The sequence below is a fragment of the Gymnodraco acuticeps genome, unplaced genomic scaffold (genome assembly GCF_902827175.1).
Source record: "Gymnodraco acuticeps unplaced genomic scaffold, fGymAcu1.1, whole genome shotgun sequence".
Classification (NCBI taxonomy): domain Eukaryota; kingdom Metazoa; phylum Chordata; class Actinopteri; order Perciformes; family Bathydraconidae; genus Gymnodraco; species Gymnodraco acuticeps.
Genome location: NW_022990358.1, coordinates 737,160 through 848,712, shown reverse-complemented (window position 1 = coordinate 848,712; position 111,553 = coordinate 737,160). Strand labels below are relative to the sequence as shown.

The window sequence follows — 111,553 nt, the reverse complement described above, 5'->3', positions numbered from 1 at the left end:
GTATGAAAGAGTTCCTATTTACAATTAACATTCAGGCTCAGGTTAAAATCTTACACATTAATTTGAAAGAAAACTCTTTGTTTATATTGTTTTAGTAATACTTGGACATCATCACATGTAAAAGCCTCTTTGTCGTTCATGTATTATTCATTCACAGCTCACTAACATCTAATGTAATGTTGTTTGCTTCTAAAATTACATTTCATGAGTAACACTGGTTCTATGCTGCCGCCTAGATGGCATACTAATGAAATTCTAGAAGACTACATAAACACAGTGGATTTCTTTATCCAAACAGTTCCAGAAAGCACCGCTAGATGTCACTACATAGTCGTGATTTCCTATCGTTTCTAACGGGTTGGCTCTGCAGTCTGAGAGCAGATGTCCAGTGATTGTGAGAGCTTCTGTCACATGGACACACAAACAGTGACACATTCCAGTGTAGTGTTTTATTTCTAAGAAGAGGATAGGTTTACGTCAGTCCTTCATCTGTGACTGCAGCTTGTGCCTCAGTCCTTTTCTTTTGCACCAGCCCAGCATCATAAGAGCAGGCACAGGCAAGCAAGCTATCACACCAAAATATCAAAAGCATCCTTTGCCACGTAAACAAAAGGAAAACAATTATAAATTTAAATGGAATTCAAAATGAAAATGTATTGTGAAATGTTCTACATCCATCACCTGATTCATGTGTTTACTGGCATTCACCATGGCTATGTCACATTATGGGACTTTTAAACCAACGTGAAGAGCAGATGGTCATATTATATAACATTATTGCTCCTAAGTAGAGCTGAAAGGGGAGGGCCGGGGATTTTCTAAGCCACTCTCGGCACAATCATCCACTCAGTCAAAATACTCTGCAATAATGTAAACATGCACCAATGGTTGTAACAAGCAAGCCCCTTTAACAAAATCAACATAAATAGGTTTCCTTTTTCTTCTTAAAATAAAACATAAAAGAGGGTTTTATTTACCACAAATCACTGGTATATTTCAGAAGAAGACTGTTTCACAATAATAAGATATTGAACTCATATTGCTTTTATTATGATAGTAGAAAATCCCTTAGTGTAACTTACTTTAGTACACATTTGAGTTGGTTGTACTACGACGTGATAACCTTTCATGCAACATTAGACTTCTAATTCAGAGAGATATGTTGTATTTTGCCTCTATATTTATTTGACATGTATAGTTACTTTACAATGTCATGATCTGATCAAATATGAAACATTGTCGAATATTATAGTAATAGTTTATCCAATCATTGCTATTAAATATAATAATGCTATCTAATTATTCAATAAAAGCCAAGGATACCTGATATATATCATGTCTAATATTTTACTTGTAATACTTTGTTCACTTTTATGATAATACTGTGCAGCCTCTTAATTGGTATGGAGACATTTTCAGTATGGTTATTTTACTTTTAGTTTGTTATTCTTCACTACTGTTTGACAGAGACCAATAGGGTTTTCAATATCTCAATGCTTTACTTAACATAAATAATTATTACATTTTGTAATTTTAATGCCAAGTACACATATACTTTCCATACCGTTACCAGTTTCCAGGAAATTCAATTTGCTCAGTCCCCATCTTGTAAATGAATACAAGTAAAAAAGGAAGCTAGATTCAGGGTCAATAATCATATACTCTAAAGATCCGTAAAAAGGATATTTCTCTGTCTCATTCTGTATCCTGATTCCTGAGAGAGAGAAGGATGTCAAATACTGCAAACATGTTGCTATTTTTACAGCTCAGTAAGCGGAACCTTTGAAAGGATACACACTGTTTTTATCAGGTCACTTCGCTATAATTGTCACAAAGTGTTTTACAATCTTTGTTCATACATAGAGTGCAAAGTCACCATGGTAGCAGCATGTATACTGTCCTAGTGGGTTTGATTGTTTTGCAAAGAAAATCAGGATCCCACAGGATACACACACTCACTAGGCCGACTTTATTTTGTACTGTGCATTGTGCAAGAGTTGTAAATCTGTTTAAGTAGGCTTGGGGTTCTGTGGTTTAACAAACAATGGGCAACACGAAACAAAGCACACACTCAGATAGAGAGATGGTATTTATTTATTAATGTTTAACAGTAATTCTGTCTGTATCTGAATTACTAGATCCGTCTGGATTACAAATGATACATTAAAATGTTGTTCTGTTTGATTTAAGATCAAGATGACCTTGTTATGGTTTTTGGGTATGCAGGTTTTGTGCATGGAAATGTATGTATTCGTTTTATTTGTCCCCGAGGGGAAAATGGGTTGCAGCACATCACAAAGGCATTTAAAAAGATAAGACAATGTGTCACTGACAACAACATAGACACAGATTAAAACAAACAGACATAAGAAAACCAGATATCGGCAGACATGACAAGGGGCCTATGGCCCTCATTTGTGAAATAGGGGGGACAGGGCCAGACCAGCTGGGTAAACAGTTCGTCCTAGCCATCATTTATTTAGGAGTTTGATGGCTTGTGGGACGAAAGACAGCCGAGATCTGTTCTTTTTTAACAGAGGGGGACGATATCTCCGCCTGGATGGCAACAGTTCAAAGCAAGAGGGTGCATCAGGACACTCACAATATTGTGTGCCAATTTTAAAACTCTGTCCTTGTATAAGCATTCTATATTAGCAAATGAGATTCTCTCTATATGGCGCTGGGCCATACGTCTATGAGCCATACACACGCACTTTTTTGCCCCCCCCCCCCCCCTCATTTCTAAAATGAATCCGGCGCGCCTGATAACAATGCAAGCTAGTAGCCTATAGCAGGGACAGTTGTCAGCTACAAAGCGAGCAGTGAGTGAGTGAGCGTTCAGACACCGGCGCACACACTCAAACGGACTCGTGTGCCTGACTCTAATCAAATCGAATCAGATCAAGTTTTATTTATAAAGCACATTTAAAAGCGATTTTTGGTCGAGCCAAAGTGCTGTACATGTAATAAAAACACATTACTACAATCATAATAAAAGACAATAAATTACAACAGATATATAAAAAACACAAAAGTCAGGAGTCATGCTCCGCTCTGACTAGAAGGCCAGGGAGAAGAAGTGTGTCTTAAGAGTAGATTTAAAAACCCTTATAGGGTCTGGGCCGACCTCACATGGAGGGGCAGAGTGTTCCAGAGCCTAGGGCCAGCTGCTGCGAAGGCTCGGTGCCCTCAGGTTTTGAGCCTGGTCTTGGGCACTATCAGCAACAGCTGGTCAGCAGACCTTAAAGCTCTGGCTGGGGTGTAGCGCTGGAGGAGTTCAGCTATATCGGCAGGAGCCAACCCATTTAGTGCTTTAAAAACAATTAAACAAAAACAAAAACCTATGTTAAAACAAAAAAAAAAGACTTATAGTTTTATTTTTGAAATGTATTTTATTTTGCTTGACTCCGTTTTTTTCTCTCTTTTAAACTCATAGTTTTTGCTTTATTCTGAAAAAGTGTTGCTTTATCTTTATGATACAAAACGAATCCCATATTACAGTGGCGAGAGCAAAGTCCAGATCTCAATTGAATGGAGAATTGCTGGCACTGTTAGAAACCTGCGGTCCAAAAGCGTCATCTAAACCTGAGCAATCTGGAGCAAATCCGCAGAACGAGCAAAATTCACTCCAAATAGTTTGCCAATCTGCTACTTACTCCAAAGATTTGGCGCTGTTATTGCATTATAGCAAAGTTGAATTTAGGGGTTAAATGATTATGCAAGCAGCCTTTTTCAGATTTATATTTTATTTAAGGCGAGACACGGCAGGCAAAAACATCGTTTTTCAAGTACTGGTAAATGTTGAGATTTTGTGCTATTTTGATTCCATAACATGTTTTCTTTCAGGCTTTTGGAAGGAAAACGTACAAAATACACATTTAAGTGTTTATTTTACTATAGTTTGTCTATTTGCGTCTGTAGATTTCTCCTAAATTCACCAAAAGTTAGCATTCTAACGTAACATAAAGTACCGCGAACGCTGTGTGCACCGTGTCAACAGAGATATCGCTGGAAAGCTCCGTCTCTCCTGCACAATCTCATCGGATCCAAATATGGTCATTTCCTTTGTATCAGCAACCAATCGTGAAAGCACAAAGGGGTCTGAAACCAAGAAACGAAATCTCATTGGCTGGTGTCAATTTCTGACAACGTGATTCGTTCAGATGCGTCACGTGGTGTGCTAAAACACTTCCTGGTTAGCTTTCAGCTAGAAATTGAAATCTCAAAATGCCAAAAGAACGGCGAAAAAAACGTTCACAGAGAAGACGACAACAATTGTCACTTGCACGAAGCAAGGTTATAAAAAAAAAATGACCCTGAACATGAAATACCTTAACGGAGTGCGTCGATGCGCAAGCTGTCATTCAAAGAACAGGAGGGTTTAGCTAGCGCCTCACTGCAATCTTTAAAGGTCGTTTTCTCAAAATGAGTTTTTTCTCCTACTCTGAGTTCGAAATTTCAACTTCAGTAGTACGTACATACACCAAACCTTCCAGTTATATTCCTATCAATATTATGAAGGCTTTTACAGAAGGGTTTGTTCATATATAATTCATAGCCTGAATTATACAACATTGTATACCTAAAAACATGGCGAAAATGGATATTTTAGGGCTGTTGACAGTATTTTCTGATTTATGGAATGATAAAAAGAGATATCCCACATCCCTTCTGTAAAAGCCTTAGATACTAATATGACTACAAAATGAAACAAGAATTTTGAATCTGGCTATATCCAAAGTTCAGATTTCGATTCCTGAAATGTGTTAAAATATGTGCATATTTAATGAGATAATGGCAAATTTGCATATTTAAACATGCTATTTCAGAAAACTTGTAATACAAAAGACAATTGCCTTATTGTAAGTAATTAACTGGAGACATTTCTAGCTGATACCTTTAAGTTAAAAAAATTACCCTATTCACCTGGGGTGTCTCGCCTTAAAAAGATCTGCTAATACTTTTACCATTGAAAACATACTCTTAGAGCAAATTAACTGACTGGAAAATCTCAGAATTATCAGAAACAATTCAAGATGGTTATATATATAATTCGATTTTCTTATATAATTGTGCCCTTTAAAAGCAAAATGTATGTGACTTTAATTTAATTTATATCATTTAATCACACTGTAGGAATACTACACAGCTCTGTTTCCATATTCATTCTTATTTAATTTCTTCATCTTTTTTTCCCCACACTTTCTTTACGTTTACGTTTGTTGTCAACTGTTACGCCTTTTAGGAACTTGGTATGAGATCCTTCAGCCGGTCTGTCCGGTCTCACCCTCCTTTACTTCGGGCAACTCTCTCACCCGGCTCTGCAGAAACCAATGCTGGGGGCGGGGTGTGCACGTGGGGCTGGGCTACTGTGCCCCGCCCTCCCCCTGGATCACAGCCTCGGCGAGGATGCGGGGATTTCTTCGCTGGCGGACGGCTGAGCTGCCGGTTATGCATGTGTCCACGCCTGCTGTCATCCCGGTAAACCAGTTACTCAAATCGGTAAGTCTGCTGCTGCGGGAGCCAGTGGAGGAGTCACCACGGCCAATGCACCGAGACTAAAACACCTCTCAGCTGCTGGTAAGAAATGCATTTACTTCTCAGGGCAGATTCTAGCATCGGTCTGAAGAGAGATAGGGAGGCAGTGGAGTTTAGTTTCAGATGATGGACTGTCAGGGTCATGTTTTTGTGTTTGGATGTTCCCATCAGTGGTGGAAAGTAACTAAGTAGATTTACTCAAGTACTGCACTCAAGTGCAATTTTGACAGACTTGTACTTTAATTGAGTATTTCAATGTTGTGCTACTTTGTACTTCTCCACTACAATTCAGAGGTAAATAGTGTACTTTTACTCCACTACATGTATTTAATACCTAGTTACTTTGATTTGTAATAATGATATGAAATATAATCAACACTTAAATAAGACTTAAGTCACACCTGGAGTAAATTCACAAGCTACCCTGCAGCATACAAAGTCATGAAAACTAGCTGCACCAGCTTTGACAAACACATTAATGCATCAATAATTCATCTGGAATAAGCCAATCTGCATAATGAGTACTTTTACTGTTGGTGCTTTAAGCATATTTTGCTGCTTATACTTTTGTACTTTTGAGAAACATTTTGAATGCAAGACTTTTACTTGTAGCAGAGTATTCCTACTCTGGTACTTCTTTATTTACTCAAGCACAATAACTGAATACTTCTCCCACCTCTGCCAATGCGAAAATAATATAAAACTATGTCAGCATACAGACACAAAAAAGAAAGAAAGATCAAACTCTTGATAGAGTGAAAGGTCCACCATTCAAATGTTAAACATTAATTCAAATAAAGATAAAAGCACTGTTAGATCTTTGATGCTAAGGTTTTCAGATCATGCGAGTCAGTTAAGTGATTTTGGTAGGGTAAATCTAAAAGGGTTATACTTAATATTTTATACTTTACATTAAAACAATTTAACTCTAAATCAGTTACCGCATACTTTCATGTTGATCTGGATGAGCTGGTTGACGCCGACAGGCAGGTTGTTGCCTTCAGCTAGGAGGAGGAGGATGGTGTGGCAGCCATTTAATGGGATTTCCAGGGTCATGATCTGCTGGTCGGGAAAGGTGAAAAGGGCCCTCGGCCATTACAGCACCAAGTTCAATACTGGATTAGGACTGTGCCTGCATGCAGCTTACTGGCTTTTTCCATGGTTAGTCCTGCACTGGGTCTTTAATTTTAAGGTCAAACATGAATCATAAAGTCCATTAGGGATACTTTTTAAATCAGTACATTTATTGTGCCTTTAATTCAAAATGCGTGCTTATCTATTCCAATGATTTGTTCATGTTAAAAAGGGTATATTTTTACTTTCAGTTGGCTAAGTGCTTGCTCAATAACTTCTCTTCACAACCTTATGAGTACTGCTCTTTTTTAAGGCAGTTACTGACTCATGCACTCTCCTTAATCCTTTTTCAACTAGGTGACAAAACAAGTATTCATTCTCCATTTCACATGTACCCACACAGCTTTGCTTTTTCACCCAATGTCTCTATTTGATAAAGATAAACCAGATGGGCGTAATTACATCATTATAATGATGTAATTACGCCCATGGTCAGGTCTATTCCTCGAACCCCATCTGTGTCAGGAGAAATAAGAACTTTTTCACATTTTAAAACATGCACATGTGTCTTGCTGTATGGCACACGATAAATACAGGTATCCTAGTTTGTTCCTCTATTATAGTGACCCAATTCTTGCCTTACAATATCAGTTCATAATTTATGCTGAATGATAGCGTAGGCTGTATTGTCTGCTGTCCTTGAAGCATTTATTTTAATACTCCTGAGTGAATGCATCAAAGACAGGAGGGCACAGGATAAAGTTAGGGCAAGACAATAGAGGAAGTACCATTTGCACGGCCATGCATTCACAACAATGAAGTAAAAAAGTGATGCCATAACTGGAACAGTACCAAAATAGGCGACAACATGTGTTGTTTTTTTATAGTTTATCGTATGAAGTTGAGAGTCAAATTCTTGTCATAACCTTAACTGTGGGAGCTGTTTATTCATGTATGCAGCAGACACATAAACATGGCTGTTTGTGTAAGTAAGCACAACCATAATGTGTACTGCCTACTGCATTATTGGACTTTAAGCTTAGTCTCTGTATATTTTGAACCCTGCCAGTACAGTGAAGTCTACTGTCTGGGGAACTTGTATTGTACAGAGCAACAGAAGCATATCAAATGATTTTAAACTGGGATCTTTTATTATTATCATGCTACCTGTAGCTTTTGTCAGTGTGACTAAGCCTAAGCCTGTCCTGAGGGTGACAATAGTTCAAAAGTCTTGGGCTCATCATAATCAACTTTTCTTGTCCTTTGGAGCAGCAAGTTCAAGTTCTACGTATTGTTTTTCTGTTGCCCTCCACCCTTGAATGTCCTTGTAAGGAAAATATTATTCCTAGAAAGGGTTGGTTTGGCTCTCCAACCGGTTTGTATGCTACTGGGAAGTGTTTAGTCTTCTCAGGAATAAATGTCAACGCTTTGACATAAAAGCAGGTCGAGTGATTCTGAGTATCTGTTTGACATATTCTTTTAGTTCATGGTCACGTTTACAAATGCAGTGTACACTATCTGTATCTTCTGATAAAATGACAGATACTCAAGGAACTGTTACAGCCACCCACTGCATTTTCATAATGCCAAACCTCCTGTGCGTCTATTGTCACTGTAGAGCCATAGTTCCTGTACTTGAAAAGACTTGCCTTGAGAATTTCCTTGTCGAAATACTGAAGCTATTTTATTTTATTTTTTTATGAATGCAAGTGGTTACAAAAGAGCGCTTACAGTGCACTGAGCAAAATGAGTTTTTTGATATAGCTGAACTATTAACTTATTTCATGCGACTTTGTGTAAACATTAATCAATACAAAACTGAAATATTTGACCCTGCAGTAAATCATTGAGGAGGTATTGTGTACTTTGTTCTCTTTGAACAATCTCAATTATTTTCTGGCGGCATATATCGCTGCAGTGACGTGCGGTGAGGTTCATGGCTGGTGAGGCACTGACTCTTTCAGAGTCAGATTTACAAATATTATATTTTGACCTTAATCGAAATGTTCGGTTATTTTCAAAAGCTTTTTTAGTCTGATGCTTCGATTCATTTTAAACAGACTGTTCAACAAAAGGATACCCAACATCTAAATATTGGATTGTTCTTTCTTAGTAAGATCCCATGTTCATTACAATTGTGGTCTTACCTTGAGAGAGACAGCAAGCGCATTTCGTGGCATCTGCAGGCAGTGGCAAGTCCTTCCAGCATATGCCACAGAGGCCGCTACTCTGTGGTAGCTGTGGCAAGTCCTTCCGGCATATGCCACAGATGCCACAACTTGCCGAGGCATCTGCCGCTGCTCAACGGGAGTTGCTACAAGATGCCAGAGTAAGAGAACGTTTACGGTAGCTGCCACTCGCCTTCCGTGGCAAATGCGTATTTATCGTGTAAAATGTCGCTGTTTTGGCATGACTTTATCGAACTGATCTGTACACAGGACTGATGATCTGTGCACAGGACTGATGGTCCGATCTCTATTTTTTTAAACATTATAATTTCTATTCAATTTTACTTGGAGCATGGTTTGCTAAAATAAACAAACGTGCTATATTTATGATGAAATATTGGCGAGTGAGGGTTGCAACGCCCTTGGCAATTGTCGCTTCTTAAGGGGAGTTTCCACTGCTTGCTATGATAAACCAGGTGTATGACTAGTAAAGACAAATAATTAACAAATAAATATCTGTATTGACACAGCAACGTGTACACTGGTGTTATTAGACTTGGCTACAGACTTAGGGCAGCTGTAACTGATTGCAGTTGCCACTGCTAGTGAGATGCTAAGGTTTACTTTATAAATTAGGCAAAGGACTTATATTTGCCCCATGCCTTCAGCAGCAGCAGGCCATTCACTTTGATTTGATCCAGTTATGAAATGTCATCATTTCGACAATAAAGAAATGCTACATAAACGTTATCTTGCACGTTTTATCGAACCATCTCCGTTTCTAACTTTCAATATATTTAAAAAGAGATCTCTCTGTCATCTGCGTGCGGGGGCGGGGCCTCACAAACATGCTGCTGCGCTGTGCACACAGTTCTGCCGGTAATGAATATTAGGATATATTTTGTGAGGAAACTTTTCCACCAATAATTCCAATAAGTATTCCAACATGTATTCACTTCAGGTTTACGAAAGTAACTGTATTCGGATTAGTTGTTTTTCAAATGTAACGCGAGCTGAATACAGTTAGGCTACTTGGTTTTTGTATTCTGATTACGTAACGCCGTTACATGTATTCAGTTACAACCCAACCCTGTGCACAGATCATCAGTCCTGTGTACAGATCAGTTCGATAAAGTCATGCCAAAACAGCGACATTTTACACGATAAATACGGGTTTAAATAGCAGCATTTGCCACGGAAGGCGAGTGGCAGCTACCGTAAACGTTCTCTTACTCTGGCATCTTGTGGCAACTCCCGTTGAGCAGCGGCAGATGCCTCGGCAAGTTGTGGCATCTGTGGCATATGCCGGAAGTACTTGCCACAGCTACTACAGAGTAGTGGCCTCTGTGGCATATGCCGGAAGGACTTGCCACTGCCTGCAGATGCCACGAAATGAGCCAGGCCCTACTGTACCTTGACTTGAAGATGAAGTCCATGCTATCCTTCTGGACAACAATCTCCATTACATTTTTGTAAAAGTCCTCCTTATCTTCCTCTAGTTTCAAAAGTCTAGCTTGTTGTTTGCGTCTGGGTAGAATAACAGTAGCAACAAGAACCTGTGGGCTCACATGCGCCCCCTTCAGTGCGGCAGAGGTTATGGCTGCCTCCCCTGGTGCTTTTTTCATTGCCGTTGTATGATGAGACCAGCGAGCCTAAATATCATATACGTGAAATAAGTTATTTAGAGACTATGGATGGCGAGGATAAATGTAATAAAGGGATCTACAAACATTACATTGGTGACATACAGTGAGATGGTGCAGGCATGCGCTTAGGGCCCGCTTTCCAGCCAGTTTCTGTGGGGTGACGCATTCTGAGGTGAGGCAGATCTCATCTGTGCCTCACCTCACCCCACAGTAACTGGCTTGAGCACGCTCACAAAATAAGTGCCCGCGCTACATTAGTGCCCGCGCTCCAGCAAGTTACTGTGGGCTTACGAGAGGCAGAGCTCGTCCCTGCCTCACTCCTCATCGCTCCCATGTAGTTGTAGCGGAGCTCGGCCAATTTGCTGATTTTGACTATAAAAAGCGATTGGAATCATACAGAAATCACATTTACAACACAGATCAGTGGAGACATTTTATTATTATTCATATTTAGTTTTTCTTTAGTTGTTTTTCCGTTACATTGGAGTATGACAGGTGAGGCTCTGCCTCCCCTGACTGCACGTCGCTGTATGCGTAAGCGGTACATGTGGTTTCGAATATCATTTCCAACGAACCACAAATGGTGGTTTACCTAGGAATATTGCCATATGACATGAATGGTAACTTAACAGACCCATATTTAAATAAAATCTTCAAATGTTTTACTTTAACCTCCATGAAGAAAGACTATAGGTTCTAAGAAACCTGACTGCTCCTGCGATGCTCAGCTGTGTGTTTCAGTGCATGAATTAATCACCTTTGCGAAGGTGGGTAGTAGTACAACTCTGCCCGGAGGGGATCATCTTGCTTCAATGCTCACATTTTCACCTCAACATGTCATTTGACACGTTCTCCCCTCCCCTTTTGAAACGGAAAAGCAGCTCCTGAACATAAATCGTAAATGATTGATATTCATGAGTCTGAATTGAGGTTTTAGCCTCTAGTTGACCTGACTGGCTGGTTTGTTTATGTTGTAGTATGCCATTTAATGTAGAGAATTAATAGATGACGCAGGTACACATCTGAGATTATTCCCGAGACATTTTTAGAAAAGTAGTTAAATAATATTTGCTCCTATATATAATTCTTTAATTGTGTGTCTGTAATTGTATCTTGTGATCTCAAAGTGACATAAATGAAGCAGAAACAATAAGTTGTCTCTCTATGAAGACCATAAACATGGATGGATATACAGTTTATAAGCACAAGGTAAACATGGACCATTATTTATCTGTGAGGCAAGAGCTTCTCACAGTTAACCAGGGCTTTCCCAGCTTAGCAGCTTATTCAATTTGGGACGTAAGAAGTCTATATGCAGCAGGTGGCTAATCCAGTGCCTTAACCTTAATGCCAATTATCAGATCAGAGGGGAGATATTGAAAAAAGTACCATAACGAAGAGTTGGTAAAAGTCCCTTGCTGAAAGTCTATGTGATAACAATGAAGGGTGCAGCCTTAAAGAGCTGCCTGCAAAGCTACCACTAAAGAATAAAACCGGACCATTATTGATAATCTTAGAAAAATAATGTATAGTTCAGGTTTTTTTATGTCCCTTCAAGCTAAACCTTTTTCATACGAAAGTGCGACTTCCCATGGCTTCAATAAAAAAACAATCCCATAATATTTCTGTTTGGAAATACTTTTAGGAAACAATTTCCTGCCATTTTAATTATAAATAATTTACTTCTCACAGTATCCCAACATTTTTTATTGGACAGAGCTTTATTTTATTTTCATTTATAAATTAGATTATATCATGAACACTTTTAGGCCACGTAATCATAAAGTATAAATCTGATCATAGTGCAACCCTAATTTGCATCTTGAATTATTTTATTTTCAAGGCCAGTACAACACAAACAACATAAATATGTTCATAACATCTATGTATGCATTCCTCCACCACAGCTCTCAATGAGGATTACTCATGGTTGCGTTTGCAGAAGGGAAAGTTCCTGTATCTCCGAGCAGATGGTAGTAATATGTAATGTTGATTAAGGGAGTGATCGGTGCCATTGGCTATTCTGAGTGCTCGTCATGTGATGGCTCTGAGGTTCATATCGTGACAGACTGAGTGTGGGAAGGCAGAGGATTTTGGAGGCTTTGTGTGAGAATTTCACCATGCATGTTTAGCTTAGCTGGAAATCAAGAAGTCTCTCAATTTAAAATGTCAATTCATCAAGTGACAGCAACACTTTCTCATCATCAGTAATCAGAAGAAAGGGAGAGCAACTGAGTGATGAAGGGCTTTCTTACATCCAATGCATCAGCTCTCCTATCTGTTTACCCTCTGCATCATCTCCCTCCCTGCTTGCCATTGGTTCATTGAGAACTCTCTGCACGTGTATAGAGAATTGCAGATTTCCTAGTCATGCAAACGGGAGTCGGGGAAAACCAGCCTCCCGCTGTGTTTGTCTCTGTCGATGAGTCAAAAGCCTGAAGTTGGGTTATGCAATCAGTCACGCTGCATGTGCCAGCTGGTCGAGGTAGACAGAAACAGAGATGATGGTTTTTTTAATCCCTAGTAAAACCGCATACATTTGGAGGAGATTTTCTTTCACTTCATCACATTATTTACGGTTCTGGAACCAGATTTTGTGACTTTGCAATCGTTATCATGTCTGTTAAAGACATGGGTGTTTTGGAAGTTATCTCGATTGGTAGGATTCAGTAATATTCGCAAAAAAATATCATTGCTGAAATGTTTTCTAAGCATAAATGATCTCAGAAGAAATGTATCCAGTATTTTATTGAATCAACATGTTTTTTTTTTCCTTATTTCTTTATTTGCAATGAGGATGTGTGACAAACATCCAACCACAGCGGGCAGTCCTTTATCTTGCAAGCATGTTGTGGAAGACGCTGTTGTGGAAGACGGCATCAAACATTGTGGGTCACGAGTTTGTCAAAAGCACAGATCAGAGAGTTTCCCTATACTCAACTGTTATGACCTGGCTCAAAAGGCCACTACAAAGAGGAGACACACCATGTCAACGGTTAGCAAAAGATGTTTATTTACACAAACAATTCAAATCAACCAAATTAATTAAGTGCAAAGTAAGTAAAGTATGAGGTGTGGACGTCAGTGGTAAATGCAGGGTGAGGGTTGCATGGACATGTATGTGTGAGGGTGTTGAGGTGCACAAAGTGAAGCAACTGAAGAGAAAGCAGAGAGGAGCAGAGAGGCTTTACATAGCTGCAGGGCACCAGACCCAGGTGCCCTGAGTTACTACAATCAAGGCAATCAATACAGCACAGACAGCACAGCCACACCCTCTCTAGATGAACGCACAGGGGCATCACATCAACTGTCTTTGTTTTTCTGTTTTCTCTGAACTCAACAGCCAATGGGTTGTGGTGCCATGATGAAGAGCGTCATGGAAGTCCTCTTGCTGTTGATGCTGTTTTTTACAGCACATGCAAAGGAAAAAAGTAAGTGTTTGGATGTAGTAGTACTAGTATCTTATAAGCAAGCAGCAAGAGCAGAACAATTAGAAGGGGATACGTAAAAGTGTTGTTTATCTGTGGATTTGTCTAGTATACACAATTCCCATCTGTCTCTTATAGTGTTTGACTTCATTTTCGTATTTGTCCTGTCTGTCTTTAGGCTACAGCCCACCAGAGAAGCCCACACAGACTAGATGTCGTTCTCCGGAAAAAGAGACGTTCACATGCTGGTGGGAGCCAGGCTCTGATGGGGGTCTGCCAACTACCTACGCCTTGTACTATCGCAAAGAAAAGTGAGCGGCTTCATCTTTCACGCTGTCATTTTGTTTCATTCGGATTGGTGGAGCAGAGGCCTGTACTACAAAGCAGGATTTTCGCTTAGCCGGCTAACTTCAGGGAAAACTCAGGGTTTCCGGTCCTACGACGCTGGTTCTCTTTTTAGCAGGCTAGATCTCCATGGTAACTTATGCTGTGCGGCTAACCTGGGGGTATACTACGAAGCAGGATTTTCGTTTAGCAAGATAACTTCTGGGATTTTTGGTACTACGAAGCTGGTTCACTTTTTAGCGGGCTAGATCTCCATGGTGACTTATCCTGGAACCTAGTCTGTGCTCCGAAGCCGGATAGGTTCCAGGATAAGAGATAAACTCAGCGAAAGCACCACGCCTGCTGACCAATCAGAGCTCAGTGTGCGGAGGAAATACAGTTTAAACTGCCGTTGCAGGAAAGACGGCCGGCCAAAATCACCGACTGTGTGAACGTGAAAATGAATAGAACATCACCTCCCATCTTCAGAGCAGTCTGACTATTATAACTATTATACTATTATGTTAAGAAAGCTTAATTAAATATCTGCCACAACATAAGTAACCGGATCAAAGTAACATTACGTTGCCTACAGTCAGCGGCACTGTGAGTGCAGACGTCGATGTGTCCCATTATCATTCATATCACATCATAATGTATCATATATTTCCTTATCTGAGTCTGCTGAGCCGTATCTGGCCGTGCAACACTCACAGTGTCACATACTGTATGCAGAAGTATTATTTTAAGCAACACATTAAGTTGACGAAACACTCGAGTCAAATGTAATTAAAGTCAGATCCACTCGTGTCTTGGACGGGGCAGTGATATCATAAACCTGTTAATGTACGCATTCAAACACGTTTTCTTTTACCAGCTGTATTCACCTTGCAGGTGCAGCTATGTGGCTTTTATCCTGGATAAAGTGTTTAAGTCATGGATGTTTAAAGTTGAACTTCTTCATATGTCTAATATTATAGTTGACTTTTCATTCAGGAAGTATGACGCTGTGCTGTCAGTACGCTTGTCCATGTTTGTGATTGGTCGAATGCTCCAGATACCACCCCTTTTATGTGAACGCGCACCTAACTAGATAGGACACGGCTGGCTTGAGCGAACGAGTTGATAGCCAGCGTTGTAGGAAAGTTTAGCGAGAGCATGTATGTTTTGGATTAAATCAACCGGATAACTCAAAACATATCCAGGATAGGTTGAACTAGATTCATAGTATACCCCCCTGCTCCGGAGCAGGTTAGGTTGCAGGCTAAGAGCTCAACTCAGTGAAAGCACCGACTGCTGACCAATCAGAGCTCAGTGTGCGGAGTTTAAAGCGATCACGTCATATTACAGGAGAAAGGAAATACAGAAAAGCTGCCGTTGCAGGAAAGACGGCCGGCAAAAATCACCGACTGTGTGAACGTGAACATTAATAGAATATCACCTCCATCTTCAGAGCAATCTGACTATTATAACATTAGCGTTAAGAAAGCTTACTTAAATATCTGCCACAACATAAGTAACCGGATCAGAGTAACATCAAGTACAGTCCGCGGCATATCACTTCATAATGTATCATATATTTCCTTATCTGAGTCAGCTGAGCCCTATCTGGCCGTGCAACACTCACAGTGTCACATACTGTATGCAGAAGTATTATTTTAAGCAACACATTAAGTTGACGAAACACTCGAATCAAATGTAATTAAAGTCAGATCCACTCGTGTTTTAGACGGGGCAGTGATATCATAAACCTGTTAATGTACGCATTCAAACACTTTTTCTTTTACCAGCTGTATTCATTACATTACATTGCATTTAGCTGACGCTTTTATCCAAAGCGACTTACAATAAGTACATTCGACCAGGAAGACACAACCTTGAAGAAAACAGAATCATATAAGTACATCAGGTTTCATAGAGCCAAACATTTCAAGTGCTACTCAACTGGCTTTAGATAAGCCAGTCCTTTATTAGTATATAAGTGCTTTGTTAATAGTTCTATCGCTCGAAGTGGAGTCGAAAGAGATGAGTTTTCAGTCTGCGCCGGAAGGTGTGTAAGCTATCTGCTGTCCTGATGTCAATGGGGAGCTCATTCCACCATCTTGGAGCCAGGATAGCAAACCCACGTGTTTTTGCTGATGGGAACTTGGGTCCCCCTCGCAGCGAGGGCGCAGCGAGTCGTTTGGCTGATGCAGAGCGTAGTGCACGCGCTGGGGTGTACGGTTTAACCATGTCCTGGATGTACGAAGGGCCAGATCCATTCGCAGCATGGTAAGCAAGTACCAGTGTCTTGAAGTGGATTCTAGCAGTTACCGGAAGCCAGTGAAGGGAGCGGAGGAGCGGAGTGGTCTGGGAAAATGTAGGAAGGTTGAAGACCAGACGAGCCGCTGCATTCTGGATGAGCTGCAGAGGTCGGATGGCACATGCAGGTAGACCAGCCAGGAGGGAGTTGCAGTAGTCTAGGCGTGAGATGACGAGAGCCTGGACTAGAACCTGAGTCGCTTTCTGAGTCAGCTGGGGACCTATCCTCCTGATGTTGTAAAGAGTGTATCTGCAGCAGCGGGTTGTAGCAGCAATGTTTGCAGTGAAGGACAGTTTGTTATCTAGGATCACACCCAGATTCCTTGCAGTCTGAGTCGGGGAAACAACTGAGGTGCCGATGTTGATTGTTAGGTCAAGAGTGGGACAATCTTTTCCCGGAAGGAAGAGCAGTTCAGTCTTGTCAAGGTTGAGCTTGAGGTGATGAGCAGACATCCACTGAGAGATGTCAGCTAGACAAGCAGAGATGCGTGCGACCTGGGTCTCTGAGCGGGAAAAGGACAGAATTAATTGGGTGTCGTCAGCGTAGCAGTGGTATATTCACCTTGCAGGTGCAGCTATGTGGCTTTTATCCTGGATAAAGTGTTTAAGTCATGGATGTTTAAAGTTTAACTTCTTCATGTCTAATATTATAGTTGACTTTTCATTCAGGAAGTATGACGCTGCGCTGTCAGTATGCTTCTCCATTTTTGTGATTGGTCGAATGCTCCAAATACCAGCCCTTTCATGTGAACGCGTACCTAACTAGATAGGACACGGCTGGCTTGAGCGATCCACTTGATAACCCGCGTCGTAGTACAGTTTAGCGAGAGCGCGTATGTTTTGGATTAGGCCAACCGGCTAACTCAAACATATCCAGGTTAGGTTGAACCAGCTTCGTAGTACAGGCCTCTGGATGAGCCAGATGGATAGTTGACCATAAATAGAGGTAAAATGTAGGGGCAAACAAGGACACGCTGGTTTGATTTAAGTATAAAAGGCTTTGAGCGTAAAGCAAATATGAGGACGCCACATTCAAATACTTATAAGCTTAACGTCAGTATAGCAATTACTGGTGGTTTGAGCATTGATGTCCCCACACAGGTGAAAGAGGATAAGGATTACAGAAAATGATATGGTAGCTGTTTGTGACAGCGGCTATTTCAGATTGTACAAGCCAGATAAGGAACTGACAAAGAAATAAAATAAAAGATGATTACTGCTCACCTAAAACGCTTCATTCACTCATTTAGCAAGCTACTTGTAGTCAAGGAGACTGAAGGCAGGCAAATGAAGGTGAGGATTTGGAAACAAAGAGAACAATTTGGTTAGTGCTGCGGAAAATATTAGAGCCATAGTAATAAAATATGCTTTTGTAAGATATTCTTTATGTAAGATCAGAATGTCAGAATCAGAATACCTTTATTAGTCCCACAGAGGGGAAATGTAATTTGTTACAGCAGAAAAAGAGCCACAGACAGTTTAATGTTACATATGTTGCATGCATTAAAAAGTACTAAGTTTAAAAAAAAAAAATTAATTAATTAATAATTAAAGTCAGATCCACTCGTTGTAGACGGGGCATATCATAAACCTGTTAATCATGTATGCATTCAAACACTTTTTCTTTTACCAGCTGTATTCATACTATTTGGCTTTTATCCTGGATAAAGTGTTTAAGTCATGGATGTTTAAACGTCTTCATATTTGTTTAATATTATAGTTGACTTTTCATTCAGGAAGTATGACACGCTGCGCTGTCAGTACGCTTGTCCATGTTTGTGATTGGTCAAATGTTGCTAGCCCCACCCCTTTCATGTGAACGCGCACCTAACTAGATAGGGCAAAGCTGAGGCCTGTACTACGAAAGCTGTTTCAACCTAACCTGGATATGTTTGAGTTAGCCGGTTGGCCTAATCCAAAACATACGCGCTCTCTCTAAACGGTCCTACAACGCGGGTTATCAAGTGGATCGCTCAAGCCAGCCGTGTCCTATCTAGTTAGGTGCGCGTTCACATGGAAGGGGTGGTATTTGGAGCATTCGACCAATCACAAACATGGACAAGCGTACTGACAGCGCAGCGTCATACTTCCTGAATGAAAAGTCAACTATAATATTAGTCAAATATGAAGACCTTAAACTTTAAACATCCATGACTTAAACACTTTATCCAGGATAAAAACCACATAGCTGCACCTGCAAGGTGAATACAGCTGGTAACAGAACAAGTGTTTGAATGCGTACATTAACAGGTTTATGATATCACTGCCCCGTCCAAGACACGAGTGGATCTGACTTTAATTACATTTGACTCGAGTGTTTCGTCAACTTAATGTGTTGCTTAAAATAATACTTCTGTATACAGTAGGCCTATGTGACACTGTGAGTGTTGCACGGCCAGATACGGCTCAGCTGACTCAGATAAGGAAATGTATGATAGCCTACATTATGATGTGATATGATGTGATATGAATGATAATGGGACACATCGACGTCTGCACTCACAGTGCCGCTGACTGTAGGCTACGTAATGTTACTTTGATCCGGTTACTTATGTTGTGGCAGATATTTAATTAAGCTTTCTTAACATAGCCTAATAGTATAATAGTTGAGTTGATCTCTTATCCTGGAACCTATCCGGCTTCGGAGCACAGGCTAGGTTCCAGGATAAGTCACCATGGAGATCTAGCCCGCTAAAAAGTGAACCAGCTTCGTAGTATCGGAAATCCCAGAAGTTATCTTGCTAAACGAAAATCCTGCTTCGTAGTATACCCCCAGGTTAGCCGCACAGCATAAGTTACCATGGAGATCTAGCCTACTAAAAAAGAGAACCAGCTTCGTAGGACTGGAAACCCAGAGTTTTCCCTGAAGTTAGCCGGCTAACCGAAAATTCTGCTTCGTAGTATACCCCCCTGGTTTGAGTTAACGAGTTGATAACCAGCGTCGTAGGACCGCTTAGCGAGAGCACGTTTGTTTTGGATTAGGTAAACCGGGTAACTCAAACATATCCAGGTTATGTTGAACCGGCTTCGTCATACAGGCCTCTGGAGAAGTTGAAGTTCAAACAGAAAAAAACAGGCGTAACTTTGTATTGAGAAGTGGTGGAGACATAAGGCTCTGATTTAAAAGATAGGAATGAATTTGGCTATTTAAGCAATGCAAAAAGTGATCGGTATGAGGAAGATAATATCATCTCATCTAAAGGGCATAGCCTAGCCTACTACATAGTTCAACAAAAGGAAACTACCCAGCATTAAAAAAAAAAAAGCACCACAAAGTCGACAGAACAATGCTCAACATGCATCTTATACACGATTTTGCTCTTCAATGTCACACATCCGACTCAAACACATGGTTGTTTGTCATGTTCAGAGAGAGAATTGAAAAACTTGGGCAAAAAGAATGTCAAGTCTTCCTTAAGTTATTAATCAGCTCATTCACATTTTAGAATAAGCAGCTTGGGGTTTGTTTGTGTTCTTGGCGAGGCGGAGGCTGCTGTTTATGGCTCTGAAAATGGTCTTCTAGTTCTGTATTTCTATTTATCTTGCAATCACCCTCTCTTAGTGTCTCATCTTGTCCTGCACACACTCATACAAAGTTTCAGGAAATGTAGCGTGAAGTTTGCATGCTGTTCTTCGGAAATGTGGCCGTGCAATACAGTACACATGCACACATGCGATGACATGCTGCTCCCCTGCCTCTCTTACAGCTCCGAGACAGTGTACGAGTGTCCCGACTACCACACAGCTGGAGAGAACTCCTGCTTCTTCAACAAGAACGACACGTCCATCTGGGTCAACTACAACATCAGCGTGGTGGCCACCAACGCACTGGGGAGGGCCTTCTCTGATCCAGTGGACATAGATGTGGTTTATATTGGTGAGGAAACACGTTCTGTTTGCTATTGTGATGTTCGTTCTAGACACAATGGCCCCATAAGGATTACAAAAGTGTATTCTAACACACAGCTGCTTAGTGGAACACTGGGGACAAGGCAATCTGGGTACTCACCGTCCATTCAGTTGTAACTGTGCAATGAAAGTCACTATTTTTACAGTAAATGGTTGATATGTACAGTCGAAATGAAGAGAATGTGAGCACCGTTAAAGGATAAATCTGTTGATATTCTATATTTATAATAAATTAACTGATGCTCCTATTAAATATTGCCATTCCAAGCCTATAGTTTATTCTTTTGTGCAACACTATTATATAAAACTTATAAGAGCCCAACTGTAGCACTGACATGTTCGCAGGAACACAGTCCTGCAGCTGAAAATACTAACCAGAGCACAGAATACGTATTACTCCATGGCTGAAAATAGTCCGAAAATAATTAGGCTATTTTATATTCGTCGAGTGATCTTTTTTTAGATTCTACAATGGCCTGCTGTTTTAGGAAATTACATAGCCATTTTTTAAATTAAATATTTATATGTTTGTGACCTAAAAGTAGAAACAAATGGGGCTTTGGGTTGGAAGCCTCATACAAGTTGTGTTTAGCACTGAGAGATTAGCTAACACACACTGCTGGTTTTTGTCTCCTCGTGGGATTTTTTGACATTGAAACATTTAGAACAATTTCAGCCTTTTTATTTCATCTGATTAAATATAAATAGTGGGCAGTACTATGAATACATTATATTAATATTAGATGAGGTAGAAATTAGGTCCCATTCTGTCATGTTGCAATGCATGTTGTCTGTTTCATAAAATAATGAAAAGGCTTAAAGTAACTCTGGTTGCCCTTGAGGCTGCTTATCTCAAAGTGCTCCTCTCGTCTCTAATAGCTGCATTGATATCATTCTGTTATCTGCCTTAACTTACAATAACTTACAATGTGTCGGCCGTGAAGATAACTTAAAGCCTAAATATTAACATTTATCTCAAACACACACACACTTGGCTACTTGGTTTAAATATGATATAGGTATTTCAAATCATGATAAATAAAACAGTCACAAGAAATTGATTGTTATACATTTCCATTTTTGGGATAATTGTGAAAGAGTGACTTAAAATAGAGCCTTATTTAAAAACTGGAATTATTAACTAAAAAAAGAACAGACTCACGCAAAAGACCTAATGCAGAAAGCCAACACATTTTCTTGTATTTGTTCTCTTGTTTTTTGTATCAATTAATTCACCAAGGTTTTATTTCCTTTGCTGTTCAATGATCAGGAGCCGTAAAAACAAGTAAAGAAATAATCCTCTTTTCACAGTCCCCACTTCTCAACGCAACATTGAATAATAAAAAAAAGACTCATGAATATCATACCAAAGTTTATAGTAATTATCAAGATTGTATTGTTAAGTTTGTTATGAAGGGTGACAAGGAATTCATATGAAGACCATAAAACCCCTTGCATAATATTACGTGTGCTCAGCCTCTGAATGGCTTACAAACTGCTGTAAGAAGCTTTTTATTTCCATTAAACTTCAGTTCTGACGCAATGGAAATCATTACTTTGTTTAACTTATTTAACACCAAGTATTTACCAACGCTGATGTCATTATTCATCTTAGCCTTCTAATTGGCATCTCTTCAACTTGACTTGGACGTGAGCCAGGGTGTTTGCACACGGCACAACACATGCCCTTTCATGGTGTTAAGGTGTGTTTTCTATGCCCAAAGGCAACACACTTTAATTATGATATAAGGTATAGTAATTCCAGGATTTGCAATTTTGTTTAGCATATTTTAAAGATTATCAAGAAAATTTTGTTGGTAGTTATGACATGAAATATTCCCATCCTCCCATGCCTGGTTATGTAAATGTTTAAATACTTTTTATCTTCCTCCTTTTAACCCTCAAACAAAGAAAACACATCCTCTCTTATTCACATTTCCTCTCTTCCTCTCCAGTCGAGCCTAATCCTCCAGAGAAGCTGACGGTGGCAGTCATGGAGGATAAGGGCTGGCCCTTCCTCCTTGTGTCATGGGAACCGCCACATAAAGCTGACACCCGCTCCGGTTGGATCACTCTCATCTACGAGCTCCGCGTCAGGCTGGAGGAGGAGGAGGACGACTGGGAGGTACATCACCTGGTGCTCACCATAGGGAGCCAATCAATGGTTCAAATGTTCCAGTGCTCATGTTAGTGAACTAGTCCTGAGGTACTGCACTTTAACCTTCTCTAATATCTACTCTAATATTTTAACCATACTTTATACTAAATATATATTGACATATTGTGGCAGCTGTTTGTCCTCAAACCAAAAACAAATAAAACACTCATAGTAAGCTGCCAAAGGATAAGGTTTTTTTACGCAGGATAAAGTCGATTGTCCAGGGAAATAATTCCTTTTGTGTCTTTATTTTCTCCCTTTCCAACAATCAAACAGTACAAAGAACATTGTTTTGTACATCCTCTCTTGCCCTGATACAAAAAACATCTGAGTTTCCGGTGCCCAAACCCTCCTCTATCTGTCTGCAAACAAAAACCAAATCACCCAGGGCCTGAAACTGCCTTTAAAAAAAGCATTTATAACTCCTTAAATTAACTTAAATAACGACACTAAATAATGATCAACTTACTGCATGTTAGTGAACTTGAGGTGCTGTTCTGCACTTGAACCTTCTCTTATATCTACTCCAATAGTTTAACCATACTTAATACTATGGATACTAAATATGGATTTACACATTGTGTCAGCTTTTGTGTCTTTATTTTCTCCCTTTCCAACAATCAAACAGCACAAAGAACATTGTTTTTTACATCCTCTCTTACCATGATACAAAGAATTAAAAGATCATTTGAGTTTCCGGTGTCCAAACCCTCCTCTATCTGTCTGCAAACAAAGCCCAAATCACCCAGGATCTGAAGCTCATTTATAACTCCTCAAATTAACTTAAATAACGACACTAAATAATGATCAACTTACTACAAAACAGCAAGAAAATAAACTATTGAATATTACAAAACAATGAATAGCTCCAACACACTGTGCATATCTGCTCACTGTGTTATTGTGTTGTATTTCCAGATGCACCATGCAGGCCAGCAGAAGATGTTTAACATTTTCAGCCTGCGCTCGGGGGGGGAATATCTTGTCGAGGTGCGCTGTAAACCCGATCACGGCTTCTGGAGTGAATGGAGTTCCACTTCCTACGTCAAAGTTCCTGACTGTAAGACATCTACTCCTATAATGTTATTATTATTTGTGTAAAGCCCTTTTAACTGCTTTTTGTTTAAATATGTTCTATGAATAAACTTGTCTTGCCTTCTCTACTAACATTACAGAACACATATACTGTATATTACATTTACTTTCTTAAAATATACTTAATTGCTATCTTGGCAGAACCAGACTAGCAGTTTGCCCTGTTTCCTCTCTTTGTGCTAAGCTAAGCTAACTTTAGTCTCCAGTGATGGAATATAAGTACAATAATTATCATTAATAAATAAGCAATAAACTTTATAATCCAATAATATTAGGAAGAAATAACTCACGTTGTTGCGATGTGTGTTAAAGATTTCCATCGGGAGAAGTCAATGTGGATCCTCGTTGCAGTCTTTTCTGCCCTCATCTTCCTCATCCTCACATGGTTGCTGCACATGAACAGTCACAGGTAAAAACCATAATAATGAATATTCCATTAAGTTTGTACGTTCAACTTTTGATGTGATATGAATCCGTGATATGCTCCAGAAACTGTTAAATATCTCCAGAGGATGTGACACTTAACCTTATATTCACGATTTTATATTTTCCTCTCATATTTATTAATTTCGTCTACATCCCTGACATATATCTCTTTCTCCTGTGTGAGAAGTCTGAAGCACTGTATCCTGCCGCCAGTCCCTGGTCCTAAAATCAAAGGATTTGATAATAAGCTTCTCAAGGTAAAACAGCCACATGTGAACAAATTCAGATTTATAAAGTAACTCTGAGAATATCAACTGATTGCATTACTGCTTTTCTGTAATCAAGCTTTCCTCTCTGTGTGTAGAATGGCAACTCTGACGAGATCTTCAGCGCTCTGGTTGTGCCCAACTTCCCTCCGGCCTCAGCATCTAAATACGAGGAGATGCTGGTGGAGTACTTAGAGGTGTATGTCCCCGAGGAGCCAGAGCTGATGTTGGAGGAGAGCAAGGATCTACTTGACGGGTGCCTTAAATCTGAGAACTCCAGATCAGACAGTGACTCAGGCCGGGGCAGCTGCGACAGCCACACTCTGCTGATGGACAAGTGCGGCGAAACAAAAGAAGAAGAGAGGCAAACAAATCGGGAGAGCAGTCTGATGGAGACACAGGGCTGGAAGGAGGAAGCTATCAACCACGACACCAGTGGGAAGGTGAAGACCTGGCCCTCGGTGTATTCTCCACTGCCTCAATATGGCTCAAACCCCCTGGACAAACAGAGCTCACTTGAGACGGCCAAGCAGCATTCCCTCTCCACGTCCTCCTTCCTCACCCAGCCTGGCACCAAGGACGCTCTGGGACCGAGCTACACGGACTTCTGCTTGAGCAACAAAGAAAATCATCTCCATCCCCAGACACTGGCCCATCGGGCACTCCAAACCCAGAGCGATGTCAACATCTCCAACATCGGATGCAAACGATCGCCCGCCACCGAGTACGTTGAAGTCCAGAGGGTCAACAAGGAGGATATGGTGCTCCTGCAGCCAGTGGTGTCCAGGTGTGGCCACATTGAAGGTTGCCCCAACTTGCCCAAGGGGGAGGACTACAGCAAAGTGAAGGGGGTGGACTGTGATAACAGGCTACTGCTGCAGAGAGAAGGGACCGGGGAAGACGTGTGCCCTTGTGTGGACCAGGAGACAAATGGAGAAGGAGGAAACTGCTACACGTCCTCCACAGTTAGCACTACGCAGAAGCCTACAGCCTGCATGTACACTGCCATGCCACTACAGGAGGAAACGGCCCTCGCATTGAATGGTTATGTTGACACTGCCACAATGGGCAACCTGCCATCCTGCTAAAGGTCCCATAAGGTCAGGCACTGTGCCAGATTTGGTTCAGGCCAGGACAAAGACTATACACACTAAACACTGGATTACCTTTATTTACTTGATGAATTATACTCTTTCTTCAACTTTATGAAGAATATGATTGATTGCATTATGTGGTTTCTATATTCTGTCATGATTAAGTATATGTTTGAATATGTCATACATATTGTTCTCCTGTCAGGCACGTTGCATTCACTTTTTTTGAAATGTCTTTCATAAAATACTTGATCTCCACTGCTGTAATCTCTCATTGAAGGATTGTACAATCAAAATGTCAGACATTTTTGTTTTTAATGTATAAAATGTATTTTCTCTGCTTCCTGTAGAACAGAGGTCTGAAACTCGAGGCCCGGGGGCCAAATCCGGCCCGCGACTTCATTTTATGTGGCCCCGCAAGAGCTTGCAAAGAATATAATACGTTTATTATACGGTTACATGCCACTTTACAGAAGCAGGTTGCCCATAAACTACATGTCCCACAATGCATCTCGTTTTGTGACATGCGCACTGAAGAGACTTGCAATTATTTGCCCTGGACTTCTGCTTTCAGACGTAGTTAATTACCTGTTAATTACTAAGTTATTATCCTATCCAATAATAATAATCCAATTCAGAGGCAATCATGTAATTTAATACATTATTTTATATATATATTATATATTTATATAGTTACAACTGGCCCTTTGAGTGCAACCTTTATGCGAATGTGGCCCGCGATGAAATTGAGTTTGACACCCCTGCTGTAGAACATTTAAAATACATTTGGGGGCCTAAAGCGCCCCCAGGTGGTCAGAGTGAATCATATTGTAAATATAATCTGATAAAATGTATTTATAACAGTTTTGTCTTATCAAGTTGTCATTTTTTGCATCATGAAGTTTTTTTCTAATCGTACATATTACTCAATAGACATTATATAAAATGGGATATAAGCCTATAAAACAACAAATATAAAACAGAACTTGAATCTTCACTTATTTGATTCAAAACAGCAAAAACTCAACAAAGATAACGACACATATTCCCTTGAAATGTGCTTGAAGAAATTTGAAGTTTATAGCTTATTTTGTGTATTTGTTATGCACATTTTCATCTTTAAATATCCATCTAATGTCCAAGAATTCTTCATGGCATCAATCATGCAGTTCCTGCCCACTATCACACAGGGGAACTGACATGCCTTTCTCCATGCTGGTGTAAAGATAATAAAAGGGCTGGAGTATAAACTGTCACCTGTAGGCTATATGGTCACCAGAAACCAGGTCAGCCTTGTACTGCAGGGACATAACATCATTAAAAGAGTCCTTTCCTGCTCACTAACTCAGACAATAGGACTGCTATCCAAATTACAGTTTATTTAGACTGTAGCCTACATTATCATAACATTGGTAATTCCACAATGACATTACCTACTTGTCTTCGTCTATCACCTCTCCAAACTTTCTCTGGTCCTCAGAAAATCTAAACGTTGGTGCAGCAGAGTCGTCAGCATTCTCCTCCAAATCTTCGTCTTAAAGCATGAACTTAGAAGGACTTAGATTTATGAGTTGACTTACTTGCCATATTTGATCTTATCCTGTCAAAACGATACTGTGGCCGTTTCTCAATCGCGAGGATGCTGGCTTGGTAGTCGCGTACTTCCAAGTCACTTCCTTCAGAAACGAAGCAAGTATACTTCCAAGCCACGGCTACGGAAAACCATGCGGAAAACGAAGAAGAATGGAACAGGCTAACAAGTGTGCCACTCTCTCTAACGGTTTCAACATAAACTGTACCGAAAATAAATAACTCACGATGTCTATCTAATTATGAACTTGCTTTACTTTCACGGAACACATTTTTGGTGATAACAAACAAATGTAACAAAGTAACACATTTATCAACACATGTTCTACGCCACTACATACCTACTGTATGTATGTGCTGCGTCGGTTCAGCCATTCTCCGCAAGGGTTTTTGAAATTGGTCCGTGCGCAAAGCATTGTGGGGATTTTAAGGACGAGAAGTCTACCCATGTGCAGCCTCGAAATTTCCCCCAAACCAAGGACGCGGCCTCGGTGGAATTCCAAGTATGCTGGAGATTGGAACAGTCCTTCGGCGGCACTCGATGACGTAGCATCCTTGAAATATTGGCTTGGAAGCCAAAATCCTCGAGATTGAGAAACGGCCACTTACATTAATCTTTGACAGGATACAGAATGTGCTTTTGTTTTGAGTTTCTTCTTCTACTATATATCTGGGTACATTTTTGGAATACAAACCAACTTTAAAAGCCATATCGCCACCTATTGTGTCGGAGTGAACACTTTATTACAGACTCAGGGTCCAGATAAAAGACAAGGCATTACATATAATAAATTACATACACAGCATAAAAATAATTCATAGTTTAAGAATAATTTAAATCAGTATCCTACAAAGAGACAACTATATCAATGTCTCCACAGCTGCGATTGGTAGTAGTACTATATACCTTATGTTCGATAAGGCCAAGAGGATTTCATTATCAGAGTCATTAAGCCGGCAAATACATTTATACATAAGATTTCTTAAAACAGCTTGTAGAGTATTGACTCCTGCAACCACAAACATTTCACTTGCTCTAGTGACTAGACCATCGAGGTCTCTTCAGCAATATTCTCATGGCATCATTATAATACTTGAAGTTTCCGTAAACTTGCTTTTCTGTAGTTTGACCACAGATGTGCCGTATAGAGCGGTGTGCAATGCTCTGAACAGAGACATCTTCACTCCATCTGTACACGCACCAAACTTACGTAGGAGAATGTTTGCTTGTGCATACATCATGCGGCATTGCCTATAAATATCTTCATCATCTGTCATTCGTTCTGTAATAAAGTGTCCAAGATATTTTAACTTATTACAGACACTAAGATTAATATCAGACAATTTAAAATCGGAGTGCATAGCATCATGGCATTTTGATCGGCTAAATATCCATTAGTGTATATCCTAATCCCTGCTTGTATTGACCAACCAATCCCTCTCTGAAGTCCTGTCCTGTGTTTGGGGCCTATAACAGACTAGTGTGACGATCCAATTGTTGGCCATTTGTATTATAAAGTCATAATATTTTCGGTGTATTACCTTAATAATGTGTTCACTATAACATCGTGAAAGGTTATCATTATTTAGGTGCAGGTTTCAAATAGGCCCAGTTGGTTTTCTAGCTCTCCCTGCACTGTTTGATATAATTGTGTAATTGAAATTGCTCCAATACATTAAACTTCACTGCTGCCCTGTCACATGTAGGCTACTATACTGTTTAAATATCTACTTATGATTTGTTACAATACTTATACATATTTAATTTACTTTGTCCCATTTGTATCAATTGTCTGAAGTTGAGATGACCAGGCAGAAAATAATAACTCTCAGCTGATTTTTTAACATGACTCAGTTTGTTCACCGAGTCATAAATACTTCAGTCTCACATCTGGTAGCAGTTTTTCGGACTGTGGTGGGCCCGATGCTTTGAGACCTGTCACTGACCCAAACCACAATGGACAAATGTTGTGCAATAAGATTTCTTCATCGAGATATCACTACATAAGTACTCAGCACGGTTCAGTCCAGTTCACATCTTTTTAACGTTAAATTGTTTAAACGTTTCATGCATGTTTTACGGGTACTATTGAGAGTGCAGCAGGGGACCAGGAAATATTTTGAAGAGGCTGCTCTGGAAAGGTTCAACTCTGACATTTGGCGCATCTTGCAGAGGTCTTCATTTTGGATGGATACCAAACATGTGGCCAGTTGGAGCCGTCACAATTACCAGACATCTGGACAAATCTGAAGCGTGTGGGCCTAAAGTCTTTCAAGCTGCACTGATCAATTGGCATATATGAACCATAGACTGTATATATAAGATATGAACACAGAAATAAAACTAAAAGGAGGCTGAATAGTGGACTAACATGCAGACACATCAAGAAACTGGATTCCTTTTTTTTCAGCCACAGCAGACATTTTGAATTGTCATAGTTGTAAAAGCACACTAACACTAATGATGTCTCTATTACAGTCCAGTGTTTCAGTGAGAGCCACAGTAAGCAACTAAATATGAAAGGCATTCTTTAAATGTCGCTGCTGCAAGGAATTGTGGGATGGCATGACGTCCTCTCTTTCGTAAAGGATTGCCCAGTGTATGCTAAAGGGGAAACAAAAAGGAGGCTTTCAAAAAAACATCTTTTAAGCATTTCGAGAAATAAACCAGCTGCAATCACCGCTGCCACTTACACTCAGTCCGGAACCATCCAACAAAGAAAAAGACCATTTCACTGTAGTCAAAACGTTTGAGGAAACGTAAATAATGATAGTGTTGCTTTGTGTCTGGTAAATGAATCAATAATGGATCAATATGTTTGCCATAACGACAGGGATAATATGTCAATGTTGTAATTTCAGTGTTCTGCTGCATACAAAGTGCCCAGAAATATAAATGAGCACATCTTTAAACATTAGCAACCATGAGCTACAGGTCATAGCAGACAAAGTGAGGCTGCATCTGCATTAACTGTAAGTGCATTTCATCTCTGTTGCCTTAATCAAGTTTCTTGCAACTTACAAAGAAAACGACATCTGTTGCATTGTTGCACACACATTGTTTTCAACCTCAAATGTACTTTATTTACTCAATTCTTGTTGAGTCATTCTCTTCTGTTCTGTTTTTCTAAGAACAACGGCGGAACAGAGCAAAACATGTCCTGCTTTAATTGTGTTTCTTCTTTCTTTCCTTCTTTCTTTCCCCCCTCCCACGTAGGAATGTCACATGTGGCAGATGCTCCTCCCCTCTCCTTAGAGATGGGTGAGGGGAAAAGGGGGTGAAGGGCTATGAGGGAGAGATGTGACTGAGGAGTATATAGGGGGAGCGGAGGAGGAGGAGGAAGAAGAAGAGGGAGGTGTTTTGATCTGCTGCTGCTGGAGAAATCCACTCCAGACAGATACATTTCCTCCTCTCCAGATCGACCAGGAGGCAGCTTTAAAACCTCCAGCCCACAAAGTTTCCTTCTGCTCTCCACGCTGACTTTGACATCAGAGAGGAGCAAGCTCTCCAGACTCTGAAGGCTCATCCTTTTGTTCTCTGAATTCCCTTTGATGTCTCCTGAGACTTCTTAAGGACCCCCAGAGGAAACTGTGCATCTGCAGGTCAGATGTTTGTGATTTGGGGTCTACATTTAGTTTGATATTCAGGGATCTTTCTTGGAGTACGTTTGGTCTGTTTCCTCCCAGCCTGCGTTGTACTTTCATTGGAGAAATGAGGGCTGAGGTGCTGGTCGTCTGGGCAGCTGTGACCCTGTGCTGCGCTCTGGTGTGTGCTCGAGAAGATGTCAAGGAAATCAAAGTCTCCAGGGACCAGATTCAGGTGCAAGAAACCCGAGGACTGGTCATGCCCATGAGACAGGGGGAAGAAGGAGGTGTTGAAATGTCAGATGATCCTGCTGAGGTGGTGGAAGAGGAGACCAAAAAACCAAAGAAAAAGAAAACACCCGAGGAAATTGAGGCAGGTAAGAAGGAGGTATGATGGTATGACTAACACAGACACACAACGTATACTATTGGGTGAATTTAGGCATTTCAAGGGCAAACAAGTGCAGATTCCTTTGAACTTTTCTGGCCTCTGAGCATGCTGCCACAGCTTGCAGCCAATACTCTGAGGATACACAGACAGGAAAGGCTGCAATCAATCTCTGTGGAAGGAAAACATTTGGTTTGAACTCTGTTATCTGGAGCTGCCTCTGGCTTTCTCTCGTCCACAGATTTATTTGACTAAGACAACATATGGTCACAAAAACCTTTGTTAAAATTTCACCACATGAGTTTTTTGCTGCAGAAGAGATGGGGAATTTGTTTTGATAAAAGTGATTCAGAGGTGACGGGGCAGAAACTTGTTGTGATCCAGTTGGTGGTCTGACATTTTCTTGGCACCAACAAGACCTGCGCTCTCTGGCAGGAACACAGGTTGTGCACTCACGTTTTGTCCAGCAGAGTGAGAGAACTAGTTGCTACGGTGAGAGTGGCGTCTGTACCTCGATTATGTCTCCAAAAAAGCAACATCTGTGAAAAATACAAACTCGGAGCAACAGCAGAAATATTTCCACTACGATTTTCCGTAAGTGAGCAGATTTACGAGGGCCCGCTTTCAGTAGCATTCATGGCACTGATGTTCTTCAGAATGTTAACTTTCCGCTGCATCAAGCAAAACCACAAGCCCAGCCGCCAGAGATGTTCATGTGTGACTAATGTAAGTTACATTTCAGGCCATAATTACAGAAGCCAAAACTATTTTTCACTTCCTTCAGGCTCTGTAAATCTGGGGAAGGCTTTGCTGAGCATGCAACTTCTTCACCATCCCTTGTTCACAATCAAATGTTTACAACTTTTGGATCCTTTTACGGGTTGTTGTAATATTGTGTTTATAACATTTATTGCAAGCATAACAAAAGTGTTGTTTGGCTTCACCAGTCCCATATATACAGCAGCAGGCTAATGCAGGAGTCCAATCACCAACCAGTACTCCTTTGCTGAAATGCCACCAGTTAGGGTTAGATATGCATTTTATTTAGTTAAGTTGATTAAAAACTGTTTATTAATACAATAGTAAGCTGTCAGTTGATCCACCACTTTGGTCCAGATGGAAATATCTCAACAACTATGGATTCTTATGAAATTGAGTTTCTTAAATTAGATTTTTGACACCATGTTGGCCAGTCCATGGCAGTGGTTTCCTAACAAATGTGCACTTGTTAAAGGGAATTATGTCTTGGGCCCATCGAGCCTGATTTGGATTAAGCAATGATTAATTGTCACCATCATGCACATCATTTGATAAAAAAACATAACTGGGATTGAGAAGACAAACCAGAAAAAGCTTTGAGGTCTGATCCTGACAGTGGACCTGTGGATTAAAAGGTTGTTTGTTATTTCTGTGTAGACTCACAGAACGAAAAGGTGACTGACAGTAATAAAAAGTGGCTGCCCAAACACCGGGGGCGAGTAATGGATTGGCAGTGAGGGGTTGTTGTGTTTAAGGAACATCAGGAAACATGTCTAGCAGAAGAAAACAAGCCGCCTATGTGTCTGTGTTGGAGTCTGATGATGATTGCATAACAACGGTGGATTAAAAACCCTGAATTCCTTTAAAATACCTTCTCTGTAATAATCCATGTTCAACATGAAACCAACCATTTTACACTTTTAAGTCTGTAAGCAGCCTCTCATCAGACAGCTGAGAAGGTGTAAGGCGACACTGAGCTGATTGAAGGTTCCCAGACCGCCTCCGTACATCCGTGTGTTTGTCTTTTAATGTCTTGAAAACTAAATGTTGGATTTGCATAAATACTACCATGCACGCACAACACACAAGTATAATTTACCACACTGCCTTAAAATGTTTGATTTTAATTGTGCTAACTAATTATTTACTGGTTTACCTGGTTGTTTAATTAGGCTACATTTCCTGTTGGTGGTTTTCGTAGGTGTATTTTTTTACTTCATGCAGAGCCAGACTTTTCCAATCTTTATGGTTTCATGCTAAGCTAGGCTAAACAGACCGGACATTGTACAATACACAAAAGCATTATGAAAGATTAGTGTCTCCTCTTAACAAAAAAGCAAGCATACAGTATTTCCCAAATATGTTAAATATAACATTTGCAGAGCAGTCATGCTCCCAGGAGGAAAAAACATGACGATGACCTCTCCTATTGCTTTGCCAGCAAATCCACCTCTTATATAACTATTTCCTCTGTACAGTATTGACTGTCAAAGGGGAGGTCATTAGGGCTTGGCAATGGTCTCCTCTGACTGCTTTCTTGTTTGGTCTCAGACCAAAACAAACCAATGAACTGACAAAATTATCTTTTGTGCAGCATTTAAAGTTTATGTTTGTCTAGTTAGGTTTCAGTTGTTTCGTGTTTAGGTACAGTAAGAAATTAGCTGTAAATATATCCAACATATAAACAGACAAGAAGAAAGAATTGGCAGTAAAAGTATATATCTAATACAAAGAAACTACAAAGCTGCTTTACGTGCCATGCTCACATTTTACGGGTTTCAAATAACCAAAAGTGTTCCTCCTTTACCTCGTCTCTTTGAAGCCAAGGCAAAGAAAGCAGCAGAGAAGAAAGCCAAGGCAAAGAAGCAGAAAGCTCCTAAACCAACCAAAAAGCCAAAAGCACCAAAACCCACCAAAAAACCCAAAGCACCAAAACCCACAAAGAAGCCAAAGGCCCCCAAAGGCACCAAGAAGCTAAAGATGACGACCACGGTGCAGCCGGACACCGGGTCACCCTCTGTGGACGAGGAGGAGGAGGAGAGGCTGCTGATTGGACTGGGCTGGGGAACAGGTATGTACACTACTGTTTAACCACCTGGTCACATGCCAGTACAACAACATTAAAACCACTGGAGTCATTGTACAAACAAACACTCAAATTACTGGACAAGAAATCTGTTTACTCGCATCACTACCCCAAAAAATACAACTTGTTGAGCAGGGAATTATTTAAATCCCAATTCAAAACCTGGTTAGTGAGGAATCAGCTCTGCCAACACTGACACAATCTTCTGCTCCTTACAACCCAGTGTCTGTGCACTGCCTGTGTTTTATCATGTTCTTTTTCTTTGGCTTGTTTTATTTTTTTTATTAAGTATTCCAGTAATGTATGTTGCATGTTTTTATTTGATTGTATTTACTCAAATGTGTCTTTAGGTTGACTAACAACATCTATCCAGGGACTACAGATAAAAAATAGCCTCTTGGAAATCTGAAGTCTATTCTTGTAAAAAAAAGTATTTCACCTCTGTCCTTTTAACTTGATGTTCACAGTGAAACGACCTGCTGTGACCCCAACGACGCCTGCAGAGGCAGAGCCAGAGGAGCCGGGCCTGGGTGAGACCCGGAGACGGTTTTAGTTCTTTCACAAATGTTACTTTTGGTGTTTTTATATTCATGCAGACATCTCCATAGAGCCAACCATTCCAGCAAAAACTCCCAATGAGCCCGGCGCTGACTACTGGGTAGTTAGACTTTTTTCTCCAACATCCACTCAGTCAGAGCCAAAGACTTTATGGAGCCTTTTATGACGCAGCTCAGAGGTTCCAGCGGGCTATGAGGGCTGTGATGTGAAAAAGGACCTGGAGGCTCCATCAAATCAGCACACTGCTAGTTTCCTTGAAACAGATTTATTATTTAGATGTTTTCAACACTTAAAGACAGACTATAATAAAGACTTTAAAGGAGGACATACAAAGAGGAAGATACCTTTTTTATGCAGTTTTATTTCCCCTAAAATGTCAATGGATTTATGAGCTTATAACGTCTTTTGTTTGATGTCAGAGATTGTGCTATAACATTTTATATTAATACAGCATGTGCTCTGTGCTTCACAGATGTGCGGCCTGTTGGATATCCTGATGACAAAAAAGCCACAACTACTGAGGTCATCATGTTTATACCAGGTTTGGGTTCATTTAAAGAATTGATTTCAAAGAAGAGAGGCTCCAACATGGTATACTTTGTTTGACTCATTATTAGTTTGTCTTACTTTTACAATTAGAGTCCAATTAATTCAATGTAACTTAAGGATCAAAATAATTAAATTAAAACAAATTTGAAAATAAATAATGACAGTAACTTTTGAGAAATATACCAGAGTATCCTAGTTTTATTATTTGTGTATTTATTATATTTTCCTTATTGTATTGTGAATTACTATGAACACTTTTCTCTTACCTCATTTAATTTAACACTTTTTTAATGTAATGTAATTAGGTCTATATACATCCTTGACGGAGTGATTGCAAAGTCATCTATTGCACGTCTGTCCGTCCTGGGAGAGGGATCCCTCCTCTGTTGCTCTCCCTGAGGTTTCTCCCATGTTTTCCCCTTAAACTGTGGGTTTTCTCTGGAAGTTTTTCCTTGTACGATGTGAGGGTCTAAGGATAGAGGGTGTCGTTTTTCTCATACTGATATTCTGAACAATCTGTGCTGTTGTATTTACTGTAAAGTGTCTCTACTGTAGGCTAATTTTATTATATGTACAGCACTTTGGCTCGACCAAAAATCGTTTATAAATGTGCTATATAAATAAAACTTGATTTGATTTGATTTGAAAGTAGGGATATGTTTTATCACTTATTTCCTTCTGTTTCAGAGGAAACCACCGGTGTCCCATTTGTCGTCCCCTGGTATGAAGAGTATGATTACGCTGACTGTACGTCAATCATTTGGATACAAACAAATAAATGTGCTGCAGTTTTAGCTTTGAATAATTTTTAACGAAATTTAACATGAATTGTTTCTGTTTCTGATTGTCTCCTCACAGTGGCTGCTAAGAGACAAGAAGAAGAGGAGGATAAGGCTCGCAAAGAAAAGGCAGAAAAAGGTTTATAATCTAATTTTCCTTGAAATTGTTTGGATCAATCCGCCATAGTCCCATACAAAGATTTTATTTTATTTTATGAGAAATAGAGTGACCATCAAGAAAATAATACTCCTTTTTAAACATGAAACTATCATAAATTGAGGAGTTTTTTTTTTTTAAAGATTGTTAACCCTTGACCCTTGATTGTTAACCCTTGAGTGACTACACTCTTCCATAAGTGGGTCAAAAAGGACCCGTATTAGAATAATGTGTTTTTATGCCATTTTTGGTTAAGAAAAATCACTTGTATAATATTTAGTATTATATTTTGGTTCACACTAGAAATATTTTATATTTAATTTTTCAGTATTTCTCATTTTAGACATTTTTTTACATTTTCAAAAAAAAACGTAATTCCATAGAAAATGCATGCGGGTCATTTTTGACCCACTTATGGAAGCTTTGGGTAGTAACACAAAAACTACAATTTCTTAAAATGTATAACATTTAAATTTTAAATGTGAATGGCATGATATTCAAAACATGTTTTTTGAGTAATAGCTGGAATATGAAATGATAAAAAAATGTAATTACAAAGATACTTCAAGAAAACCACCTCACAGGGTCCAAAAAGACCCACTTATGGAAGCTTGGGGTAGTAATACGAAAACTACAATTTCTTAAAATGTATAACATTTAAATAAAAAATTTGAATGGCATGATATCCAAAACATGTTTTTTGAGGAATAGCTGGAATATGAAATGATACAAAAATGTAATTACAAAGATACACTTAAGAAAACCACCTTACTGGGTCAAAAAAGACCCACTTTTATCCGCGTTTTCTTTTATCCTTTATTCTTCAGTGTTCTTTTAAAGACAATTTTAGAACAAAAGGGTCTGGGAGAGATAGAGGATGGAGGAGGGATTTCCAACAGCTGTCTGTAAAAGCCTTACACAACATTTTGGTATTTCCTGTCAAATCAAATATAAAATCATCATCACATATTTTCCGCATGAACAGCCTTAAATACATTCGCTCAAATAGACTAAACTAATCAATGTTAAAGGCAAGAAACACATGAGGAATGTATGAATGGGAATGAAGGTGCATTGTGCGAGCACATATGGAAATATTTTGGTGTAGGTGGTTGGCTGGAGATCAAGGTCCATTTGAGAACATGTTTTGACACATATTGTTTCTTCGTTACACTCTGAAGCTGAGCGGCTGAGGAAGAAGTGGGAGGAGGAAGAGGAGGAGCGACTGAAGCAGATTTCAGAGCCTGTGGAACCAAAAAGTAAGAGAAATACTGTCAGGAACACAAATCCTTTTAATTGGTGGATTGTAACTAAGTACTTATACCAACTAACAGTATTCAAGTACTTGTACACTACTTATCACAATTTGGCTTTTGATGCTACTTTAAACTTTTACTTTACTACATTTCAGAGCCAAATGTTGTACTTTTTACTGCATTTACAGTTTCTGACAGCATACATTTACATTACTCTATGTCTATATCTACATCAGTAAAATGCTACATACATATTAATGCAGCAGTAAAATCCTATATAATAGTCAAACACAATTTCCTGCACAATGAATACTTCCACTTTTCATTATTTTAATTACATTTTAAAGTATTAAGCTGGAAGCGTGCTTTTGACAGGAGTGTTTACACAGTGTTTAATTTGTGCTTTACTTCGGGAAAGGATCTAAATACTTTCACCACTGTTCATTTTTTTAATCCATTAGACCTTTTTTAAACTACTACATTGTCTTTAAAGGACATCTTCATTCAAAAGAAAAAATGCTTTAAACTCTCTTGTTAAAGCCGTTCTGTGGCTTCCAAGAATGAATCAAATGTGTGTTTTGAATCAGAGTATTTCTGAAACATTGAACACACCCTGTCTGTGTTTGCTTTCCCTCTCAGAGTGTCCTCCTCTTGGCCTGGAGTCTCACCGGGTGGAGGACGACCAGCTGCTGGCGTCCTCTCAGTCTCACTACGGCTTCACGGCTCAGAGGGGACGACTCAACATGCAGGTAGGCTACACATAAAACACAATAGTTACTTTGGGAATATTGAAAGTCTGCTCTCAAAGCAATTATCTGTCTCCTGTCTCAGAAAGATGTGTTTCCTTGCAGGGCTCTGATAATGAGGACGATCTGTTCGGAGGTGCGTGGTGCGCGGAGCCGGAAGAGAAGGCCCACTGGTTTGAGGTGGATGCCCGCCGAGAGGTGGAGTTCACTGCGGTCATCACTCAGGGAAGAAACTCAGACCAACTGTGAGTCTATTGTTGTGATTCATTGTTTTGTATGTCACATTTATAGAACATTGGAAGCCCATCTCTGCAGGAAAAATGAGGGCAATTCAACTTGTTTTATTAAGAGATTTATCATTAAAGAAGTAATCTCAGGGCGCTTTTCATACAAAGCAGGTCTAGACCAGACTATTTAAATGTGTATTTACAGAAACCTTACAATAGTCCAATAGCGAGTCCAAAATGCCCTCACTTTTAGCTCCGTTTATGGTCTCTACCAACTCCTGGCGGATCTGTCACCGAGAGCAGTGGTTCCCAACCTGGGGGGTGCCAAAGATCGCAGGGGGGGCGCCAGGCCTCAGATGATTTGAGGCCAAATATCATATTTACACTTTTTTTTTTTACATATAATTGTAAGGCAATACATGATTGTCACTAAAAGCCTTGTCTCTACATTACAATAAAATATAAAAAATAATTGATTAATTAATTTTAATAAAAATTCAAGTTAGTATTAAAGGCATAAAAAGAAAGAAATTTTTTCTTTAATAGAAATGTTTCTTCTGCCCGTAAAGTGTCCAAACCAGGCTTGTCTGGATAAGCGCATTTTTAAAACATAGTCATTGTCCATGCCGGTTTCAGTTGGATTATTTGTCACAGTTGCTCCGATCAGATCGGTCTCCTCCATTTTGTAGATTATTTACGACTTTTGAATCCACATAAACCAGTGCTTCTCAAAGTGTGGTCCGCGGACCACTGGTGGTCCGTGAGCGCCCCCTAGTGGTCCGTGAGTATATTGGTACAATTTCACATTTTAAATAAATTAATAAATTAAAGTTTTACGCACTCTCGCGGGAATATCTCACTTTCGATTGTATGATATAGCCCAGCGCAACACCTTCATCACACATGTTGCCACTTGTTTGTACCATTTTCAGGCGATTTGTAATCTGTTCTAGAAAAACGATATTATTTTGGATATTTGTGGAGTTAGGTGGTCCGCGAGCGTTTTTTTATTGATTAAGTGGTCCTTGGTATGAAAAAGTTTGAGAAACACTGACATAAACACATCGGCAAAATCCGGCTTACTTTGAGCATGTGTTTTAAACAGTTTAATGCCTTTGTGAATTGTTTCCACTTGCGCCGTCCTTTAATTTCTTTTTACAGCGGGAATCCAAATGAATTAATCCTGAGTCCAATAACCATCAAAGTCACTCCAATAGTGCTCCTTAATTACGCTTTCATCCTCCTTTAACAAAATACTTCACATTCATCCAGTTTGTGACAGTAGTTGTAGCATTTTTGAGACTTTTAAACTTTAATTACCCCCCCCCCCCCCCCCCCCTTGTGTGTGTGTGTGTGTGGGGGGGAGCGCAACTTCCAACAGGAGTCATTTGGGGGGGCTCTTGGAAAAAAAGGTTGGGAACCCCTGACCTAGAGGCTAAATGCTGCACTATGTTCACCTGCGAGTCTCTTACTGTGTCCGTCTGCTGAGCAGGTAGTGTGGATTGGATTTCTCGGATGGCTAGAAAGCGGGAAATTCAAATGATGTGACTGAACCAAAACAGTAAATGTTGGGTGCACAAAACAAAACGTGAGCTGAAAGACACAGTATTGTTCCTAAGAGCCGAAAGGAACTTAAGTATAAAAAACTATTCATAATTTTGACTTGAGACATTATTTTCTCCTGTCAGAAATTAGCTTCAATACAGGTCTGTTAAAATGTTTACTGATTAATCAAACATTTTTCCTATAGGGAGGATTTCGTCTCCTCCTACTTTGTGTCCTTCAGTAACGACAGCCGTGACTGGACTATACTTCATGATGGCTACGCTGAATGGGTTAGTTAAAGATAAATAAATAAAAGCTTAAAATGACAGATTAAAAACGTAATATTCTATTCTGTGTGATGGTCCTCCTGCAGTTGTTCTATGGGAATGTGGATAAGGACACGCCGGTGCTGAGTCAGTTTTCTACGCCCGTGGTGGCGCGGTACATCCGCATTCTGCCGCAGAGCTGGAACGGCAGCTTGTGTCTCAGAGCGGAGGTCCTGGCCTGCCAACTACCCAGTCAGTATCACAGAAAACATACGACAACACCACTGACCTTATCTGTTATCAGGAGTAAATGAATCTTCTCTTTCTGAAACTATGAGGCCTTGGTTGAAGCAGTTTTACAGGTCTTTAAAGAGTTTAATGACCTCGTGAGGCACAGAGCTTTCTCATTCCTTTCAGAGATATGTCATCCTCCACTGGGAGAATAACAACACTTTTTGCCAAACTTGAAGATAGAATGGTTTACACAAGAGTCTGTTTCACAAAACAAACTTCATGACATCAGTGTTAGGAAAAGTGTTTTACATGGTAACTAAATCAAAGCACAACTTTGTTATACAACATTTCCAAGTGGTAGAAAGTCTCTAAGAACATCTATTCATCTACTGTCCTTGGTGCATCTCAAGGGGTTTATCCCAATAAATAAAATGTCTATATATTACAATGTTGAGGTACTTGATTAATAATGCTGAATATGATAAGAAATAAATCATTAATTATCAGATAAGGCAAAACTATTGTGAAGTGAACCTTGAACTCTACAGTAGCAGTATATAAAATAAAGTGAAAGCTGCAAAATCTATAAACACATTGCTGCAACAACATGTGTAATAGTATAATTATCCTGCAATTGTGCATGTGTGCTTTTACTTTTGATGCTTCAAGTATATTTGAATGCTAATAGTTTCTCAGTTTTGTTTTTTAGTAATATTTGAATGCAAGACTTTAATATTACAGAGATTTGCCAATTTGACTAAAACAGCAGAACTTCTAGTGTACTATGAGCGTGTTACTTCTTTCAGGCAGCTACCGCAGTGAGAATGAAGTGAACTCCTCAGACGAATTGGACTTCAGACACCACAACTACAAGGACATGAGACAGGTCTGTTTTTAAGTCTGATTAAAAACTACTGCCCTATTATAATTCTGAAAAGAACAATATCACAAAAGAGTTTCCTCTTGTATCTCTCTTACAGATGATGAAGGTGATCAACGAAGAGTGTCCTAACATCACCAGGATCTACAACATTGGTAAAAGCTCTCAGGGCCTAAAGATGTACGCCATGGAGATCTCTGACAACCCAGGAGAGCACGAGACAGGTAACGTGAAACAGACAGCAAAAAAAAAACAGCGTTACCAGATAAAAGATCATTGTCATAATTGTACAATAATTGTGTCCCCTGTACAATCAACAATGCAAAAAGTGCTTTAATATACAAACATTTGACCTTTTTGTAACCTTAGGAGTTGGTTTTAGTGTGTTTCGTCTCATTAAAACATATTTTCGGGGTCCATACTCACATTGGCCTTTCTAGCCAATCATGCGTGGTGTAGTCAATGAACTTGAAGCTTGCAAGCATGGCTGTCATTGGAAGCTAAGTTGAAGCTAGTTTGCTCAAGAGATAGCTAAACTAGAAAATGTGATTTTTGGACACATAATCCTTTTCACACATCATTAGCTAAAAACAGCGATGTATGTAGATGTGTCAAAAAGTACTTGAAAAACGTTCTATTTACGCCTATTTGTTCTCGTGTTTATGAAAGACCTATGATTTACCTAACACGACTACACAGGATTCATGACTATAAATAAAGCCGCATTTCTTGAGGTTTATAAATCTGCGTGCTGTTGCTTTCTAGGTGAGCCTGAATTTCGGTACACAGCTGGTCTCCATGGTAACGAGGCGCTGGGTCGTGAGCTTCTTCTCCTGCTGATGCAGTTCCTGTGCAAGGAGTACAATGATGACAACCCCAGAGTGCGCCGCCTGGTGGACGGAGTGAGAATACACCTGGTGCCTTCACTCAACCCTGATGCTTACGAACTGGCCTACGAGATGGTATGATGAACATAAATTACACATTAATAAATGTTGGATTAACTTGGAAAGAATACCGGTATCAGCAGTCAGTGCCGGACTCAGGCTTTCTTAAGGGGCAGGTGCAAACAAAGATGGGCACCAGCAGCATGTAGGGGCAGCCTTTAAAAGTCACATATTATACAAAATCAAATTGTTCATGTCTTTTATACATAAACAAGTGTCCCCTCTGTGTAAAGAGATTCAGAAAATGTCAGGAAAAAAGATTTGCTCTCCATTTGTCCTGAACCATTTATATAAAAACCTGTCTGAAAAGGAGCTGATCAGATTTTGGCCACTTTGTGATGTCATAATGTCTTTATGGGTTGTGTAACCATTAGCCCATAACCAATTAAGGTATCCCCCCCCCCCCCCCCCCCCCCCCCCCTTATCACCTGAATCTCCTCCTAGAGCACCATTGAGTTCTTTTTAACCAAATATCTCTCAGAGGGGTTTGGGGAGTGGCTCCTTATTTTCATCTAAAGTAACAGACAGAGAATCAGCACTTTTGAAACAGGGCTGAAACAGAGGGGATTATGGGATGCTACAATGACCTGTTTGGTGTTTCAGACAAACACTTCAGAGACATGATTTGTATGTATCTGAGACCTATAATATATTGATGAAAAACAGTATAATAGGGGACATTTAAGGGCCAGGGGGGAAATAAATATGGGCACCAGTTGCATGCTGTCAAGTTTTCCAGCATGTAGGGTAGCCTTTAAGGCCTGCATCCTGTTTTTTCCATAGAAAGGTCATGTGTATTTACTGATGCTAAAAGGCTTCATATTTATGCAAAAACTATTCTTTGAGACCTAACATGGTCTTCCTTGTTGTCCTTCAGGGCTCAGAGATGGGGAATTGGGCGTTGGGCCACTGGACCGAAGAAGGTTACGACATCTTCAAGAATTTCCCAGACCTCAACAGCATTCTCTGGGGAGCTGAGGACAGAGGCTGGGTACCTCGTATCGTGCCGAATCATCACATTCCCCACACAGAAAACGTCCTCAATGGCTCTGTGAGTTTGTTCAAGGCCACCAAGGACCCATAAACCACTTTAACCCTACAAGATGTGTTGAAACTCAAACTTTTCTTTTTCCTCTCACAGTTTGCTACTGAAACAAAATCCATCATTACCTGGATGCAGCGTACCCCATTTGTGCTGGGAGCAAATTTGCAAGCAGGAGAAAAAATGGTCGCCTACCCGTTTGACATGCAGCGTCAACCAATTTCTGTAAGGCTGTTTCACAAATACAATCTTATTAAACACATATAGATCACGTTAGGAGTTTTACTCCCATATAATAACACATTAATCCTTTGATGTTGTCAAAGTCTACGGATAGCCGATGGAGTGATAACTCTAACATGAATGAGGAGACGTGGGCTCGCATTCAGCGGCAGAACGAGGGGTCTCTGAGAGAGACGCCAGATGACGCCATGTTCAGATGGTTGGCCATGTCATACGCCCACAGCCATGTGACCATGACGGAGACATACCGAGGCTCATGCCATGGTGATGATGTCACTGGGGGTCAAGGCATCACCAACAGAGCCAACTGGGATCCAGTGGTGGGCAGTAAGTGTTAACACAAGAAGGAATCAAAGAAATTGTAACAGTGCAAACAACTGTGCAACAATGAAAGAGCAAACGACGTAATCCATTTATTCCTGGTGGTATCCATAGACCATTTAATCTGTTTGGCATTCCCAAGGTCTCCATCAAGTACATAACCCTAACCCTATACACACCACCATAGATGATAGTTTAACTATATTTTTCACAGAGACCAGCTAACCAACACCTCCTGTGTTATAGTTTTCAACAAAATGAAACAGTTTGCAAGTAATCCAATTACCAAAAAACAATTGACACACAAGAACACTGGAGCTTTTGAGGGGCAGTTACCCACTTCGCCTGATTGGAAATCCAACTTTGGTGGTAACAAAGTCTTCAGGAGACCTTCCGATTTTAATTGAAGTACTGTATATGGGATGCAAATTGTAATGCTCTTAAGCTCAACAGCGTCATTTCTTTCATGACAGTTCCTGCTTAAACTGAAAAATCTACACATCTCATAGTATCAGTATTTCTAAGCTTGATGAAAAATAGTTCATTGTTTGTTGGAAGGTCATGTTGCTGTTTATATTGCAAATGGCATGCATTGAGCATTTAAATAACAATGTATCAAGGTGCAGATGCCTCCGGAGTACCTTGACTAATAAAATAATCATCTAGACAGCACTGATCCTTTATCAAAGCTCCCTTAAAAGCTTTTTTTCTCCCACAGGTATGAATGACTTCAGCTACCTGCACACCAACTGCTTCGAGCTGTCCATCTTCCTGGGCTGTGACAAGTTTCCCCATGAGAGTGAACTGCCTCTGGAGTGGGAGAACAATCGTGAGGCTCTGTTGTCCTTCATCGAACAAGTGAGAACTGGACTGATGAGTATAAATTAAACTCTAGTCAGAATACTTTGGAGATCAATTCCCCCTGTTTGTAGACTTGATATGTGGCTGTTAACAGCTGCTTTTCTATCCTTCACATTGAAACTGGTGTGGTCTGTTCAGTCTTGTGTTGGTGGCAATGAATTGCAGTGGTGGTAGCCTCCATTGGCACGTTTAATGTTTTTATCCCCATGATGTTTGCATATTTCCTTGGTTGATAGACTAGTGATTGGGTCCCACTGAAAGTAATATAAACCATGATTAGGCTGAACCTGAAATGCTGTTTTCTGTTCAGGTAAATCGTGGAATAAAGGGTGTAGTGAGAGACGTGGAGGGAGGTCCGCTGCCTAATGCCACTATATCTGTGGAGGGAATACGCCATGATGTCAGAACTGGTATGTTGTGGACAACAACAAAGACATGTATTTATTAGACTTTTTGGTCAAGAATGTCAGCTTCTAACCTTTGCCCTACACTCATTCTAGCTTTAGGTGGTGATTACTGGCGTCTGTTGAATCCTGGAGAGTACAGAGTGACGGCCAGAGCTGACGGCTACACCCCTCAGACCAGAATATGTATGGTGGGCTACGACGTTGGAGCCACTTCATGCAGCTTCGTCTTAGCCAAATCAAACTGGGACCGCATCAAACAAATCATGAAGCTCCACGGCAAGAGGCCCATCCGACTTGTCCCCAAAGTAACTGTGGTGAGAACGACTACAGCGCCAAGCCCTGTGGCCACCACCGTCGACGATCACGCCAGACTCCAGAAGGCAGAGCGACTCAGGCGGCTCAAGATCTTGCGTTTACGCCGTCTGCGTCTGCAGAGGTTACGAGGCGGTCTCAATACCATACCTACTCCAACAACCACAACCACAACAACAACGACGACGACAACGACCACAACTACAGCCCCCACAACAGAACCTAAGACCGAGAGAACCACTTCCTGGTATGACTCCTGGTTTCCGGACAGTTGGATGACAGAGAATCCATTCGATAGCGTTAACTTTGACTTGGCACCCACACAGGACTATCCTTTCGAATACACTATTGATTGATTTCTACATTCAGTGACACAACATCCATGTAAAACCTTACTAACCACTTCTGATTGCTGCATCCTCACAGCTTTAAAAACACAGAACACACAAGTTATTTAGCGCTCAAAATACTGAATTCGGGGAACATTGTGAGCGGAGACTTTTAGGGAATGTCCGTAATACAAATTAGTTTTGGGAAATTTTCATACAGAGAATTGATCTGGAATAAAAGATTGTGCTAAGCATACACTATACAGCTCAATATATTTGGCTTTAATAAAACAATAAACATGTCACAACACAAACAGGAAATAATTAGGTACCTCTCCATTTGAAATGTCTGTATATCTTTATGTTTCTTAATTGCTTTACAGTATGATGGCTTCAGTTCAACTGATTAAATGTACTTCTGAATGCATTTGATTAAAACATTTTTCTAAGTAACTTTAGATTGTGTATGATTTTGTGGTTCTAATGATGACTTAAAGGGAACCTATCATGCAAAATGCACTTTTTGATGTCTTTTATACATAAATGTCTCCCCGGTGCGTCAGGGAACTCACGCAGCATCAGAAAAAAAACCCTCTCTCTTTTCCTCCATACCCAAATCTCTAAAAACGGGGCTACAACGGAGCTGATCCAGATTTGCGTCCGATATGACGTAATATGGGAAATGTAGGCTGGCTTTACACCCACGGCCCTATCAGAAAGTTCACTTTAAGGCTTCATGTTGTGCGGCAGTGTTTGGGGGCTTTAATTTACAATAGTAACGAGAAGGACAATTAGGTTAAATTTGGCTGATGGGTAAAGTATTGTCATGTAAAAGCAGGAGAATAGGAAAGGCATTGAAACTGGACGAAATGAGACATATTTGAACTGTTGTAAGTCCAACAAAGAACAGGAAGTCTAAATCCAAGCAGATCTGAGAGAATCAGGATTCATCGAAACCCCCCCCCCCCGGGATCAGAACATTTCCAGGATTGTTGCCCAGTGAAGTCCAGGAAATCAAGCCTGTTCCTGGAACTGCCACTGTTCACATTCCATGAGTCACAACAAATCGTTTTTCAAGCAAAGATATACAAAAAAAACTGGAATAAATCCCTCTTTCTGCATTTGTGTGTTTCTCTCACAGGTGTGTCAGATTAAACTCCTTACTTTCCCTACCTCTTTTCCTGACAGATTTGAAAGGGGCTATTCTATACCTCAACAAAATGAAACTACTGGATAGATTGTTAGAAAATGTGGTTAATATTTTAATGTGTTCAATACTTTGGTTTATTTTTCCCAATCAGCCTCAGTTGTGTTTACTACAAGTTATTAATTGCAACTGAACATGTTTGCATAGAAAATATGATCTATAAGAACTACAACATAAATGCTTAACTTTTGAGAAGAAATACTTTTATTTTAATCAACATTTCAATGTTTTTAGAACAGACGCATTAGAAATAAGATGATACAGATACTGTATTCCTCAACAGACGATATATCATGTTTAGATTTGACAAAATCCAAGTTCAAACGGATGTCTCCTGCATTTTCTTCATTTCAAAGTTCACATAAGTCTGTGTTCATCGTCCGTTTCCTCCGTGGGCCATATAGACTCAACAGCCCATTTCATCCAAAGTCAATACAGTTTATATTTGTCTCGTCCAGGCTGACACTGGATCAGAACGGTGCCCTGGGTTTCTGCACAGTTATAACCTCCAGGACTGATACACTCTGTGTACTGCAGCTCCGGCTAGGACTTGACTGGTGTGTCTTTCCTGTTCCTCCCGGCGCTGTATCGGAAACTCTTCAGTGGGTTCTTCCCCTGGATGTTCTATCAGAAGAGATTGAAACCATACATTTAGCAACTCTCCAACGTATTTCTATGTGAGATAATCAGCTCATTTTCATATTATGTTCAATGGCATATAAGGTGTTCAAAATCGTGGGTAAACAACTACTTAGGACCAGGGGTTAAATTGGGCCGGGGCTGAGCCCTGGACAGCCCCGCACATAGGACGATGCTCTGACAAAAAATTATATATGTTAAAACGTTTCTCGTTCTTAATATAGACTATATTTAAGGTCGATATGTGTTGATTTTACTTTACAGGTCTCTTTGACCAGATATTTTTTTTGTCTTAGTGAACGTGTGTCTCTTCCTTGGAGGAGCAGCATCGCTCGGACTCCGCTGCTCCTCCGTGCAGAGAGTCTGCGGCAGTGTGTGTGTACACAGAGAGTCTGCGGCAGTGTGTGTGTGTACACAGAATCTGCAGCGGTGCCGCCAAACGACCCGAGCCGCCTTGTAACACGGAGCTCGTTTCCTAAACCATGCTAAATGTATGTGTGTGCATAAAGCTGAGTCATAATTAAATCATTTACAGTGAGATTTACTCCCATACTTTTGGCCATACCCGCGCAGCCCTACAAATGAACTGAGATTACCACACAAATGTTCTTTAGCAAGTGTGCAGAGCAATGTTGATTTAAAAAAGCAATTTGAAGGTTGGATATTTGCAAAAATAAATGTGTGTATATATTAATAATTTAAGATGTAAACTAATTTATTTGTAGAACTTTCTATTTTTATTGTGTCATCTGGTGGCATCAATGTGTGCATTTGAAACAGATAATGGAGCAGATACTTTAGGGCCTCATATACAGTATAGCCCTTAAGGTCAAATAATGAGACCCCCCCCAATTTAACCCCTGCTTAGGACAGATGCACTAACAGAATTTAGACATTATTAAAGAGTTTAAAGTCAGTGATGATTTGATTAAGCATATACCTGTTGCCCTCAACTTGCTGGTATTCTGCTCAATTCCCTGTTTATATATGCCACCACTTATGGTTACGTTAGATGTTTGCTGCTTGTTTGTTAATCCTCTCTGAAAAATGCTTGAGATCCTGAAATCTTTTCTTGTCCAGGTACCATCTCCTCCGAACATAATGCACAGGAAGCAAAAGAAAGGTCTTCTGGCAAGCTAGCCATTTTTATCACAGAGAACTAAAACCCTTAGAAGTTGTAACCGAACCCTGTACGGGTTTATTCTCTTTTCCAGGTTTGGCTGGTGTTGAATCGAAAACTGTCGCCAGTTACCTTTATGGGATTCAGTCAATTTGAACAGATTGTTTTTCTTGGGTCTCACCTTGAAGCTGCTCTTGATGACTCCATCTGGTTTTGATTTTACCATCTTCTTCTTCTTCCTCCTGTTTGACAGCGGATTCACGACGCCCTTCAGTGTCTCGGGAACTGGAGAACGGCAGGGGGAAATGATTCATTACAAACGATTGACATTTACCATGTACAATGTAAATGTACTTTAATTGAGTATTTCTATTTAAAGATGCAATACTTTGTGAGCAAATATATTATAAAGTGGTATTCTAAATATACATTTCACTAAAACTGATATTTCAGGTGTTATTTTGTGTGTGTCTCTTACTGAGGTAGTCGGGCACGTTCCTCAGGTGGGGTTTGATCACAGCAGGATGGAGGTCTTTGTCGTGTCTGAGCAGCTGCAGGTCTCTGGGATTGTCCTCAAAATATGTCTGAGAGACAGCAGGGACACCAAATCACAACATGTCCTCACACTTCAACTCTCTCCTAAAAAACAGTGGCTATCACTCACCTTGAGTTTTTCTGAGTTGAGCAGCTCCTGTTTGATCTCCTTCAGTCTGGCCTCCTTCACTGCCTGCTTTGTCACTGAACGCATGGCATCCTGCATACAAACACCAGAAACGTTCATCATCCAAACGCTAGTTTTTTTCGCCATGCTGGAGTTTTAATCCAAATAAATTGTTGATCCTGTTTGGCTTTGTTTGGCTAGTCACAGATATGAGGAGGATGCTCACCCTGCACCTGTACCTGAAGCCCTCAATCTCGTCCATCTTAAACTCATATGGTTTTAGAACACAATCAGACGTATCTAAAAAAACAAAATACATGTTTCATATTAAAACTGGCCACATGACTAAAGGCTTAGACTCAAAGTGTATTAAAAGAAGTCCTGGTTACCTCCTGTGAGAGCGTCCTCCACCTCTGATAGCACACCAAGCTCAGTGTGAGAGATGAAGGACAGAGCAGTGCCGGGGTTGTCTGCTCGGGCCGTTCTACAAAAAACAATAATACCAAATCAGGATTTGATAGTTATAGGACATAAATGGCTTCTTACTTTTAATAGGAAGAAGGTGCCCTCATGAATCATTGATCCTGAAGTGTGACTGAACTGAAACACTGCTCACCTCCCAACTCGATGAATGTATGATTCTACAGTCATGGGGAAATCAAAGTTGATGACATTTGAAACATTCTGGAAGTCCACCCCTCTGGAGACTCCATACTCTTTGTCCTTCGCCCTTTAACAACAGAAAAATACCAATCAAGTCAACAAAAATGTACAAATGCCATGAAAAGGACCACAGAAAAGTCTGTCCGTTCATTATCTGATGAAAGAACCAAAATCAACACTTATGGGTTTTAACTAGGGCTGTCAATTTAACGCGTTAACGCAAAAAAAATAATAACGCCACTAATTATTTTACCGCGATTAACGCATGTGTATTTTTTTTCCTCGGCCGCCCCGTAGTTTCAGAGCGCATCGAGTTTAAATTACCATCTACAAGCTGATGCTGACAGCCCCGCTCCTGCCGCCCGCTTGTGGCAGACCACACTTCCACGCTCACCGGCAGGCACCGACTGGCTATTGGGAGGACCGGGAGGGTGTGTGTATGTGTGGCCCGAGCGAGAGAGAGAGAGACCTTACGTGCATTGTTGTTGTTGTTGGATATAAGGAGCTGTTTAAATGAAAACAGAGGAGCGACATTTCGCCACAACTGCGCCGAGCACTTGACTTTATGCAGGAAGCCAGACAGTGGGACATTGTACGAGAAGTCAGCACACTCAGCACGGATAGTGCGCAACATGATTGCAGCGTCCAGGCAGCTCCCGTTCGAGCACATGCCTTGAGTTGCACATAGCTCCAACGATCCGACACACACACACACACACACACACACACACACACACACACACACACACACACACACACACACACACACACACACACACACACACACACACACACACACACACACACACACACACACACACACACACACACACACACACACACACACACACACACACACACACACACACACACACACACACACACACACACACACACACACACACACAGTATGAGAGAGGTTCCAGGTTGAATTGAGGCGAATATTTGTAATGTTCAGAGGTTGTTGTGTTTAATATTCATGAGAATATTTGTCATTGTTCAAATGATAATAAACATTAGCATAAAGCATATTTTTCCACTCATATGTTGATAAGAGTATTCAAAACTTGAAAAATATTCCTCTAAGGTACATTTAGAACAGATCAAAAATGTGCGATTAATTTGCGATTAACTATTTTAATCGACTGACAGCGCTAGTTTTAACACATAAAAGGATGGTAGGTAACATTATGAGCTGGGCCGTTTAAAGGTAATGTTTGAAGTTAAGTTGCATATGACATAAATCAATGTGCCGTATTTGATAAGCCATATTGTATCACCCTTGACTTCTCCCGATCATTGTCTATTGTACAAAAGAGTGTTCAGGGTTGATACAAAAAATCTCTCAATTGACTCACCTTCCTCCCTTGTCTGTGTTCTTCTTCTTCTTCCCTTTGCCTGCCGTCGGCGGTGGAGCAGCAGCGGGGTCGGCCAAACTCTGTTCATCTGTGGCGATGATGTAGTCGTAGAAGCCCTGGTTGAACTGAGTGATGATGTGACACCTGAAGCAGGGAGGAAGGAAACATCATGATCAACACAAGGAAAGGGGATAACATGTTGTGGTTAATAATCTACTGTATGGCTTGAATGGCACTTTGATTTCTTTGAAGGGCAGTTTGGGCTGACATGTTTGTTACTGTGTTTTAAATTGTACTCATTATTTTTGTATCGGTGTTGAATGTAACGTTAACTAGGGGGCAAAGAAGCCCAACAAATAATGTATTCATCTTTAATATCAAGCTTTGAATATAACTGAATGCTTGGAATAATATACTATTAACTGCAATTACTGAGATACCCGGCAACCCTTTTGTGACTCTTTAAAATTACTTTTCAGATGTGTATTTGCCGGTTTTTAAAAACACAGTATAACTGAAGAGTGGTAGAAGAAGAATTCAAAACCTTACTCAAGTATGCAAGTATCATCAGCAAAATGTACTTAAATTATAAAAGTACTCATTGTGCGGCAATAGTGTTTTACTTATATTATATTTCTAGAATTATATTACAACTGATTGAATATGCATGATGCATTTTAATACTCTAGATATTTAGAGTTGTGCTTACTTTATGAGAAGCATGTATCTCTAAAAAATCATTATCGGTCCAGAAAAATAGCTTTGTATTTAGCTTTGGGACAATGTATTTTTTTTAAAGACGATGTAGGACAACTTATCTAAATGCATGAAGAAATGTTTATCTTAAATATTCTAAAATCTCCACATTTGGAGAAACATGTTTTTTTCAATAGATGAAAAGGCTATAAAAAAATCATTAAGTTAAAACTAACTAGTAATTCTATTCTGCACTCTTCTCTCACCTGGACTGGACGGGCAGCTCAGAGTTCAGCACACAGGCAGGAATACCAAACTGCTCCAGGAACAGTTTGAGTCTGTAGCTTCGGTCCACCGCTCCCACAAACACCAGCGTCTTCCCCTGAACCAGGCTCAGCTTCAGCAGCGTGTAGATGAGCAGGAACTTATCCTCCTCCTCACACTTGAGGCCGTACTGCTGCAGCTGGCTGCTGTCGGGGAGCTGAGAGCCCTGGAGCTTCAGGATCACCTGGGAGAACACAGATACCGGGGTAAAGACAAAACCAGGAACACTTACAGCTTCTAATATGTATTTAACTTAATAAACTGTAAGCAGATAACTCAGACACACATGCAGCCTGTTTAATGCTATGATTTTGAATAAGACATTACAGGGTTGTGCAGCAGCAGCTCCTTTAAGGCCTGAACGTCTTCTGTGAGAGTAGCTGACATCAGGAACGACTGGTAGATCTTTGGCAAATGACTGTTAAAACACAACAAAAATATGATTATGTACATTTTAAGATAACAGGAATAGTGTAGAAGAACGTGTGGAAATGTTGCAAATGTCACATGTTTATTGTTATAATAACTGCCTGCCATGGCTTATTGCTTAATTAAACCATGTGCAGCTGCCTCAGGTAAGTGATTTAAAGTCAAACTGTGTTCTCACCACAACAAGTTCTTCAGGTCTGCCTCGAAGCCAAAAGAGAAGAGCAGGTCGGCCTCATCTACCACCAGCATCTCAAGGGACGAATGCAGGACCAGGTTCTGGGCACTGAGGTGGGCGAGCACTCGTGACGGGGTCCCCACAACCACATCGGGCTTCTCCATTAAGATAGGCCTGTTTAAACACGTATCATTATATCTTATTACACTTGATACAGGAGAATACATTCTAAGGTATTAAAACTCCTCAACCAGACTGACCTCTGTGCTGATAGGTCAGCTTTCCCCGTGATGTCGGCCACTCGGACGTCCCTGGAGCAGTACGCTGTTAACTGTCTCATCATGGCCTGAACCTGCTGACCCAGCTCTTTGGTTGGAACCAGGATCAGAGCTCTCACTTCCTGCTCTCTAACGCTCTGAAAATAACAACAAAACAAAACACAGAGTGAGCTGACCAAGGGACAAAAAGGAAAGCTGAAGGATATGCATCAGAGAGAACATCTTTGGTTTTTAATATCCTGAAGTTGTTTTCTCACCTGTTTGGAGGCCAGGATGCGCTGGATGACGGGGATAGCGTAAGCAGCGGTCTTTCCTGATCCAGTCCTGGCTCGTGCTAGAAGGTCTTTCCCCTCCAGAGCCAGAGGGATCGCCTTCTCCTGGATCAGAGTGGGCTGGGACCACCCGAGATCTGCAACCGCCTAAAATCATGAAAATAAGAACAAGGATTAATTTCATGCCTTTGATACAGTGATTTCAATAGATGTGTGTGTTATTTTGTCAGCTCTGACATATAAATGTAGTTAGTGTAAATAACAGGGAAACCTTTTCACACCTGGGAACTGCCATTTTCACAGTTTTATCAAATGTTGCAAATCTACCTAAACACTGTGTGGAAACCCTTTTTCACCAATTAAAGGAACTGATAAAGTATGACTAACAGGTCTGTTTCAGGTAACAAATGTTGTGCATCACAATAAGTCTATTTTATAGCTCTTTAATAGCATACATATAAAATGAATTCCATTATTATTATTGTTTTGCAACTACTTAGCCAACTTAATTTTAACTGATTAACACAGGTTTAACACTTCTTTTTGGGTGATCAATAGACCTCAGGATATGAAACCTAATGTTAAAGTAAGCTCAGAGCAATATATATATGAACTATCAGAGACACCAGATATGTACAGGTTTATATTGACAGATATTGTGATTCAATTTGTTGGGGGATAATGACATTCTGGTATGGATTTACAGTATACGTCCTGAGAAATAAATAGCCTAATAGTGGGAAGTGAACGTTTCATGCAAACAACAAAAAGAATGTAAACTCTACCGTGGATATAAACACAAAGATAACAGTAATAATGGATTTGTTTATAGGTTAAAGTTGAACCTATAAAAAAATATGAAGGAAAGGGTTTAACCGTAAAACCCTTTCCTTCATATTTTTTCTAGTTCCCCATACACGAGACAAGTTAAAGCGACACACGGAACCTCTTGTAGTTATTTACGTCGCGTTCCCTTCACGTTTCTGCCGTTTTCCCTCTTAAAATAAAGGTTTACCGTTTTATCAACAGTCTATTTATGATTTATTGATAGTGTCAAACTGGTTTTTACCTTTAATAGACGGTCGTCAAAGCCCATTTCATGAAAATGAAGCATTTCAGCAGCCATCTCTGCTCCTCACTACACCACACGTGCGTCGCAAGGTTCTGACGTCATGATGCCTTCACGTCCCTCCTCTAAAGCTCCAAATTCCCAATTTTTCCTTCATATTATCTTGCTTCCTTTTTTTTCTTGTTTTTTAGTCAAACAAACATATATTTTAGGTGGTAAGGTAACAAATAAAGAAAATAATAACAATAACAAGTTAAGTAGAATACATTGAAATGTAATTCAATTACATTTAATTTAAGCAATACTTAAAAACTGTCACATCCTCACAATCACAACAAACATAGATTAAAATCAAAATCTGGATCTTTGCAAAGTAGATTTTTTTATCTAAAATAATTGTTGCTTTGGTGTATTTGTGCAGAAAATATTTTTTTTAAAACATAAAAATAGTAGAGAAAATTAGACAAATGCAAAATATAGTAGGATAATGGGAATTTTAATATGATAGGGATTATGTTGCTTAAATATGCAATGTACTTCTACACCAGGGAAGATATGAATAATTCAACAATTCACTGCTGAAAGGACTGTTGTGGTGAGATTGTTTACTCCATTTTCTCCCTTATTTCCCTAATATGGCCAGTAGATGGCAACAAATGCAACCAATGACTTAATCTCTAACGTCACAAAGAATTGTATTAACAATTAAATATAAAAATAGCCCGGTACATTCAGCCTACTGAAACACACACACCAGAAGAGCGTCCATAACACAGCATGGACGTGGCTTTGAATTAGCAGCCATGTTTTTGTAGTAGTTTGTTTTGAATGAGGACTTGTTGAGAAGATGGTGCTGAGGAGCGGGGGCTGGAAATGAAGATGTCTGGAGCTGGATGGTCAGCAGCAGCTTTCTCATCTTCCCATCCATCGTCCCAAAGCAAAAATAAAAGAGTCAACATGGCCGCGGAGCTCGCCCTGCAGCACCTCTGAGGCTGAATAAAACCACACACAGGTAAATAAAACAAACATGGAGGGTTCGTTGTGGGAAATACTGGGTGTTTTTTCCTCATTTTAATGGATTGTTCAATCACTACGACACACCGAGTATTCCCCAAGATAAAGCCACAGGTTGTTACATAATCTAAAAATGATAATATTCTAACCCTAAAGGCTGTAATAATGTCCCTTTATTGGATCATATATTATACAAGCTCTTTATTGTTTATTATTTAATATTTCACGGTTATTTCTCTATTGTTTTCAGATTAAATGGCGTTTATGTCCCGGTTCTCCCGGTCCAGGAGCAGCTCCAGGTCCCCGAACCGAAAAGACACCGAGCGCGTGTCCCCGCTGCTGACCGTGTCCGAGCTGGAAAGGCTGCTGTGCACGGGCAAAACTGCCTGCAACCACACAGACGAAGTGTGGCCGAGACTTTACATTGGAGATCAGTGAGTGTACATCACCCTCACTTCATGATAACAGTGATGGAAGAACTCTATGTGCAAGTACAACTAGTGCCATCAAATAAATACTTTAGGAAAAAGTGTTTACTATTTTGAATACAAGTACAATTACAACTATTTACATAATGTGCCATTGCAAATAATACATTACATTATTAAAGCATCACTTTAATCAGAGATGGCAAAAGTACACACATCCTTTACTCAAGTAGAAGTACAGATACTCGTGTTTAAAAATACTCTGGTAAAAGTTGAAATACTGACTAAACTTCTTATCTTTACTCAAGTAAAGTAAAGAAGTATTGCCTTCAAATGTACTTAAGTATAAAGCACATAACTACCAACCGTTTTATAGAGTAACTGGTAAGTGGACCTCACTTTATTTTTAATAGAACATTAAAGATATTCTATTTCAAATTGTAATAATGTCATTGTTAGCTAATTACTGTTTCAACACTGAACAACCACCATTTAGAACACAAGCAAAGAAAAACAAAGTGGGGACAGGAAAAAAAAACGCCTAGGCTAAATTATATATTCAAGGGTGATTCTACCTCTTCCTTGGAAACAACACAACACTATAGAGAGGCGAAGTCCCTCCCTTTCCGGGGGACCTCCATGGGACCTTATTTCGGAAAAAGTATGTATTAAAGTCAATGGAGAGAGAAAGATCATCTTTCGATCCCGTTTGAATTGTGCCACGAATTGCACATATGATGTTTGTCAATTTAAAAGATAATTTTACAAGTCACATTTTTAAAAATGTGTCCTAAAACTGTGAAGTAACACTTTTTTTGTGTGAAACCGCTCAATGAACTACATCTCCCGTCTCGCACCACACAACAAGACGGCCGTCACGTTGAAACATGTCACTTCTTTCTTTCAGAATGAGGCGGAAAGTATTAAAAAAGGTGAAAATCACTACAAGTCTGGGCATGTTGAGAGCTGTACATACACACAAGGGGAGTTAGTCGGTTCCGTAAGAGCCAGCATGCGGGACCGGGATTTGTAGTCTTTCTAGTTGCGTATTTTTCATAGTCTTATATTTCAACAGTTTTACGACAAACTGTGACTTTTTTGACATGGAAATGATTATTTAAGATTGACAAACATCATATGTGTAATTCATGGTACAATTCAAACGGGTTCGAAAGATAATCTTTCTCTCCCAATTGACTTCAATACATAATTTTTACGAAATAAGGTCCCATGGGTCGGAAGTAGATGGGCGGGACTTCGCCTCTCTATTATGGTAATGATTTTTTTTTAAAAACTGAATTGATGTGAGTTATATGGTCAAATGTATTTAAAATCAAATAATTAACGACTACAAGTACTGTATTTTTGTTAAGTACTAGTTATATTATTAATCTGAAACTGTAGATGAACTCTTAACAAAAGCTGTTGTATGTAATGTAATATGTTTCTAATATACAGTGGTCCTAAATGTAGAATATTACCCACTCAAATGTCGTACAGTAGAAGTATTAAGTGGCATAAAATGGAAATACTCAAGTTCAAGTAGTTCAAAACAGTAAAGGTAGTGTCACACATGCTTAAGAAACTAATGCACAACATGAAAATGTAATGCATGCATTAATGCAGGCGCACAAAGAAGCTACTCCTGCAGCAGATGTTGGTCAAAACAAACTCTGCATATGCATCCTTTTTGCAAAAGGAAAGCAAAGGGAAGCTCAAACAACCCCATAAGTGTTTCACAGAACAGAGTCAACCCCAGAAAACATGACATACAGTCAGCCATGTAAGAGCAGAAGTTCTTGTCATGCAGGCAAGTTCAGGCAAGGAGAAGAAAAAAGGCCGGAAAGCTTAAGGGCGTTTGCCAGTCAGACAATCTGGCAGAGAGCTAGTGGAAATAAACCGGTACATAAACTTGTTGGCTGAGAGCCAGGGGGAGGAAATGGCGGGAAAGGGGTTACTGCAGGGCAGGAGGGATTGGCAGGATCTCATGAGAGTCAGTAACAGAAAAAATAAACACCAGGAAGGTAACGAGCAGGCTGAAATTGGTACACACAGTGAAGCAAAACACATTTTAGAGTTTAATTTATCCTCAATTTATGAAGGTTCACTCACAATATCTTCCGTACATCAGTGTTGGGAAGTTTGTTTTGTTTGTGCTGTGCTTCGATGTTATGCCACTTAATACTTCCACTTCATTACATCTCAGGGGGAATATTGTGTGTTTTTAGTATTTGTTTATCAAACCGGCCGTCAAACTCTAACATCTGCACAAACCCAACTGCCTTTGTTTATGTCACATTTACAAGTTAGAGGATTTCACTTCATTACTTAAATGAAACTGATTGGGAGAGAAGTGAACAAAAAGCTGCAAAAAATGTCTCTGCAGAGATATCGCATCAGACCGACGAGAGCTGGCCAAGCTCGAAATTACACACATCCTCAACTGTGCCCAGAGCAAGTGGCGAGGCGGTGCCGAGTATTACGCTGGGATGAACATCACTTATCACGGCATCGAGGCTCATGATTCCCCCACCTTCGACATGAGCGTCAACTTCTATCCTGCTGCTGAGTTCATCCACAAAGCCCTCATCAATGGAGGTATTCTGAGAGTGCATCCTTTGTAAACCTCAACAACATGGAAATATGTGGATTTGTGTGTAGCCACGATTTCAGAAATGCTAGATCGAGAATCTAAAATTATAATTAAAAACTATTTGTTGGTGTTCAAATTACTTAACAATTTAAATTTGAAAAACACAAAATGCTCCAAATAGTTTTACAGTTACAGTATATTTTTTGGGCAATGAAAGTCACAAGTCCCAGGCTTCTCCAGCAATGCACATTTTACACAGCACTAAATTAAAGCAAATATGGATGGATGGATTTTTGCTCTATAAAACTTAATTCAGACTAGCAATCATTTTTATTTGTTTTACTCATCACTTTTTTTTAAGTTGAAGCAATGACTATGTCTCAACGAATTACCTAACAAAATGTATATAAAGTTTAACACGTAAGAAATATATGGAACAGATTTAGGGTTTCATGTTGTTTGTGTGTTCAGGTAAGGTGCTGGTCCACTGCACAGTGGGAGTGAGCCGCTCGGCCACTCTGGTGCTGGCGTACCTGATGATCAGACAGAACCTGACGCTGGTGGAGGCCATCAAAACCGTGAAGGACCACCGAGGCGTCATCCCCAACCGAGGGTTCCTCCGCCAGCTCAACGGCCTGGACGGCATCCTGAGAGAGAGCCGTAAGACGTCTCCACAGAGCCGAAAACACACACTCAACTGATATCTGATATTGGTTTCGTCTGATTCATTTGAATTTTTTATTTATTTATTTAAGTATTTTATATTGTTGTTCGTTTGTGTTTGAGCCGCTGAAAAACATCAACTGACATTGAATGTCTAAGGGAATTCTCAGCGCATTAATGAAGATCTCATTACGTCTACTTAGTCGAGTCAGTTTTATTGATTACAATACAACTTGGCTGTAAAGGGTCAAAAGCAGGACAGTTTAGGAACAACTATTCTCTTTTTATACCAGGGGAAAGTCCACTTTAATCAAACTTCAGACAATTCCACTCGAAACTGATGTTCTACTGCCACTGAACCTTCAAAAATGAAATCATAGCTAAACCGAATACAGGCTGCAGGAATCCATAGCAAATCTAATCTCTGGTGCAATTTTTCTTATGTCAAGAAATGTCTTCAAATGTGTTAACAATTATTACTGGAAGAAGATTAAATAATCTCATCTCACTGGTAGATTTTTTTACAAAAAACAGTCACTTATACTCATTTTATTACCAAAGTCCAAGCAGTCCAACCAACCACATGTACATTTCAACGATCCCATGTCATTGTAGTACATATAGACATATAAAATACATAATTTCATTCACTGGAGACATTGAATAGTGTAGTTAGAAACTGTTAGAATAATATATGAGCAATGTTGATGTTTTAATAAGGGAAATTGTAGGTGGTTGTGTTATTTAATAAAATGCAGCAATTTATGTAAATGCTTTGGTAACTGGAAAGGAAGACAACCAATTTAATCATAATGAAGTATTTGCTAAATGATATACCATAGAAAAAAACAACAAGGACAAAATAAATAAACATTAATAGTACTTGTTTTGGTTTTAAATGAGGCATCTTTAATGTGAACTAGATCAATGGGAATCAGAGTATTGCCACTGGCTCTTAGAGCTCCTATTATAATCATAAAGGTGATATTGTTCTATCACGCAAGAGAGCTAGTGTGTAGTGTTCACACTTAAAGTTTATGGTTGTGATTCAGGGTCCCAAACATTTAGTCCCTGGAAATACCACACCTGGTTTTTCAACATATGGGCTTTCCTGTCTTTTGTAATCAAAATGGAGGGTTAAACCTGTGATATCAGCCCTCAGTAAGAAGACTCTTGCTCATTATTCCCCATAGATTAAGCATTTGCAGGTCTTCCCTCTACTTTTGTTACATTCAGCAAGTGTCATTAAGTGCTCTGAACAGCTCACACACTAGCGCAGGTCTATACCAGCACAGTTATGTAGCCTGTCGATTATTGTACTACAGTGTTGTCACAATCTGTACACAATTGTTAGCTGTGAGTTTGTGAATAGCGCATACAGTATACTATGATTTTCATTCGAGTTCAATGTATTGTTTCAATCAAATAGTCACAGTCCTTCTTAATATTTGTATTAGATATCTGAAATTCATCCAGTAGAGATGGATGGACATCTACGAGATGAACATTACAGTCTGCAGTCTGGTTTATCACTCCTTAATCACTATAAGGGTGAATATTTAATATGCCTGCATTTTGAGGCACTGAGACTTGACGTGCAGTGGGAGAAAATACCACAAATGTGTCATTGCAAAAGCTACCAACTGCCTGGCTGTCAGGAGAGTTCACAGTGTTCAGTGCTGTACGCGAGTCTTACAAAGTCCGCTCTTTTGTCTTGTTATTTAGTGATGCCTGTGTTCTCATGTTAACGAAAAACAATCGAGGATCCAATGCTGACATTTAAACCAGCTTTTCAAATACCCTCCAGTGTTTTATTAATGATTACCTCGGGTATCACATCTGTTTTCTGTGACTTGTGGTCTTCATTTGTGCTGTTTTAAAACCACCATGATGAAATGGGGTAAAGAGTTGTACTTTGCTCAACTCACAGGCAAAAACCAATGTAAACTAAAAGCTAATTAGTGGATTTGTACAGTCTGTGGGGGTATTAGGGCATAGTTTGAATGTTTTTTAAATAAGCTCATCGGATTTTCCTGCCGATAGTAAAATGAGAAGATAACTCAGGAGGTGATTAGCTTAGCTTAGCATAAAAGCTGGAGGCTGTCTAACATGTTTTTACATTAATGTTGTCAACGGATTAAACATAGAAGACGTTTCATGTAATGGACCCCTCTGTTGCTACGCCTTTCAAAGTCTGTGTTTACAATTAGCAACAAAAGCAGTAATTTTTGATATAACAGGTATTTGATTTCCCACAAGAGTTAAACATTTTAACAATTTTGACAGTGTTGTTGGTAAACTAATACTAGCAGATTTTTATCATATGTAGGCTAGTTGTTAATGCCAACTCTGTAATTTAGCTGATTTTGGTAGCCTTTTAAAAAAAAAATAGCTAGCAGTTTTTATTTCTGTCTCTAGTGCTAATGCTAAGATAATCACCTGCCTATCGACTGCACGATATCCTTAAAGAGTGTTTTCGTGTTGTGGCCTTGGAAAGCACTATCGCGATTTCACGGGACAGTTTGCTTGCATTGTGTGTTAGATTAATACCCATTTGCATCGTTGCTGGATTCTTTGGGACCAATATATGACCCAAGGGGCCACATCAGACCCCTTTATCCATATTGCATGAAACATATTTTTCATGGGATCTTGGATATTTTAAATTGGCAAATTTGGTATATTTGGATTGATTTGTGAAGGCATGAAGTAACTACCAAAGTCCAGAATATATGCTACATTTGGTGTCAGGAAAAGCAGACTTACTTATGTGTAAGACTTTGTTAAATACAACGATTCCCTGGTGCAGCTTAAACCGTCTTTTTCTAGAATATTTCCACTCCGTTAATACACAAAATAAACACTTTAAAATAGGTGAACTATCCAAGAATATTCCTCTGGATAGGGCCTTTAACCATTGCGATCTTGACCTTTTCTGTATCGGATCTGTGTTTTGTATTTGTGGTTGTACTGTGCCGTGATTGGTCGTTGATCTCTATTCCTGTTTATATTCTCTTAATATTTTAGTTTTCTCACTGAAGCCTTTCGATAGGGAAACTTTAATTATTTTTGTTTTACTCCCTTTGAGGTTCATTGGAAACTGGCAAAGGAGATGTCGATGCGTTAATCGGTGTACTTCACGTTGGATTTGAATGTTTATATTGTGAATAACACTGAGCCTCCTTTGTTTTGTTTTTTCTGTACTTAATCAGAAATAAAAAATAAAAAACTTCTCTAAGTAGTTGTACTGTATTTTGTATTTGAAAGAGATATATTTATAGTTCTACACCATTACATCAAAGATGCATTTTTAAAACACTGCATTTGTCTGACAGCTTTTGAAGGACTTACATTTATAATACTTATTCCAGCACTGTTTAATGATACGAGTAATTTTTCACTGGTTTGAGTTCAAGAGATTCCCCTAAAACTAAGACTTGTTGTCTTAGTTGTGTCTGTGTTGTTAGCTTAGAATGAGCTCTTCACATCTACAGTTCCATGTTTTGTCCGTACAGTAGCCCAGAACAGAAAAAAAACAATCACTATAAGAAGGCCTTTTGCGCTCATTGACCCAATTTTCATTTTTAATTCTTATAATGACTTTAGAAGCAATGTCACAACAACGATACAAGACTAACCTTATTGTTAAAACACTTGCAATGGAAGATCCCACCCAAATTCCCCAACAATTATTAGAACAAAGCATCTTCATGAATGAGATGACAAACACATTCAGCTTTAGGTTGCTTTATTGACACTTTCAGCATCATTTTGAAGTGGATGTTAAAGGGTACATGTGAACTTAAGGAGCTTTGTCACACTATTATAATTCACCACAGTCTGCAATGACAACCTTCTTCGAAGTAGGACCTTTTTGCGAGCCTACCCCGTCCATTTTCTCGACGATGTCGATGCCCTCCACCACCTTCCCAAACACCACGTGCTTCCCGTCCAGCCTGAAAAAGGAAAGAGGCAACTCTGAAATAGGCTGAAACAGTTTGAATAAGCCTGAAAGCAACAGCACATGGCCCAAAGTGGAGCTTACCAGCTAGTGTCCCCTGTGCAGATGAAGAACTGGGACCCATTGGTGTTTGGCCCAGCGTTCGCCATGGACAGTGTGCCCAGGCCCTGATGCTTCAACTTGAAGTTCTCGTCACCAAACTTCTCCCCGTAGATGGATTTGCCTCCAGTTCCATTGTGTTTGGTAAAGTCCCCACCCTGAGAAAACATTAAAAAGTCTCAGTTGACTTGGCAACAGGCATACAAAAATCTATTTGAGGTTCAATCTGAAATTGAACTAAATTCTTTCCTTTCCTCTACCTGGCACATGAACTTGGTGATGATTCGGTGAAAACTGGAGCCCTTGTAGCCAAACCCTTTCTCTCCGGTGCACAAAGCACGGAAGTTTTCTGTGAAATAAAAAATACTGTTATTTCCTTTAAATCCCCCAAAAAAGACGTCACAAATAATCAGCAATATTTATTCTTTTTTGCATCAATCATTTTCAACTACCTCTGCAACAAGTTAGGTGAGGGGCAACCATATAGCCTAGTTTATACATAAAACTGAATCATGGTTGGACAATAGAGTTTTTCCCTTTTTGTTATCCACAAAAGACCAAAAGCCAGCTAAAACGCAATTGGACAACAAACTGAAAAAGAAATCTGCCTGGATACAGATTCTGTATTAATGTGCTTTACATCTGTACTTGTCAGTGGAGTAATAATAGTAACTGTATTTATATATTTATATAAGTATCACCTTCTCAAAACTACTGTTATAAAATGCATTATGAACCAAGAAACTCAAAAGCAAAACAGGAGAGCATTCAAAAACAAAATTATTAACAACAAGTAGGAAATAGCACATAAGACACAGGAGTAAAAACAATGCAAGAACATGCACAGAAATAAAACATCTGATTGGAAACAGATTGAAAACTGAGGGGGGGAAAAAGCCTAAATTGAGTCGAGAGTACAATGTACAAGAAGCTGGTGAGTTTTTTGTTCATCAAGTAAGCTTTTCCAAAGGGTTGGAGCTTATCAGACAGACATGTTGTAGGCCTCTCAGCCTTCCTACAAAGCAGCAACAACATTTAGTTTCTCTTTGTGGTCGGGATACTGAGGATATTGCAACATATCACAGCATGGTGTATTTGAGCCACTATATAGTAGGATACTCTATGCACAAAGCAAAATGTAGGCCATTTTGTCTGCATCTACTGGATATATTTAAATAAGGTCTTATCACAAAATCAGTTAGACAGTTTCTAAGGATTCTCATGCTAGATTCAAGGTTGTGGTAGAAAATAAGCAACAATATGCTGTCATCTGCTTGGTGGAAATTACCAAGAGAACAGTTGCTTCCTCTTTCTACTCTTACTTCCTCCCTGTGGTAGCACTCCTTTTTTGACTCACATTTGGCACTGCAACTGGTTATTCAGGCTCTCAAACCGTCACCTACAGCCCGCCCCATATTATTAATCACTTCTCAGGTGAGAATTGAAAGCCAATCATAAATCCCTTTGATCGTGGGTGTTTCTCAATGTCGAGGAAAGCTGCTCCAGAGCCACTATTTATAGGATACTACGTCATCGAGTGCCGCCGAAGGGCTGTTCCAATGTCCAGCATACTTGGAATTCTACCGAGGCCGGAGTACTTCGGTGCGGAAAATTTCGAGGCTGCACATGTGTAGACTCCGCGGTCTTAAAATCCCCACAATGCTTTGCGCACAGGCCAATTTCCAAATATTTGGCGGAAATCGCGCTTCATTTTAGGCGGGGCCTTGCATATGACGCACACCTGCACACCGGTTAGCCTGTTCCCAATTCTTCGTTTTCCGAGGCTAGGAAGGATTCTTGCATCGCTTCTGAAGGACCTGACTCGGAGGGACATGTCCTACCAAGGAAGCGTCTTCGACATTGAGAAACACCCCGTGGGTGGAAATAGCCAGAGCAGTAGCTACATGCTACATGCTACATGCTACATGCAGTACATTTTCAACGCTTTCTTCCTTATTGGCAAAGCTTACCTGCAGTCTTTGGGACTACATCATTCCGGAGCTGCAAAACACAGACATTGGAATTTGTAAATCATTCAGAGTTTTGTCAAATGCATCCTAGCTGCTCATTTTAAACCTTAATGAAATCACCATCGCTGAAATAAAGGGATATAACTTAATAGTCTTACCTCCATTACAATCCTGCCAATAGGAGCTCCATCAAAAGTGATGTCAAAGAAAACCTTCCCCATGTTTGCAAACGGCGTTGTGATATGGTTATGATGAAAAAAACATTTCCTGTTCAAGCCTGTATTTATATGAGTCCAGGAACATGTGATATAAAAGTTGTTACCAGCCAATCACAGCCATGTGAAGGCTCAAGAATAGACCAATGGGAATGAAGATGGGTGGGGTTCAGTTAGTAACATTACTCCACAGGCGGAGCAATGATCAGTTTTTGAAAATCAGCTCTATGTATCATGCACTCCAGTACAAACGTGTTATGATCCAACTCCCCTCAAAAGAAGAAGGTGACATATTAAATATATGTTCAGAGGGGGAAGGGGGCTCATCCAAAAGGAAAGTATCTGTCCAGATGTGAAAAAAAATGCTTCTATGGTTACGTTAACCAAATTATTGTCACGGACGGTCAATACATAATGAATTTTATGGAGGCAAGGCCCACATTAAAGGCAAGTAGAATTAAAACCATAGCACTCAGAGTCACGAGTGTAATAAAAAGCCTTAGATGTTGCACAGCTGACACTAATGTATTTCAGCTGCAGTTATATAAACACAGACACCAAAAGCACAAGAAGACTCAAGATGTCATGTCATAAATCACCTGTGCCACCCCTTGAAAAATCCTGTAGGCCTACTGAAATACATTTTTTTTTCTCGGGTTAGGTTTGTTCTGACCTCTAGTGGTAAAATATCTCAACTGCAACAATAGAAGGAAGAAACCCTAATGGTTACAGCACTTAGAATTTGGATTGACATGCATCATTTTCAGGAGGTTTTATTGACTCAAATCCTGGATCACGTCAACAACCAGTATTTCCAGTAAGCTAATTACTGCATTAATAATTAATGTAAGACAAACAGAGGTGTAAAGTAAGTAGATTTACTCAAGTATTGTACTTAATTACAATTGTATGCTACCTTGTACTTTTACTCCACTACAATTCAGAGCTAAATCATGTACTTTTTTCCACTAGGTACCTTTAGTTACTTTGCAGAAGTATTAATGTGAAATATAAATACTTAAATCCGACTTTAGTTACACCCAGAGTAAATTCACAAGCTACCCTGTAGTATATAAAGTCATTCAAACTAGCTGCTTTGATAACACTTGAATGCATCAATAATTATAATCAAAACATAATATTAAAATGGTCCAATTTACATAACAAGTACTTACACTTTTGGTACTTTAAGTATATTTTGATGCCAATACTTGCATTTTTAACTTATTATAAATGCATTATTTGTACTTGGAACAGGTTTTTTACACTGTAGTAGTTCTTTTAAGTACAATAGCTGGGTACTTCTTCCACCACTGGACAAATATGACATCACTGAGCTGAGTTAATGGGCAAATATTTCTACACAAATAGACAACACCGCATTTATGTATTTCATTACAAATTAGAAAATGTATTTCCTGCTGAAAATGTGTGCGAATGGTGTAAGCTGCGTTAATTTGTTGCTGAATTCAGCTGAAAATGCAGAAAAAGGTGAATGTGTTAATAGTTGAATGGTATCTGTAGCTACTTTTAGCTACAGAGACCAAGTAAGTGTGTTGCTGAACTTAGCGGAAAAATGCAGAAAAGTGAAATAATTTGAATCGAAAATTGTTACAGCTCAAATGCATTGCACTGACTTTGATGAAAACTTGAAAGTGAAATGTTCAACTGGAAGAGTAGGAAAAATAGTGATGAAGCTTAATATTTCAAAGAATAGTTTAAAAAGGTATAAACAACACAATGTATAGCCTCAATGTCCTGAAATAGCTGAATCATTTAACAGTTGCATGGTTTCTGTAGCTGAAAGTAGGCTGAAGTAGTTAGATATCAGATGTACATAGTATACTGTAAATACAAGTAGTAGTAGTAGTAGTAGTAGTAGTAGTAGTAGTAGTAGTAGTAGTAGTAGTAGTAGTAGTAGTAGTAGTTATAGTAGTAGTATTAGTAGTAGTAGCTGTAGTAGTGAATGATAGTAGCAGTTGTAGTTGAAGTATAGTAGCAGTAGTAGTATCTGTACTAGTAGTAGTAGCAACAGTAATATAAGTAGTTGTAGTAGTAGTTGTATGAGTAGTAGAGGTGTTGTTAGTAGTACTAGTAGTTGTATTAGTTGTAATTGTATTATAAGTTGTAGTAGTAGTAATGTAGTAGTTGTATTAGTAGTAGTAGTATTTGTAGTAATAGTGGTAGTAGTATAAGTAGTCGTAGTAGCAGTATAAGTAGTAGTTGTAGAAGTAGTAGTAACAGTAGTAGTAGTAGTAGTTGTAAAAGGAGCAGTAACAGTCATAGTCGTAGTTGAAGAAGTCGTAGTGTGTATGTGTGCGGGGGGGGAATAATTTTGAAATAATTTGAATAGTGTATATTTTGGGATTGTGCAGTTTTTAAATATTTTTTCAGAAGATTTGAAACACCCTCGACACTCAAAGTGATGATGTCACACATTCTAGCCCTGAAGAGTCTGTCCCATAGACACCCATTATAAAAAGGGCCCATAAATGTACCATAACTTATACTGTGATAAGTCAAAAACTGTAAAAGATATAAAAAATCTGAATATAAGTTTAATAGCTGAATGTCTTGTGACCATTTTAAAGTTGGAATGAAGTCTGTAGCTGAAAGTATGTGGAAAGAGTAGCATGTTGCACATGGTGTAGGTAAAAGAGGATTTTAAGGTTCCTCTCTTCGAGTTACATGTTAAAAAAAGAATAAAAAAAGCTGAATATTTAAAAAAGTAAACAAAGTTTGAAAATATGCTGAAGTTATTCGACGGCAAAAAATGGGGTGAAATAAGAAAAAGAAGAAGGCAAGGCAAGGCAAGTGTATTTATATAGCACCTTTCAACACGGGGTAATTCAAAGTGCTTTACAAAAATAAAAGACATTAAGAAAATGGCATTTAAGAACAGTCATTAAAAAGCAAAGATAATAAAAGAAACATTAAAAGAAAAAATACATGAATAAAGGTTTACAGTGCAGTTTAAGATGTGAATAGCTCAATTAAAAGCAGCGACAAAAAGAAAAGTCTTCAGCCTGGATTTAAAAGTAGTCAGAGTTTCATCGGACCTGCAGGTTTCTGGGAGTTTGTTCAAGATATTTGGAGCATAATAACTGAACGCTGCTTTACCATGTTTAGTTCTGACTCTGGGGACAGAAAGCTGACCAGTCCCTGAAGACCTGAGAGATCTGGATGGTTCATAATTTAGCAGGAGGTCAGAAATGTATTTTGGGCCTAAACCATTCAGTGCTTTATAAACCAGCAGCAGTATTTTGAAATCTATTCTTTGACACACAGGAAGACTTCCTGTAAAGATTTCAGAACTGGAGTGATGTGATCCACTTTCTTAGTGTTAGTGAGGACTCGAGCAGCAGCATTCTGAATCAGCAGCAGCTTTCTAATAGATTTTTTAGTGAGACCTGTGAAGACACCATTGCAGTAGTCGAGTCTACTGAAGATAAAAGCATGGACAAGTTTTTCCAAATCCTGCTGTGACATTAGTCTTTTAATCCTAGATATATTCTTTAGGTGATAGTAGGCTGATTTAGTAACTGTTTTAATGTGACTGTTGAAACTCAGGTCAGAGTCCATGACTACACCTAGATTTCTGGCTTTATCTGTTGTTTTGAACATTGCAGGCTGAAGCTCAGCGCTAACTTTTAAACGTTCTGCCTTGGCTCCAAAGACCATTACCTCAGTTTTATCTGTATTTAATTAGTTCTGACACATCCAGTCATTGATTTGTTCAATGCACTTAGTCAGTGTCTGAATTCTGAGCATAGTCTCCTGGTGAAATGGTTATGTAAATCTGGGTGTCATCTGCAAAGCTATGGTAACTTATTTTGTTGTTTTTCATGCATGTAGATGTTAAAGAGAAGAGGCCCCAAGATGGAGCCTTGAGGTACCCCACATGTCATATTTGTCAACTCAGATGTTTATTTACCTATAGAAACAAAGTTGTTTCTGTCCATTAACCCTCCTATTGTCTTCGTTCCCCCCCCCCCCCCCTTACTTTGGTGTTCGCGGTCAAATTTGACCAGTCCTGTTTTAACTGCTATTACATTAACACAAAAACCATTAATCATCACCACATTTCATTTAACACCCTTTCAAACTGTAAATATTGTATCAGACTACTGGTATACATTAAAAACTGCAGTAAATATACCAATAATAGACACTGAACATGTATTGCGTGTGCCAGGTGTGATCCATGTGGGGGGATGGGCACATATGAGCGGGAAATGTGTCAAATTGTTCTGTATGTGTGTGTTTGTGAGTGCCAGGTGTGATTCACATGGGGTTATTGGGCACATAAGGGGGGGGGGGCACATCTAGAGTATGTGTGTGTGTGTGTGGGTGGGTGTTTGTGTGTGTGTTTTATCTGATCCGAATGGTTACTAATTCCTTTTCTTTATGGCGGTCATTTTTGACCGGGAACACCATGGGTGTTACAAAGTTGACTAAATCATCCAAAATTCAATGAAAGTGGTGGTCAGCTATTTTTTATATTCAAATGTCTTCTGTGAAGGATATCATAAAGCCTTAATGCAATCGAATGTAAAACAAAAAAGTTATGATTGATGAAAGTAGTAAATCGGTCAGATTTGACCCGAAGACAACAGGAGGGTTAAGTAGGATTCAAACCAATTAAGAACTGTTGCCGAAAGTCCCACCCAGTTTTCCAGTCGGTCTAGTAATATGCTGTGGTCAACAGTGTCAAACGCAGCACTGAGACCTAATAATACTAACACTGAAGTTCTGCCACTGTCTGTGTTTAAGTGGATGTCATTAAAGACCTTTACAAGAGCAGTCTCAGTGCTGTGGTTTGGACGAAAGCCTGACTGGAACACATCGAAGCAGTTATTTAAATTCAAGAAATTACTCAACTGTTGAAAAACAACTTTTTCAATGATTTTACCTAGAAATGGCAGGTTTGATATGGGCCTGTAATTGTTCATTACTGAAGCATCTAGAAGAAGTTGAAGACGTTGCACAGCATTCACACTAATTACTATTAATATTATTTTTTACTTGTAATTTCTGATGCATTCAAATGTTATGTGCATATCTATATATATAGACATATAATTAGTGGAAAGAAGAAACAGATCTTCATATATAAAATAAGTCCAACCTTGAAAACATGAAATAGTCATACATTTAAAAAAAATATATATATACTAAAGAGACTAAAGTCAATTTCTTCATATAATGATCTTCGCTTTGCATATGCTGTTTAATACGTTTTCTTTCGAGACTTTTAAATATTAAGCAGTCTCGATTGTTAAAGTCATAGGATAACACACATTATATGTTCTACTTGCATATTTATGCTCCGAGATTTTGTCTTTCAGTCGGCTGTTTGTGCAGCCCATAAAAACCCCATGGTACAAGATAACTGTACACAACAAATGTAGAGTTACTGCTTTAAAGTCACTGATGTTTGTTTCTTTTTAATTCATGTTTGCTTCTGTCTTGTTCGCAGGCCATCAGCTCTTTGAATAAGTATCCATTGCCGATTCAAAACGCCAAAGAGGCTAAAATCCTGCAGAGCTTCCGAGACGGCATCTGTAAAATACTGGATTACAAACTGCAGCGATACCTCAGAGAGAACGGTGAGAAACAGAGGAACGGATTAATTCACTTATAGATATAGGACAAGATGATTAAAGAAAATCATTGCATTGAGAAAGGGATGAAACTATAAGAGGGGGAAACTAGTGAAACTGGGGACAATTTTACAATGAATGGAATACAAATACAAATTATAACCATGCATATAAAAACTACATGAAATACAACATGAGCATCAAGAAAAGCTTGGAGAAAAATACAAGAACATATACAAAAAACTATAAGAGAATAGATGGGTACAGTAGATTTATTTGACATAAAAATGTAATTATAGCTCCTCTGCACTAGGAGTAATACAGAAAGGAAAGGCTAGGAAACAAATACTTACTTAAAGCTTCAATATAATGTATCACAAAAGCTTTTTTGTGTCTTTAAAAAAAAAAATGATGTCTAAAACTCTTTAAATTATAGCATGAGATTTTTTCTTGGATCTTAAAAACAAAGTAGTCTTAAAATGTCTTGAAGTTTATCATTTTACTTTCTAATTTGTCTTCGTTTGCTCCCTTTACTTTTACTGTAGGTCCAGACCTCTTGAAGGAGCGCCCCCTCCTGGTCGACAGGACAACAACAGCCTGGATCCATCCAGAAAGGTAGATTGAGTGTGTGTTCATCTCACTGTGTAAAGACACCATTTCATGGGGGGGAAATCCCAATAACATCTCAAAGCAGATACATGTTTGGAGATGTGTTCCCTAAGTAAGTGTGTTCCTGGTCAAAATTATCCAACCAAATACATGATTATCAGTCAATCATGTGCAAAAAAAACACCAAAAATGAAGCCACCCACTTGTTTAATAGAAGCTAAATGGCTTTTTCCTTTTGCTAACACAAAATGCAACCTTTAGGAAAACACACATTTTTAAATCCCTTGAGACATTATACCTTTTTTTCAACCCATTTGTCATTGCTAACCTCTAATTTGTGACTTCTCAAGTTACATACTTTTTAATTTCCTTGTAGAAGAATGCAGCAGGGGATTAAGGGAAAAACAAAGGAGGAGGGAGTATATATAAAGAATGAGGCAGTTAGCACTAGCAGATATAGTTGCAAAAAGATGACATTTCAAAGGATTCAAAGGCTTTATTTCTCAAAAACCCAATAGACAAAATGGGGAAGGTAAGTTGAAGGAATAAGAAAAATATGTTAACATAATATAGAAGATACAAAAACTTAATTGACATTTCTGACCGGATTCTGTCAGAAAGGTGAGTTTTTCGTGAGTTTTGTTTAAGACATTTTTTTTTTTTGGAATTAAACACAAGGTTGAAAAGTAAAGGTATACATAATTTTTTTTACAAATTTATTTATATTCCTGAGTACAAGACTACTGCAAGAGATTGTTGATATTTATTTCAAATCTTTCTTCCCTTCTTAATCTCATTCTGACAGCCTATGAACGATGTGCAGGTGAAGCCGAGAGAGAAGCTCCTCTCCTCCATAAGATATGGGAAGCTCAAAAGGTTTGTAGTCTAACTGGATTCACATTTTTCCCAGCATGCTCTAATGATCCATGTAGTATTTGTTGATAACAAGTCGAAACCACTGGCTTTACTTATGGTTCAGATACAAATTGATGAAACTGAAAGCAAAACATGCTAAATACTTTATTCAGATGAGCTAATGAATGTAATGGCAGTACTGTAAGAAATGGCAATTAATTCACATTTAATTTTCTCTGTTTTTCAGGAACCTGGGTCCAGCTCTGAGCAGAACAGTTCATCAGCTGTACTGCACTCAGGGAGCACTGACATAGCTTAATATAAAAACATATCATGAACATTTCACATAGTTTCTATCCCTACTTTACTTGAATACACATTTTTAGGATGGAATTGTCCTTTGTTATGTAAATATAAACATGCTCCCAAGTTCTCATTATGTATGAAGAATTTCACAAATGCCCCTGGGATACTTAAATAAAGTTTAAATATTGAATAGTATTTTTGTTATTGAGTATGTTAAAGATGTTCTACAGTACAGTTTGTGAAAAAGGGGCAGAAAGCACTGTGGTAAACTTCTAAACTGTCAGAAAGTAAATAAAGAAGAATATTTGTATTTGTTTAACCCCCTGTACTTTTCTTTGTGACCCCAGCTGCTGTTGAACAGCATTCACACTATGACAAGACAAACAAAGTTAACCTTACATATCTTTTTATTTTTCACCATTTGAATCATTTTATCCAGACTTTAACAAATGTGGTCCTTAAAGAACAGATAAGCAGGTACAAAATATTAAACAGACAACACGGGAGAGAAACATTTTTAGTGAAGAAAGGGAATTAATTCAGCGTTTTTCTCTGATATTCACCACCTCAAATATTAACTGGGATGTGGATGATAAAGGAAACAACATAAGGAGCCTTGACGCACTAATTTAATTGACCGCAGTCGGCAATGGCAACCTTGACCTTAGGAGTGCCGCTCTTTGTGCCTTGCTTCTCCATTGCCTTGACAACATCGACGCCCTCCACAACACTTCCAAACACCACGTGCTTCCCGTTCAGCCTGAGAGGAGTGAAGCTCATTAGTATGCGAGACGGTCATGGGAAACAGTTTGAATAAACCTGAATGCAGCAGCTCATGGCTGAGAGGGGAGCTCACCAGTCAGTTTTGTCTGTGCAGATGAAGAACTGGGACCCGTTGGTGTTTGGCCCAGCGTTCGCCATGGACAGTGTGCCCATGCCCTGATGCTTCAACTGGAAGTTCTCGTCACCAAACTTCTCCCCGTAGATGGATTTGCCTCCAGTTCCATCGTGGTTAGTGAAGTCTCCCCCCTGAAATAAATAGTTTACTCAGCAGTCAAGAGTTGAATCTGAGCTCGTTTTAAAAATACAAAGAAAGACACATTTCTAGCCTATACTGTACCTGGCACATGAACTTTGGGATGAGGCGGTGAAATGTGGAGCCCTTGTAACCGAAGCCTTTCTCCCCGGTGCAGAGAGCACGGAAGTTTTCTGTGAAATGGAGACACTTCAGTAAGTACACACCACATTTCTGTATTTTAGTTTGTGTAGTGTCTCTCTGCGGTTGTTTAGTGTCCCTTTGTAGTCGTTAGAGTCCCTTTTTGGTTGCTTTGCCACTCTTCTTTGTTTATGGTAATTTTTTGTGGTAATTTTGGTGTCTTTGTGATTCTTTTTTTTCTGTCTGGTGACTTGTCTTTTTTTTGTTAGTCTTTCTAAGTAGTAATTTGCATATCTTTGAGGACATCTGACTCCTTTCCAAAGCTTCCCGTCACAGCAGATCCATTGACGCTACTTTGCACAGATTATTCTGAATCCTACAGCACACTATACATCCTACAGTATAAACCCCCCCCAGACATTAAGAGGGCCTTGCGGAAAATAAATGTCTGGAGCTGGCCCTCAGGGTCCTGCTTTTGAGGATATAACATTAAAGTGCATTGAGTCACTTAACAGCACTGTATGACAGAGGAAGCATATCGGCAATTTCTCTGTATGAATGAGGTCAAATAAACAATGGCTACAGTATGCGGGTCAAAATGGGTTAGTCCTTAATGCATCCTGCAGGTTTCCATGTTGGGAGTTGAGACAGAGCAACCAATAGGCTGCCATCATCCACCAGGAGGTAAAACAAATCAATGCGAATTACAGCAAACAAGAGTCATTTCCCCTTTCCCTTATATTTAAAGTGTGAGAGCACTTGGTAGCATACATTCTTGAATCAATGTTTACACTCACATTCAGCTCTATAAATAGCTACGCAGGTTCTTCAGATTCATACAGCCACACTATGAATCACCCACAGCCACGACATATTCAGAATAAACAGCTGTGGATTAATGTGGACCAGTACTTTCCCCAACCAAACAAATCCATTTTCGGTGTGTGAAAAAGCAGGAGCAGTGTGTATTGCTTCTTGAAGTGATGTCAGAGCTTCCTGCCTGCCTTTAAATCTTACATACCTGCAGTCTTTGGGACCGCATCCGCTCGCAGCTGCAAAACACAAACCGTTTCAAATGAGTGGGTGGCAGTTGAACAAAAAATGCATAGAATCAAAATAAACCTCGAAGAAAGCTCAACATGTCTGACAACAACAGCAACTACAGGCAAAGTGGCTTGTTCAAACAACTGCAGGATTTTAGGCTTAAAGTTGAAATTAATCATTTAGGATTTTGTGTTTAGGGCTGCCAAAAAAATAAATTACACATAATTTTCTCAAATATAGTTTTGTTTAACTACCGTCATCAAACATTTGTTGTAATATTTTATTAAATATTTTGCATTATTCCATAAATATATCAGATCATACAACACAAGACAAAGCAATATATTCTTACATTTAAGGAGGTTAAAGCAGAGACAGGCACTTCACTGAAGGTGAGACACCCCAGGTGAATAGGGTAATTTTTTTTAACTTAAAGGTATCAGCTAGAAATTTCTCCAGTTAATTACTTACAATAAGGCAATTGTCTTTTGTATTACAAGTTTTCTGAAATAGCATGTTTAAATATACAAATTATCGATTACCTCATTAAATATGCACATATTTTAACACATTTCAGGAATCGAAATCTGAACTTTGGATAAAGCCAGGTTCAAAATTATTGTTTCATTTTGTAGTCATATTAGTATCTAAGGCTTTTACTGAAGGGATATTGGATATCTCTTTTTATCACTCCATAAATCAGAAAATACTGTCAACAGCCCTAAAATATCCATTTTCGCCATGTTTTTAGGTATACAATGTTGTATAATTCAGGCTATGAATGATATATGAACAAACCCTTCATAATATTGATAGGAATATAACTGGAAGGTTTGATGTATCTACGTGCTACTGAAGTTGACATTTCGAACTCAGAGTAGGAGAAAAAAACTCATTTTGAGAAAACGACCTTTAAAGATTGCAATGAGGCGCTAGCTAAACCCTCCTGTTCTTTGGATGACAGCTTGCGCATCGACGCACACCGTTAAGGTATTTCATGTTCGGGGTCATTTGTTTTTTGTATAACCTTGCTTCGTGCAAGTGACAATTGTTGTCGTCTTCTCTTTGAACGTTTTTTTCGCCGTTCTTTTGCCATTTTGAGATTTCAATTTCTAGCGGAAAGCTAACCAGGAAGTGTTTTAGCACACCACGTGACGCATATGAACGAATCACGTTGTCAGAAATTGACACCAGCCAATGAGATTTCGTTTCTTGGTTTCAGACCCCTTTGTGCTTTCACGATTGGTTGCTGATACGAAGGAAATGACCATATTTTGATCCAATGAGATTGTGCAGGAGAGACGGAGCTTTCCAACGATATCTCTGTTGACATGGTGCACACAGCGGTCGCGGTACTTTATGTTACGTTAGAATGCTAACTTTTGGTGAATTTAGGAGAAATCTACAGACGCAAATAGACAAACTATAGTCAAATAAACACTTAAATGTGTATTTTGTACGTTTTCCTTCCAAAAGCCTGAAAGAAAACATGTTATATAATCAAAATAGCACAAAATCTCAAAATTTACCAGTACTTGAAAAACGATGCCTGCCGTGTCTCGCCTTTTAAATATGAATAATATGTTCATTTTCACAAGGGTTGATTTTCGGTCCATCCATTAATACATTACTTCACTTATCATTTCAACTCGCATTGTGTTTTGTTAAGACACATCAGAGAAGATTCATCCCCCTTTATCTGCCCATCACACAGCAGCACCATTTGTTACACCCAGCTGTGCTGCTGGGCGTTTCCATCAGGATATGGTCTCTCTGGAGGACTGTTTATGATGTAATTGATGTTAACTGTGCTAAGACAATAAATAAAACAAACTACAACGGGCTATACAAATATATACAGCCTGTAAATGCAAATTGCGACCAAAATGGAATCCTAAAAGATGCATGAGAAAAGTTGACGCACTACAATATGTCAGTCATTTCTCCAGGCCCTTCAAAGCACACAGCTGGATGCAAGAGATATAGGCTACTTGTCATCAATTTAAACCTTAATAGCATGACGTTTTAAAGATAGTGACGAATGTTAATGTCTGTTTTCTTACCTCCATTATAACCCTCCCAGCGTTAGCTCCATCAATAGTGATGTCGAAGAAAACCTTGGGGTTCATCATGTTGATGAACGCTTGTGATAGAGTTGATGGGAATACGCACTTGAATTACTACCTATCGAAGCACCAGTACACTCTGTCTATTTAGGTCGGGTCTGTGTACCAGTGATGTAAAGGATTACAGCCAATCACAGCCTTTTCTGCTGAAAGACTGCAGAACGGACCAATAGGAATGAAGAGGGGCGGGGTTAGTGTGATGCTGCATGAGATGGGGAGAAAGATGGGCCTCTGTGGTGAAATTCAGCAAATTCAATGCACCCGTGTGCAAAGGTGTGTCCAGTTAATTCATTAATTGTAAAACAAGTTGACCCCGTTTGTTTCTTCTTAGCAACACGTAAAAAGCCAGCTCCTCTTTTAGGGACTGCTCCTGAAGTAACACTTTTTGATATGACCCCTTTGATAGTCCTGTTTTAAAACAGAATATGTGATAATCCAACTCCAAATTTGTTTTTTGGATGATGTAATGTCTCAAAAGAAAATGTATGTCAACAATCTTATTAGCAAAATATCATAAATGAAATGTTACTATGAGCAACATTTTTTTTTTCTTGCCTATTTATCAATCTGAAAGTAACTATAATCATAGATAATAAATGTATGTAAAGGGTGCAATAGGTCCCTCACGAATAATAGGGGTGAAATAAAAGTAAAGAACAAGAACCTCAGTTATATGAAGTAGCATTTTATGCAACAGTATTGGATATACATAAAAATGACAACCACTTCAAAGGCTACTATAAAAATAAGAAAGCCTCCAAAACAAACAATTTGTCAGATAGTGATTTTTAATTCTGATTCTGAGATTCAGGAAAGGGACAAGGTAACTGTAGGTACAATGACGATTATGATTAAAAAATAAATAGAAAATAATGGCAATTACAATGTGTTACAAAATATGTGGAATAGTTTACATATTAAAAAAACATTTTTTCTAGCAAATTTGCAGTTAAATAGTCCATAGTTTCCAAATATAACATTATTGGCTTTCTCAATTGGCAATGAACATTAGTTCTTGTTGCCTTGTTGGACCACAAAGGGTGAGATCATTCATAGAAAAAAACATCAGCTTTAAAAAGTGTTAATAAGAATAATTTCTTCCTCTGCATCTTTAACTGCATTACTCAATGTCAGCTGACTGTTTTCTGTCATACATGCATTAGTACGACCTTTTTACAATTGCTTTATAATCTTCTAACATACAGTATGTATACAGTGCCAACAATGATGCATTATCCAACTAAATAACATTACAATTACCATGATTAACAATTCATTTGATACACACACGTTCTCTAATGAAAACAGCTGATTATAGAGTACATAAACCCGTGTCATGATGGGTTATACATGTGAAACCATTTTAAAACATACTAGCTTTCAAATGGCAGAAAATGCCACGACACACAGCTGTACTCATTTACAGATGCTTGAAAAACCCTTCATAGGAAGGTGAAAACAAACCGAGGTAAAGAAGGGAGCTTTAATATATTTCACAGTGCTGAAGGATGTCAGAGATACAATGAACCTCAGCCTGCTCCCAAACTTCATGAATGAAAAAAATGTCTATTTTACATCTGGGCCCCGCCTTCATAGGCTGGGCTTAGTTTGTCCTTAGGTGAGGAGGCCCCTCGGATCTTTTCTTTTACTCTGCCATCGGACTGAACACAAAGAAACAAAAAAAGTGACCACTGCCCTTATCTTACATCATTGTGAATAAAGTCTGTTGATGCTCTGTATTTCCTTATTGTCAATAAAGCCCAAATCAACAGAAATGGTATCTACTAACAAGTATTGTGTGTGTATTAAAGCTCGATACACCTTGGTATGTGCCATAGAGCTCGATTGTTGTCCAAAAACACCCGAATACTCAGACACAAATGTGGATACATGTGCCGCTGAAAATAGTCCCTCACAAATGCCTTACTTCCTGCATTGTATTTGATTACCAGCTGTTTGAAGAAATAACTTAGCTTTTTTAAAACATAAAAATATAGATGTTTTTGTGTTGTTTTACTGATTTTTGCTGTCCTTGAATTGCATTGACAATTAAGGATCCGTTTCTCAAGATCTGCACCACAGACAGGAAGTCATTTAGTATTGAAAGATGGATCAATATCATGTTGGTTCTTTTCATGGGAGTCGTTGACAATACGAAAAGTAAAGAATATCCCTTAATGCAGTGGTCCCCAACGCGGTAGAGGGTTGGAGGGTTTACTGCTGTTCAATATATATTGAGGAAGGATTTTACAACTCTGGAAACTGTCATCTCAAAGAAAACAGTTGAAATCCGTTTGCTGAGCTACAAAGTAATTGACCAGGAATGTGCGTGTGTGCAAAATAGCGACAGAAACATTTGGGAACCACTGTATTAATGCGTCCTATAACTCCTTATAAACACACCCTATCTTCCATTGTCCTCCACTTCTAACTATTACAATATATGAATTAAATACTGTATATTTAAATCCTTCACCCTGTGGTTTGTGCTATAGTTTAAAATGCTGGTCTGCAGAGTCAGTGCCTACAGTTTGTACTGTTATGTTCTTCATGAAAGACAGTGATCACATGTGAAGCATGTTCCCTCCGGTTCCTGTAAACTGCAATGAATGAATTTACAGCAGGACACTTAAAAAAAAAAAGATACACAAAAACGCAATCATGTACACACTCGCACACACTCACACATTTATGCACACTCGCACACACCCACACACAGAAGAGGGCGCCCATAGAGACAGTGCTGGCTTTAGCCAATGAGGGCCGGGCTACAGCACCGTGGGAAGCAGAGACTGGAAGATGACTGGAGGGGGTCAGTTGTTCTCAAAGAGAGATAGCAGGTCATCACTGCTGTTGTTGGGAAGGTCGGGGGGGCCCAGGTAGGACAGCAGCTCGTCCGGGTTGGTCAGCTCAGGAAGAAGCTAAGGACAAATGAAAGTTTTCCCTTAAGTCAGAGTTTAGGTTTTCTTAAAATATACCTGTTGCATAAAATATAAAAAGGTCAACTTTTCTATTTAAGGTTTCCTTAGAATATTCACATAATTACTCAAGGTTTCCTCCCTTGTGCTCTCTACTTAAGGAATTAATATCTCATTATTATTTAAAATGTTAGCAAAAAGAATTAGCAACCAAAGTAAGGAAACAAACTTTCTTTAGGGTGCTTGAAATGCTTTAAAGAGACAACTTGGGAGTAAAAAAGGTATTTTCATATGGAAGTCGAAGGGTGAATTGCAACTCTTTAGTGTTCTCATGTTTAATTATGTATGTTCCGTGCAGTATACAAGCTGATCAATATTGGCCCTGAACCTACAGAAGAATAAAGGTTGGTGACCCCTGACTTAAGAGGTCTCGGATTGTGTTCACACCGACCCAAATGAACCGCACCAAGCGGCTAAACGCACCAGGGTTCAATTAAACCGGACTATACAAGGCAGGTGTGAACGCACCCTTAGTCCTGTGAAAGGGCCAGTTTGTGCTCTTAAACAACTGAACAGGTTGGTCGACTCACGTCTAGTGCGTGGTCGGACGCGTCCCCCCCGGGGGCTCCAGGGCCTCCCAGAACGAAGGGGCCTTCGTTCTGCAGCCGTGAATTCTGGGTGTTGATGTTCCGCTGCGACAGTGGACTGCCGGCGTCTCCGAGACTCTGGTTTCCATGGACACCTGAGCTGTGCTGCTGCAGGATGTTATGGCCGTGTTCCATTCGTCCAGGATGAGACGTCTGAGAGAGAAAGAAGGAAGAGACGAAAAGACTATCTTTAATTTATGGAAATAAAAACAACAAGATGATGCTATTAGGCACATTAAATTCAAACACTATGCTTTTGATAGATTGAAACCTTTTGCTTCTTTCTTTAGAACAACAGAAGTGTGTGACAGTAAAGGAGGATGTCTTCATTGTTCTCTCTGAAAACCTTCAGCAGACAGCTGAACAGCTGACAGCGACAGGTGGTATGTGGTGTAGATGCTCGTTATGTAATCAAATATATTCTCAGTCTATGCTGTCTACTTCAGGTTTAGATAAAGGCTCTTAACTAAACTCACAAGCCAGAAGGACGAGACAGTCCGTGTTGGTGACAGCAGCACAATATCAGCCCCTTTCAACTGAACAGCTCCAGGTACTGAAAGTCCCTGACTCTGGTGTATTCTGTGTTTCTGCAACATCTCAACGGGTTTGGAAATAATTAAGTAGTAATACTGTTGTTCTGTGATGTTTAAATGGATGTGATGAATGACATGTAGAGGGTCCCTTCCCAAGGTGGACTATCTGCTGATTGTTTTTAACTTTATAATTCAGTTTTACAAATAAGCAAATTAAGTTTGAATATCTTGGCATCCTCTCGTTGCTCTAGACTAGATCACACAGTCTTTCTGTGAAAGTGTAATGCTACGTTCACACCGGACGCGATGCGATGTTTGGGGGCGGCGCGATTACATGTAAAGTCAATGCAGAGACGCGATTATACGCGAATTCGCTCCGACGGCAGGCATGAAGCGATGGACGCGGCGCGAATCACGCGATTGAGCTGTGCCGCGTCAAACACGAGAGTTCAATTTTTTCAACTCGGGCGTCAAATTCACGTGATGCGTTCTCGCGGAAGCCAATCAGCGGTGAGGATCTCAGCTTGCCGTTACTGACGTTAAACCAGAAAACATCAGCCATAACTGTTAGCAGTTAGCACACAGATCACAGCTCCTCATATCTGTTCAGAAACTGTACAAAAGTTAAACAAGTACAAACCACAGACTGTCTGTGTCATGGCGAATACAGTCGCTGGTTTATTTATGTCTGTAGGCCGTTGTTATGAGTGTGGAGTGAGCATATACAACGTTAGCTTAGCCTGGTCGACCCAATCTCCATTCAGAAAACAAGCATTTTAAAAGGTTTTTCGCCTGCCGTCTTGTCTGCAGACTTGTCAAAGCATTAATTCATGGTTTTTACTAACCGGTATCAGTATGTTGTTACGTCGGCATCATTTAGAAACGTGTATTACAATTTAATCATGGTAAAATATGTTCATTTTGTTGTTGTTGTAGCTCCCGAGCCAGCGCGTCTTGAATGATGCGAGTAAACACAGCTGGCAGCCGCGGTGAAACTCGAGCGATTAGAGCGATGCGATAGGAGCGTTTAAAGCGAAGAGAATATTCGCATCGCGTCCGGTGTGAACGTAGCATTAAGGCAGCAGTGTCCTGTTGTCATACATTTCCAGCCTTTTCCGATGATTCATATTTAGTGTGATGAAAGACCCACATCAACAATGTGTTAGCCCATGGGTTCCTGCTAAAGATGTAAACACACATTTATAGTGTCAAAAAGGAGGAAATTGTTTATTTTTTGGATTATAGTTTTCAGCGTTGGATTAATCCTCATTTGATGCTCTGGTGAATATTTGGGTCAGCAGGATGTTGTATGTGGGGTCAAAAATAACCAACGTGCTTATTATAGTTTTTGGACAACAATGGCGCTCTTTGACACACACACACACACACACACACACACACACACACACACACACACACACACACACACACACACACACACACACACACACACACACACACACACACACACACACACACACACACACACAACACACTACACACACACACACACACACACACACACACACAACACACACACAAACACACACACACACACACACACACACACCACACACACACACACACACACACCACACACACACACACACACACACACACACACACACACACACACACACACACACACACACACACAACACACACACACACACACACCACACACACACACACTTGGTTATGGGATTTATTGAGAATAAGACAAAAATAGAATCACCTGATTTGCTCTTCTACCTCTACTGGTTGAAAAACCCCATTTGAACTGTGACATGATTTCAGTTACATAACAGATACCTCCTACAGTGGGTCTGTATGTGAGGGGAGCTCAGTGCCTTCAGGCTGGGGTCTATTCATACTCTGTTTGTCATTGTTTCCTACTCGACCATTAAGGAAAAGGCAGCGAGTGAACTGAACAGAAAAAAGACAGTGATCCTCGTAGCAGTGGCCAAAGGCTATGTCGAGGAAAAGGGACAGGAACATGCTGCATGTGTGTTTGCTTCTACATACGGTATGTTGTGTCAGAGAGGGGTGTTGAAGTAGAAGGAGTCTGACCTGCTCCGACTGATAGGGGAGGGGAGGTCCGGAGGAGGAGTACTCTCCCAGTGTCGGGGTGCCAGGAGTGTTGGGGAAGTCTGAGAAGCCTCCTTGGCCGGAGAATCCCTGGCTCCCTACCAAAACAAAACTATTACTTACAAACAGACAAGCATTGGTCTTTGTCCTCGTCGGTCATTTTGATGGACATAGCGGTAAATATTCACAATCGATTACAACCTGTAACTTTAATTGTAATCTTTTAATGATGAATAGACTGACTTAGTAGTATTTCATTTTCGTTCATTTTTGAATAATTTATAAACAGAACAAGCTTTTGGATTATGCTAAGGCCATGGGTGGACACAACATGCAGCAGATGAAGGATCTGCGATACTCTTTGCTCTGCTGCTTGAAATATTCTTCTGGGTCACCTCCCATCTAAGGGCAGATGATCTGAGCTATGAAGCATGATTTTGTTCAGTATGTGTATATAGAGAAAACAGAGGTTGTATACTGTACCAGTCAAAAGTAAACATTTACTAGGTTTAAAAAAGATATCTACAACTTAAAACTAGGTTAATAAGTTATTATTGTTTATAGGTTTTGTTTTTCACGGTTGACTCTTAAGATTTAATTGACATGATAACTTATAACAGACAGAGTGAGTTGTTTAACAGCTGACAGTAACAGCTATAGCCCCAAACATTGTCTCATAATTATCTCCATGATATTGAATGCCTGTCATTTAAATCCTAGACCAGTTTCAATCAGACAGATCTCTTTTTAGAATCTAACGTCATATCAATGTTCCCCTCTTTATTTCTGTCACAGAGAACAGCTCTACAGTCATTTTCAGTGTATTAAAATGTTCTAATTTTGGGTTCACTAAGACAATAACTGTCTCCGCTGCACTCCATCGTCTGATGATAACCAACAGCAGGAGTTGAAGCTCCACAAACAGAGGAACAGGTTGCTTTGTGTAGTATTTTTGGAGGCGTTGATGATGCTGATGATTAAATGTCCAAAACATTCAGCTCCTTTTCAACAGTTTGCTTTCATCTTGTTGAAATAAGTAATATAAGGCACACCTGTTTGTGCAGTAAATACAGTTTGATTATTAAGAAACAAATCAAAGAATAAACTACATTTTATTTACATACACATGGGATATTTTTCTAAATTAAGTACATTTTCAATGCTTGACATTTACTTGTTACATTGTGTTTACAGTGTGGTATTCATATTTCCCTCCACCACAGACTATCTGTTTCACTCCTCTCTGCTGACCCTACCTGGCCGGTTGTAGTCGGGGGTGTTCCTGCCCCCTGCAGACAGACTGTGGTAGGGGGACGACGCGGGGCCCAGAGCCGCGATCATCTCCATCACGTTAGGCAGCACCATGTGACTCGGGCTGACGGTCCGGCAGCGCTTCAGCACCGGGCCGTCCGGCTCCTCCTTTATGTGCAGGTCTGGTTTTACAGGCACCGGCCTCCAGCCACACACCGGGTCTATGGTGATCTCCTCATACTCTGAGCTGAGGGAGTAGGGTATGGAGGTTTATTAAGATACTTGATAAACATACAAATAATTCAAGGAGATGCACTAGTTACAATTATGTTTTTAAAGTCTGAGCTGCTGATTCCAATTTGTCTTTCTTTCCAAGGAACTATAAACGACTTAATACACAAACATTTTCTAACCATTTTCTCTTCCATTAGCAGCCTTCTATCATAGCATCTCTAGTTGGTCACATAACAAACACAAATAAGCACTCACTTCTGGATGTAGATGAGAATCCCGAGCATGTACTGGTCCACCTCCAGTCCTTCTAGCAAAGCTGATTTACTGTTAGACCAAAGGAAAAAGTGTTGGTTATATTTCATTGTGAGAAGATTCCAAAAAGGTGCAATGGGTGCTTCTTTACGTACTTGCACACAGGACATCTCCAGGTCCCTCTTTCACAATTAAGCTGCAAATAGGACTCCAGGTCGAAACACTGACAAATAAAGGAAATCACATATTAGCAAGTCATTTTAATTTGTCTTCGTGTGTGTGTGTGTGTGTGTGTGTGTGTGTGTGTGTGTGTGTGTGACCCCCACCTGTATGTGTCTGCAGTCGTGCCCCCTGGCTGGCAGCTGGATTCGTCTGAATGTGATCGGACATTTGAGGGAAACTTTGATTGCCGTCTGCTCTACGCCGTCCTCTCCGTTCAAACCAGGGGTCCCGGGGATCGTACCGCTACTGAAATTTCTCTTTACTGAAACAAGAAGACAATTAAGAAAAGCAAAATGACTTTCTAGATCGATGAATAACTTTTATCAGTCTGTTTATTTGCCATCAACGAATACAAATAAGTTTACTTTTCAGTATTGACTTTCTTTGTAAGCAAAAGTGTTACAATTGAGGTTTACAGGGAGACCGAACAACCCCCAAACAAACCAAAGAGGTTGCAGGACATGTGAGCCTGCTGGTGTACACACACTCTCTAGATTTGTAGGGTGGTTGAAGAACTAGGAAGGCGTTTCACTCAAAACTCCAAAAATATCCTGCATTCAAAATCTTGTAGTAAATGTGGGTAAGTTTCAAGGTAATGAACTTAGTTACTTTCCAACACTAGACACAGAACCACTAGGTTAAGCTAAACAAACATAATCAGCCGCTGTTGTGCACCATGCTTTAAATCTAAAGCGAGCTGGATCTGAACTCACTCTTGGTGATGCAGTGCTCGGCAGGCAGGAGTCTCTTCTTCATCAAACCCTGCAGGACAGACCTGACGGACGGCCGGTGGACCAACTGTAACACAAACAGGTGCGACTGGAAAGAGAAAAGGGTGGGTTCAAAATGGGATTAGATGTTTAATGTAAGAAATATGAACGTGTGGGAACATGGGAACCAAACGCTGGGACAGGAAGTTGTCATTTTCAGGGTACTTACACAGCAGCAGGCGGTTACTGTGATCTGCACTGTGTTACGTCCCGGTTGACACACCGTCTTCAGGTACAAGGGCTTGTGGGAGGTTTTGTTGTCCCCTCTTTCAATGCACAGAGGAGTTGCATTGACACTGACCTAATACAGATGAAAAAAGTACATTATTATATTTATTTAATGATGTTTAGCCTTGTTTGAAAGCAGAATCCAACAATAATACAAGTAGCATGGTATTGAAGTACAACAATCAAAAATAGCATCCTGGTGGTATGAAATCTCTACAATGAATACAAGTGATACTTTATTTGAGTAATGTCGATAAAAACTAGGGAAATAAAGCCAAAGCTCTAAAATAGCCATAGTTACCCTTTAAGAAATAGTGCCGTATCATGACTTAACTAATAAAGAAAGGCTGATGATGCTCACTTGAACGGATGCAGGCCAGTTTGTGTTCATCTGTCGGTCCTCGTGGTGGTAGCATTTAAACTGCAACTCCAGGTCCGGCCTGCAGGGGGCAACACAACACTTCCATCAGGGGAGACTGGGTGGGGTTATCAAACATTCCTCATTAGTTTTTTCTTCATGTCTCTTAGAAATCCTTCAGTTAGAAAAACTGAAGGATTAACACCACATATTTATCTTGTATTCGCAGTAACTTCGGCTCATCAGAGAGTAGAAGACTTTGAAGATATTATTTCAATATTGTTATGATATACTATTTTATTTGAATATAAAACCCATGAGATGTTTCTTTAAAAGGGAGTAGTGCTGCACACAGACTGGACATTCATAGATGTTTCAATATAAAAATAAAACTATAAATAATAGTACCTCAACATGAGTGTTTTGTACACAGAGTCTCTCAGCTGGAAGGCGTGGTTACTGACGGCCAGGTTGTGCTCCAGTCTGAACGGCTCCAACACGACGCCGTCTCGTACCGGGAATGTCAGACGCAGGTCGTCACTCGGGTTACCTGGAATGAAAAAGCCAATGTGGTTTTTGATTAACTTGCATACATTTCAACAAAAAGCTGCAGACGGTGAGGGGTGGAAATGCAGATTTTAATGTGTAAAGGCCCTTTTAGTTAAGTCATTATGCTTCTCAAAACAATTTGGTCAAAATAGTTATATTAAAAAGGATCTTTTACTGTTACACTGATTACCTGTATGCACTGTAACAACAGGTTAGTCATAGAAACAAGATAATGCTTTGTGTTGCTCAACAAGGATTGCTCAATAATGATTGAGCAACACATTCACATGCACTACATTAACCTGGTAAATCTGTATTCATCTCAGGTCAATGACAAGTATTTTCCTCTACCCTGAACATCATGTTATTTTATTAACAATCTGTACATAGCCAGACCTCGGAAAAAAGTTTGGACTTGCCGATTTAATTCATTTTAAATACAAAGATACATATATTTGTGACATTTCTTTTTTCAGCTCTGTAGGCAATTTCCCTGCCTGCAGTGTTTGTCATGCTCTAACGTGCATCTAATAAGCTTAAAAGCTGGATGTGGGGTCTCACCTGTAGAGATCTGCTGGGCGTTTATGTTGGGTTTGATGTCCGGTGGGAGGTAGGGGGGTTTTGTGTCCTGGCCCGGGGACAGGTATGGGGGTATTGACGTCCCGGGTGTCATGGGGGGCGTGGGATTCCCTCCCATGGGAGAGCTGGGATATCCGGGCATCACTCCACCCCGACCTGGCTGAGGGACGAGGATGAAAACGAGTGCTTAGAACTTCAGTGTTTCTCATTAAAAGCCATCGTCAAACTGTTAGAACTCAGTCCGATAATGGGATTAAGAAGAGTGCATTTATGGCTTACCCCGTTGACTGCAGCCTGTGTGAAGGCATTGTATCCTCCTGCTCCTCCAGATGGCAGGCTGCCCTGACCATTGAATGGCTCCGACTGGAGAACAGAGATGAAACATGAAACTCAGCTAATGATCGCTCTCTCTGGACCCTAAAGAGTCCAACAGTGCTGACAAAATTAGATCTGTGTGCTGGAAGCTTTCAACAACTTGCTTTTAATAATGTGATCAAACATCACCAGGTCAGGTGGAAATAGGACTATTCTTTTCTCAATGAAAAATGTATTTAAAATAATGTTTTGCTGTTTTACTGTCCTGCCTGTCAAAATCTTTATCATTAGCAAACTGTGAACTATTTAGAAAAATATGTTTTATAAACAAATCTTAAATAACTTGTAAATAGCTTAATAATAGATTTTAGTGAATTATTGCAATTTTTCTTTGCACATTTTTCAATGTCATTTTTAACATTGGTGATATCAATGTTAGCATGAGCCTCAAACATCCAGAATCTTTCGGCTGTAATTTGTACAGGAAGTGGTTTACCTTATAATACTGTGGAGGGTTGGGCTGGCCGGCTCCTGGGGGGAACTGTCCCAGGTTGTGCGATCCAGAAGAGTACTGCCCCATGAGAGGCATCCGACTGGAGGGGTAGGAGGGTGAGGGCGCACATCGCTGCTGTGGACCAGGGGGGTACTGCAGTGGCTGGTTAGGGTACCCCGACATCCCACCAGAGCCGTACTGCTGCACTGGGAAACCCTGGGGAATACACAGAGTACATTGTAAGAATGTATTGCTGAAGGAGCAGGTAAATATTCAATGCATATATTATATTTATATTATACATCATATATTTTATATATAACACGTTTTATTTTGTCCACCGCTTCAAACCATATCATCATATTTAACACTGTTAAGATATGCATTTAAAAATACAAACAGTGAAAGACTGGGATTATTAATCCCAAATACAGTTACATTTTTGTTTTAAAAAGGAGCCTGTGCACTTTGTCTGGTCAGAAAATTCTATTTCTTTTGGGCATGAAGTTAAAGAATCTACAGTCTAATACTCAAACATATTCAATTTGTAGTTAAATAAAAACAGAGAAAAGCCCCCAAGTCCTCACATTGAAACTAATTAAAACAAATGAAGATTCAGCTTTTTCCCCAAATAAATTGGTTAATTAATTATTTAACAGATGTTAAATTAAGATTGCTGTTGATGAATCGACTAATTGTTCAAGCTCTCATCTTATCAACTACTTCCGACATATTCAATGCAACTACTATAAATGGTAGAGTAAACTTGTAGAGCAAAGAAAACTGTAAACAACTTATGAGCAGTGCGTTAGTGTTGGCTTGAAGAATCCACACCAGGGCCTGGCAAAAATCTAAAAGTGTGTGTGCCCCTTCTGCCCCCTCACTGACCTCTGAATTATACGGCCGTTTGAGCCCCTGCTGGGGCCCCGGGATAGCCTCCGTGCTGGGGCATCTTCTGAGCCTGGTGGGGGTGGGTGGGATACAGGCCTGCGGTGGAAGGTGGAGGTCCGGGCCTGGAAGAGACCATCCCTGGAGGACCGCGGGGGCCTGCATGAGACAGGAACTGGGTGCTGTAAGAGGATGCTCCACCCATCTGGGAGGGAAGAGGAAGAACAACAGCAGGGGTGAAAACAAAGCTTACCAGGTGTTTGACACAGAGCAGAGGGGGTGAGTGTGAACAGAGTGACAGGAGGGGAGAAGTAATTAAAACGCTGTTAGTGTGACTGTAGGAAAAAACAGACCAAAGTCTGGATTTATTAATTATCAGAATCTCTCCAAAATATCTCACTGAAACTACATCTAGGACGAAAAACAAGCAAAACACTAGCCACATATTGTATTTCTCCGATAGTTCTGGTTTGAATAATTTCAATACAGAAAGTATGGCAACTTTTAAAACTAAGTCTAGACACTTAGGATCAGCGATGCATCACACTGTGGCTGCCTCCTATTAGCTGGTTAAGTTGTTTTGGTCTTTCTTCATTCAGTTATACATTTTTTCATGAGGAATAACTTTTTTTCAAGAATCTCATGAGCACATCTTTGCTTTTAGAGTGGAAAGTTTACTGGAGACATCCTGTGCAGGAAAGCTGATCTCATGATGTTAACAAAATAATAAAAAAAGTAACATGACCTGCTAGAAGACTGACATGGACAGGCTGCATCAGAAGGGGATAGTTGTTTAGCCAAAAGAGATGAAATGATTCTGGGCTGGGTTAAAAGCTCCCCGGCTCCTATACAGTCACACATGTACCTGGCCATAGCTCATCTCCTGGTGCTGTTTCTCCTGTATTGCCGCAACAGTTGCCGTAGCAGTGGCAGTTGCTGTGGCAGCGGCGGCGGCAACAGCAGCGGCAGCAGCCTGAGTGAAGTCTGAGGGAGGACGGATGCCCATACCGGCACCTCCACCGTTACCAGAGTAACTGCAGAGAGAGGGGAAGACGGGGAGAGGAGTGGGCGATGAACTAAGTGAACTGAGCGTGTGTGGTTTCGTCATGAGCATGAGTCAGAGCAGTGGGAGAGAGCAGCCACGCTGACATATTTTGATGGAAAATCACGTAGATGTAGCTCAAAGCGTAGTGCTACATAACACTGAACATTCATCAAACTAATTTAGTTTTTATAGTTTCATTTCTTGCTGATCACAGCCAGGCATGATAAATAATGTTCCCTACACAAACTGCTCAATGTAAAAGGACAGTTAACCAGTTAGTAATCAGCTGGTGCACTCCACTCCTAGCAGCGAATATTCGGCGCGCGCTTCAACACATGTATTTCGGTTTATTCAAGGCATTCATTTTGTTATTCTACATTATTGTTGTTTTATAGTTATTTGTTAATGTTTGTTAATGTAACCCAATTAGTTTTCTTTGAAATTGAAAAGGATATTGCATTGTGTTTGTTACTTTCGTTGCAGTTGTATATATGTCTTAAGAGTAATTTGGCTAGGCTTCCTATTTTGTATGGACATGTTTTTATTTTTGAAGGAGTTAGCGCTGTTGACAGGAAGTTGTTGTTGCTATGGAAACAACGTGACGGAGAAAAGGAGCAAAGATTAACGGAGAAAAGTAACATCTACATATAAAGACAGAGAAAGTAAACGATAAAATGTATGGTTAAGTGTTAGCACCCCCCGAAGAGACACAAGCTCTTACGTTGATATTGGAGATTTCAATAAATTCAATTTGGCAGCCGCAGTGCAGCGCGGCTGCCAACAAATAAAAATAAAAATAATGAACGAATAACGAAATTGAAAACCGAATAGTACTTCAACGACTGAATATTCGGATATTCGGGTACAGCCCTAGATAATTGAAAATGTGATATTGTGACAGCCCTTGTTGCAACACAGCCCATGCCACATGGCTATACTATTTTCTTGATTTCATTAACATATAATTATAAACACAAACATCCATAATCTGGTGAAAGTTCAAATAATAATTTAGCCATTAATCAACTTGTTTCTGCCTTTTCAAATGCTTTGCACAACACAAATGGACATGGAGCATTAAATGAACTGCAGCTGATATTTGGTGAGCAGAAACGCAGCGTACCTTCCTCCGTAGCCCGAGGCTGGGTTGTAAGCAGGGTTGGGACGTCCGTACATGATTGGCTGGCCGTATCCTTTGGAGATAGCGTCTCCGTACGAGTGCTGGCCCATGAACTGGGACCCCATGCCAGGACCCATACCAGGACCACCACCAGGCATCATGTGACCGCCAGAGCTCTCACCCGGACCCATGGGTGAACAGAACACCTACATGAGAAAAAAGAGAGAAGTGTTATCACAGTAAACAATCACAAGAACCATAATCAAGTCAATCAGAGAGAGAGGAAGGAACACAGGCCACAGTGTACAGTCATATTCACTTCTAAGTATCACAATGATAGTCCCTCTGATATGAGATATGACATCCCTATTTTATGAGGCCATAAAATTGAATAATGAAAGTCTTTTAGTTTTTCTCAGCAGTTATGGCGTTTAAAATAAACCCATTCAAAAGACTGACTGATATAGTTCAATTGACCTAAATGATTGACATTTCAAGTGCATTTCAATCTTGCAAAGCTTCATTCAAAGCTGAAAATAATTGTTATATGGTACATTGAAAAAGTCCTTGAAAGGAAATCTCAATTAAACTCAAATATAGACTTATTTAGGGCTGATAGGTCTTGATTGTAACCTGACATGGTTTCTATTTAGTTTTATTTGTATGAATTCTAAAAAGAAATCCAGTTGCAGAAACATATAACACGAAACAACTGAACAAGTAGCTTAAAAAAACAAAACATGGCATAGATAATATTAACAATTTACCTTTACTGTAAAAGTCTTATACTATATGGGACTTGGATTAACATTAAATGTATAAAACAATAGAATTTGGGATGGAAAATATTAAATAAAAATGACCTAGGCAATGTCATCCTTGTTCACCACTTAATAAAGGCACTCTGGTTCTTTTTTAAATGATAGGAGAGAAAATGTTTTTTTTTTTTAAATGTGCCTTTACTGTAGCAGTCTGGTAAATATGGTTCTATTTTTTATACATAAATAATACATGTATTTATTGTATCTTTACAGCACATAAAACAGGAGGAGAAGGGAATAATAAAAGATGTCCCCGGGTGCTGAGACATGTGCTACCTGGCTGTGTGTGGGATTGGTCACGCCCCACACTGTGGTTACTACAGAGAGAGATCCTGGGTGCTGATTGGTTCCTGGTTGCCAGGAGACTGGGTCATTCAGGAAGGGGCCGTCACTGCTGCAGGAGGACATGAAGCCGAGTTACAGAGATGTTGAGGAAGGTTCAGGAGAGAGATTCATCCATTTACCAATGACTGTACCACAGACTTTCATAATGTCCTCAATACAATTAAAAAGAGTGTGTACCACCTTATTAGGGTCTTTTTTTACTGGAGCAGACATACAGTATTGAGTAAGAGGTCATCAATACATCATTTACACCCCGTGAGCTAACGATGAACCCGAGCATGGTTTATTCATCTGACGGTTGAGGTTACCCTGTGCTTCCTCCTTTAAAACCGTTTCCTTAACAGGAAACTACCACAACAGCATTGATGTCATACCACATGTTATGGGTTAATACAATTTAGATCTTTACCCCAATAAAAAGTATTTTTACAAGTTAATTTACTATCTATTTTCCATAGTTCTTGGGGCAAAGAATCATAAGGTCACAAGATTGAAATTAACTACTTTGCTCTTTCCCTTTTCTTTTATCACCAGGCCCATTTCTGAGGCTGTTAGTCTTGTCAATGAGCTGGCAACACATTTTAGCTTTCACGGCTTTCTAGGGGGGGAATAGAGCCTTCAACAGGCTTTGTGGCCGCACTCAATTAAAGGAGGCTTTTGGCTCGAGACCACCTGATCAAGACACTTCCAAAAAGGAAGAACAGAGGACACTCAGCAGCCGGTGTCCTTAACAGTTCTTAATTAAAGATTTGAAGCAGTTTGGTGTCCATTTATTTTGTCTTTTGTGCCTCTACAACAACAGGTTTTGCAGTAGCACCTCCCATGGCTGCACTCTTGAATTAACACTATTTTCTGATTTAAAGATTATTTTTTCTGTACAGACTATTAATGTGTTTGTCTGTATGGCAGGAGATACAACCTGACCTACATTCTAGTTGTGTGATAATATTGTGTTTATTTCACCACACAGAATATCACTTTTTCACTGCATTTATCACCGTTTCATCTTATGTAGTATTGGGGACTCTACTCATAGCTCTGAAGATGTTGCTAGTGGTAAAGATCTTGGCTTTTTACATTTGAATCTAGATTGGAAAGGAGTAAACTGCATCAGCAGGCAACTAGCTTTATGACACCAGCTATCCAGTATCACAAATAAGTGTTTCTGTCCAGCTGTTTATTTGCATTTCACATTATTACGTTAAAAAACCTGACACGAAACACCAGATTTGAAGATGACGTAGAGTGAACGTCAGTGAAGTGCTGAAAACATCAGACGTGTGTCGAGAGGTGACTTCCTCACCACAGAAACGTCATATTTACATCTTGTTTTCGCATGGTTTCCATGGTTTGATCTAAACCTGGGCAGATGTTGTACACAATCAGCTCAAATGTCTGCCTGATCAGTTGTTGTTTGACGTGCAGCATGATGGAGGGGAGGGGGGGGGGGGGGGGCAATCAATGATCTGGCTTATGCAGTCAGATGAAGGTCAGAATTTTGGGTCTGCAGATTTACAGCCTGATTTCCCTCATGGTTGCTGTCAAAACATCCCTAATACACCGTCTGAGCTTATTTGAATATTTCTGAAGTAGTATTTCACATGTTGTGGATCCATGTATTCTTCGATGCGACTAAGCTGTGATTTTAAACTGAACCATGTCTTTCAGACAACTTCCATGCCGTATTTCTCTTCTTATTTCTAAGTACTGATGCCTTTTTTTTGCCTACATTTCTGAGGTCGTTTTACTGGACAAAATCGACCAGGTGTTCTTTGCTAATGTTCAGAGAGAGCTCCACATCATGGTTGGTCAATTGATCGGTAAAAAGGCCAATTAAAACGTGCAGCGAGTTAACCCAGATACCAGATCGAGGAAAAAAGCACATTCATATTTGTAGAGGATGGAAATGCACTTTTAACTTTGTTTTCTTTTATAATTGATCCGAAAAATCTAACCAGGTGACCAATACAGGGTGTCACATGGTTCACCTGAGGACACTGAGCTTGATGTCACAACAGTGTGTGTGTGTGTGTGTACCTTTGTGGATTGAGAGGCAGGGAGGGTTTCATGGAGTTGAGGGGGTTCATCGGATGAACGGGGGGATCATTACAGAGCCCCCACAGTCCTCAAGAGGCAGCCCTGAGAGGGAGAGAGACGCACACATAAAAAGACGGTTACTCAGAGCTCATTTGCTGCACAGCAACAATTCATCATCACTATAGCCCACACTGTGCGCACAAAGACACAGCGCCCTCCCACTCACTTTAATCTGTATGTGTGTGGACTGTGCACATCAAAACGTTAGCCTATCACTGGCTGCTGTAGCTCTGATAGCTCTCTGAGGAGGGGGAGGGGTGCTGGAAGCTAAATTTAGCTTGCTGATTTCAAAAGGAATTTAAGAGAACAGAGATGTGAAGAGGCAGACTCTTCTCTCAGCAGCTCACCGACGTACAAATCAGTCGCTAACACACACTTCTGTTGTGTCGCTGTGAGGAATCATCTTGTTCTGCGATTTGCTTCATTTATAAACATGTTGATCTGCCACTTTCCCTCCTTCAATACCAGATGTTTTCTCTTTGTTTCTACACTCCATCTCTGCTCCCGCTAATGATTTTCTTTATCTGACAGTTAACAACGGATATGCAAATGGTATTTATTTGTAATCGTTTCTTTGGTAGGGACATTGCACATTAATGAACACTTACAGCAATAAATGTGCCAAGCGTAAATATGCCGGATTTAGCTTTGAGCTGCTTTCCATCCCTCACATAAAACATTTCATTTCTGCCATTTGGTTTCCTTTTTGCACTTTTGCAGATTTGGGTCAGACACCCCACCCCACGTCTTGTGTAGGAGGGGAGGTGGGTGCTTGAATCACATGACCGTTATACCTGAATTCCCTCCTATCAAAAGGCATCTTCAGCCTCCAGACAGCACCTTGTAACTTCCATCACAGCTGAACGTTAACCACACAAAGAGCTTGTAAGATGTCTGTCTCCATAGGCAGCACAGGCTGTACCTGCAGTGCAACGACTGAGACACGCTGTTCTCTCACAATCTCTTTTGACCTCAACTTCCTGACCTTTCCTATACACGCAGCTCTTCCTCTTCATCCAACTGCTTTCTTTTCTTGTCCTTCCGCTCTTATGTCGTGTCAGCTACTGCCATCAGACTGACAGCCAGAAACACTGGAGGCGCTCAATCAACCCTCAGCTGACCCTCGGATTTCAGCCACTACAAACGCTGTTTAGCTTGGACTGATTCCAGCTATTTGTGCAGAAGCAGATGGAACGGATAACAGAGAAAGGGTGGTTCAAGTTTAATAACCCACATTTATTTCTAATGTTCCTTTTCAATGAATACTACAATAAAAGCCACAATGAAACAATTGTCTGCAGACTGTGTACCACATGTTCAGAGGATGCAGTCAAAACACTGATTTATGCAGTTTGAATGCGTTTTTTTGAATGTCTATTCAATTATTCTGACAATTATTATTATTGGTTCAATGAATTGTGAAGGCATACAATGCTCCTTATGCTTTTTTAGAGTCTAAAGTAAGGTCTAAATGTTGGCTTCTTTTGTTGAATGAAAATGTTTTTAATATCTGTACTTCAAAGTTCAAACAATATCATGCAGTTATAATAATCGTCATTAACAAACATTTGAAATTTGAAACTGTAAAACGGTAATAAAGCAATCTTTACAGCTTAATATTTGTTATGTTATCACGTGACACTTAAAGCTAACATTTACAACAAAGTTATTAACACTAATTAAAACATACTGGAGTCTATGCATTTGTTAAAAGCTACTGATTACATCTGGAGCCAAAAATATATAATCAAATTCAATTAAACCTAATAATCAATTCACGTCTGGAGAAAACTGCTATTAATGTTCAAGTTGCTGCTCGAGGGTCCATTCAGGAAAGATGATTAAACACTCCCTCTGCTACTTAATCAAATCAAAAACACAAATACACTTTACATAATTAATGAGTTGACAGTCAGACCACCACGTAAATTAAATCAAGGCTCTTCAGTGGCTCTTCTGTTACGACACCCACTGTGTGCAGTGATGGAATGGAACTCCGTACACTTACTCAAGTACAAGTTGCAGGTAGTTGTGGATAACTTATTTCATGCAACTCTATACTTCGTTTCCACTATTTCAAAAGAAACATTTTACTCCACTACATTTTTTTGGATGACCTCAGTCATTTTTAAAATAAAGAATCACAACACTGAAGAACAAGTTCACATTTAAACTTGATGAAAAAACGATGCGATTACCTCAAACGTTGTGTATTGTTCGACAAACAGTCCAAAACACACATTTGTTTCCACACATTATGATATGAAACCCCTTGGAATAATATTAGACTTCTGTATTCATTGCATTACAAAGACAAGTGTTAGATTGTTTCATCCTACCCTCAGTAATATAAAGGGGGTGGACAACATTATAGTGACACCTTTCAATATAAAACAACCACAGACTACATGTCCAAATTGATCATAGAAATGAATACACTTCAACAGAAACTGAACATCATGACCTTTATGAAGGGATGAGTTTTTCAGGACTGCTTGACTAGACTGCATTAACATTCGCCAGCTGTATCTGATAAACTGTTGTTATTCCCAAAACATCTACGAGTTGCCCATCAAACATTCCTGAAGCGCAAAGTGATATCTGTCCAACAGTAAAAAACCTAAATATTGAAATATCACATGACAACTGAGATACTTCAACTACGAAAGAAAGACTCCGAGAATGACAATATTTCCTGATCACTTTTTCTTTGATCAACCAATTCACTAAATGATGAATTGGCTTATCCTTTTTGTTTTATTTGCCACTGAATTGCATGGCACACATATCAATGAAAATAGCTGAGCAGGTACATTGGATTGACTCGGAACGGAAAACATTTGTTTTCTTGATAATAAAATATATCACCTTTTGACAACAAGGTACATTCTAACACCTGCTCACAATATTGTCGGGAAATTCAAAGTACTTTTCTGAATAACCAAAGCAGCGTAGGAGGCCACTGCTGCCTGATAACTGGGCTGCCGGCTGAAAACATGCTCAACAATACACAAGCTTAACCTGGTTGATCCTGAGCAGCACCTGCCTTTAATAAAGCTTAATTAAGAGTCTCATTGGGATATGAGAGATTGTCAGTTAATAGTCTTATAGACACAGAGGAGCAGGAAGCACCGTGGGAGGAAAATGTCAGCTTGCAACCATCAAAAGATACAAATATTACTCCAAGGAATGAAACACTGTCTCAAGCTAACAAATGGCATATACACATTGTGAAGAAAGGATGTAATAAAGGTATCCAGCACATTTCATATGTTGTTTTTGTTGTCATTTATGTTTAGTGGTGGAAAGTATCCAAGTACATTTATTCAAGTACAGTACTACCAACGGAAATAATGTAGCCTACTCCTTACAGCTTTATTTACTTTGCAGGTGCAGATTACTAATGGTAAATATATTGCTAAATTGTGTAATGCATGATAATGTAAAATTACAGATTAAGATAAAACTTTCTTGATTCTGGGGTAAATTGATAAGCTTCACAGTAACATATAAAATAATACAAATGATTCCCAGCTTTACCAGGTTCACAATTAAAGTGATATACATGCACGAATAAAATGCAAATGATATATGGTTCCGAAATTGATCATTCTGCATTTTAAAGAAATGTTTTAGATTAGATGCTTACAGTGTTGTACTTTAACTTACAGAGTAAGATAACATTGCGGTTTTTGGTACTTTTAACCTTAGTAAACGATTGGGGTAATTACATCACACAATGTGGTGGCATTATAAGAAAAATAATGCTACAGGTGCCTGATTAGAGCTAAAATGATCCCGATATAGGCTTGAAATTTACCGGAAAATATACAGTGCAAGAAAATTAATCGGAAAGAGTTAACAGTACAATTAAAGCCCTCACACTTTACTGTGTATCTGTAGAGTTATGTCCTAAAGCAAATCAAAAATCATCAAACCTAAAACATCTGGATGCTCCAAAAAACAACAGCATCGATCTGCTTTGAGTCTTAAACCACCTTCTTCACCCAAGACTGCTTTTTCACAGAAACAGTGAAGCCAACTAACTCAGCCTGGCTTCCAGCCAACACAACATGTTATTGTACCCATGATACATTCAGGAAGTCATGTCAAACAGGGGAAGAAAACAGGCACTGGCTACCTAATAAAAACACATTGCAATTCAACAACAACCCATGCATATTAAAACAACTGTTGTGTAAACCATTCAGGGTGCACAATCAGCTTGTGCAAAACGCACAGAATTTCATTTTACGATATGCCAATTTGTATTTTGTTTTAAAAGCATTGGAAAATTATGCAAATTCTCTGTACCTGCAAAATATTATATAAAAACAAAACATGCTGCTTACATTTGCAGCAGTACAAAGCAGAACAAAGCATCTCAGCAGTGTGCATGCTATGGAGGAGTGCAGCCTCTCTCTGTCTCTTCATGTTATCCATCACTGAAAAATGAAAATAGCAGATGTTTCCTTTCACCTACCTGAGCTGATTTGCTTCATAAACGCAAATAATATGCAGCAAGTAAAGCTGGGAGTTAGTAATGATAAAAATGTAATATCTAGGTGATATTGCTGTGTTGTAGCCTCAAGTTTGAGTGATCTATCTTGTTAGTGGCAGTGAGTGAAACAGGAGCTGTGGAGAGTCTTTAACACGCTGCTGCTGCGCCGCTGGCACCGTTAGCTCCTGGAGGCTACTTAGCTAAGTATGTGTAACGTTAGCTTGTTCTACGTTACACTAAGCGAGTATCTATCTACAGCGTGTTATAAGCAGTTAACTGAAGAGCAAACAAGGCTATATTGATCATTAGTAACTGTAAACAGAGCTTACCTTTTGCCTGCTCCAGCTGCCAGACGATGAAGTGCCTCTTGATTGTAGACGGTTAGCCACTCGGCTAGCTAGCTAGCTAGCTAGCTAGTGTCGCAGTCCCGGCTAACAAGACAAGGCTGCTTGATTACCGTGTGGTCGAACATTAATAATATATTTGTATTTTGTTATCACACACCAGCCTATTGAATAGTAAGTATACTATAAATAACCCTTCAAATGTTATTATGCTACTCTTATTTATTGCTAATTATAAATTATGAACAGTGACTAACTATGAGCTATCCGAGTCAATTAGAATAAGCGTGTTGCAGTCTGTGCTTGGGGCAAGCCATAATAACCTGGCAGCTCAGCAATACCTTCCTCATTGCACAATGACCCTCTATAATATATTCATGAGATCACAAGGGCTAATGTCTCCCACAGAGAAAGGCATTTTCCTGTCCCTCCTCCTACAAGTCAGGCGGGTGGCTGTCTGACTGACTGCAGACCAGAGCAGCAGATCATTTTAGAGAAGAGAGAGGAGGAGGAGGAGGAGGAGGAGGAGGAGGGAGAGCATGGACAATGACGTCACCGGTGCATGATCACGTATGTATGATCCATGCATGCAACATGATCTGTGCTTTCCACTTATGCACCTGCATACATGTGTCACAATATTGTATCAACACACACACACACACACACACACACACACACACACACACACACACACACACACACACACACACACACACACACACACACACACACACACGCACGCACACACAGGTGGGTGGTGTCACTTGCTAACCAGGCGGTGTTTCTCCAGCAGCAGCAGCAGCAGCAGCATCAGGGCCAGCAGGCAGCGAGTGTTATTGGAGTCATTAAGAGGTGTCTGCAGTATCTTGCCAGAGGGCAGTGCAGCGTGGAGAATAAAAAAAGTCCAACCTGCCTGTGTTTTTCAGACCTCTGTTGCCCTGGAAACAGGTGCAGAGATTTCCCATTTCTTCATTTTTTTCCTCCACACTATCCATATCTCTCCCCACCACCACCACCTCTACACTCCACACTGCTGCTGCTGCTTCCTCCCCCACGACCTGCCGCATAGTACAATCACACATACACACACACATTCACACATACACCCTTTGCTCACAATTTCCAATCTACGACTGCAGTCATTTCACAATGTCACAGTAGGATGGAGTGAATGACTCCTCAACAACATATCTGCACACAAAACCTGAGACATCAGTGAGGCGTTGAGCCTCCTTTGACTCTGAGGCAATGCTGCAACAACCTGACCTCCAGGAGGAAATAAAAAGGGGGGGGAATGGGGAGGGTTGAGGAGACAAAGAGGGAGTAAAAAAACAAAGCTGCCTGCACTCACAGATTAAAGAATGTGGTTAATCTCGCTTTTTCCCCCCCCCCGAGGCAAGCGAGGAGAAAAACGGGGACAGGAACAGTGCCATCTTTTCTAAAACTTGATTATTCTCATGGCAGTTCTATAGAGTTCAGGCAGATGGCTCACCATATTGCATACATAACTCTAGGTGTTATTTTTTAATATTCATGCATAAAAGTGGTTTAGACAGAAAAGGCATACAGCTGCCACCAGGGGAGACACATTTACTCTGGGCATGTCTCCTTACTTTCAGGCCTTTTTAAGTCATCCTTGTGTTTCTGAAGTGTTATGTGTGCATACCATTGTAGTGACTTCTCTTTGGCATGAGGCAGAACATTCCAGGGAAATGGCTGACCCGGAGTAACACAGTGAGGAAGTGAGGTGCTCCACCCTTTTATTGCACAAGCTGCTGTTTCCTTACAGACACATGACATTGTGTATGGGAAAACACAGCCACACATAATATACGCAGCTAGAATAGCAGCATGACTATCATCACAAGAACACATGACAGTGTTTCCCCCTCAGCTATGTCTTAAAAAAAACATACAAAATCTTGATTTTCACCCTGCATTCATCAATGACCTCCCATTTACTCTAGTACAGTGCTGAAACAAGAGAGCATTGAGTATTTTTGTGTTGCTAATGACTGAAACAATTAATCTATCATTGAAAAAGTTGCCAATACATTTTCTGAATAAATCTCGGGCTCAACTCATTTACTGTACTTAAGTGCAAATATGTGACACATTAAAGTGTTACTATTTAAAGTTATTTTTCTACTTCCCTTGAGAAAAATATTGTATTTTTTACTGCACTACATGTATCTGTCAGCTATTTTGACTGTACAAATTATCATTTTAAAAACATAATTAATTTATAAATATAGTGCATTTAGATACATTTAACTTCAAAAAAGATTGTATAGAATAAAGTTAAATAAGCCATCAACCACAATTATTAATACATACCGATAAAAAGCAGGAGAGTAATTTTTTTACTTTCATATTTTAGGAACTAATATTACTCATGTACTTTTAGTTAATTCATATTCTAAAAATAAATGATTTAATGTGAAGTGGAGTACTTTCACAGTGTGGTATTGCTTTACTTTTTTTTAAATTATATAAATACTTTCTCCACCACAGCCATAACAGATAACTCCTTTTCTCCTGATGTCTCTCTCTCTATATCCAGCTTGGCCATCTGTGTGACCCTCCATTTGTGCGATATGATGATGCAGTAGTGTATTTTTACTCCAGTCTCACTGGTTGAAAGCAGTTTGACGCAATTAGCATGAACTCCAAATCATCCTTCTGTCCTTCGACCCCTAATTTTCATCTTTTTACATGTTACTCCTACGACCATCTGGTGCTACAGAGACTCACTTTTCCTTTCTATTTTCATCTCCACAGAAATGATACAGCCCTGTGAATGAGTTGTTGGATTCTCCTCAGCAGAAACTTACTGCATTTTATCCAGAACATCAGGAGCAGCTTGACCAGAGCTGTGCCCCCCTGATGGTACTGTACATCCCTGGGTATGCTTCAGCAAGCAATGGGGGGAATTATCTGAATACATTTTTTACAGCTATTTAAATTTTTTCAGATCTGGTTTTACAGTTAAATATTATAACAATAACAGATTTTTAAACCTGTGTTTTTCCCTTTTTGGCTCATCTCAAAAACGCAATGTCTATCGGAGGCCTATTTTCATGGTCTGGACCCAAAAAGGGAAGAGAATCCAATATTTACCCAAAGTTAGAACTTAGTTTCTTTACTTTTTTTGTTTCCACTTATATACAACCCATCAGATGTATCTGGTGACCAATTGCAGGGGCCCATATTGGGGGGGCCAGCTGGTTTACATGGATGTAATGTGAACTATAATATACACCACTGAGTTGTTTGATCTGTAACATTATATTGCATTTGATAAGCTGAAGATATATTGTGTTTAAAAGATTAATTGGTTTTAAATAACCAGTATCCACCGTTGTTAGATAAATAAATATGGTGGAGTAAAAAGCAGATGTGGGAGAAGTATAGATCTTGTAGGTGGGGTAGGTACATTTGGAGAAACCAGCGAGTGCGCTAGAATTTGAAAATACACAACCGGAAAAAATCTGCCACTTCCTTCAGACTTCCTTACAGAGCCCCTCCTCCAACACACACGAATGCGCACATGACCAATGAGGGCACGAGATAAGTTTGTGCACAGATGGAAGGCTGACAGGTAGGTAGGCTATCCAGTTATTTTAGCCGGGCCGGCTCAGATGATTGGTCGTGCTTTTTACAGTACTACGGCTTCCACAGATGACTTTTTTTAATGGATTTTTTGGCTTAAAATATTCATTGCTATCGGGATGATAAGAGCATTCATTACATTACATTACATTGCATTTAGCTGACGCTTTTATCCAAAGCGACTTACAATAAGTACATTCGACCAGGAAGATACAACCTTGAAGAAAACAGAATCATATAAGTACATCAGGTTTCATAGAGTCAAACATTTCAAGTGCTACTCAACTGGCTTTAGATGAGCCAGTCCTTTATTAGTATATAAGTGTTCTGTTAGCAGTTATTTGTTAGTAATTCTATCGCTCGAAGTGGAGTCGAAAGAGATGAGTTTTCAGTCTGCGCCGGAAGATGTGCAAGCTATCTGCTGTCCTGATTTCAATGGGGAGCTCATTCCACCATTTTGGAGCCAGGATAGCAAACCCACGTGTTTTTGCTGATGGGAACTTGGGTCCCCCTCGCAGCGAGGGTGCAGCGATCCGTTTGGCTGATGCAGAGCGGAGTGCACATGCTGGGGTGTACAGTTTAACCATGTCCTGGATGTAGGAAGTGCCAGATCCATTCGCAGCATGGTATGCAAGTACCATTGTTTTGAAGTGGATTCTAGCAATTACTGGAAGCCAGTGAAGGGAGCGGAGGAGCAGAGTGGTGTGGGAAAATGTTGGAAGCCGCTGCATTCTGGATGAGCTGCAGAGGTCGGATGGCACATGCAGGTAGACCAGCCAGGAGGGAGTTGCAGTAGTCTAGGCGTGAGATGACGAGAGCCTGGACCAGAACCTGCGTTGCTGGGTCAGGTGGGGACGTATCCTCCTGATGTTGTAAAGTGTGTATCTGCAGCAGCGGGTTGTAGCAGCGATGTTTGCAGTGAAGGACAGTTGGTTATCTAGGATCACACCCAGATTCCTTGCAGTCTGAGTCGGGGAAACAACAGAGGTGCCGATGTTGATTGTTAGGTCAAGAGTGGGACAATCTTTTCCTGGAAGGAAAAGCAGTTCAGTCTTGTCAAGGTTGAGCTTGAGGTGATGAGCAGACATCCACTGAGAGATGTCCGCTAGACAAGCAGAGATGTGTGCGACGACCTGGGTCTCTGAGCGGGGAAAGGACAGAATTAGTTGGGTGTCATCAGCGTAGCAGTGGTATGAAAAACCATGCGGGCTAATGACTGATCCGAGCGAGTTTGTGTACAAGGAGAAGAGGAGGGGACCAAGAACAGAGCCCTGAGGGACCCCTGTAGTTAATTGACAAGGGTCGGACTCGGACCCTCTCCAAGTTACCCTGTAGGTACGGTCTTTGAGGTATGAGGTAAGGAGGGAAAGTGCAGAGCCTGAAGCTCCAAGTTTTTGGAGAGTGCAACGGAGGATCTGATGGTTCACTGTGTCGAATGCAGCAGACAGGTCCAGAAGGATGATGACAGAGGAGAGGGATGCAGTTTTGGCAGTGTGCAGTTCCTCAGAGACAGCAAGGAGAGCAGTTTCTGTGGAGTGACCTGCCTTGAAACCAGACTGGTGCGGATCCAGAGGGTTGTTCTGATGGAGATAACAGGAGAGTTGTTTAAAGACAGCGCGTTCAAGTGTTTTAGACAGGAACAGGAGGAGAGAGACAGGCCTGTAGTTTATAACATCAGACGGGTTGAGAGTGGGTTTCTTTAGGAGAGGGTTTACTCTTGCCTCCTTGAGACTGTCTGGAAAGTGACCAGAAGTTAGAGAAGTGTTGATGAAATGGGTGAGAAACGGTAGAATATCAGGAGCGATAGTCTGAAGGAGGTTTGAAGGGATAGGGTCCAGAGGACAGGCGGTAGGGCGGGCAGAGGTAATGAGGGTAAGAACCTCACTTGGAGAGAGAGGGGAGAAGGAGGTTAGTGTGTGGGTGAAGGGAGGGTCTGGTGACCCAGCGGTGAGTAAAGGTGAGTCAGAAAAAGAAGAGCAAATATCATCAACCTTTTTTTCAAAGTGGTTAACAAAGTCGGTTGACAGAAGGGAGGAGGGGGAAGGGGCTTTGGGAGGGTCCAAGAGGGTGGAGAAGATGGAAAATAGTTTTTTGGGATTGGAATAGGAAGATTGGATCTTATCTTGAAAGTGCTTTTTGCCTGAGAGATCGAAGCAGAGAAAGAGGAGAGGAGAGCCTGATAGGTTAGGAGGTCGTCATGGTGTTTGGATTTCCACCGTTTCCGCTCATGCTGCCCTGAGGATGGTTCTATTAGCACGCAGTGCGTCATTTAGCCAGGGAGCAGGAGGGGACTGACGAGCCTGCCGAGATGTGAGAGGACCAGTGGCGTTTTTATATGTACAAAAGTTGTGGGGCACAAAAAACTTAGATGTCTATAAGCTTCTGCAGTGAGGTTCATGGCTGGTGAGGCACTGGCACTGACTCTTCAGGTTTACAAATATTATATTTTGACCTAAATCAAAATATAATATTATTTTCAAAAGCTTTTTTTGTCTGATGCTTCAATTAATTTTAAACAGACAGTTCAACAGAAGGATACCCAAAAAATGTAATTTTATCATTTAAATATTGAATTGTTCTCTCTTAGTAAGATCCCATTTTCAATAAAATTGCAGTCTTACCTTGACTTGAAGATTAAGTCCATTTGCCTATCCTTCTGGACAAAAATCTCTATTACTTTTTTGTAAAAGTCCTCCTTGTGTTCTTGTAGTTTCAAAAGTCTATAAAAAAATCTAATCTAATCAATAGATTTATGATTCGAAAATTATAAAAGTAGGGTAGACATGTGGATATTATCCGGCTGAACAAAACATGCATTTATCTAACAGCTACGTTTCCCACAGACCTTATTTGGAGCTATTTTCTAAAATCTTATGGAGAAATCTCATTGCTTTTTTTGTCGAGGGAAGCCATGCGCAGCTTACTTCCGGGTTTTAGGACGCGTCACTGCAGCTCTCTCGTCTCCTCTTCACACACCACACTTTTCGCGGCACACGCAGGGGCGGACTGGCCATTGGGAATACCGGGAGTTTCCCCGGTGGGCCGGCGCTGTGTGTGGGCCGGAGGACCAACAAAAAAAAAAAAAAAAAGTTTTATAAAAAAAAAAAAAAAGAATTCTTTTTTTTTTGCCTAAATCCTACCGGCCCACATTTGTAAGTGTTCCGGCCACTCCCTTTTTTTTGTTGCTTACCTAAATCCTACAGGCCCACATTTGTAAGTGTTCCGGCCCAGCCCAGCCCAGTGGGGTGTGGCCAGGGTTGGGTTGTAACGGAATACATGTAACGGAATACATGTAACGGCGTTACGTAATCAGAATACAAAAATCAAGTAACTGTATTTAGCTCGCATTACATTTGAAAAACTAATAATCTGATTACAGTTACTTTCGTAAACCTGAAGTGAATACATTTTGGATTACTTATTGGAATTATTGGTGGAAAGATTTCCTCACAACATTTAATATTCATTACTAAAGGTACAGCCGAATCATCACAGCGCACAAAACCGCGCAGATGGACCAAAAAGGGGAGCGTTTGAAAAAAATGTGCGGGTCCGCTCAGTGAAACGATAACAACGTAACATGGAGGAACAAAAGTCTGCGTTTAAATCGCGTGTGTGTGTGTGTGTGTGTGTGTGTGTGTGTGTGTGTGTGTGTGTGTGTGTGTGTGTGTGTGTGTGTGTGTGTGTAGAGGTGTGTGTGGTTAAAACACATCAGCCACACCGCTCTTTAGCCTTTCTAATGATTCTGAAGGTAAACACAGTGAAGGCGGTGCGTGAAAGGCACTGCGCGCTCCTCTTCTCAGAGGCTGAATGAACCCTCCCGCTGCCTCCTGGTGCTGCAGAGATTTCATGAAGTGAAGGAGGTTTTCCTTCTATAAAACAGCTGCGGGCAGCAGATACTGTGAGAGTCACAGACATGAATACATAGATCAAGGCAGACTGGTGCACACACTCTCCTGTTTTGCCAATCCGGTGCTTAAACAAATATAGCTCTACACCCCTAGCCGAAATGTCCTTAAAATGAAGTCCGAGTTCGACATTTTAATTCATGTCCTGCCAACACTGGCAGGACAAAAGGCGACATGCCCTTTCTAAGCCATGTCCTCACATCCCAAGCTGCATGTCCGGTGCCTTGCTCAAGGGCACCACGGCAGGGCAGGAGGTGAACTGGGACCTCTCCAAGTAGAAGTCCACACTCCAAATAGGTCTGGTCGGGGACTTGAACCGGCGACCCTACGGCTCACAGTCCAAGCCCCTACTGACTGCCATAGATTTAGTCCCTAATTTTGCTCTCAAAATGGACCAGATTGATGCATTTAACTTCAACATTTAAAAAAAAATCTTCCCGGGGGAGCTTGCCCCCGGACCCCCCTAGAAGAAGTGAGGTCCACCACCTGCCCACACCCCCTGTTAAATTTTCTCACCCACATTGAGGATGCTTCCTACGCCCATGTTTTATTCCATGTGTCAAGTCAGGCAAATTGGGTCAAAATGTTATTGCATCAATGATCTGTTAACATTAAAATCACTAAATATATGCCGTAACTATTTTGCTCTAGGCAACTCAAGGGCTCAGGTAATGTGATTACTATATGAATGAATTGAATTGTCCAAAATAACATAGGGTTTTTTGTTAAGTAACATACTTTCGTCGCCGGCCGGCCGATACATTAAGTCTGTCAATTAATCCCCGGGCCACTTTTTTCCCCCAGTCCGTCCCTGGGCACACGTACAGCCAATCAGCTCTGAATGATGTGAGATGACGTATGGTGGGGATGGCAGCACTATGCCCCTATGGTCATTATTTTTTTGCCACACACATTAAATAGGAAAATATTCTGAGCATGCGCAGTGTAGTTTTTACAGTCACCATTGACTTAGACAGTAAGAGGGAGGGGCAGGATCGGGTTTTGTCCCACATGGCTCTAAACAGCTCAATAGGCACACACTGTAGACACTAATTAGAAGAACACAGACTAAAACAGCAATGTACAGACGAATCAGATGATTAAACATGATCTTAAAATATATTTAATATATTTTTGAATTTATTTTTAGCATTTTTTTGTAATCATTATTTGTAATACTTTCTGCTGACACTAGGTGGGGCTGTGCCCTAATGACCAGTCGCCACTGGAGAGGACAGAGAGAGTCCAGAGAGGATGAGAGAGTAGAGAGGAGAGTTTCTGCAGCAGAGTTTGGAGGCAGAAGTTGGAACGAGTCAGACGAAGGGAGGGCTGAGAGCACCGATGAGGCAAAGGTAGAGGGGGAGAGGGAACGGAGGTTACGGCGGACAGGCAGGATGAGAAGAGATTAGTTTGTTATGTTTGGAAAGGGGTAGAGAGAATGAAATGAAAAAGTGATCGGAGGTGTGAAGTGGGTTTACAGAGAGGTTAGACGTAGTGCAGTTCCTTGAGAATATGAGATCAAGGACATTGCCAGCTTTATGAGTTGGTGGGGATGGAGACAGTGAGAAGGCAAAGGTGGTTAACAGAGATGTTAGTTCGTCTATCTTCCCTGTCTGGAGGTTGAAGTCTCCGAGAAGTACAGCGGGAGGGCCAGTTTCAGGGATGTGTGAGAGGAGATTATCTAATTCCTCCAAGAAGTCCCCCAAGGTGCCTGGTGGACGGTAGAGAACAACAATGGTTAATTGTATAGGATGGGTTACTGTGACGGCATGGAATATAACAAAAAGTGTATCGCGAGCCGGTTTCTCAAACTTACCTACCCCACCACAAGGTAAAAGTACCAGTGTAGGAATACTCTGTTACAAGTAAAAGTCCTGCATTCAAAATGTTGCTCAAGTAAAAGTACAAAAGTATTAGTATACAAATATACTTAAAAGTACCAAAAGTAAAAGTACTCATTATGCAGATGTTTTGATTATAATTATTGATGCATTAAAGTGTCATAGAAAGCTGGTAAAGGTGCAGCTAGTTTTAATGACTTTGTATACTGCAGGGTAGCTTGTGAATTTACTCCAGGTATAAATAAAGTCTTATTCAAGTGTTGATTATTACATTATTAATCCAAATCTGCAAAGTAACGTCTAAAGGTATTAAATAAATGTAGTGGATTTACCTTAAATGTGGAATGGAATGGAAGTACAAAGTAGCATGAAATGGAAAGTATCTCAAAGTATTTATATAAAATACTTTAGTAAATCTACTTGGTGGTTATTTTCCACCTCCGGTAAAAAGCATGATATACTGTTTTAATTTGAAAATGTGATGTATAAAGTATTATTATTATTATTATTATTATTATTATTATTATTATTATTATTATTATTATTATTATTATTATTATTATTATTATTATTATTATTATCTTGCTTGAGTTTGACATTCAAATTATAGAAATAACACAATTATTTTTGAAGTGGTTTTGTGGAAATCCTGCAACAACAAAAAAATCACAGCTGGTCTGCTGCTGCCACCTTGTGTTAAAAATCTCAACTTCACTTCCTGTAATACTGTTTTGGTACCATGCTGATAAAAACTGTAGTTTAGAATACAAATAAAACATAAATAAAATAAAAGGTTAGTATACATAAGGAACCTGGTCAAAATAATTACCATCAAATCTAATGTCCCTATTCTCCGCAATAAGATTATAGTTCATGCTGGATTAATCTCAATTGTAGTTAAAACGAATGTTCTGTTGCAGAAGGTTTTAACATATTATAATGGAAAACGGCAATACCACAGAACCGTTTCGTGGATAATGTATAACTCAGTTTCATTGCAGAAGAAGCACTGGCGCTTTAGTTCACTTTCGTTTTCGCTGCAAAGTGAAAGTAAACTTTAGCCTGTGTTTGAGGAGTCTTAACTGCGTTTTCATCGATGAATGCAGTTGTTGAAGATAATTAAGTGAAATCTCAACACGTTATACTCGCTGTCTTTTGTGAAAGGTGAGTATTTTGAACAATTGTGCTTTGTTGTGTACTGTAGCTCCTGCGTGACAATGACAGACAAAATGTCACACTCTTTGATACAGTATATTTCATTTGTTGCCTTTCTGCTCTTAAAACGTAAGATTTGTGTGTGGGACAAACTAGCAGTGGTGGAAGAATTACTCAGATCATTCATTACCTTAATTGAAAGTCGAAATGACATATTGTGAAAATACTCTACAAACGTATTGTACGTTAAATGTCAATTATTATCCTGAACTAACATTATATTGATGCATTATAGGGTCATTTTACAGAAAAGGTGGAATCTGGTTGTTACAAATCTGCTGAAATATATTCCTTCTAAAAACATGTAAAACCTGTTAAATAGCAATAACTAACTCTTAACTTGATGAATCCACAACAAGTAGAGCTTAAAGTATTTTTATTTTTTAAATTATTTTTATACTTTATACAAAGCTTATTTGTATAGGAATGTCACTGGTGTTACGTGTTACCAGGAAGAAGAGTAACACCAGTGACAATTTGGAGAAAACACTACCATTTTAACAAAATGGCTGCAATGTGTCAGACCAAATGTGGCTTCAGTCAATATCAAAATCGTTTAACTCTTCAATACAATACATTGTCCCATTCAAATGTTCACCCCTAGGGCTATGCAATGAGTAACACTAATGACAGACTTGAAAGACGCATGTAAAATTTGAAGATAAAATGACACCTTTAACAAACAAAGTAAGAAGTATCTGACTTTCCTTATGTCTTTGTCCACTGCATTGTCTCAAATTATCTCTTGTTACAGGAGGCACTTCAGAGACAGTACATTATTTCAAAAATAAAAGCGTTTTGTGTAGCAGTAACACCAATGACGTAATTTTGGGTGACTGACATTTATTTGATATTATTAATAATAATTTGCGTATTTTTTTTACCATTTCAATGTTATATTTAATGTATGTAATGTTATGTAAATAAATATAAATTAGATTTATTTATTGAAAAAAAAATCTTTTAAATTAAAACTATAGGCTCCACTTCCATGTATGATCAAAGTGACAAGGCAGTTCCTTGAACTTGGCATTTTAAATAAATTGCAATTTACGTATAAAACCATTTTTATTTTTTTATTTAGTACCATTGCAAAGACAATCTCTATGTATTCAACATATATAATGAATGTGAGTATTAGGTCAACGTCATGTATTTTGGTGTCTGCAAAAGTAAGTGACAGCACTTCCACCTTTTCTGTAGAATTATCCATTAACATTTCGTATATATCCAGTGGCGGCGCCAGGGTATGGCTGGGGCAGCGCTGGGCTGGGGTAGGCTACAGCCATACCAATAAATGGGCTGGTTTAGCCCCACCTTACCCCCAACATGAAAAATGATGTTAAAGT

At 39.7% G+C, this 111,553-nt stretch overlaps 8 protein-coding genes and 1 long non-coding RNA gene across 17 annotated transcripts in view; 5 read left to right on the top strand and 4 right to left on the bottom strand.

The window, feature by feature from the left end:
- Nucleotides 1–5,266: 5,266 nt before the first annotated feature.
- Nucleotides 5,267–26,288, top strand: prlra (prolactin receptor a). Of its 3 annotated transcripts, none has more exons than XM_034224180.1 (9): nucleotides 5,267–5,502; nucleotides 13,770–13,857; nucleotides 14,033–14,165; nucleotides 20,187–20,356; nucleotides 22,344–22,513; nucleotides 23,465–23,606; nucleotides 23,954–24,050; nucleotides 24,255–24,324; nucleotides 24,432–26,288. In XM_034224180.1, the coding sequence occupies exons 1-9, from the start codon at nucleotides 5,410–5,412 to the stop codon at nucleotides 25,419–25,421; spliced, it is 1,953 nt and encodes a 650-aa protein (XP_034080071.1). In that variant the 5' UTR covers nucleotides 5,267–5,409; the 3' UTR covers nucleotides 25,422–26,288. The 3 variants fall into 3 exon arrangements, with proteins under 3 accessions (XP_034080071.1, XP_034080073.1, XP_034080072.1); XM_034224182.1 differs by having other exon boundaries at nucleotides 5,272–5,580; XM_034224181.1 differs by lacking the exon at nucleotides 5,267–5,502 and adding an exon at nucleotides 13,381–13,421.
- A 4,044-nt stretch (nucleotides 26,289–30,332) lies between these two features.
- aebp1 (AE binding protein 1) lies at nucleotides 30,333–45,947 on the top strand. 3 transcript variants are annotated; one of them, XM_034224128.1, is made up of 20 exons: nucleotides 30,333–30,975; nucleotides 33,572–33,820; nucleotides 34,303–34,365; nucleotides 34,866–34,934; nucleotides 35,630–35,689; nucleotides 35,801–35,860; nucleotides 37,060–37,137; nucleotides 37,774–37,883; nucleotides 37,986–38,125; nucleotides 39,858–39,942; nucleotides 40,026–40,224; nucleotides 40,959–41,038; nucleotides 41,133–41,256; nucleotides 41,798–41,994; nucleotides 42,857–43,030; nucleotides 43,121–43,246; nucleotides 43,348–43,591; nucleotides 44,304–44,443; nucleotides 44,757–44,856; nucleotides 44,947–45,947. In XM_034224128.1, the coding sequence occupies exons 2-20, from the start codon at nucleotides 33,730–33,732 to the stop codon at nucleotides 45,519–45,521; spliced, it is 2,715 nt and encodes a 904-aa protein (XP_034080019.1). In that variant the 5' UTR covers nucleotides 30,333–30,975; nucleotides 33,572–33,729; the 3' UTR covers nucleotides 45,522–45,947. The 3 variants fall into 3 exon arrangements, with proteins under 3 accessions (XP_034080019.1, XP_034080017.1, XP_034080018.1); XM_034224126.1 differs by having other exon boundaries at nucleotides 30,333–30,979; XM_034224127.1 differs by having other exon boundaries at nucleotides 30,730–30,979; nucleotides 40,026–40,170; nucleotides 44,947–45,521.
- Nucleotides 45,948–46,882: 935 nt separating this feature from the next.
- On the bottom strand, nucleotides 46,883–54,499 carry ddx56 (DEAD (Asp-Glu-Ala-Asp) box helicase 56). Its single transcript, XM_034224130.1, has 14 exons — nucleotides 54,386–54,499; nucleotides 53,302–53,463; nucleotides 53,027–53,181; nucleotides 52,770–52,940; nucleotides 52,490–52,580; nucleotides 52,105–52,346; nucleotides 51,143–51,286; nucleotides 49,738–49,851; nucleotides 49,511–49,605; nucleotides 49,348–49,421; nucleotides 49,125–49,214; nucleotides 48,939–49,044; nucleotides 48,642–48,745; nucleotides 46,883–47,325 (listed from the first exon to the last, which is right to left on the bottom strand). Exons 1-14 carry the CDS (start codon nucleotides 54,440–54,442, stop codon nucleotides 47,245–47,247), a joined length of 1,686 nt encoding a protein of 561 aa, XP_034080021.1. The 5' UTR covers nucleotides 54,443–54,499; the 3' UTR covers nucleotides 46,883–47,244.
- A 595-nt stretch (nucleotides 54,500–55,094) lies between these two features.
- LOC117551260 (dual specificity protein phosphatase 26-like) lies at nucleotides 55,095–62,321 on the top strand. Its single transcript, XM_034224061.1, has 4 exons — nucleotides 55,095–55,397; nucleotides 55,650–55,833; nucleotides 58,214–58,425; nucleotides 58,892–62,321. Exons 2-4 carry the CDS (start codon nucleotides 55,655–55,657, stop codon nucleotides 59,119–59,121), a joined length of 621 nt encoding a protein of 206 aa, XP_034079952.1. The 5' UTR covers nucleotides 55,095–55,397; nucleotides 55,650–55,654; the 3' UTR covers nucleotides 59,122–62,321.
- A 493-nt stretch (nucleotides 62,322–62,814) lies between these two features.
- LOC117551261 (peptidyl-prolyl cis-trans isomerase-like) lies at nucleotides 62,815–65,470 on the bottom strand. The gene is made up of 5 exons (XM_034224063.1): nucleotides 65,272–65,470; nucleotides 65,114–65,144; nucleotides 63,404–63,492; nucleotides 63,129–63,301; nucleotides 62,815–63,039 (listed from the first exon to the last, which is right to left on the bottom strand). Exons 1-5 carry the CDS (start codon nucleotides 65,332–65,334, stop codon nucleotides 62,907–62,909), a joined length of 489 nt encoding a protein of 162 aa, XP_034079954.1. The 5' UTR covers nucleotides 65,335–65,470; the 3' UTR covers nucleotides 62,815–62,906.
- A 7,077-nt stretch (nucleotides 65,471–72,547) lies between these two features.
- On the bottom strand, nucleotides 72,548–77,235 carry LOC117551250 (peptidyl-prolyl cis-trans isomerase-like). Its single transcript, XM_034224033.1, has 5 exons — nucleotides 76,965–77,235; nucleotides 74,879–74,909; nucleotides 73,822–73,910; nucleotides 73,558–73,730; nucleotides 72,548–73,461 (listed from the first exon to the last, which is right to left on the bottom strand). The coding sequence occupies exons 1-5, from the start codon at nucleotides 77,031–77,033 to the stop codon at nucleotides 73,326–73,328; spliced, it is 498 nt and encodes a 165-aa protein (XP_034079924.1). The 5' UTR covers nucleotides 77,034–77,235; the 3' UTR covers nucleotides 72,548–73,325.
- A 562-nt stretch (nucleotides 77,236–77,797) lies between these two features.
- Nucleotides 77,798–100,103, bottom strand: zmiz2 (zinc finger, MIZ-type containing 2). The gene is given in 22 exon segments (XM_034224032.1): nucleotides 77,798–79,948; nucleotides 80,536–80,745; nucleotides 83,196–83,311; nucleotides 84,470–84,711; nucleotides 84,954–85,022; nucleotides 85,106–85,173; nucleotides 85,277–85,434; nucleotides 85,886–85,991; nucleotides 86,112–86,243; nucleotides 86,532–86,610; nucleotides 86,937–87,078; nucleotides 87,639–87,816; nucleotides 87,936–88,019; nucleotides 88,468–88,680; nucleotides 89,353–89,385; nucleotides 89,387–89,557; nucleotides 90,218–90,386; nucleotides 91,521–91,723; nucleotides 92,615–92,732; nucleotides 94,721–94,822; nucleotides 99,133–99,225; nucleotides 99,611–100,103. Coding segments are annotated over 20 exon segments (2,649 nt in total). The 5' UTR covers nucleotides 94,771–94,822; nucleotides 99,133–99,225; nucleotides 99,611–100,103; the 3' UTR covers nucleotides 77,798–79,840.
- Nucleotides 99,334–102,517, top strand: LOC117551251. The gene is made up of 3 exons (XR_004569762.1): nucleotides 99,334–99,485; nucleotides 100,034–100,195; nucleotides 102,410–102,517. It is a non-coding gene; the product is annotated as an uncharacterized LOC117551251 (long non-coding RNA).
- Nucleotides 102,518–109,914: 7,397 nt separating this feature from the next.
- pargl (poly (ADP-ribose) glycohydrolase, like) overlaps nucleotides 109,915–111,553 on the top strand; it is a 10,590-nt gene continuing 8,951 nt past the window's right edge. For 4 of the 5 annotated variants that reach the window (XM_034224164.1, XM_034224162.1, XM_034224160.1 and 1 more), the window contains exon 1: nucleotides 109,915–110,153. The gene's annotated coding sequence lies outside the window, so the exon portion shown is untranslated. The remainder of the gene's footprint in view (nucleotides 110,154–111,553) is intronic. The other variant, XM_034224166.1, reaches the window with a different exon arrangement.

Bases quoted from the DNA above. Each gene is read 5' to 3' on its own strand.
- prlra (XM_034224180.1), top strand. From the start codon at position 5,410: ATGCGGGGATTTCTTCGCTGGCGGACGGCTGAGCTGCCGGTTATGCAT. The intron at 13,858-14,032 runs GTAAGTGTTTGG...GTCTGTCTTTAG, and splicing joins AGCACATGCAAAGGAAAAAA to GCTACAGCCCACCAGAGAAG. The intron at 24,325-24,431 runs GTAAAACAGCCA...CTCTGTGTGTAG, and splicing joins TTGATAATAAGCTTCTCAAG to AATGGCAACTCTGACGAGAT.
- aebp1 (XM_034224126.1), top strand. From the start codon at position 30,730: ATGAGGGCTGAGGTGCTGGTCGTCTGGGCAGCTGTGACCCTGTGCTGC. The intron at 37,884-37,985 runs GTAGGCTACACA...GTTTCCTTGCAG, and splicing joins GGGGACGACTCAACATGCAG to GGCTCTGATAATGAGGACGA. The intron at 39,943-40,025 runs GTTAGTTAAAGA...GTCCTCCTGCAG, and splicing joins ATGATGGCTACGCTGAATGG to TTGTTCTATGGGAATGTGGA.
- ddx56 (XM_034224130.1), bottom strand. From the start codon at position 54,442: ATGGCTGCTGAAATGCTTCATTTTCATGAAATGGGCTTTGACGACCGT. The intron at 52,941-53,026 runs GTCAGTCTGGTT...GTGTTTAAACAG, and splicing joins GCTGACCTATCAGCACAGAG to GCCTATCTTAATGGAGAAGC. The intron at 52,347-52,489 runs GTAATGTCTTAT...GTGTTCTCCCAG, and splicing joins AGCTGCTGCTGCACAACCCT to GTGATCCTGAAGCTCCAGGG.
- LOC117551260 (XM_034224061.1), top strand. From the start codon at position 55,655: ATGGCGTTTATGTCCCGGTTCTCCCGGTCCAGGAGCAGCTCCAGGTCC. The intron at 55,834-58,213 runs GTGAGTGTACAT...ATGTCTCTGCAG, and splicing joins AGACTTTACATTGGAGATCA to AGATATCGCATCAGACCGAC. The intron at 58,426-58,891 runs GTATTCTGAGAG...TTGTGTGTTCAG, and splicing joins CAAAGCCCTCATCAATGGAG to GTAAGGTGCTGGTCCACTGC.
- LOC117551261 (XM_034224063.1), bottom strand. From the start codon at position 65,334: ATGGGGAAGGTTTTCTTTGACATCACTTTTGATGGAGCTCCTATTGGC. The intron at 63,493-65,113 runs GTAAGCTTTGCC...TTTATTTCACAG, and splicing joins TGTAGTCCCAAAGACTGCAG to AAAACTTCCGTGCTTTGTGC. The intron at 63,302-63,403 runs GTAGAGGAAAGG...ATGTTTTCTCAG, and splicing joins TCACCAAGTTCATGTGCCAG to GGTGGGGACTTTACCAAACA.
- LOC117551250 (XM_034224033.1), bottom strand. From the start codon at position 77,033: ATGATGAACCCCAAGGTTTTCTTCGACATCACTATTGATGGAGCTAAC. The intron at 74,910-76,964 runs GTAAGAAAACAG...TGTGTTTTGCAG, and splicing joins CTGGGAGGGTTATAATGGAG to CTGCGAGCGGATGCGGTCCC. The intron at 73,911-74,878 runs GTATGTAAGATT...TCCATTTCACAG, and splicing joins TGCGGTCCCAAAGACTGCAG to AAAACTTCCGTGCTCTCTGC.